The sequence below is a fragment of the Ochotona curzoniae genome, unplaced genomic scaffold (assembly GCF_017591425.1).
Source record: "Ochotona curzoniae isolate NIBS_2020 unplaced genomic scaffold, NIBS_Ocur_1.0 contig_3255, whole genome shotgun sequence".
NCBI lineage: Eukaryota > Metazoa > Chordata > Mammalia > Lagomorpha > Ochotonidae > Ochotona > Ochotona curzoniae.
In genome coordinates this window covers 1213891-1334154 of record NW_024465777.1, presented here as the reverse complement: position 1 = coordinate 1334154, position 120264 = coordinate 1213891, and the positions used below count along the sequence as shown (strand labels likewise).

Sequence of the window (120264 nt, the reverse complement as noted above, 5' to 3'; positions counted from 1 at the left end):
CGGTGCCTCGCGTCCCACACGTGGGCTCCGGACCCCGACCTCCCGGGGGACTGCGGGCGCCGACGGACCTTCGGGTGCTGTACGCCCACTAACACCCGCTCGTCGGAGCGTAGCCCTCGGGCGCACGGATGCGCACACACACTCGTTCACGGACAGGATGAAACTCAGACACCTCAAGTGGAAAATCGCGCTCTCTTGTCCCACCCCAAGGACGGACGGTTTGAGGAGGCTTGGGAGTGGACCGAGTGCCGGCGGCTTCGGGGACCAGGCTGATGGGTTTAAATCCTGGCTCCGTTGGCTGTAGGCAAGTTTCTTAGCCTCTCTGAGCCTGGATTCCATGTCTGTAAAGCACTGGCTCTGCCCTCGGGTGGTTGTGGTGCTGTACGCGCTCAGCACACTGTTGGGCACTCAGCCATGGTGAGGCTCATTCCCTGCTATGCCTCTGCAGAATTTCCCCTGGGAGTAGGGACTCATCCTGGACGGCTGTGGACTGTGGAGGAGGAAAGAAACCTAAGTTCCCTCCTGGGGGCCCCACCCACTGCCAGACCCCGGTTGCACCTGCCCAGCCAATTAGCATGGGAAGCAGGTCAGAGACTGCAGCTTTGAGCCTCCTTGGGCCTGGCCTCTGTGCCTTCAGCTTCTGATTGGCAAAGACCATGGTCCAGCCCCTCTTCCTTCCCTGGAGGAAGTCAGATTCCTAAGTATGGGTCACACAAAATGTCGATGGCCATCTGGGGGACACAGAATAAACGCCAGATCCTGCCCTGGGTGTGTATAAACTTGGTCTGGTTTGAGTCACACACTGCCCCGCAGGGGAGCTGCGAGCTAAAGATGGGGAGCTCAGAACAGTCAGGCTTTGCCTCGGATCCCACACTTGGCCACACACTGGCGAGGTGCCCAGGTCCAGGGCTGGCTGACTCCCAAGCCCTGTTCTGCCCTCTGCATCTCGCTAACAGCACAGACTGCCTGCCTCATGGGGTGAGCCTCCTCTTAGCAGAGTATTCAAGCAGGCACTCAGTGGAGATTAATACTGAAGGGAATGGAGGGGTGTGAGCAGCAGATGGGCCTGGACACAGCACATCTCCATGAACTCAGATGCCCGCTTGCCCAAGGCAGGCAGGTGCCCTGGCTACCTCAGCTAGGAGAGCGTACCCAGCTTCAGCCAACAATGTCAGTGTCCACATTTCTAAGTTGCAAAAGGATGTGAAATTTGTGGAATTTCTCAACTCTGAATGTTGATGTTTTGATCACACTGCAGTGTGTGCAAACTTGGATGTTGAGTGCCACAGCGTCCTTTAGGGCTCCTCGCAGGCAGGAGTCCGTGGCTGGAAACTCATGTATGGGGCATGGTGCTAGTGGGCACAGCAGTGCAGGCAGGGTGCAGTGCAGGGTCCCCAGCAGGCTCTCCTGGAGGGTGGTAAAGTACACTTTGCTGGGGCTTGGGCTTCAGCGGCCCCCAATGGGCACAGGTTTTGCCCATTGGGTGTGTTAGGAAACAGAAGGTAGCGAGCTCTCAGCCATCGAAGGGCTTGAAGCTGCTTCTCAGCCAGGAGTAGGCCCCTTGTTCCAGATCCCTGACGGCCACTGAAGAAATCCACTTGGCAAACCGCTCTGGCCCTGCCTACCACCACACTGATGTCCAGCCGGGGTGTGCCCTCTCCCTCCCACCCTTGCCCTCTGCTCTGCCGGGCTTCCCAGGGCAGCTTGCCAACTGGAAAGCAGGAAAGAAAAGCCAGCTGATTCTGCCCATCCTGACCAGACCGACTGATTGACGACTGGTGACTACAGAAACAGGTGGGGTGGGAGTGGGGCTGCCACGCTCTCCTGAGAGGCCAGGCGCTGAGGAGGATGGGCGGCATGCAGGATTCACCCATTTTAAAGACAAGGGCAGCGAGGGAGATGGTAGATGGTGTGAGGCCTGAGGGAGGAAAGCAGGACAGTATAGCTCTTTGGTCTTCTCTTCCCCGACTGGACTGTTTTGTTGTTGTTGTTTACAATTTTTATTTATTTGAGAGAGAGAGACAGTGAGCTCCCTGCCATCCACTGAGTTAATCCCCAGGGGCTGGGACTGAGCTGGGCCCAGCCAGGAGCTGGGAACCCCGTGGGGATCTCCCCTGTGGGTGGCCTGAAGCTGGTTACTGCAGCCTTGCCACTGCCCTTGGCAGGAAGCTGGAGTCAGGGGTTGGAGTCACAAGGGAGCTGGGTGCCCGCTCCCCTACCACCCTGGCACCTGTGGCTGGAGGTGGTTGCAGTCATGGACTAGCTTGGGTTTCCACTGCTTTGGCAAACTTGACCTGAGCTCACCAAGAAGGGAGTGTGAGCAGCGGTCACGCCCTCCCATTAGCACGTTGGCCCTTGACACAGGACACATGCTAGTGGTGGGGCTGACCCAGCTGGACTTGGACTTCCGCTTTGAGGCTTCTCCCTGCCTTTACCACCACTTTTTTTCCCCCTCTTCTGGCAGTGGGAGTATTTCTTACTTCATCTTTGTGGATCTTAGTTTCCCCAACTCTGAAAATGGGGGTAAATTTCTGAGGGGCCCTAGGAACCTTGCCTGGATTCACAGCTGGTGGTGTGTCAAGAAGGGGACGCTGCTGGCTTTTAAGGACAGGGGATGGAGCTGAGTGGGTGAGATGTGTGGCTACCTGGGGCATGTGCGGCCTTAGGCCCAGTTAGAAGGCAGATGTGAGCTGAGTATGGGGTGGTAGATACATTTCCATCTGTGCTGGAACCATCCTGCTATGGGCACCTTGTGGCCCCAGGCAGGGCCCAGGCGCCCACTGGGAGGAAACATCACGTGCTCCACAGTGGGGTTGGCCAGAGCAGGAGCGGCCAAGGCGGGCCTATCACCCCGAAGCACGGAGAATGCTACATGCTACATTTTTTTTTTTTCCTTTTCACTTTCTAGTGAAAAGAAACAGGTGACATAAAGTGAACTGCGTTTGTGGGTCGTACTGTACCTGGCGTGTAGCATTGATTATTCAGGTCGCTAATTCAACAGCCGTATCCTGGGCACCTGCTGCGGCCCTGTGCTAGGGACCAGACCTGGTTCTCTGCTCACAGTGCGTCCGTGTCACAGGCAGGCAGATCATGAAACAGTCACAAAGTCCCCTTCCACACAAAGGAATATTCCAGAAGCTGCAGGCATCAAAACGTGAAATAAAATTTACAATTTAAAATATTTCCCAAAAAAAGTCCTTTTTAAGCATAAAATAAAAAACCCTGAATGTAATTTAGCCCTTCCTCAGTACCTCCAAGTCATCCACGATGAATAAAGAATCATGAATCTTAATGTGCAGAAGGACCCATGGATGTGTTAGCCCCGACTGCCGCTCGGTTGGGGCCGCATAAGCGGGCAGGCCTTTGCCCCTGGCACGGTGACCCTGGCCGTGGGCTTGACCAATGTTCTCCCTCTTCCCTCGCTCTGCTGCCCCAATAGTGCCCAGTCAGCCTCCCAGCTGCTGCTAGGAGGCAGGGGAAGCCTGTGTGTGGCGCAAGAGCCCGCGGGTTCTGGGAGAGAGAGTGGCTTCCCAAGTGAACCCTGACCAGGTGCCCATGGTGGCAGAGGCTTGCTGGTGTCTCTGGCTGGTCTCAGGTTAGAGGCTGAGTGAGGCAGTGTCCTGAGTGCCTACATGGCTTATTAATGGCCGGGCACGCACAGACTAATTGCTTCCTCCTGTTTACATATAATCAATCACTCGCCCCGTTTAGAATGGTTGGCAAGCAGCAGAAGGTACTGGGCATTTGCATGGATGGGGCTCACAGCTCTGGGCTGCTCCATGTCTCCTTTCAAGCCTTTCTTGTCCTGACAAGCTGGACTTGAAGCATACCAGGCTCCCTTGAGGCCAGCTGCCTTTGGCCCTCTCCTCTCCCTCGACTCCGAAGCTTCCTGAGGAAGGAGTCGTCTGTTCTCATCCCTCCCCTCGACTCTCCTGCAGTCCATTACAGCCTCCATAGCCCCTTGAAGCCTGTCTGTGCCCTGGACACTCCCGGTCCTCTCCCAGCGCTGTTTAGGTAAGGAACCTGAACTTTGTGCCCGTCCCTCCAGCTGTGTCCTGTGTAGAATGGGGCTTGTCCACACCTGCATCCCTACTGCCACCATCCCGGCCCTGTCCCCTTGTTGCTGCATCATTGGCCTCTGCGGACACTCCCTGCACCACCACTACCCCCTCCCCCGTCCCGCCATGACTACCCTATACCTTGCAGTCAGAAAGGTCATTGAATGCCCAAGATCATGGTCACCCAGCCCCTCAGCCTCCCCTCACTCTAGACAGAACCCCATCAGGGTCTCCTGTGGGTAAATCTTAAGCCGCAAGGCCCTGCCCAGATGGTCTCTGTTGCTACCCCCATCGCTTCTTCCTGTTCTGGTGCTCCACCATGCTTTGTCAGTTCTGTATCCTTCAGCTCAGAGCAGATGCCTCAGGATGGGCTGGAGTCCACCTGTGATGGTATGCCAGCTGATTCCCCCTGCCACAGGCGAGAGCACATCTTTGGGCTTGCTGGACCCCAAAGCCCCACCTCTGGCAGAGGGGCCTGATCCTCTGCCCACCCAGTGCCTGCATGAGTGTAGGCCAGTCTCCGTGCAGTGCTGGGCACTGCTTGGCCTCAGGAAGGGCCCCTGGGCACGCCATCCCCCCAGCCCTGTGCACAGCAGCCTGTTCTGCTCTTATTCATCTTCATCTCGATCCTCTGAAGTGAGTTCTATTCTTATCTACATTGTCTCCATATGAATGCGAGTCAGGTGACAGAGAGGTGACACGACTTGGCCAAGATGTCACAGATGTTAAGTGGCAGCCCCGCCTGACTCTACTGACTCCATAGATGCTGGGGTTGGGGGCAGGGAGGGCGTGCAGAGGGGCCTTGGAAGGTGGGGAAGAGAGAGCCGAAGCCTCGTCAGTTCTGCGGGCTCTTTGGGGGTTACTGGGGAGAATTGCTGGCCCTCCCCTGACCCCTTAGGTGTCTTTGGGGACAGCAAAGGAACTTAAGGCCCTGAGGAGTAACCTGCACCAAGCTTGGGCCTGGGGAAAAGCAGGCAGGGGGACAGGACCCCCAGCAGTCAGCTTGGGCTCTGCCACTTCCTGTGTGTCCTACGGTTTTGGGAGATCACTGTACCTCTCTGTGCCTCATCCCAACCTGTGGCATGGGGCAGCAGCACCTACCCTGTAACTGTGATGCCTGCTACAGGGTGGCCTCCCCCACCTGTCCTGCAGCCCCCCAGCCCTTCCTCAGAGAGAAGCCAGCACTGGGCCAGGCCCCTTGCCAGACAGTGTAGCCAGACATGGTCCCGGTCAGCATTGCCCTATTGGGTGGTAGTGAGCCCGTGGGGCGCCCCGCTGGCTGGGAGGGGCTCCTGGGCTTGTTTGCAAATGTGTTTTTAAAAATTATTATTATTAATTACATTATATTATGTGACACAGTTTTATAGGCACTGGGATTCCCCCCATCCCTCCCCTAACCCTCCCCCCATGGTGGATTTCTCCACCTTGTTGCGTAACCACAGTTCAAGTTCAGTTGAAATTCCTTCATTGCAAGCATATACCAAACATAGAGTCCAGCATCTTACTGTCCAGATAAGTTCAACGGCTTCTGGGGAGACCTTCTCTGGTCCCCGTTCAGCTGGTGGTTGCAATTGCTGGGTTGGTTCTGTTTTGAGCCTCGACTTCCACTGGAATCAATGGGTGTTGTAGACCGTCCTGGTTCTGCTTGTCATGTACTCGGCCATCACACCAGCCACTGGCAGCTGCAGCCTAGGGGGAGCGATCCCCAATAACCCCCACCTGGCCCGCCCCTACCCTGATTTGCCAACATGTGTAGCAGCCTAATTCAGTCTGCCCCATATCCCACTGGGCTCTCGTAAATGTCGAAGGGTATTGGAGCCTAGTTCCATCCAACCAGCTCAACTGTCCAGCCCTCACGGATGTTGTTGAGTGCCTCTCTGTCTAGCCTACCCAGCCCCTGTCCTAGTTGTTATTGTGCCCTCCCATGGGAGTGTTGACCCAAGAGGGGGGAAACCCACTGTTTCCCTCCCAGGTCACTCACTCTCGGTTGTGCTCTCTCCAGGTGGCCCTGTGGTTGGACTTGACAGTAATGGCCCCTAGTGCCAGCTTCTGCTACGGCTAAGCCCTGACAGCTCTCACCCCCCTCCCGTTTTGTTAACACTAGTAGAGAAGGAGAGAGAGCATACCTCTGTGTGTGTGTTGGGGGGGCGGAGCAAGGAGAATGGGTGAGCAGGCGAGTGCCTGGGTGACAGTGACTTGCTTGCATGAAGGGGTGCAGGGGTGACAGCTCCTCTCTGGAGCAAGGGGCTCATCTCAGAAGGTGGCTTGGTGATACCCACCATCAAAAGTACTGGGATGCTAAGCAGCTCTAAAGACCTGCATTTTATTTTCATTGGAGCTGCAAGACGGAGCGTCTCTCCATCACAGCTGGGAAGGCCTGACTCCGGGAGGCAGAGTGGGTCCTGGCTGGGGTCAAGACCATTGCCACTTGCACCACTGCTGCCCCTTCCCTTGTTGTCACCCCTTCCCTGCCTCCATCCTGTTTCCTCCGTTTACTTCCTTTTGGGGCCTCACCATGGCGCAGGGGACAGGAAGGGGGGTCTACACTGTGCTGCCTGTGTTGTATGGGCCTCATGGCTTGTCCCTGGGGCCTGATGGCAGAGATATAGGGAGGGCCAGGCGGTGGAGAGAATGGCAGCTGAGACCAGAGAGGGGAGGAAACTTCTCCAAAGTTACACTGCCAGCAGTAGCTCTCCGAGGGGTCAGATACCTGTGTCAAGTCATACAGCCAGGGAACCCCTCCAGGAAATCTGCCCTTGTGACTGCATATAGCCCCCCCTACAGGGACAGATCCCTGGGGAAGAAGTGGCTGCAGACTCAAGAGTGTTGCAGGATCACCTAGGAGGACTCCTCTGAGGTCTGGCTTCTGGCTTCCGGGTTAGTTCTGGTTTTTCTCAAACGCAGCTTCCTCACCTGTTCCTCCTGGAGTCCCCGGAGCAGGGGGAGGACAGAGAGCCCAGCCCTGCCTCCACCTCAGAGCTCTGGGGCACATGTGCCCCAGCTCCAGCCAAGTGGGGATTGAGGCCCTTTGTCAGGGGAAGCGGGGACAGTTTCTCAGGCACAACATACCCACACCCTCCTGAGGAGCTGGGAGCCACAGAGGCCCCGGGGCCGCGGGACCATGAGCCTGCAGAGGGGGTGCTTGCTGGTGGCAGGTGTCCCAGGGCCAGGTCTCCTGGGGCTGCTGGTGACAGGCTGTGGAGGGCTTGCTGGGCTGGGGATGGCCCACCCACCTGGGCTCCAACAGCCTCCCTGGTGGCCTTGTGGGTGAGGCTCTGCCCCTCTGTTGCCTCCTTCCTGGGAACTGCCCCCCTCACCAGCCCCATCCCGGCCCAGAACACCTGTCTCCTGTGTCCCCTTTCACTCCATTACCACCTTTTCCTGACCACAGTCTCCTGCTGCCCACCCCACTCCCCCAGGTATGCTACCTGCAGTCCCTTCCACCATGGGCAGGGTAATCTTTCTGAAGGCAGGCCCTCCTGTGCCCCTGGGCATGCAGCCTGCCTTTCTGTGGCTCCCCCAAGCCCACTCTTGCCCCAGGTCTTTGCACTTGCTACTCCTGACCCTGCACTTCCCAAACAGGACCTGACTTCTACCTCTGCAGGACTCAGTCTGAGCATTACCTCCTCCTGGAAGCCTTCCTGCCCTGAACCCCTGGATTTAGGTTTGTAGCCTCCAGAGCCCCCAGCACTGACCACTTGGCCATCTTTATCATGTGTACAGCTGGCTGCGATGGGCTCACAGTGTATGGAGTGTTCTGTCCACCCGAAGTCCATTCTGGCCCTGCCCACTGCCCAGGGCATGTTTGTCCATGCAGCTTCAGAGGGGGCAGTTCACTGATGTCACCTGTGGAGTGAGGATCCTGGCTTGGGTCTCTGTCCCATGCCTGCCACTTCAGATCTGGGCATTTTGCAGGAGACAGGAAGCTAGCACTGCTGGGGGAGACAGCCTAGGCCCAGCCCTCCCCTCTCCCGCACTCCCGGCAGCATGGAGAGGCACGCACAGCTCCACTCCTGGGGTTGCATTCCTGCACCTTTGGCTGACCCTCAAGTGCCTAACCTTGCCTGGTTGTGGCCTCCTGGCCTCCAGGTCTCTCCAGGCGTCCAGCTCTATGTTTCAAATCCAGCCTCTGGGCCCCGCCCCTCCCCCCCCCCCCAGCCTGCTGAGAAAGCCAAGAAAGCGAAAGTGCTTTACATGTGCCCTCGGTCCTGGTGCTGCCCTCTCTGGTTCTGTTGGGCTTGCCCCATCAGCCTGCCCCGTCCCCCACCAATTGCACCCTGAACCCCAACCCTAGCAGATGGGCAGGCGCTCAGTGCCCTAGCCCCTCCTTCTCTCCTGCACCAGCGCCCAGGGGCTAGGGGGCTGCGGGGGCTGGGGGGCTGTGGCTGATGAAGTCGTCTAGGAAGCAGGAAGCTAAAGATGTAAAGGAGCCCGTGAAATCCTTGGTGACAGCCGTGACCACTGCGGCTTCAGCCATTAAACGCGGTGCTTTAACAGCCCTGAAATCCACCTGGGGCACTTGTCACTGCGCCTGCTTGTTACACGTGCACAAGAGGGCTGGGCACACACATACACACACAGGCTCTCTGAGCATCACGGAAGGAGAGGATGTGGTACCCGGGCCTCCTGCCCTGGCCTGCATCCCTCGTGGCTGCTCAGCACTTGCTCCTGCCCTCCCCCCCCCCACTACCATGTATCTGTCCATAAACGCTTTGTTGTTGGTCCTGCCCTCCTCCTGAGCCATGCGTACGGCACATGACCCTCGGCAGGCCTCAGGAGCACAAGCCATCTCAGAAAGGTCCTAGCCTACATCCTGCTCTGCAGGGTGAGAGCGCTGGCAGATGGTGTCGGGAGTCTGGGCTCTGACTCAGGATCTTGGCCACCCACTCAGAAGTAGTGTAAGTCTTCTCTGAAGAGTCTCTCGGCTGCCCTGGGCATGGGGGTGCCCTGGAGGTTCTGTCTGGAACCAGGTGCTGGGTGTCCTGCAGTCTGCCTATGGAGGATGGCCTGGGAGCCTGACCAAGGGCGCTCTGCTCCACGCTGAGCACAGGCACGTGGGAGACACCGAAGGAGGGCTGCTGATCAAAGTCACCACCAAACCCCCAAGACTTTCCAGGAATCCCTTCGGGGTCTTCCCCACCACACACGCTCTGTAGCCCTGGCTCCCCTCTGCAGCTCCCAACACCCTCCTTCCCTCAGGGCAAAGCAGTCCCTTCGAACCTGCTGCGTAACGTGGCCTTTCTGGGTCCTCGGGCAGCACTGTGTCTCCTGCGCCCTCCCTTTGTCTGCCACACTCCATTTCCTGCTGCGCCAACCCCGAGCCTTCCCTGTGTTGCCCCTGGCTTGGGAAGGACTGAGGGCAGTGGCATGGCCGTGTCACATAGCACCTCTCTGACTCTGTTGGGCTTTTGGGCTGCCTGGCCTGGGCAGTGAGATGGCCCTAGATGGACCCACCAGCCAGGCTCAGGGAAAGCGGGACAAATGAGCCCAAATGCCCAGTGTGCCTTTTGGGATCCTCGCTCGTGGCCATTGAGCCTCAGGGCCCGGCTACCATCTGGTCCAGGTTACTCTCCACTTCCTGGGGATCATCCTTTTGAGAGAAACAGGAAGCTAACACCAAGGACTCCTCAATCCCTGTGCTGAAAACAAGACCCCTGCTTATGGGTGATAAGCCCCGCCCCTACAAGGCGGCCTGTGTGGGGAGGTGACAGTGGGCAAGCGGAGTACCCTGGCCCAGGGCCTGAGGAAGGGGCTGGCATCTTGAGAGGGGGTGCTCTGTCTGCCTGTGACCCGGGGTCACTGTGAGGGTGACGAGAGCTAATGGAAGTGCAGCCACTTGTGCCTTTGCCACAGTTACTGACAGGCCGTGTCTGCTATTGTTAGCACTGACCCAGTAACCAGTACCACTTGAGCAGCAAGGGCAGTGTGCGTACAGTTCCTGTGATGACTTTGTAAACCTCCCCACAGCTGCTGGGTGACTTCTTGCGTTCCTGTTACCAGAGGTGGCTGGTCATAGGACAGAGAAGCAGAGGGTGGAGTCCTGGGCAGCTGCCGGCTGACCCTAGAACCTACAGCCCCGATGGCAGCCATTGGTGCTGGGCATGTCGGAGAGGTTTCCATTGTGCAGTCCCAGGGCTGTGACCCTGTCGGGGTCCCTCTGGCTGCCTCCCTCCCAGCGGGCACCCTGTCTCTGAGCGGTGACCGGCTTGCTAGCAGACTTCAAAGATAGTATTTGATGAGTTTTAGCGGCTCCGGCAAAACTCTCATTTGAATTTCAGGCACTGGTGTGTGATTTCCTCGGTGACAGCTCCGAGGGATGCTCGGGCTCGGCTGTCATCCAGTGGGGCTTCCGCTGCCCGCGGAGGAACGGCGGGGGCTGGGCGGGCTGCATGCCATTGAAGCTCCGGGAAGGGAGGCATAAACAAGTGACAGAGAGAGAGAGAGAGTGGGGTGGGGGGTGCTGGGGCCTCGGGAGACACCGCATGGAGAACAGCAGAGAGCAGAGGGTGGAAAGATAGGAAGACTTGAAGGAAATGGGGTGAGAGAACAGAGAGGGACCAAGACCTGCGGCTATAGCCGGATATGGAGAACGGGGGGCGGGGGGGGGCGGGGGAAGGAGAAAGATGGGAGGGGATAAGGGCAGGGCGAGCACCTCACTTCGCCTGCCCTGTGCTACCCCAGCACCTGCTCAGAGCCTGGCTCTATGTGTGAGAGGTTCCAGGGTCCAGCAGGAACAAGAGATGCAAAGGCTGTGCCAGGGGCCTGGGGTCTGGGCACTGGGAGCTTCTGCCTTCCGGTCCCCACCTCCTTCGCTGCAGCTGTCTCCAGGTGAAGGTGAAGTTCTTGTGTCTCCCAATGCCCACCCTGCTGCCCCCACCCATAGCTCCAGCAGGAGACCTGAGGCTGGGCGTGGGAGGACATCCCCCAGGAGCACGCCCAACCATAAACACCCATGCCCGAGTCCAGCAGCTGTGGCTGGGAAGGCGGTCCAGGAGCAGCAGCGTGGCTCTCCTTTCCCTAGCCCCAGTTCTCTCCACTGCAGAAGTCACTGCGTGGGTCTCATTCTCGCAGGACTGCTGGCTGGGACAGCCCGAGGATTTGTGCGAGGGACTGAACCCAGCCCTTGGCTCGGATGAATCTGAGATCAGCGGCACCCCTACCCCCCAAAACCCAGACTCTGAGGTTGTTTACCCCACGATGCTGCCCACCCTGGGAGAGGAGGCAGTGCCCTGCCCGTGCCCGTTCTGTTCAGTTCAGCTCTGGATTTTGATCAGCTCAGCTCTGGCCATCGCCATCATCTTGGGAACTGAAGCAGAGGATGGAACACCTCTTTGTCAGTCTCAAAACTTAAAAAGAAAACAACATAAGATGGGGTCGGCAAGGTGGTATTCTAATCCTCTCTGTGGCGCTAGCATCCCCTATGGGCACTGGTTTCATGTCCCAGTGGGTCTGTTTCCCATCCAGCTCCCTGCTTATGGCTGGGAAAAGCAGTGGAGGATGACTCACGTTCTTGGGCCCCTGCACCCACAGGGGAGACCCAGAGGAAACTCCTGGCTCCTGGCTTCAGATTGGCTTAGCTCTAGCTGTTGCGACCATTTGGGGTGTGAGCCAACAGATGGAAGATCTTTCTCTTTGCCTTTCAAATAAAAATAAATAAATCTTTTTTTTTTTTTAAAGAAAACAATTTAAGCTAGGTGATCAGCATTTTTATATCAATTAGGTGATAGATGAAAAGAATTCTGATATGTTGGGCTAAATAAAATGTATGAGGAAAGTTGTTTTCACTTGCTGTTTTTTTCCTTTAAAAAATGTGACTATCAGAACATTTCATTTTTCTTTTATAAATGTTCAGCCATTTTTATTTCTGTGAAAAACAAAGGAGAGAGAGAGCTTTTATCTGCTGGTTCAGTTCCCAAATGCCAGCTACAGTTGGAACTGGGCCTGGTGGAGAGCAGGGACCGGGAGCTCCATCAACCCTACCACAGGGGTAGGGTAACGGGGTCGGGCACAATGGTCCGAAGTTGGACTGGAGGCAGAGGCAGTTGGCAGGATTCCTTCCCAGACATTCCGACAGGGGCTGTGGGCATCCCACATGGCAGCTGAGCCAGCCACAGCTGGCCCCTCCAACAAGGTAAATGACCTACAGGACTTACGTTAAGTTCTCGCTTCTCAAACTTTATTTCTGTCTTATCTGAGAAGCAGAGAGACAGACGGAGCCATCCTCCACCTGCTGATTCACCACTAACATGTTGGAAACAGCCAGAGCCGGGAACTTGCTCTCAGTCAAGGGCGCCCACGTGCACAGCAGAGACCCGGCTGCGTGAGCCTCCATTGCGGCCTCCCAGGACCCAAGATCAGACATGGAACCGGGACGGGAACCAGGCACTCCAATAGGATGTCAGCGTCCCCAGTGCTGTGTCCCTCCTGTTGAGCATGTAGCAGGCGAGGCTGCCCTAGAATGTCTGAGCTAGAAAAACTTTAGATATCAGAGCCCCCAGACTGTCACTATCCATGTGGGGAGATGAAGCCCAGAGGCCAGGAACCAGAAAGGAGTGTGTGCGTGGGGGGGGGGGGCATTCAGCAAGGCCCTGGGGACCGAGCAGGGGAGACAGACACACCAGTTTACCAGGCTGAGAGGAGAGGTCAGTCCCTGGCCCCGGGGGTCAGGAGCCCACGCGCCTCTGGCCAGGGCCGGGAGCAGCTTCCACGCTCAGAGACAGACTACTAAGGAAGGGATGTGCAAAATGACGGATTGTTCTGAGGGCTGTGCAAATCAGAGAGGGTGGGGAGAGGATGGTGCCTGAACCAGGACTTCAGGCAGTTTGGCTGAACGCTCTCCGAAGTGGCAGGTGGATGTGAGAGTTTAATCAGGACGCCCAGGGCTGGGATGCTTTACAAAGTCGCCCAACCCCTGAGTGCTCACCTAGTACAACCAGGTGCCTATGTCCCACGTCTAGGTTTCCACCCCACTGGATCCTCCTAAAACAAGTGCCTATGGGACCTTGGCGGGTTACTTCTGCAAGTCTCCACCCAGCCACCAGGACCCCCCCAACCCCCAGATGCTTACTGAGGCCTCACTCTGGGCTGGCAGAAGCCACTGGGGAAGCCCCACATTCCATGCCAGGTAGAGGAGCAGGTGCCAGGTGAGCTGTAGGGAAGACTTGTTGGAAGAGCTAGTGTCTGGAATCAGGCCCCAAGGCATCCTCAGGATGAGTGGATGACCAGGAGATGGGGGAAGAAGGCACAGCACAGGCAGAGTGGCTGGGAGGATAGAGAGTGGCTGGGAGGACAGGGAGCTGCTGCTCCTGTTGCTGCTTGAACCAAAAAAAGAGGTCAGGGTGAGGGCATGGGAGATTACTGGCAGTTTGAAAAGAGTGAAGGGTGAGGCAGGGAGACAGCTGGGGGCTGGCAGACAGCAAGTCTCAGGGGGACCTGCCTGGCCAACTCAGCCGCCAGGACTTGAGCTTGGGCGCTGCTGGAGGTCGGAGCGGGCCACGGTGGGGTCGCATGCATGTCCCAGGCGGATGTGGCTGACAGGTGAAAGGCCTGTGAAGACCATTTGAGGCCTCCCCGCCCGCAGTACTTCAGGCCTTCTCTTCTCTGTCAAGGGGTCTCCAGGGCCTCCAGCCACCCCAAGCCCATCTTCTCCACACGTGCCCTGCTTGTGAATGACTGAGGCGAGAGAGCTCGCAGTGGGCGGAGGATGGCCTGAGCCCTCCAGAGCTGTGCAGAAGCCCTACTGGGCCTCTCCCCTCGCCCACCCCTGTTGTCTTCTCTGGCTGTCTGCACCTGTTTTCAGCGGCTGGGGTAAAATCTCGGCACCCCACCCATCACCTGTGTAAACCGTGGACAGAGCCTGATGCCCTGGGCCGAGGTGTGAATGAGTGCGTGGGATCCCCCCTAGTCCAGCAGCTGGGGAGAGTGGGCGGGGAGGGGGCTGAGCTCACCTCCTGTTTCAGAGATAGGGAGGCCAACACTGGGAGGAAGCTGCCCAATCGACCACAGATACCACCGCTGGGACTGTGCTTGGCCGCCTGGGCAGCCCGTCTGGGATCCCTTCCCCTCCATCAGGAGCCTGCGCCAGAGAGGAACACCTCACGTTGAGGAAGGGGAACCCCCAAGGGAGCACTGCAGGAAGTCACTCCTGGGGTCCCACCCTGCACTTCATACCCTGGTAGGCACTGGCTGCCCCTGCCCTGGGGTCAGCCTGAACTCTGCACCTGCTACAGGCCATGACTCGACCCCTCCCTCGCCCAGCCCCAGACACGCTTAATTGCTGCCCATCTCCTTACAGAGGGCTGTGTTCTCTGTCCCCATGTGGCTGCGGAATGTGTGCTCTGGCTGAGCTCTCTTTCCATGGGCTGCTGTCTCCTTTTCAGCGTCATTCTTGGAGTCCTTTTCAGTATTATTCCCTAGTGAAATCCTAATGCGACAGGTACAGGGCTAAACGTGAGTGCACAATTTGCCTATCTGTTCTGTACTAAGTATAAAGAGCAAGAGCAAGCTCCTGCTTTTAATAGCTGGCCACCATCCCCTCCCTCCCACAGTCCCCTCGCCCCGAGCCAGCACGGCTCAGCCCAGTGTCCCTGGGGGAGTCCCAGGCATTGGAAAACACACTTGCTGAGCTGCCTTAATTGCTTCACCACAGCTAATCACTTCCCGACGGAGCATGAGATGGCAAACGGATGTCAGCGCTCATGCGCTGGTCACATGCTGACACGGATCCTCCCCCACCCCCACCCTGGGTGTGGGAGCCTCACCCAGAGGAAAGCTGGGCAGGGCAGTCTGCCTCACAAGGTAATGGGAGGGTCGGGGTGGAGGGGCATAAGGATCATCTAATCCAGGCTCCATGGAGAGTGGCCATGGGAGATTGAGGTCAGGGAATTTGCCTGTTGAGGCAGAAGCCACACCCACCCATCGCAGCATCCCACTGCCTGGCCCCAGGTCTGACACAGGTTAGGTATGTACCCATGGAGGAGCTCAGGCTGAGTGGGCCAAGGGCTAACTGCTCTCTTCCCCAGGCCGAGGAGGGGCTGGGTGTGAGCTGCAGCCAGGGTCCCTGAGGAGTCTTCATGATGCCAGTGCCAGCAGGGTTTGGCAGACAGGGCATCACACAGGGTGGTCTTTGACACCTGCGACCTGACTCTGGATGTCTCACACCTCATGTGGTCCATGGGTTTTCTTCTCCCTCCCTCCTGGATGTTCCCCCCATCACAGCTCCTGGTAGCCGAGTGCTTCCACTTCAGAGCCACAGTCTTGGCAGCCTTCCTGAACCCTTGTTCTCAAATCCATGTCCAATCCATCAGTAAATGCTGTTGGCTCAGTAGGTCCACCCCTCCCCACCACAACCGTTTTCCTTGCTTGGCTAACAAATGAGCTGCTTGGAGGTGGCTTTTGGTTGCAGGCTCATATGAAAAAGCCTTTGGACTTCTGCTGACATGAGACAGTGCTGGTTCTTGGAGTAACCCACCAGCATCCACCTTTCTCTTTGTTGCAGCACCTTGCCACAACCCCCCTACTGGCCACATCCTGAAGTAACCTAGGATGGCCTATGGGATGCAACCCTCTGACTCCAGAACCTCACTGCCCCTTCTCTCCCTTGCCCACCGTGTGAGTAGTCCTCAAGCAGGCCATGCTGCTCTATTCCTCAGGGCTCTTGCTCTGGCTGTCCCCTTGGCCAGCAGTGTCCTCTTCTGGACATTTGCACGGCTACTCCCTCCAGCCAGTGGGTCTTTGCTTGAGTTGTCAAATCAGGGAGGCCTGAAGCATGTCCCTCCTGCCTCACCTGCTCTGACTTTTACCCCCCAGCATTCTAGATGTGCTACTGCTGGCATTTCAAATGTGCAATGGCTGCGTGTGACCAGTGGCTTCCACACTGGCCCGTACAGGGCAGCATACTTCCATGATGACAAAGGACCTGTTGCACAGCACGAGACCAGGCATTGTTGGGATGGTTGACTTAGGCACCGTGGTCCCAGCTCACAACCAGGAGTTCTCGAGCTGTGACTGCTACAGTCTGGGCTACAGTCCCCTCCTCGCCTAAGATGTGCTTTTCCTCACAATGCTCATTGCGCTGAGTCCAGCTGTTGTGGGTATTCTGCTACCTCAGCCTACCTGTCCCGAGTGGCCAAGCAACTGGCTCCCTGGACACGGTCCGGGCCCTTGCACCATCCAGGGCTGCTGCCAGCATCTGCGTGGTGGTGACCATGCACACTCTCAAGCAAGGGGCCATCCTAGGCACCACAGCACTGCCAGGCAGGGAAGCTGGCTGCAGTTCCACCGCTCACCAGTGGAGGCACCATCAGTGTGAGACTGAGGTCTTGTTTGGTCCGAGTTCTCTTTCTGAACAGAAGGTAGGCTTCATGATGCTAGAAGTCTCAAAGCAAATCATGTATCCATAGCACCTGAGGACTAAGGGGGAGCTGCCCCTGCAGCAGACATTACAGGACCACAGTTACTCACCCAGGACAAGCATTTAACCGCTGTCTCTAGCAGCCTTCTACCAGGCAAGCCCTCTCTCCTCCACTGTTTGGCACAGAAATGGGGCTACTGTGTGGGTAACGCACTGTGTTCAGCTGAGGCCCCTTGGTCCAGGATCCTGGGCGGCATCAGGCTGGTCCCCAAAATCCTGCTTTCTGATGTGGGATCTGCAGAGCTGGCTCCACAGCCTTTGGGTGATGCCAGTGAAATGGACTGGATTGCAGTTAGCACCAGTCCCTGCCCTCTGGAGACTCACCGTCCAATGTGCTCTTCCATCCTGTCCCCCCAGCAGGCCACCCGCCTGCGAAGCAGAGGCACACAGCGGCTTTCTGCATCAGGCAGGGGCCACCTGGAGATCGCCCTCTAACACAACTGGTATAACTTTTACAGAGCATTTGCGATGTGCCAGGAGCTAGGTGAGAACCTTTCATGTGTTATTTTCATCTTTGCCGCGAACCTAACTTTTTTTTTTTAAAGATTTATTTATTTTATTACAAAGTCAGATATACAGAGGGGAGGAGAGACAGAGAGGAAGATCTTCCCTCCAATGATTCACTCCCCAAGTGAGCACAATGGCCGGTGCTATGCCGATCCGGAACCAGGAGTCAGGAACTTCTTTCTGGGTCCCCCATGCAGGTGCAGGGTCCCAAGAATTTGGGCCGTCCTCGACTGCTTTCCCAGGCCACAAGCAGGGAGCTGGATGGGAAGTGGGGCTGCCGGGATTAGAACCGGCGCCCATATGGGATCCTGGCACGTTCAAGGTGAGGACTTTAGCCGCTAGGCCACGCCGCCGGGCCCGAACCTAACTTTTTATTGCCTCCGTTCCAGAGACAAGGGAATCATGATAAAGTAAAGCTGACATACCTGAAGTGACAGGCGAGAAGGCACAGGCCAGCTAGCTGAACCCAAAGCTGAACAATTCTGAGGCTGGTTCTGCACTATGCCTTGTGGTCTGCCCCTTTAAGATCAGACGCTGTGGTTGAGGGAAACAGTCTTCCTTTCGGAGCCTAGGATCAAGGAGGAGAAAGGTTAGGCGGAGGCTGAGATGCTGCCTGGAGCTGCTAGGGGCCTGCCCTCGCATGCCTCAGTCGGGGGAGGAGCTCTGGTGGCCCCTGTGGCTGCCTTGCATTCTGAGGACAGGCCTGACCTGCGCTTCCAGTGTCCTCCGAGGATTGGTGAAGCTCAAGGTCCGGGGTCTGACATAGCGACGGGCCCCAGGCAGGTGGAGGGCAGAGGCCGTGACTTGCTCCTGGAGATGCTTCCAGCAGTGGCTCAGTTTTAGGCCTGGGTGGTTGTCTCATGCAGGATGGTGAGGAGGGCACGGGAGAGCCAAGAAGAAGAGAACCTCCTGGGAGCCGTGACTGCAGCCCAGGTGCGGCAGACAAGACTGCGTGAGGAATGGGAAGAAGGGGGCCAATGAGCAATGCTCATTTGGGACAGTTTTGGGTTCACATCCCAGCTGTGCTGCTCAGTGGCTTGGCATGACTCTGGTGTCTGTTCTCACCCCTTGGACAGCAGAGCCCAACATCACAGAGCTGGTCTCAGCCCAGTGTCCAACCAACAGCAGTCACTATGAGGTTATTATTTTTAAAAGGTTTACCAGTTTGAAAGGCAGAGTTATACACATACATCTCCCAGGCGCTAGATCACTTCTGAAAAGGTCTCAATGGCTGGGTCTTAGGCAGGCCAGAGCCAGGAGCCTGGAAATCCTTCTGGGTCTCTGCTATGGGTACAGGAGCCCTGATACTTCAGCCATCTGGGAAGTGGAATAGCTTGAACCAGTACTCAGGATCCCAGCACTGCAGGTGGGGGCCTAACGTGCTGTACCACAATGCTGGCTCTTAGGAAATTATTTCTAACATTTATTAATCCACTCACTCCTCACACAAAGAAAGGAAAGTAACACAGCAGGTCCCAGGAGCTGTGGGCCTGCTGTCCAGCTGGCACAGGTGTTTTGGGCATTTGATCCTCATATACAACCAACCTACTACAACCATAGTGCCATTTCAGCCAGATCTGCCCCATCCTACTATATCCTGCACGGGCCCAAGTAAACAGCAGGAGCTTACAGACTCCCAGCTCAGAGCAAGCAGACACCTGAGGTGCCAAGCCAACAACTGTGAGCTAGAAGGGTGTCACACAGGCCTTCCCCTTGAAGGGGTCGCAGTATAGTGAGAATCTATATCATCCTTTGACAATCGACCAATCTGTGCTTCCAAGTCCACACACACTCTTCTCCGACATCTCCCATCCGTGCATGTTCACAAGCAGCTGCCCTGGCGCTGGCCCCATGCAGAGCACAGACGCTTTACCCTGAAACAGAGCGAAAGGCATTCAGCCCTGTGCCAGCCCTCGGCCCTCTTCCCCACCCCAACCCATTTTTATCAGACCCTGCTGATGGCAGGGCTGTGAAATCTCCCCTGGAGGGGACGGTGGGTCCCTGGACTGACCTTGTCCTGATGTGTTTGATCAGCTGCTTCTGGCCTGCGCTGGGGGACCAGGGCAAGAAGAGCCGGCAGGAACGGTGTTTGATCAGAGAAGCTGGGAGCTCAGGGGCCGCCAGCTGCTCTTAGCCTTCCGCTAATCTCTTCTCAGAGGACAAAGAAAGGAGGAGGCTCTGCTGGAGGAGCCCACAGGTAACTCGGGGAACAACCTTGCTGCTAGAGGTGGGGGCAAACAGGAGTGCAGAGCACACGGTCCTGACTCCACCTCCACGTGCCCAACACAGCATGCCCTACTTGGAGACCAAGACGGTGAGGGTGGTCCCTGTCCTTGAGCTGTTTAGAATGCAACAGGAGAGAAAGCAAAGATTCAAGGTGCAACATGGGCGACCGCATGTCCAGGTTGTCAAGTGCAGGAGATGTGCATGGGCAATCTCAGAATGCAGATTTATAAACACAGAAAGCTGGGCAAGTCCTCCCTCCAGTGCACAACTCAAGTAACTGGGCTGCTGCCTACGTTCTGCCCTACGGAGCAGGCCACGGTGGGACACTATCACCCAGGTTCCCTACCAGCGAGTCCCAGATCTGGGTCATCCTCTGTGTGTCGCAGCAGGCCACGTTCACTGCGTGTCCATGCCGAGGCACAGCACATACGCTCTTTTGGTACCTGAAATGACTGGCTCATGTGCAGAACTGCAGAGGATATTAATATCAAGCTAACATTCTCCACTATAGACTCATCAAATCCAGGCTTTTAATTTGCAGTTTTTGTGTAAGCACGATGATTTCCCCGACTTTATAAGCCGGAAGCTTAGGAGTGCTCACCTTGTCCAAGGCCACGCAGTCACTCAGTGGCACAGCCTGGGTGCTGGCACACTGCCTGCACATGGTCCCTGGGAAGGAGGCTCAGGAAATGACACCCCATGGGACAGGGGTGTGTTTTATTCTCCAGGCCACCAGGCCTGTGAAGCTGTGCCCATCTGACACTGCCCTGAACCAAAGACAAAATGGACTGGTGACGCCACAACGCCCGAGGAACTCACAGAGCACGATTTTCTTCAAAGTACACATTTTATTGATAGAGTACACGTTGAACATCAGTCATGGCTTGCAGCCCAGTGTGTACAGCATCGCGTGGCTGCAGGCGTGACTGGCCTTGGCCTAGCAGAGGGCGCAGTCTCAGCAGCTAGGGAAGGGGCTGTCCCGGTCAGGTGGTCCCAGGGTGCAGCCAGCCTCTGGCTCCCATACACGCTCAGCTGCAGCTGCTGTGAATTTTGGAGTTTCTGCTCCAGTCCAAGTCCTACCAGCCCCAGTGCTTCCATGGCAACAGAAACAATTATCAACCTGTCTCCAACACCCCTCCAGCCCTAAATCTTTCTTTTAGTTCCATTGTCTTCCTACTTTCCAAGTATCTCTGGGATCCACAGGCTAAGCAGGCCAGGGCTGGGCCTGGGGCTGCTCAGCTCTTCCTGGAGATGCTGACAACCCCCTCCTCCCGTCTCCCCACAGAAATACCACTCATCCCGGAGCTGCCTGCTCAGCTTCCCCTAGCACTTGGTGCCCTGGTTCTCAGGCACGAGACTCAAAAGGTTCAGCCTCCCAACCTATTAGGATGTTGTCTGTCTTGGCATCGCAAGGGCCACGACCCCAGGGATGGGAAAGACCTCTCAGGGTCTCATCCTTCCCTGACTGAGCCTGCAGGCAGAAAACTGAGCCTTCATTTTCCCATTCACCCGCTGTCTGGACCTTATTTTCTCTCGCCGCCCCTGACCATCAGGCGCTCTGGCCTGAGGTTCCTCCAGGGGGCGCTGTAAATGACAATGTTCCCTTGGTGAGGCACCGCCACTCACTGGGCTGATCTTCCAACCACAGAGCTTGAGTCAGGAAACGCAAGCCAAAAACCAAAATGCCTAATGATCTCTGTCCCTGCCCGCTGCTGTTCCTTTGGTGCCCAGTTTGACTCAGAGTCTGGGACACGAAGGGCCAACGTCATCCTCCTGTGGTGGCCCTTGCTCTCAATTTTTGTGTTTCCCCTGTTGAGGGCCACTGTCCTGCCACTGATGCCACTTCTTCTACAGGACGAAGTTTCCAGCTTGGACGCTGGGCTCTGTGGCTTCCTCACTGGCTGGCTCACGGGCTCTGGGAGTTGAGAAGGTTGGGGTCTCATGTGATTAATCCACAAGTCCTGAGACGAGCACTTCTCCACAGCCCAGCAGCACCTCCAGGTACAAGGTGGTCAGGACAGCAGCCTCTGTGGTGGCAATTCCAAGGGTTTTTTGGGGCAAGAGTGTGAGATATGAACACTCTGGCCATGCAAGGAGTGCAGTGCCACCCACGCTCAGGCTTCTCTGGGGTACTGTCAGCCGCCCAGGCAGAGGCCCAGCTGAGCGAGCAAGCAGCTCCAGGCAGGGCCCCGCCTCCCACTGCGAGCCCCCGATGTCCCCAGCACACCCTGCCTCTGCTGGACCTCGGCTGAGCCAACTGCCAGGCCGGCTGTTTGGGGGTTCTGCCACACTGTGATCGCCGCTGAAACCCAAGAAAGGGATTCTTAGTGCAGGAAAGCATCTGATACTGGAACTCTTAGCTCTGTATTCAGATTTTTAAGATCACTCTCATCTCTAGGTCTTCAGCCACTAATTTTTTTTTTTTGGCTTGTTGTCTTGGTGACATTGGCACCATGGCTTCTAAGCTGTTACATTCTTGTCCTCGGGTTTAGTACCAAGGCTGGAAGCACGTGCTCCTCCAGTGTGTCACCGGGTTTTATTCGGTGCCACTTGCAGTGTAAGAGCCTACTGGCAGCTCCCGGGACTAAACCCCGAGTCAGGGGCAGTCTTGGTAGCAGCAAGCGAGGCCTTCAGAGTCATAGGGAGCCCAAGTCTTAAAGGTTTGAGCACCATCTTCTGGTCAGTTCTTGGCTTCTGAGGCCAACTGTCTTTCAAACACTCCATTTACTTCAGCATGGGGAGATGCTGAACTGGCAATCCCAGGCAGTTTGCCCATGAAAATGGGAGAAGGCCAGGAGGCAACTGGCTGGCTGGGGAGAGCTGGCCGGAGCTGCTGCTGCACACAGTGGCCAGTGGGAAGGTCCCTGTGTAGTGCAGCCCTGACCTTGCCAGCCTGTCGTTCTAAGGCCAATGACGAGTTCAGGACATGCTCCTCCCCAGGGCTCAAGCCACAGTGTGGCAGGAAGGCCTGCCTGGTGTGTAAACATCCACTAGAGACTGCAACCTTTGGCTCAAAGGAAAAGAAGATAAACGCTAGTCATTCTCCCTCAACGGCAGGGACCATCCATCTAATTGCACTTCGTAATGGATTCCACAAACCATTAATTATCAGATTATATCACAGGAACTAAAGATAAAAAAGCATTATGAAATTCAGATTCAAAAGGCTCAATGACTTGCAGCAGTGGGAGCCTGGGAGTGCTCGGCCAGCAGTAACTGCTTCTCCTGTGACACCAGATGGCCTGGCAGGTGCAGGTCACAGCTGCGAGGGAGCAAGGCCTCCAGGTTAGGCGTAAGATTAAGCCTTAGGTTCCAGGAAGGAGATGAGGAACACATGCAGGGGAGAGCTGTGGGAACCAGCCCTCAGGAAGGAACACCAGGATGGAATTGCTGGAGATGCAGAGACCATCTTCATTGCCAGATGGTCTCACATTAAACCCTGGCGGCAGAAACGCCCCAAAGGCTTTGGCTGAGGAAGGACTGACCCTTCCCGCATCAACATTTGGGCATGGTCACCGGGCACAATGGGGAGCCTAAGTGAGGAGGAGCCATGAGCTCAGAGCGAGGTCTCTGGACGGCTTGGCTGGGTTTCTCTCACTGCTCAATGGCCAGAGACACTGGCAGTACTTCTAAATGCCATTCTGCCACCAAGGGTTGCCGGCACACGGCACCTCCCTGACTGCTCTGTCACCAGCTCCCATTACACTGCTCATTCACTCTATTTTGGAAGCTTTCCTTGGCAGGGGCTGGGGATAGTGCTGTGACAAATGCTGAGGCCACAGGCCTGTCTGCTAGTGAGGATGGTGGAGTCAGCAGCGATGACTCAGACATAATGGGTTCCATGAGAACAAGGATGCTCTGTCTGCTTTCCAAGTGAAGCCATTCCGGTCGGTGCTAGGCTAAGAGGCTCCCACTCAGGATGGCCAGAGAGCGCAGGCATATGCTAGCTGTGCTGCCTTCTCTGGGCAGGTGTGGGAGCCTGGCCCATCACTTGGCTTCTCCACAGATTAAGGTCACGGTGCCATCGAGCAAGTCCTCCACGGTCACGGCCACGAGCTCAGAGCCGGTCGAAGATGCCTGGGAATCTGGCAATGTCACAAACACCTGGGATCCGGCAAGCTGGGTCTCCTCCAAAGTGATCACCTGTTCTGCTGGAGCCACTGGCTCTGGGGTTTGGATCACCTGAAAGGGAAAGAACAGGAGGTTGCTCTGGGCACAGTCCCTGAATAGTGCCCCAGAACTCACACGGCTTCCATCTCATGCTGTAATGATGATATTTATGTTTGCACCCGAGGAGAGCAATTACACGTACCTAATGGGAGGAGGCAAGCCCAACAACACCAATGATGCAAAAGAGAAGGCAGGCAGACCATTTAAATAACTCTGGGCAGGAAATTGCTGTAATTTTGCTCAGTACACCATCTCAGGGTGCCAGGACTCTATGATTACACGCCAGTGAACACAGGCTCCATTTCTCATCCTGGATTTCCCTGTCTTGAGGATGGCACTGCAGAAGCCAGTATTGTGTGAGAGGAATGCTACTGAAGGTGGCTGATCTCATGCTCGAAGCATGGGCAGGGGAGTGGTTACCAGAAGCCCAGGCTTGCCAAGGGTGACGCCTCTGGACCTCAGCTGGACTGGGGCCTGCCAGCTAAGAGGCTGAGGAGGTCAGGGATATGGATAAACGGTGGCTTCCTCCATGCTGACATTCTGACCTGTACACCTCAGAGTCACCAGTCGCCATAATACTCAAAGGCACAGCTACCTGGCTGTTGAGCCTCAGCCAAAGGCTGTGGGCCCAGTGAGGACCAGTTCAGCTGCTTCTCTGTGTGATGGAGTGAAGGGATAAACTGAAGTTCAACTAACAGCTTGAAAAGTAGCTTGTAAACTGTTCTTTCCTCTTTAAAGAATGACACACATCCCTCCCACGTCCCCTTCCTCTTTCCCAGAAGACATCTTACCAAGACCCCTAGTCCACAAAAAAGTGAAAACAGAATCATGTTGGCTGAAAGGGAGCCTGCAGCCCTGCCCAGCTGGCCCCTCTCGGCCCTTCCAAGGCTCTCTAGAACAGGACTGGTAGGTGACTGACCCAGGGAACTGGACAGTGGGACAGTCAGCACTCCAACCTCCCTCAGCTCCTCTGCAACCCACTGACAATCCACAGAACTAAGCTGCTTTTTCTTTCTTCCCACTGTCTCTGGAGTTGGGAGGAAAGAAAAGAGGACCAGGGAAAGCGAGGCTGGATTGAACTTGGCTGTGAAACATTAAGAGGTGTTTTTTTTTTTCCCCCCCAGATATATGTGCTGTGTCCAGCCCAGAGGCATATCTAAGGGTCTCAACTTGGGTGGTTCATACCCCACACAGGCTCAGCAGCCATTTTCCATGCTTCCTGAAACCCTCCCTACCTCCTATGGTGTTCCTGAGGACGTGGGAAAGCACTGAACTGCAAGCAGAAACCCTATGCCAGCTCCCCCTGGTAGTGAGATGCCTCCAGGGCCCTTTAAGAACTCGCAGTCAGTCTGGGTGTTGTGGCACAGCTACCCCTGGAGGAGCCTGAGGAATCCCAGGCCAGCCTCCTGTGACCTGACAGCCCCACACTCACCTGCACTACCTGCGAGGCAGCTGCCTGGGTCTCAGCACCCATCACCTTGGGGTGCTCAGATTCCAAGTGACCCTCGAGCTGAGCCTGGGAGGTGAAGAGCTCCCCGCAGAGCTCGCAGGGGAAGGTGCTCTCCGACTGCTTGAAGTGCTCGGTGGTGACATGGTGCTGCAGGGCCCCGGGGAAGCGGAACGTAGCTGCACAGTACAAGCACCTGAAGGGCTGGGCCCCTGGGGGAGGGGGAGACAGAGACAGGCCATGAACGGAATGCCTGGAGCAACAAGGATAGGGAGAGGTGAAAGGAAGGAACAGCGAGACTGAAGCTAGCCATCAAATCTCTGTTTGCGGCCCGTTTCAGATCCCTGGGACCTTGGGAGGGTCGAGGCAAGCGAGGGGCTCTGAGAGCACACTTCACCAGCACCCGTCAGGCTGCTGCTGTCTCTGTGAAGCCCGTCAGGAACTCCACTGCAGATAATGATGTCAGCGACTGTCTGGCTCATCAATCTGAACACTCACATTTTAGCATCTCTGCAATAGGATCAATGGCGCCTTGCGACAGCTCTGGGTGAGCTAGCAGTTAGGTGCAGCTGTCAATGACTGTTTACATGACCATCCAAAGTGGCAGCATCAAGATTTGCAGAACGAGTGTCCACGGCTTGGAAGAAAATCCCTATGGCTGGACTGGTGCATAATTGTAACTCATGGGAACAAAACGGCTTCAGAGGGAGGAGGTAAGCGATGGGGCTTAGTTCACTGCCAAAGCAGGAATCAAGCTGGGCTCATTTGAGAGAGCAGAGCAGTGTTCAGTTCTCTATCAGAACCTGACAGCCATGCACCATTTTTATCAGTGCTCTCAATAGCAGGGAACACACACCTACCAAAAGTCAGACCTGAAAACCACTTGAGAAGCTAGCTTCTTCCCTTAATTAACTAATTAGTTAATTTTTAATTGGAAAGGAAGATCTACATTAAGATCTTCCATCTGTTGGTTCACTCTGCAAGTGGCTGCAACGGCCAGAGCTGAGCCAATTTTAGCCAATCCAAAGACATGAGCCAAGAGCTTCTTCAGGGTCTCCTAGGTGGGTGCAGGGTCCCAAGGCTTTGGGTCATCTTCTGCTGCTTTCTGAGGCCACAAGCAGGGAGCTGGATGGGAAACGGAGCAGCTGGGACATGAACCAGTGCCCATATGGGATTCCAGTGCTTCAAGGGAAAGGATTAGACCTCAGAGCCATTGTGTTGGGTCCCTTAATTTATTTTTTTATGTTTTACTCTTTATGTTTGTACACAGGTTAGGTGACAGGATAAAAATCTACCAAATTAAGGTCCAAAAAACATTTAGAGTAACTTGTATGTGCTAAGTGATAAGAAAGCATTGTTTAATTGGTAGCAGTAGTGCTGTCTTAAGGGCTCATTAAAAGTGATGCACCTGGCCCTCCAGAACTGCTGAAATAAAGCACTGACAACGACGAGCACAGCCTGTGCTTAGGCGGTATTTATATCCCTCGGGTTTTTCAGTTGCTCTCTGAGGTGGGTACTGCAATCGTTCCCATTTTCTAGGTAAGCTAAGTTGAGGCGCACCAGTCAGTGGAGTGCCTTCGCCTGGGCTGCACAGCTGTGAGTGGTGGTGGTGATCAGATTCCCCGACAAGCAGTCTAGTTCAGGGGGACATAAGGGGATACTGACCTGAATGCTGGCACTTGATGTGAACCTGCAGCAAGGCTGGTGTGGGGAAGAGCTCCTTACACTGGTCACATTCGTGGAACTTCATATCTGGAAAGTGTCAAACGGAAGAAGTGATGGCAAAGAACAGAGGATATCTCCCTGAGGCGGGAGGGTAACAGGACATCTACCAAGGGCTGAGCTGTATCCCCAGCAGAGACCGATGCAGACAGGCCAAGGGTGGACAGCATCGGGTCTGGCACAGACTGCTGGATGCAAAGAGGATTAAGTGAGAAAAGACACAGGGAAGGAATGTTCAGCCAATGCCTGGCTTGTTGGACACGTTCTCTGAGAGCGGATGTGACTATCCTTCAGTTTTCTTGTTAGGTAGGTATCAATAACTAATTCTGAAGGGAGGTAACCAGATTCAGAAAAGGGTCTAGCTGACCCCCTTCCTGCTCTGGGGGCTGACAGCAGCTGCCACCTACTGGCATCCTGGGTTCGAGAACCCCTGCCATTCATATACTCTGCATCCTTAGGTGAGCAAAGCAGGACAGAGGCATGGCACCAGCTCAGTCCACCATGCCACTGCACGCGAGAACTTCCACAGAGAAGCCAGGGTGCTAGGACATCCAGCCCCATGCACTCTGTCGGGGGCACCCACACCTCACCTGCGTGCTCTGCTTTGATGTGCTTCTTGTGTTCGATGCTGTTGGGAAAGGCTTTGTCACACGAGCTGCATTGCAGGGATGAGAACTTGGAAGACCGATGGTTCTGAGCAGCAAACACGTCTGGGTGATGGGTCCGATTGTGGTACCACAGACCGGACAATTGCTGCAAAAAATTGGGCAAATATTAAGTCTTAGAAAGTTCCAGCAGTCTGGAGAGCTCACATGCTCCTTGAGACAGAAAAAGGTTGTGAAGTAAGCTCGTGCACCCACATTGTGGGAGCAAAACACCTAAGTCACTGAGGCTGTTCTAGACCAGGGCCTGGTCCTTCATAAATCCTCACCTTACAGCGAGCCCAGAAAGGAAGTGTTAGGGCCCTGCTGCGGAGCTGGAAGCTGGGCGCTGGCTGAGGAAACGACTTCCCGAGGACACACAGTTAGGGACGAGCTCCTCCAGTATTATACCCTTGCTTTTCCGAGGGATCATCAGCGTCCCTCACTCTTGAGCCTTGCCTGGCTTCCCAGACGTGTGGCAGAGCAACCTGCTGGACGAGCAGCACATGCTGTCCCTGTGCCATGAGGGTGGCACTGAGGCATCGGCCCAGGTGTGACCCTGCGCTGAACACCAGAACATGGCCTGCCCCAGCACGGGTGGAAAGGAGCTGAAGGGCGTGTCTTCCCCTGCTTATAGGGGCCAGCAGAAACTGCCCTTTCCTCTGGGAAGTGTTTTTGAGTTGTGCTTGCTTTTTAGCTCTTTGGGAATACTTCAAGAAACTGGCACCAACAAACTGAGGGGGCTGATGTTGGGGTGCAGCGGGTTAAGTGGCAGGCTGAGATTCTGGCATCCTGTATTGTACTCTAGTTCAAGTATCAGCTGCTCAGCTTCTGATCCAGCTCACTGCTAATGCACCTGGGAAAGCAGCCAGGATGGCCCCAGTGCTGGGCCCCCTGCACCCATGTGGGAGACCTGGAAGGCATTCCAGGCTCCTGGCTTCAGCCTGGCCCAACCCTGGTTGTTGTGACCATTTGAGGAGTGAACCAGCAGATGGAAGAGCTGTCACTGCCTTCCAAATAAAAGAAAAATCCATGCATGGATTTAAAATTTTCCCTGCAGCAAAATAAACTTGCCATTTATTTTCATTTTATGAAATACCCTTACATATTAAATTAATTATATATCAAATTCTTTTTTTAAGAAAATATTTTATTTATTTTTATTGGAAAGGTGGATATACAGAGAAGAGGAGAGACAGAGAGGAAGAGACAGAGAAAGATGGTTCACTCTCCAAGTGGCCGCAAGGGCTGGGGCTGAGCCAATCCAAAGCCAGGAACCAGGAGCTTCTTCCAGGTCTCCCATGTGGGTGCAGGGTCCCATGGCTTTGGGCTGGCCTTGACTGCTTCCCCAGGCCACAAGTGGGGAGCTGGATGGGAAGCGGGGCTGCTGGAATTAGAACCAGTGCCCATATGGGATCCTGGCGCACTCGAGGTGAGGACTTTAACCACTATGCTATCACGCTGGGCCCTACATATCAAATTCTAAGGTAAAAAAAATGTACAGCCCTTCTCAGGAGTTTAAGGAAATAAGCAAACAACAATGGTGTTACTAAACACAAGGCAATTCCGGGTACCACTCTTCCTGTGCTGTGACACGGGGCCAGCACATCTGTCAGAGGTGAGCATCCGAGGGCAGAAACGCTCCTTGGTGGATGACAAGCCTGAAATGGAGGCCAAGACCTGTGCAGTGCTGTGCTCCCTCAGCAGCCCCCACCCCTGCAGCTCCTGAATCAGCCAGGCACAGCAGGCTGGGGAGGGGGCCCTGAGGTCACCTGGTAGGCCTTGTTGCAGATCCCACAGCTGAAGGGTTTCCCGCCGACGTGGGTCACCATATGGCGCTCCAGCATGGAGGGCGCGCTGAAGATCTTCCCGCACGTGGGGCAGGGGTGGTACTCCTTGGAGTGCACCTCGTGGATGTGCTTCCGGTGATCCTGCAGAGTGGGGAAACTCATCCTGCATTTCTTGCAGTCATAAGGGTCTTCTATGTCTGGTTCCACCAGGGACATCCATGCAACGAAGAGACAGAAGGAAAAAAACAAAACAAAAACAGCACAGGCAGCAGTCAGTGCACGCCAGCTGCCATGACCAGTCGGCTCCCAGGGCAGGGATGGTGCAGCCCTTGGGTGACACCCCCCCACCTTCGTCCCGGGAGGTAGGTTTCCTCCGAGGTTTCTACACCAGCTGCCAAAATGGCATGGAATGGTCACCCTGGTTCCTGGTTCTGTATCTTACAAGGTCTATTTCACTACTTCCTGGGGAGCACCCATCTTGCTCTCTGCTGTCCTCAATGGGCAGCGTGAATTTTCCAATTCTTGGTAGAAGCTTTTCGCCCACGGCCCACAGCGTCACTGTTCCCCGGGTCTGTAGGGTCTCCCTGGAGAAGTTTGCCCTTGCCCCTCACGTTAGGTTCCATCTGCACAGATGCTGCTGAGTGAATGATTCGCCACAGGCGTCGTCCAGGTGCTCTATGTAACATGAACTTGCTTAGAGTCTACTCTCATCACTGTTTTACAGATCAGGAACATCAAGGTTTGGAGAGGTAAGTTGTACCGTGCCCAAGCGCACAATGAGGCAACAGCAGAGCTGGACAACAATCCTGACTTAGCCGTGCAAGTCCTCTCCTCATCCCTCAGTACTCAGGGAGACCCCAAAAGCAAGCACTGGCCCAGAGGAAGGATACACTCTTAGGCAACAAACTTCAGCTTTTCTTCTTAAAGCAACAGAAATAGGAAAATTAATGTTTTATTAATAAAATCCTTAGTCTGCAAGAAAGGCTCACAATCTATAAATACACCAATTCATCGAATAATTCAAGAATCCTAATGTATAACCTTTGGCATCATGAACTAGTTTCCCTGTAAATGCAAGCTCTTGCATTTCAGCTTTCACTTTTTGAAGGATTTCTTTATCTGAAAGGCAGAGTGACAGAGAGAAGGTGGGACAGACTCTCCACCCACATGCTCCCAACCAGGTGAGGCCAGGGTGGGGTCAGGGTAGGGCCAGGACCAGGAACTCCTTTCAGTGGGTGGCAGGAACCCAAGGATTTGAGTCGTCAGTCCACCGCCTCCCAGGTGAATTAGCACAGTTGGATCAGAAGCATGGATTAACCAGGATTAGAATCAGGCGATCCTAAGCGGTGACTTCACTTGCTGTGTAACACCGGGCCCCTACAGTTCCTTTGTAGGACACTTGGGTGCAGGTCTCCCTAAGCAGACCCTAAGGAAAGGGGCCTGGGAGGGAGGGCGGGGCTGCATGCTGGGCCTGCTATGGATGATATATTTCTTCTGGGGCATAGCCAAGTATTTTGGGACTCCTCCATTCTGAAAATCAGTCGTGTTTTCAATTCTGTCCTTCTATATATGGGATGCTACTGGGAAAGAAGATCGAAGCAAAATGTTATTTATAGAGGTTGAGGGGACATCAAAATTGTGGTGCTGGATCTAAGTCAAATTCTACTCATCTGGAAGTTACTCGCAATGCCCTGGGGGGGGAGGGGCCACACTTTATATTCCTTCCACAGTGTCCTGTGTGCAGCCACATCATGGGCACTCGGAAGTCCTGACTAAGTCCTCACTGGCTGGCTGCTGACAGCCCTGGATGGTTTACGTAAGCACGTGGTGTGAGACACTGTGTCTGCCAACAACTAGAAACTGGCACGTTGCGGAGAGGGATGAGGGGAGGACGGCCTGCAGTATGATGGATGGGATGTGAGCATTTTCTGTTAGGTTAGGAGCTCCGTGTGCCACAAGAACTTTCTCACCGAATTCTTACAGCAATTCAAGGGGACAACATTGCTGTTTGCTTTGGTTTATACAAGGGGCCTAAGAGGCTTAGAAATGAAAACTTGTTCAAGGTCTCAAGGAAGCTAAGCCGTAGGGTCGAGATTCTAGTTGACGCCTGTGTGATTTCAGTCCAAGCTCTTGGCTTCCCTGCTGGCTGTGCTGCTGCTTTACTCCTGCTGCAATGAGAGAGGCTGCAGAAAATGCCGCGTGGCCGGCCAAAACGCCACGCCAATTCCTGGGGATAAAATATGAAATCACAGAACTCCTTTCTTCCCTGTGTGTGTGTTTTGTCTGTGTCAGTTCCAGCAGGAGAAAGCTAGGCAGTGACCACTTGTGACAGTGGACATGGACTTGGGAGAGCACCTGGCTTTCTTTCCCACAGCAAGGCAGTGAGAGTACAGGATGAATGTGTGAAGAGGAGGGTGGGGACGACACAGGGGATGACAGAGCCGGGAAGCATTGTGGTACACGCGAGCCCATCCGCTACAGAGGCTCTCTCCTTTCTATGCATTTAGTCTGTCTGTCAAACAGTGCCAAGGAGGCCAAAGAGGAAAAAGAAGACAGGGAACTAGCCTGGATGGAGAGCAATGAGCCTCCCATAATGACCCAGAAGAACAAGTCTTGTCAAAAAAGCAATGAGTGACTCTGGGCTTTGCAGGAAATACAGAAGGGGATGGCAGTGAAGGGGCTCAGTGCTGGGGGTGGCATTTACAACTGTTCTAGGCTTTCTTAGCTCCAGGCGTGGCACTGAGGGCTCAACAACCCACACTGTCAGTACATACTGTGGAAGGTGTGCAGGTGGATGGAGAGGCCATTGGCTTGCCGGAAGCCCTTGCCACAATCCCTGCAGACATATGGCTTGTCGCCGGTATGGGTCCTCACGTGGCGGGACAGCTCAATGGACTGGGCAAACACAGCATCGCAGTACTGGCAGGCATACATTTTCCCTGGAAATATATTTGGCTTATTAGAGCAGGACACAGCATTTATGGCATCCACACAAACAAAAGAAAATTTTATGGCATACATCAGGAAACCATCACCTGCTTCATGACATGGAAACCCCAGGTGAATTGCAACACACTGGATAAGTAGCCTGAGCTGTCACACACACCTGACAGTCAGCTACACAGAGGGTCAAGTGTGGGCTGAAGAACAAGGACGGGGTCTCATCACATGGACCCTTCTGTTCTTCAGGTCACAAAAGCAAGAAGAGCTCACTCCATTCCCAGCACACAGTTATAGCCTGTGCCCTGAAAGACGTGGCTTTGGACTCCCTTGACACAGATACATGAGGGCCAGTGGGGGTCTGCTTCTGGAGCAGTCAGCCCTATTTTTGTTTCTGACCTACTGGGGATAGAATAGGACCACGTTAGGTTCTTGAAATGAAGGCTTGAAATGACAGAAGTCAGGGGCTCAGTCTACAACCTTCCTGCCCTCTTCTGGGAGCTCTGATCTCAGAACCCCAGGGGCCATCTGCAGTGACACTGTCCACCTTTGTCCACAGCTCCAGATGCACACAGCCAATCCTCACTGCTCCCCTGCTGTATGTGGAGGGTTAGTGGGCCTCCCAACTCATTATAGACAAAACACAGCTCCTGATAATCTCCCCACCTCCAACCTCTCCCATCTCAGTAAACAGCGTTGTCATATAGTCAGCTGCTCATGTCCCAGGCTCCAAAGCCATCCTTAATTCCCCTCTTCCCATCACATCTATTTTATGAGTCCTGTCACTTTCATTTTCACAGAGATTCCAGACTTTCATGTCTGGAAACTGCTTCTCCACACACTGCTGCGACAGCCCCCAGTCCCTCTGCTGAGCCCATCCTCTTACCCTAGCCCAACAGTTCATTATCCAGAAGGGCCAGAATCAACTTCTAAGAAGCTAAATCAGATCTCACCATGACTCTGCTTCGGGTCTTCCTATGGAAGACAGCATGATGGGCCCCGAACGACCCCTGAGATCTGCAGACAGAGGACTTCACGGCTGGGCCGAGGCTGTTGTGATGGAGATTATCCTGGATTGCCCACGTGACTCCAGTGGACTCCCAGGGTTCACTGTCAGAGCAAGCAAGGACAGGGAAGGGGCAGGCAGAGGCTGCAGCAATGGCGCCAGGAGCCATGGCATGTAGGCAAGTTTGGGAAGACGGGAAAGAAAGGGACAGTTTTCTCCTAGAGTGCCCGGAAGGAACATAGCTCTGCTGACACTCTGACATCATCCTTCTTAGACGGCTGAGGTTTTCTTACCTCCAGAGCAACCAGGCAAGACATTTCACAAAAAGACTATGGGTCCTTTTACCTAGGCTTGTAAGAACCAAAAGAGCCCTGGCTTTGGTGACTTCTCTGGCCTTGCCTCCTACCACTCTTTCCTCTCCTGCCTCTGCCACAGCCCCTCCTAGTTCTTTGTGGCTTCTTGAGCAACCCAAGTTTGTTCCCTGTGAGCAGAGGGCTCTGCACTGTGATGTTCTTCTAGATCTCCATCGGCTCCATGTCTCAGTCCACTTGGGTTTCTGCTGCAGGGCCATTTTTCTGAGGGATGCTACAGAGAATGCCTCCACCCTGTCAGCCCATCACTGCTCATGCTGCTCTGTGTTCCTTCACAGTAACGACTCCAACTGAATTGATCTCACTCAGCTGTGTGTTTATTGCGTCTTGTTCTCTGGAAGGCAAGCCCTGTGACAGTATCTATAACATCCCCACGCCTGAACAGCGCTCAAAGAATGCATTCAGCTACAAATATTTATCAAGGGCCTACTATTAGCAAGTGTCATTCTAAGTTCACCCAACACAGCAGGCAGGAATGCAACAAACTTCAATTGGGGGAGACTGTATATGAAATAGATCAACAGACACTGTATCATATGATAAGCATTAAGGCAAGAAAATGAATAGGCTTGGTTCTGTGAGTTCCTCTAGGGTGGACAGGGAGGGCACAGCGTGGACAAGGACTCAGAGGAGGAAGGTAGGGAAGCATAGACGCGATTGCAGAGAGCTGTCCCGAAGAGGGACTGGCAGGAACGGAAGGGCTGGGCCATGTGCCCAGCAGGTCTGCAGCCTGTAAGGAGGCTTAAGTGTGAGGGAAGGGAGCTCAGCAAGTGAGAAGCGAGGGAAGAATCGGGGGATAGACTCAGGAAGGGCCTGGCAGGCAATTTTAGGGATTATGAATTTCACACTGAGTGAGATGAAAAGCCATGGTAGAGTTTGGAGTAGGGAAGTGCCTGATAAGGTTCACTTTTTAAAATACAGAAGAAAAGGGCAAGAACAAGCAGCTGGTGAGAAAGCTGTTGTCAGTCCTTTAGTGGCAGCGTCCTCCCAACAATATGGAAGCTTCTTCTCCATCCGGACTGGAGATGCCCTTTTCACTCTTCCCCATTGTCCTGGCACCAATCCTGTCACACCCCTGATCGCCTGGGCCATGACTGTCTTCATGTCCCCCTCCCGCCAGCTGAGACATCAGCTGTGACAGCAAAGGATTCCAGCTGAGCAGCCCAGTATTTGGCATCACCTGATCCACAGTAGGTGATCAATCAAGCCCCTTCTCATTCTCAAGTTGATCACAAATTAAGAATTCCTGGCTTTATGTAAAACTCGGAGAACAATAACATCACAGCACGATGGGAACGCTGCTCAGCCTCTGTTTACAAGCTCCCAGTAAGCATTTCATGTGTCTGTGCACACACATTTCCCCAGCTGCCTGTGCCTGGAGACTCCGTTCTTCTCTTCCCAGCCTAATTCCAAATAGGTTTTGGCAGCTCAGTAGCACAGGCTGCAGGAGAAATAAGGGGCTCTACCAGGCCTTACCTTCTGAGTGTTTCTTCTTGGTGTGGTAGGCCAGAGCAGAGGCCTGGGTGAAGGTCATGAGGCAGTGTTTGCACATGAACGGGCGGTCCCCGGTATGAAGGCGCAGGTGGTTCTTCAGGGTAGAATTGGCTGCGAACTTGGCGCCACACTCCTCACAGGAGAACGGCTTCTCATCAAAGTGCTCTGTCAGCTTGTGGTACTGCATACCTGCAGGCGGGGCAGTGCCAGGGACAAGACACGGGCATCAATGTCACAAGTCCAGCATGAAGATGCCCAAGAGCTCTGTCACAGGCCAAGTCAAGGAGGGAAGCAGAATGCGAATCAGGACACCAGGCTTCACCACCTCCCAGCTCACACAGCTCTGCTGCCCATCTGCCCACCAACCACCCTTCCCTCCTGGTTAGATGAGGGAAAAAAAAAAATGGAAAAAAATTCTGTACTTATCTTCCCCACCCAGTTGTCTTTCTTAAATAGGACGTAACCACCCAGAAATTGGGAAATAAAACTCCTATTCTTATGTGTTATTATGTTTATCCAGCATTTGGGACATGGGCAAAGAACTGTCTACATAGCCCTTAGTTTCTGTGACTCTGATCTATCCTAAGAAACAAGCACACAGACCCCCTGGGAGCCAGGCACTGACAGCTGGCTATCAGCATGACTAATCATAGCTACCAGTTACTCTGTACTAACTCCATTACAGGTATTGTATTGGTGTTTAGCTATCACCTTGAATCTTGGAAACAACCTGAAAAAGTAAGTGGTATCAGGTTACCTGCTGAACAGGGAAACGGAAGGGCAGCCAAGCTGCTTCCAGAGCCAAGCTGTTGTCAGAATACCACCTTGCCTCCAGAGGGACCGCTTGCCTCTGCTTGCTGGGCTCATTCACGTCCCTCACTACACACAACCGGCGGCAGGGCCTAGAAGCCAAACCCTGATCACCCCACAGCGCTGCGCTCACCACTGTACCTGAGGCATGCGCAAACTCCCTCCCACAGAGGTCGCAGGTCACTGGCAGCCTCTTCTTCTTCTTCTTGGGGGCGCCGGGCTCTCCTCCTGTGCTGTGGGCCTCCAGCTGATGTTTCTCCAGTTCTTTCTTAGAATCTTTGGTCTCATTGCACTCCTTACACTGCACCTGTTTGCTCTTGGCCACCCGGCAGCGCTTCACGTGCACCTTCAGGCGGCAGTAGAAGTGGAAGCTTTTGTCGCAGGCCTTACAGACGAAGCTTTTCTTGGCAGAGTCAGGGGAGGCAGAAGCTTCTTTCTCCGGTGGTTCTGGCAAGGAGCCGGCCTCTCCTTGGCTGTTTTGTTCCCTGGACTGGCACTTGTCTCCTGCTGGTTCAGCTGCCTCTTCTCCTTCTCTGTCATTGCCTTCCAGGTGAGACGCGCTGCTCACCGTCCACGTTTCCTTCCCTCCATCTTCCTTAGTGAGGACACCTACACAGGAGAGAGAACCTGTGGCTCCAGAATCATTTCTGTTTTGTTCTGTAAAAGTCTTACAGGACACTGGAGACTACTTGGGGATCCTCCGAAAACTCTAGTGACACCACTGTCATCTTTACTTTTCCGATCAACACAACAGCATCAGCTTCAGCATCTGTCTTAGATCTGCCCAGGACTGAGAACATATCAAACATGGGAGCAGCTTAAGGTAGCGATGAGCTCTGACACAGATCATTTCCTGTTTCTCTCAACAAAGAAACAAGCAACCTGGAAGCCTGACAGGACCCAGCCCCACAGTGCTCCTTACCCAGGTGCGCCAGCTCCTGCATGACGGGCTGCAGGTCGGGAGAGGATTTATGGACAGTGCGCAGGAGGTGACACATTTTAGCGGCCGAGATGGACTTGTCCATGGCTCTACTCAGTGCCATTCTCAGGGAAGCTTCAGGGCTGGCTGCCTCAGAGGGAATGCTCAGCATCTAAACACCGGCAGATAAAGTGTTGGGTTAATGTCAGCAGATTTTCCCCATGGTTTTCAACCTAGCAAAGAACCATGCTAACAGCAGGAAGCAGGAAGGCACTGCTACATCTACAAGTAGTTTATATTTCTCATAATAAATGTAGCAGAGAGCCTTGCTTACCCAAGAAACCTATGCAAAGCAGCACATCAAGAAAGCCGATATCCAAACATGCAAACATAAAGAGTGGATACACAAGCAGGAAAGCATTAAGATGTTCAGTACGCAGGATGGCACTGTGGTGTAGCGGATTAAGCCTCTGCCTATAATGCCAACCCACTGTGGTCATTTGTACAATGGACCAGTAGTAGATGGAAGATCTCTCTCTGTCTTTCCCCACCTTCTTTCTTTGTCAACTCTGCCTCTCAAATAAATATATAAGTCTTGAAAAAAAAAGTCCATTACGAAATACTCAGAAGCAACGAGTCTCCTAAATTAACATTAAAAACTTGGAAAGCTATGGGATTCGGTTGTCTCCATTCTGAAGATCAGGATAATTTCTCTTAATACAAAATTGTCTTCATGCATGGAAATGATTCCACACAATCAGCAGCTTCATATTTTTAGAAATTTAGATTGACCCTTTTAAACATTATTTTCTTTCATAAAGAAACTCAGCATTCTAAAGAAGGTTCAAATAGGGGCTTTAGAGAGGCCAAGAATATCATCTCGACGCCGCCCTCTTTTACAAAGTTAGAGCTATCAGCATAAAGAGGCGGCACATTGAGAAAAATAAAGCTGAACGATCCACAGATGGCCAGATGGAATTTTCACTTGGAAGATACTTTATTTCTGTTCTTTTCAAGTCTGTCTAAATAAATCTGATGTCCCCGAAGGCAGGCAGGAGACTCATTAGTGAGGTTAAACCTCATCAGCCACAGAGGCCCCACCTCTGAAGCGTGAGCGAGTGGCAGTCTCACAGATGACCCTTTCCTCGGATGCCCTGAAGAAACCCCAGCCACCCTGTCCCCACCTGAGAGTCACACCAGCCTGGCACACATACACCATCTGCCTGCTGCCCACTTTCCACGCCTACCTGGACCCACCGGGCATCACGGGTGAACCTGCGGTTTAATTTTTGCTCCCTGATGCTTCTCCTCTCCCTAAGATTCCATGTCATCCTGGTCTGGAGATCCTTGGAGTCCCCTGCGACCCCCACTTGGCTTTTCTGGGATGCTGGCCACTTTGTGAGAAGCCTTACAGAAAATGAGTTGGCATTATTTGCTACCCCATATGGGTAAAAGCTTTGTTCTAGCTATGTTCATCTTGGCTCTTTTGAGGAGCCAGAACAGAACTGTAATAGAATAAATTTTATTTTCCTTCATCTGAAAGATGATGCCTCTTACAACATGTCAGCAAATGCTGTCATGGTTATTTTGAGATTTACCTAGGTTTAAACAAATGAAATAAATCTAGATTTAACATGAACCCGATTCAAACCTTGGTTTTAGGGGCAGGCACTGTGACAGCAACACAGTGAGTTAATATTGCAGCGTCTGACATAGAGTTTTGGCTCCTCTACTTTCCGCTTATGAAACTGGGCAGTGGTAGATGATGGCCCAAGTACCTGGATTCCTGCCACCCAGGTGGAACAGTTCCTGGCTCCTGGTTTTGGCCCAGCCCAGCCTTGGCTGTTGCAAGCATCTGGGAATTAAGCCATCAGAGGGAAGATTTCTGTTTCTCCTCCATTCTTTATGCCACTCTGCCTTTGAAATAAATAATCTTTCTGGGGGAAAAAGTCCTGGCTTCATCTTTCACCTACTGGAGCATCCTGGACACAGGAGTTATTTCTCTGAGCCAGAGCTCTCTTGTCCATAAAATATGATGACATTACCTGGCCCTGAGGTTTGAGGAAATGAAAAGCGTAAAGCAGGTGCTAGCTTAGCATGGGCTGGGCCCAGAGCTGGGGCTCTGCAGATGCTGAGCACTGAAGGCAGTCCCAGACACTAACGTGGTCAAACACCCTGGAAAGGGGCTTGCTTTGATTCTCTCCCACCTCTTTCACAGTCTCTGCCAGGCGCTCCTCCTCTGAGGCGAGAGACTTGAGCTCAAGACTTTGCTGGATTGCCTCTCTAATCAGTCTGTTGTGCCTCACGAACACTTCTAAGGCAGCACTTTCTGGGGCGGTCACTGAAAGAAAGAGGTTTGAAGGTTCATTAGTAAAAATTAAGTACCTTTTCTCTGCATCTTTCCAATGCTCAATAATCTATCATAAGAACACACATCATCTGTTGCCTGTTTCCCACAAAGCACAGACTAGAATACGTTGATGACAAATATAACGTTAAAGTAACTACTTGTTTTCTTCTTTGTTGCTATTCCTTTAAGTTTACAAACTACTGTGTGCTGGAACAAAGCTGCCAGTCCTTAAATCTGATCAAGTGTGGATGATTAGAAGGAAGCTCTTCCTCTCATCTGCCTGATAACAACTTCTAGTGACGGCAAGGCCATGGCAGAGGTCAGGATGCGTACCTGCCTGGAAGAAGGCGTCTGCGCCAGGCTCCCTCCGCACTTGCTCCAGGAGCAGATTCAACGGGCACGACTTGGTCTTCTGTTCCAGTAGAAGCTGCCAAACAGCTGTTGCAGAGAGGGTCTGCTTTTCTAGAACTGCTGACAGCAGGGAGCTGAACCCCCCCGAACCAGGATCACGTTTCACAAGCTTCTCCATGACCTTCAAGATGCAGCACAAACGCGCACGTGAGAGACTTGGTAGCCACCAGCCCAAATGCAGAGCTGCTGGTCCAAGCCCTGGGTTGCAGTGCCCACGTTTCTGGGGAGGAATTTCCAATCTCCCTCCCAACTTCCCCTCCCTGGACCTGAGACCCTTTATGCAGGACAAGGGTCTCCATCGCTTTCTGAGCACCTCCTTATGAAAGAATGACAACAACCCCACTTGTGACTCCACTTTAGAAATTGAGTTATCTTCTATGATTCCTTTTCTACTCAGCATTTCTCAACACAGCTGCACATGTATATTTATAGAAAACATAAACACAGGGTAAAAAGATCATGGGAAATGGAATGAGAAGATGTTTGTTTTGCTGCAAATTTTGAAATCCATGCAGTTTTACAAAATAACTTTCTGTAGCCTCCACCATGTAACACACACACACACATACGTAATCTTATTTATTTTTTAGTCTTTTTAAAAAAAAAGATTTATTTATTTTTATTGGCAAGGCACATCTACAGACAGAAGGAGATACAGAGAGAAAATCTTCCATTTGTTGGTTCACCCCCCAAGTGGCCACAATGGCTGGAGCTGAGCCAAACTGAAGCCAGGAGCCAGGAGCTTCTTCCTCCGGGTCTCCCATGTGGGTGCAGGGTCAAGGCTTTGGCTGTCCTCAACCGTCTTCCCAGGCCACAGGCAGGGAGCTGGATGGGAAGTGGAGCAGCCAGGACACAAACCAGCACCATGTGGAATGCCGGCAGATCCAAGGTGAGGACTTTAGCCACTAGGCTATCGTGCCGAGCCCAATTTTATTACTTTTTCTCTTTCCTTTCTCTGTCCTTTTACTTTACTGGCCTCTCCGATGCACCACCCGGCTCACCTCTCTTTCTCCAGGGGTTATGCTCCTCACATGTGGGATCACCTGTAGTAACATCTGGTTGTCGGTGAAAATTTCAGAGAGGTTTTCTTGGTACCGCTGCAAGAGCTCAGTTCCCAAATCACCAGGGCTTGACCGGGCTGTAAAGATGTCAGCAACACATGTCTGATGCAACAAAACCTTCTCAGAGCACCTCCCACAGAGGACCACGGGATGCTACAAATGAGACGCAGAGAAACCAGTGCACCTGCAGTCGCCTCTGTAGAGTGGAGCCCACCTGCCAGCCTGAGGCCTCACACACAGGTTCAGATCTCCTCTGGCTTACACTTAACCACTGGGTGCTCTGAAAGTTTGTGTCTGGTGCTAAAAGGTGGCAACTGCCAACAGGGGGATAATTCGAAGGCTGCAGTTGACAGATTCAGGAGCGTCATTCATTAGGCCTGAGGTAAAGCATCCGAGTGGTATACCAAAATACACCGGCTACAGAGCCCATGCACGAGGCTGACCTACAATTCTGATCCACACCCTTGGAGCCAATCTCGCGGGGATTTTTATTTAAAAGGCCACATATACTGGAAAATAATTATAATCAAAATTATGAGGAATTTTCCTCAGCTCTGTAGATCACTTTACAAAACTTGTTCCCTCTGTGGCCCAGTGACTCTACTGTTAGAATCTTAAGAAATTATTTAAAGGCAAAAATTTAAAATGACCTGTAAAGACAACTGTTGCCGCATACATCTGTGGTGATGGTCAAGATACTAACAAGCAATGTTTGAGGGCCAACTCCTTGCCAGGCACTGGGCCAGATGTTTCCCAAGAATTAAGTTCATGGTACCCACATAAATCAATGTGATGGGTACCAAGTTCTCCCTATTTCACAACTAAAACGGGGTCCAGAAAGGTGAAACCACCTGCCCAGGGTCTCCCGGCAGCATGCTCAAGGATTCTTAACTGAGTCGGTCTTAACCATTAGGCTGCATCCACTCCCAAACAAGGGCTGGAGTAACACTTTACACACATCCTTAGGACGGGAAGCCACACAGCCACCAAACGGGAATAGGGAGTTCCCTGAAATGCAGTGGAGTATGTTTCATCTGCCTGATGGCAGAAATCCCAACGTCACAAACATGGTAGAGTCTCAACATGATAGAAATAATGTCATGAGCAGAATACGTCAAAACAGTAATTCTAACACACTTGGACAGGATTTAGGCCTTTTGTTCTTTACTTTTTGAGCTATTTGAGTTTGAACATGCACATATTATGTCTGTAAGCTAGAAGAAAGTGCTACCCCTCTCCAAATAACCTTCTTCTGAAAACCAACTCAGTCCTAAATGTCCTGTTGTAGGAGACAACTGGCTCACACTGCTTGTCTTTCTAAGGAATGGGCTGTGGACTCCTTTCCCCAACCTGAATGATCAGAGAAGTCGGTTCTGGGACTGCTCCAATTAGGCAGCTTTCAAGGAGGGCTGGGGCAACCCAACTTTACGTCTCGGCTGCTCACACCTGTCACCCTGGCTCTTCTCAATGCTCAGTCTGTGAGCCTGCATATTCCTTTGCCTTTCGCAGGCAACCCTGGAAGGTGCTGGGAAAGCTGTATGTTAATCCACAGAACCTGAGGAGCACCTTGAGTGGGCTTGAAGCCATCCTGATTTTAGCTCTTTAGCAATATTGAGAACCGCTGATTTGTGGCTTCTAGTTTCTGCTTTGCAATGACATTTCTGAATATTTTGTCCTTAGCACGGAGCCAAGAGGGTGTTGTAAGCTATAATTTTCTGTAGGGGTAGTTTCAGCCCACAGAGTTAACAATTAACGGGTACCTGTGGCACTGGGCAATGCAGCTAACCTCTGCAAATTCTCCAGCAGAAGGTCCAAGTGCGGGAATGCCATCTTCACAGCCTGGAGGAGCTTGAGCACACTCTCAGCAGTCAGGGTCTTCTCTTCAGTTATTCTGTGCAACAAATTCTCTATCGCCTCCTTGGGTGTTCCGCTCTCACAGCAACTGAGAATCACCTGCGGTGGCAAGCAATCAGCAGACACCAGTGACCGACAATTGGAAACGTATCTGACACACCACTGGAAAGCCCAGCGGGCTGCCATTACGGAACGCCTGCTTCTGCATCCTCCTCCCATGGTCTCCAACACTTCTCCGCTACTCTATTCCATTTCAACAAAGGTCTAAAACATTCTGCATGCAGCATCCGGGAAACCTTCGTTTCTCAAAGGCACATCACTGTTTCCTTGCTTGGATTTTGTGGAAACGTTCTCACACTCAGCCCGTAGGACCTGGCTCATTAGATAACAAACCAGCTGTAAGAAGACTGGCAATTAATTACTAAGTGTATTCTCAATCTTTGCTCGGTAAAGTTTAAGATGACTGTGTAGGTTATAGTCAGACTAATCCTATTATTTTACTTGCTTTTACATTATTTGAATTGCATTTCTGGAATATTCTTCTTGTGAGTTCTTGCTCACCCATCCCTCCCATTCTCCATGGCCACAGGTATCAGCTGTGGTCCTAAGACAACAATGCTACTCTCTTGCTCTTCCTTGGTGTACAAAAAGATTTTTCTGAGTGCAAAGGGCATAGGGCTCTAGGAAAAGGCTGAAAATGAAACACAAGACAGATATTTTACAGATGCCTTCCTATTATAACGGAACTATTTGTTAATGGACTACAATGGGCTATGCATGACTCGGGTATCCTGGCATCACGTGGACCTGACATAGCGGGGATTGTTGTCCAACATACACCGCCCAGACCCATGGTGCTTGAACTGTGAGCTTGCCTTTGGGATGCCAGCGCTCTGGAGAACCAGTGAAGCAAATCAGTCATGGCAGTATGCTAGCGGCTGCCATTATCAAATTATTAACTTTCATTTTAAAATAATGAATTTGGCTTTAAACTCAAATTGGCTTCACACATACACATAATAAATCTTGTTGTTACATTCCTTGTCATTACATAAAATAATCATTCTCTTTTTAAGGTCCAAATATATAGAAGATTAACTAAATGAATCATAATTTAACAGCTTACATCTAAAAACTGTACCAATTTCAGTGCAAAATTTTAGTTCCTATGTCAAAATTTCATACATAATGAGGCAGCCAGTTAGCATGCATGGGCTTTAAAGATTTATTTATTTTTTTATTGGAAAGTCAGGTATACAGAGAGGAGGAGGAGAGACAGAGAGGAAGATCTTCCATCTGATGATTCACTCCCCAAGTAAATGCAATGGCCGGTGCGGTGTTGATCCGGAGCCAGGAGCCAGGCACTTCTTTCCGGGTCTCCCAAGCATGTGCAGGGTCCCAAAGCTTTGGGTCATCCTCAACTGCTTTCCCAGGCCACAAGCAGGGAGCTGGATGGGAAGTGGGGCTGCCAGGATCAGAACCGGTGCCCATATGGGATCCCGGCAAGTTCAAGGCAAGGGACTTTAACCACTACACTATTGCGTCGGGCCCATGCATGGGCTTTAAAGCCAGGCAGATCCTGTCTGAACTCTAGTTGTATTATTTATTGCTTGTATGATCTTGGGCAGGCTCTTTAATTCTTTCAGCCTTGTTTTGCTCATTTACAAAAGAAATACTAATACCAACTCTTGCACAGTTGTTACGAGGGCTCTGTAAAACGCAGCTGCTGTCCGCAGAGGCAAGTGTAACACAGTGGACATACGTGACCTGACATACTATGAGGAGCACCTGTGGTGGTTAAGCGACTGCAGAGATTAGAAGCCTAAGGCCCTAAACAGTCGTCTTTGGGTGAGTAACTAGACTTCCTTGAGCTTCTGTCCCCTCACGCTTAGAGTGAAAACAATACTTGTGACTCAGGGCACCTGGGAAAGCAGCGGAAGATGCCAGGCAATCAGGGCCCTGGCACCCATACGAGACCTGCATGGAGTGTCTCACTCCCGGCTTCAGTATCACAGCCCCAGCCCCAGCCACTGCAGCCATCTGGGCAGTAAACCAGTGGGTGAAGGACTTTTCTTTCTCTCAGTCTCTCTCTAAAATTTTACCTTTTTTTTTTTTTTTTTTTTTTTAAAGCAGCTGTATGCAATTTTCATGCTGCAGTTGCAATTCTTTATCTTTTTTTTTTTTTAAGATTTATTTTTATTATTTTTTCATTGGAAAGGCGGATATACAGAGAGAGGAGAGACAGAGAGGAAGATCTTCCGTCCGATGATTCACTCCCCAAGTGAGCGCAACGGGCCGATACTATGCCGATCCGAAGCCAGGAGCCTCTTCTGGGTCTCCCACACGGGTGCAGGTTCCCAAAGCCTTTGGGCCGTCCTCGACTGCCTTCCCAGGCCACAGGCAGGGAGCTGGAAGGGAAGCGGGGCTGCCGGGATTAGAACCGGCGCCCATATGGGATCCCGGGCGTGCTAGGCGAGGACCTTTAACCACTTGCGCCACCGCGCCGGGCCCTAAAATTTTACCTTTCAAATAAATACATGAAACCTTGAACAAACAAACCCCTAATAATAAAAGATTCTGAGCTGGCATTTGATTCAGCAATTAAGTCACCATGTGGGCTGCCCACCTCCCATACTCTGAGTGCCTGGTTCTAGTCCTGACTCCTCCACTTTCAATCCAGCTTCCTCCTAACTCACAATTCAGCAGCAGCTGGGTCCTGCTGTCATATGGGAGACCTGAACTAAGCTGCATGCTCTGGCCTCGTTAGTTCTTGGCTTTTATAGGCATTTGGAGAGTGAACTACCAGATGGAAGATTTCTCATTATCTGTCTTTCAGATAAAGTAAAAATAAACAAAAATGTCCTTAACAAAATGCTTGGCACACGGTCCACAACAAACATAATCTAGTAATTCCTACTTTGATGTCTGTTTCCAGTCCTGATGTAAAAACACTTCTATTTGAGCAGCCTTCTCCCCAGCATCATGGCTGCCCTCAGAGCCCTGGTGAAACCCAAGATTGTCAAAAAGAGGACCAAGAAATTCAACTGGCACCAGTGTGACCTTTATGTCAAGATCAAGTGGAACTGGCGGGAGCCCTGGGACACTGACAACAGGGTGCAGCGCAGGTTCAAGGGCCAGATCCTGCTGCCCAGCATCAGCTACGGGAACAGAAAGAAGACCAAGCACATGCTGCCCAGCGGCTTCCGCAAGCTCCTGGTCACAACAGCAAGGGGCTGAAGGTGCTGCTCATGTGCAGACTGTTCACTATGTCACCTCCAAGAACCACAAAGCTGTCGGGGAAAGGGCAGCCAGCTGGCCATCCGAGTCACCAACCCCAATGTCAGGCTGCGCAGCGAAGAAAACGAATAGCCAACTGGGCGCACATTTTGTGTTTAAGTAAAGCGTTGAGAACTAAAAAATACAAAAACAAAAACACAAAAACAAAAAAACCACTTCTATTTACGGTTTCTTACAAAAAGAACCCGAAGTATTTACGTATAAGGGTCATGACATCTTAATTAGCATAATTTCATAACAGAAGAAAGTTCTAAATAGTCTGTTTACATGTTCTAGATGATGTAAAATACTCAGACCATTCAATCAATATTCACCTCTACACTCCCATTTTATTAGTGTGCTTCAATTTTCACGAGAAAGAACAGCTTAATGAAGCTCTGGTGGGTCTCCAATCTTTAGAAGTGCTTTTGTGGTTTGTAACTAACTTAAGTTCTTCTGCTTCAGCGTTTTTTTCTGTGAAGCAAACTGAAAGTGACAGAAGAAAATGACAGTGTGGTCTGTGCTGCTGCGGGAAACAAGGCTGAGTTCAGGCTCTATCTGTAAATGCCATTTCACCAAGATAATGGAACAGTTCAAAGGACACGTTCAATTTAGCTAATAAGGAGGTTTGAATGAGTAATTGAATGAACTCACCAAACGAGTATCACATACTCTGAGTTACAAGTAACTTATTTAAACTGAGTGCCTGAGATGACAATCTGTAGATTAACCTTATATATATATATGCATACATATAATTTTTTTCTAAGACCTCCAAGTAAGTTAGACGTTGTACAACATGATTTGAAAAAAAACAGCTTTTAGATTAAAAGTTATTTCCATTCATACGAGCTGTATAATAGCAGAGAAAAGCAGTCACTTGTGATGCAGTAGTCAATGGCTCCAATGCTTAAGCCATTATACTGGGGGTTTCTAGACTGTACTAAACATTTAAGCCACTTCCTATAGTTTTAAGAACTGATGCCACAACAGTTTTCTATCCCTATTCTTTCCTTCCAGATATAAAAATATTTTTAGCACAAAGTTGAAATCAATAACACCAACAAATACAGTTATCTAGCTGCCTTGAGAACTCATGCCAGCAGTTTTATGAGGATTTTAGTAGCTAGCTGGTGGGAGAGCAAATCGGTCCAACCTTCCTGAAGGACACTCTGGCGGTACGTATCCAACAGTGGGAAATATTATCCTCCCTAGTCCAAAGACCACTTCCTAGAACTCATTCTAAGGAACTAAGTTGAGAAGCATGCATGCAAAGATGTGTTTGCAAAGATGTTCTGTGCATGATAGAGACACATACCTAGTGATAAGGAGTTATGGAATTGTGGTATGTCCACTAAAACATAATATACCTACCTCAGCCCATATTATACATATTGAAATAGGCACATTAAATACAAATTAGAAAGCCATATGTTCTGTATAACCCCAACCCAGGCTGAGTCAAACAAGGGCACGTGGGGATATGTGCTTCAAATGACAGCAGCGATCACCTCCAAAGAGTGATATTTGAATTTTTCTTGTTTGCTTGTTTCCCAAGTTTTTTATATATGAATAGCGCACTGTTTCTGTAAAAAAGGAAGAGTGACATTGCAATAGAAAACGTGCCTCAACATTTTAACTCTTGTAGTAAGAATTCCTTGAGTCTGAGCAGGAACATCACCCAAGCACTTACCCAGAAGGACGCTGCAAGGGACATCAAGGGGTGTGGAATGAGAATTTGGATCCCAAGGTGCTGCCTATGTACCAGGCACAAACACAACTAAGTTAACAAGTGCACTGTGCCACCCGAGAGGTACTGGCTTGTTTATCTGCTGGAGTGCTACAGGAAATGGGGAGCTGGAGTTACCCTTCTCTCAGTGCTGGGCAGGAATCCTTCCTCGGCTGTTTGCAGGAACTCCACAATGGGCCTCAGCTGTGTCACACACTGTGTCAGCCCCTCTTTCTGTTCCAGTAACAGGACAGACAAGGTCTTTCCCTGCTCGGTGCTCCCTGGGGGAGAAAGAATTAGAGACACACAAGAGCAGCTAGTCAATTTGAAGAAAATGACAGCAAGGTTTGTCAAGAGATCTAACAGAATAGTAAAGTGGCTCTCAGCTTATTCTGAGCACCCGAATGCAGAACTGCTTTCAGAGAGGAAAACACTTTATTATTCTGTTTAAACTCTATGAAAGAAAAAGTGTTTCATTTATCTGTCGAAGCACAAAGCTGCAGAGCCAGCCAGAGGTTAACTTTTGGTTGGCAAGGCCAGTGCTTTGTACCTAACCCAAATGAGAGAAGCAGCAGCCTTTAAGTGCTGTCAGTGAACCGGCTCACTGTGGGCACCCGGCTTACGGGTTTGGATCTGTGGCTTCTGAAAGACAGAACACTGTTGGTACTCTCCAATTTCAAGGTATAAGACTAGTTAACTAGGGGCTATAAATGAAGACTCACATTCAAGTTTGTACGCATTTAACATGCAGGTTCTGGAACAACACATAGAATGTGTGTGATGAAGGTAGACACCATTAGAAGGAATGAAGTTTGGCATCTTTCCCAATGGTAGCTCGGTCACGTGGTGGGCAGAGTTCCTCCTACCTCTTGGTTGTCCTGGTCCTGCATCTTTGGGCTTTCTGTGTAACAGTGCTGTCTTGACTGCAGGATTAGAATCCTGGTACAGCCTCAGCAGGGACGTAACCGTGGAAACATCCAGGCTCTCTTCTCTTACTTTACTCAGGATTCTCTGAAATGCTGAGTGCCCTTCACCCTTAAGACATTCCATTAAGGTCTGTGGGACAAAAGGACCCAGAGAGATTAGGCAGGCCTAGGACCTGCCCTCAGCAACCACCGCAGCGGAACCCTCCCTCCCTCCACTGGCTGCACCGGCCCTGCTCTGCCCTCGGCGCTCTCCGACTCCAGGCCCTTGCCTTGCTTGGGGGTCTCCTCGGCCCCCATGAGCTGATGACCTGCTTCTCTCCCCTCCCACTGGACATCTTGAAGACATGGGTTGTGTGATCCAGAGCTCTGCATGCTCAGCCTGCTGTTACATGTTCTGTGAATTTTTTTTTTTAACAGATTTAATGCATGTCTTACCTAATTATACCTTTCTGGATCTTAAGACATTTTGAGTATTTCTTTGGACAAGGATATCTGAATTTCAAATTTGGTAAGCTGTCATTTTATTACCGGAGAATGCAATTAAAACCTCACAATTTAGAAAAAAAAAAAAAAGAACACTCTAAATCATTTACAATCTAAATGACAATTTAGAAAGACATGGGCTTGGGCCCGGCGCGGTGGCGCAAGTGGTTAAGTCCTCGCCTTGCACGCCCGGGATCCCATATGGGCGCCGGTTCTAATCCCGGCAGCCCCGCTTCCCTTCCAGCTCCCTGCCTGTGGCCTGGGAAGGCAGTTGAGGACGGCCCAAAGCTTTGGGACCCTGCACCCGCGTGGGAGACCCGGAAGAGGCTCCTGGCTTCGGATCGGCATAGTATCGACCCGTTGCGGCTCACTTGGGGAGTGAATCATCGGATGGAAGATCTTCCTCTCTGTATCTCCTCTCTGTATATCCGCCTTTCCAATGAAAAAAATAATAAAAATAAATCTTAAAAAAAAAAAAAAGAAAAAAAAAAAGAAAGACATGGGCCTTACTACTTTCTGAGAGGCTTCCAAGTCGCTTCCTCTAAGCACACTGTCTACACAGCAAGCCTTGTGTCTGGCTTCGTGCCTTAACCCTCCTGTGGCATGTGGCATTCCTACAGTCTCTATCACAGTTCTGTGACCTCACTGGCTTTTTGGATAAGGTCATTCCTTTCCAGCTATCCTCACTGATTCTTCCAGATTCATAACTACAGCAGTACCCGAGAGTCATCTCTCTCCTTGATATTTTTCTCCTTTTGTTATTCTTAATAACCTCTTACTCACCTAGCTGTAACTTTAGCCTTTATGCAGCTAATCCTCAAAACGAATGCCAGCCTCCATCTCCACTTGAGTCTGGAGCCAGTCTGTTCCTATAAGCTGTGCCTTGGGCTTAGGGTCACAAAGAAAACTAAACTCCTCATGTGGACATGTCTAGAACTGGTACTACAATATCAACAAGCCCAGTGGCAAAATAAATTCCAATCAGCATTCTCTTCTTTGGTCTTATGTGAATGGAGGCAGCCCCATGGGAGATCCCGATGGAGTTCCTGGCTCCTGGCCTTGTTCTCACCCAACTCTTGTTGTCCAGAGAATTCGGAGTGTGAACCAGTGAATGGAGGACCGATCTCTGTCCTTTTTGGATAAATGCATAAACAATAGTTTCTCATGTATTGTGGTCAGCTCCGAAAATTAACTTGGATAAACAGTCCAGATTTCATTGTTGGGGCTGACACTATGGTGTAGTGACTTATGCTGCTGCCTGCAATGTTGGCATCCATGTGAGTGCCAGTTTGAGTCCTAGATGCTTCACTTTGGATCCCACTCCTTGTTAATGGTGACTTACAAAGCAATGGAGGATGGCAACCCAACTGTTTGGGGTCCTCGCACTTATGTGGGAGATCCAAAGCTTCTGGCTTTGACCTGGTCTAACCCTAGCTGTTGAGGCCTTTGGGAAGTTAACCAGCAGATGGAAGATTCTCTGTCTCTCAACCTGTAACTGTGCCTTTCAAAAAACAAAAGTAAATCTTAAGAAAAAGAGATTTCATTGGAGTAACTTCTATGAACTTTAAGGAAGAAAGGAAGAGCTGGCATGATAGCTCAGTGTCTAGATCTTTACCTTGAATGTACTGGGATCCCATATGGGTGCTGGTTCGTGTTCTAGCTGCTCCACTTCCCATCTAGCTCCTTGCTTGTGGCCTGGGAAAGCAGTAGAGGATGGTCCAAAGCCCTGGGACCATCCCATGTGGGAGACCTGGAAGAAGCTTCTGGCTTTGGATTGGTTCAACTCTGGCTGTTGCAGCCATTTGGGCAATAAATCAGAGGATGGAAAATCTTTCTGTCTCTCCTCTCTGTAAATCTGCCCCCCCCCCAAATCTAAACAAATACAACAAAACACACACACACACACACACACACACACACACACACACACACACACACACACGTATTTTAGACAATTTGTTTGAAAGTCAGAGTTAGAGGGAAAGACAAGAGTCATCTTCCATCTGCAGCTCCACTCTGCAGCTGGCCAAAATGGCCATCCCAGTATACCACCATACCCTCTATACAACAATGCCAGCCCCAAAGATATCATTTAAATGCTTCTCTTCTTTTAATCAGATTATTAACCTTTTCATGCTTTTATCAGCTGACCCATTATTTCCTTATAACAGCTCTTCATTGCCACTGTGAAGAGCCAAGACAGCAGCCTCCAAGATGACTCCTGGTGCCTCAGAACGGCAAGAATAACAGGATGTCACTTTATTTTTAAAATATTTATTTTATCTATTTGAAACGGCCATAGAGAAAGAGGATAGTCATAGAGAGATCTTTCATCTGTTAATTTATTCCCCAAATGGCTACAATGCTGGAGCTGGGCCAGGCTGGAGCCAAGAGCCTGAAACTCCAGTGGGTGTCCTGCATAGGTGACAGGGGCTCAAGTACCTGGGCTGTCTTTTGTTCTTTCCCAGGTACATTAACAGGGAGTTGGATTGGAAGTAGAGCAGCAGGAACTTGAAATGGCCCCGAAGCAGGATGCCAGCATCACAGGCAGTGACTTAAGCCACTGTAACACACCAACCCAAGGATGCCACTTTTGAAGTTAGGTGACCATGACTCCTGTCGTGCATGTTCTCTGTGCAGGTGTTCTTCTGTCTCTGTCTGTTTCTTGGCAAAGCAAGCAGCTGGCTGAGAGAGGCCCCCATGGCAGAGAAGTGTGTCTCCAGACAGCAGCCATTGGCGTGAACAAGGACAAGTCTCGCGAGGGCTGCTGCCTTCCTGGAGAGCACCCCTGGGAGGGGCTCTAGGTCAGTTTTATCCTGACTTGCAGAACCCCTGGGGTAATAAAGGTACTGTGTTAAGCCTCTAATTTTCAGAATAATTCATCCCACGATAACAGACCACTAACGCAAACCCATTCACAACTACTGCTGGCTAAGGCAAACGTGTTTCTCTGTTTCCCCTTCCCTTTGTCGCACCCACTTGCACACCTGGACAGTTACAGCATGTAGCTATCTCAGCCCATCCTAGCCTGTTTTTTTTTTTTTTTTTTTTTTTTTTTTTTACTTGAAGTTCTCAGAGTATCCTAAGCCCACCTCTCTCCATATCCAATTTGTCTGGCATTATTATTTGAGCCAGTGGGGAAGAGCTGCTTTCATCAATGGTGGCATCTGATGTGCTTCTTATTATCCCTTCTGTGGAACTACTCAGCAGTGAAATTAAAACATTTGTTAACTTCACTGCACAGCAGTGACGTGAGGGTGACCATCTGGGAAGAGAAGCAAGGGTGGGCTGATGAAAGGGCCAGGAAGGAGCAGTCAGCTGCCTGTACAGCTCTGTTCACCACTCTTCCTTCTAGAACCTTCTGGGGACCCACATCAGAACCAGTGTTAGAGTTATATTCATTTACTGTCCCCCCCTCTCCCCTCCAACTGGGAACCATAATGGAGTAAGCTCTTTTGTGAAACAGTATCTTTGCCTAAACAGAAGGGCATCATGCTTGAACCTGCACCAGAACTGCAGGAGCTGAACCAAAATGGAGTTCTGCCAAACAGGCTAAGTTCTTTAACCATACATTTCAAAATCCTTTGATTCTCTGGGTTTAAAGGTACTTTCATAAATTCAAGTTAATGCATGGTCACATAAAGTATTTATGAGTAATTATATGGGTAAGAATATTTAAATATAGATATATGACTTAGAAAAAAACCACTTAATCTTTCCTCTAACTCTAGTCTTTTACTTGAATTTGCCACCCTGGGAGCTGTTTAAGTATGTTCTGTTGGCTCAGGCATCCCACTATGGTTACTCAGTTCCACCCCAGACACTGCAGTCAAACCATCTGCTTTCCTCCACCTCCTGCTTCTAGGAGGCGTTTATAAAGTATTACACACTACTGTTCAGCTGAGTATCACAGGGGTGAAGTGACTTGCCTAAGGTAACAGGGCCAGTGTAGCGTAGTCTGATAAACAGTGCACACTGCGCACCCCAGACCTGAAACCTCTTTCACCCACTCCTAGCTCTCGGATGTGGAGTGGAATCAAATCCCTTTAGGCTGTATTCTTTTGTACTTCCTAGAATCAACATGGCTTTGAATACGGGGAATTATCTAGGTAATCTGTATCATTGTTCTTAGTGTCAAGGATTAGTTATGGAGATTGGGACAGAGTTGGTACCTAACAATTGTTTATCTAATTGAATGGAATCCCTTGGCCATAAAACACTGGTCCTTCTACCTATGGCTGTGTATCTTCATACTTAATAACTGTCATAAAGGAGGATGGGAAAAACCATAACTCATTTTCACCCCTAACAGACTTGTACAATGAGTTCCATTAATTCACTCCGAGGAAGGTTACTCAACACTGCCGGTGAACATGGCCCTTAAAACACAGGCCTGTAATACTTGACAAACATTCAAAGCAGTAACAAGGTTGAAAATACCAGATTACTTAGAAGACACCAGTTTGCTTTGGAAATGAAGTTGAAGGAGAAAAAAATACCACTAGGTCTTCAGCTCTGGGAGTCTTTCTAGAACTTTAGGTAAAAAGTGAATCCAACAGCACAGAAATCAATAGTAGCAAAAGTTATCTCTTTATCCTAGTCCAAGATCCACTTTGCTTTATATACAATTCATTAAAAGCAGGGACATGGCTAGGAATACAGAAGAAAGACAATTGAAACATCCAGCACAAAAGCTGAAGAAGAGTCCGAGACTGGCTTTACATCATTTTTTACTTGGCTTAGACAAAAAGCCTCTGCGGTCAGTGTTTGCTCTTCCTCACGGGCAGGGCAAGACAGAAGGCATCTCCCCTCGGGCCCCCGGGAGCCCTCTCCCTCACCAGCGCTGGCTTTGGGCTGGTGATCCCCAAGCAGCTCAGCCTCTTTGCAGGCTGCCGCAAACACCGCAAGGAAATGGCTTTGCCACCTTTCATCATTCAGCTCAGAAAATAGAATAATCACGACACTAGTTCATGACACCCTTCCTAAACTCAAGCCTGGCCACCACCACCTTGCCCCAGCATATTTTTCAGAAAAGAAACCAGTTGTTTGGTCCACCTCAGCCATAGTCCCTCATCACTTCGAGCCTTCACAAGCTTCAAAATGATATACGCCCTGGGAGGTTGTCTTTAATGAATCACAAGTTATGTTCTGCTAATGACCCTCATAACAACAACATACTGCCACTACCAACAACAAAATCATTCAAAGCTCTCTGGGAGTCAACCATGGAAAACAGCAAAACAAAAAGCTCGGAACAACCTTTAAAATCGTACTGAAACCTAGAATTAGGTCATCCCAAGTGCAAAGTCCTTAACGCTCTCATTACTTTGATAGCTACTGTGTAAACATCCCCTAAAATAATTGTTAAGTGAGGCAGGACTTCCTGGCCAATAAGGCATTATAAGGACAGAGTCTGAGTCTTAAATTTATTTTCCTGGTGCAAAGCAGTTGCTCAGGAAATATCTGGCAAGTCGAGGGTAAGCAATATGCGGGGAAAATGTATATTCCGTGGCTTCCCACAACATGAAGAGGTACAGTAGACATACACCCAGAGTTCCTATTAAGCCACTGTGCTCTCCAACAGTGCTTCTCAAAACGTGGTCTGCAAATACCACAACAGCAACCCAGGGGAATCTGTTAAAGATTTAGATTCCCAAACTCTACCATGAGGTAAGGACTGGAGTATGAAAAGGAGGCCATGGAAGCACATTTAACCCACACACTAGGTAACTCTTACATCGTTGCACCACTGTGTTACAGACTCACTGCGTGTTGTACCAGTCACTACCCTGCAGTCCGCAGAGCTTCGGCCAGGTGGACAGCGGTACCTATCTGAAGTGCACCTTCAGGATGTCACAAGGCTTTAGGGGAAAGGGAGCATTTTGAGGTCTATTAGGTCCAGAAGTAGAGTAGCTGCTACTTACTGAACTCCTACTGTGTAACTGGCATTTTACTGTGAGTGCTCTGTATATAAACTTTTTTAAAATAAAGATTTATTTATTTAAAGGCACATGATAGAGATGGAGAGACATAGAAGTCTTCCATCTGCTGGTTCACTCCCCAACTGGCCCTGAGGGCTAATGCTAGTCCAGACCAAAGCCAGGAACCAGGTGAGCAGCAGAGGTTCCAAACACTGGCGCCATCTTCAACTGCTTTCCCAGGTACATTAGAAGGGACTGAGGCTGGATACAGAGCAGCTAGGACTTGACTTGGTGCTCTGATTAGGGATGCCAGTATGCAAGTCACAGCTTAACTTGCTATGCCATCATGCAGGTCCATAAATAAAAATTAATTCACAATGATTCTGAGATGTAGGTAGTAACAGCCCGCTTAATAGATTTTGAAGTCAGGTCTGTAAAGACTAAGTTGCTCAAGGTTACAACACCAGTAAATGGTAGCCACTCAGTAAAGAAGCTGTAGTCTACACAGTGGAACACTACCCAGCAATAACAAGACATGGAAGAACACACAACAGCATGGATGGATTGCAAAGTGATTATGTTGAATTAGAGAAGCCAGACAAAAAAGATATAAGATATGACCACATCTATGTAAAATTCTAGAAAATATAAACTAGCATAGTCCACACCGACATAAAGATCAGTGGGAGAATGGTTAGGTGGAAATTGGAAGAAAGGACGTGTTACTAAAGGGCATGACGAAGCTCTTGGGGGTGAGGCACACGTCTCCCATCTGGACTGTGCAGGTGGTTTCAGGGTGTATTTCACAACTTCTCAGGCCTTGCAGGCCTTGCTTCACGGCAGCCCCAAGTCTTACAAGGCAAGCACATTGCTATGAAGCTGTCTCAAAGAAAGTATACGAGAGAAGTGGACTGCCTGAGTGCAGAGTGGCATTTCCCCAACTCCATATTTAATTTCACCTCATGTCCTTAAAGCATCTTTTCCTTTTTTCTTTCCAGAGTTGAAAGATTTATTATGGACTCTGACAGAATCAATTTTAAACACAGCCACCAAGTGGTCTGTAGGGCTCTTATTCTGACCTCTGAAACGGAGGAAGAAACAGTGTAAGCCTATAATGATTACCAACAGTGAATCACTGGTCTTTGAAAGTACTATTAATGTTATTGCCATCAGAAGATTAGAACAAGAGCTACGGCAAAAGGAAAGAAATATTGAATGAGCCCATGTGTGACAGACATTTTTTGAGTGCCAGCTATATGTCAGGCACTTCTAGGTACCAGTGTTTAAAAAAAATATGAGAGACACAGTTTGAGTGAGTGTAGAAGAGATGATGATAATTTGATTTTGCTGATCTACGGGATAACACTGCTCCTCTGCAGCCAAAGGAAAAGAGAAAATGCAGAGGTATGGCAACAGCAAAAGACAAAAATGATGGACTGAACAGTTAAAAGGACAAGCAGGTGCAATATATATATATATGTAAAATTGTTACATCCTTCAGCATAGCAGGCATAAAGGACAGTAAGGATTTATGAATTGAAACCTCCCAAAGGTCATCAGGGTCAGGCTTGTTAAATTCTTGCCCAAGAAAACAACTTCTAGGAAACTGCTGACTAATATGGTGAAAAGAAACACTAGATCTTGAATTTGCTTTTCATTTTAAAAAAAGATTTATTTGAGAGGTAGAGTGACAGACAGAGAAAGTGTATGTGTGTGTGTGAGAGAGAGAGAGAGAGAGAGGAGAGAGAGAAAAGAGAATATGTCTTTCATCTGCTGATTCTCTCCATCAGTGCTACAGTAGCAGGGACGGGGCCAGGCCGAAGGCAGGAGCCAGGAACTGAAGCACTTACGCTGGACAGGAAACAGAACAGTTGGGACTTGAATCAGCCCTCTGACATGATATATGGTTGTCTCAATTGGTGGCTTAATCTGTTGTGCTACAATACCTGCCTCAAGACCTTGAATTTTTTTTTTTTTTAAGTAAAACAACTTGCTATACATCAAGAAAACACTTAAACATAAAATTATGGCTTGGATTAATAGTAACTAATACAGTTATCACAACAGGAGAAGACCCTGCCATACCACCCACCCCCACGAGATGAGCAGGCCTGCTGAACAGAGCCCCTCACTGTGTTGCAGCTTGTCAAAAGGGAGCAAAGCTGGCAGAGAGGAGAATCAGTGCAGCCGAAAGTGGCTGTGGAGGCAGAGCTTGCAGGGTTAAGAGTGAGGAACCAGGTAGTAAGGAGATAAGCTGTGTCTCAACAAGTCACTGAAAACTGAAAGGTCAGCCAAGAACACAGCATGATAACCATGTGGCAGTTTTGTCAGGTGGACCTATCCTAAGCCTTTCTGCCCCAAGGACCATTTCTGCCCTGTCACTATGCAGAACAACTTAGTGGAAGGGGACAGCTCTCAAGGCAGATGCTTAGATTTGAATTCTGATTCTGAGTCTTAGGAGATCAGTCCGCGTTAACTGCCAAATCTCATCATGGTTTTTTTTTTTTTTCTTTTTTTGAGAGGCAAGAAGATAGAGACAACAGACATAAAGAGAGGGCACACATTTGCTGGTTCACTTGTCTAAATTCCCGCAAAGCCAGGGGTGAGCAGGGGCTGAAGCCAGGAATGCCATCTGGGTCTTCCCTGTGGATGGCTGGAATCCAATTACTTGAGCCCTCACCACTGCCTCCCAGGGCACACATTAACAAGAAGTTGGGATTAGAAACTGGGAATTAAATCTGGGGACTCTAATGTGGGATAAGGGGTCTTAACCACTGGACTAAATGCCTGCTGCTAAATCACTTCTTTGAGATTGTTCTCTCATTCATAAAACAGGACTAAAAAATAGTACCACTTCAATGATTTTGTGAAGATCAAATGGGATGAAATATATACCAAGCTCAGCAGAGTTAAGAGTAATAAACATTCTCATTTTTATGTCCCCAAAATGGCAATGATATTCCTAGACATGGGATGTAATTTATTGTTATGTTTATACAAAATCCTTCTGGTACATGTTTTGAATATCTGCTGTTTTGCTTTTACAGTTTAGAACTCTGCTTGGAGTTAGCCATGACTATTTTCTGCCTTTTGTTATTCTTGACTAATCATGAAACAATGGTATGATCAGACAAGAATCCTAGATCAAAACTAGTTATAAACTGGGATTTGCATGAGTTGAATAATCCTTATCTGGAATGCCTAGGAATAGCATAATTTCAAATTTTGAAGTTTTCTAGACCCTGGGCTATCTGTACAAGCTTTACTGCTTGGGCAAACCAATGTGAAAATGCAAACCCAAATGGCTCTGCAAGGTGCCCACAGGACGCTGAGCAAGGCACAGCTTTCACAGCATTGCAGATTTTGGAGCTCCAGCTCGGGGACCTTTGTGTCCTAGCACTGCATTTTACAAGTATTCTGCCTTCTACATTTGCAAGACTGCCCTTTAGGGGTGCCAAAAATGTAAAGCTTAAAACATCCTTTAGTCTAGGCGTGTTGTGCACTTCCCTATTTCTGCCCCACAAATTAAAAATAATATCCTAGGAACACAAGATCAGCAACCAAACAAATCTCCGAGGTGCCTACCTCCTTCTGCAGGCCTTTAATTTCTGAGCATTCTTCTAGTTTTTTCAAAACATCCTGAGTAACCAAGAGTGCATCTGAGAAGACACTTTGATTTTCTAGAAGGAAATCCAGCTGACAATGCTTCCTCTTACACTCTGAATGAAGAAAATAAAATAAATCAGTCACAGTACTCGAAGTAGAATGCTGAAGCTGTCTGCGGACCCCTGGGCCACATACAACAGCCCTTCTCCCAGCTTCCTGCTCTGTGGCCTCCTCAGCCTGGTTCAAACAATGGAGAATCAGCAGTCATTTCAATAGTGCTTATGTGCAAGGTAGTTCACCTTCACCCCTCAACTGTGGAAAACAGACACTTTAAAGAATGCCTCGGTAAGGTACTGCATTGGATCTTGATTTCCTACCTAACAGAAGTCTTGGGTAAATTCATCAATGAAACAAAAATTAACAAAGCTCATCGAGTCTAGTAACTGGCAGTTCACGAACAATAAAATAGCATTACCTGGTTCTGTGCTTGCCCGCTCTTCTACGCTGGAGCTCTGTACACTAGGAGTTGGGGAACAAACTTCGGCTGTCGCAGGAGGCTCCGACGGGGTCCCAGCATCGCCCTCAACCTCCTGGACTCCGGCAGGGTCCATGCTCGTCCCCTGGGGAGCTGCTGGTGCTGCTTCTTCTGACTCAGCTTTCACAGGGGCCATTGGAGTGGCAGAAACTTCCAGCGGAGGAGCTTCTGCAGCACTTTCCGAGGAAGGAACTTCTACTTGAGGCTTCTCCGGTTCCTTCCTGGACGGTTCAGAGGCTGATGGGGAGACATCTCTCACCACCTGACCCTGGACAGAGCAGCTTACAAGGCTGGTCAGAAGATTTTTACAACTCACGGCCACATCAAACATCTGCAGGCTGTCGGCTAACGAGATGATTTTGGAGAAGTTGTGCTTGCCCACAGGCAGTTTGCCAGTGTACATCATCTCCAGTAAGAGGGCAAACTCCTCGGGGCTCACCACGCTCGCGTCGATGGAGATGGTATCTGTGCTGTCCAGCAGGGTTTTGAACAGGAGGCTGGCAGCCGCCAGGACGAGCTTGTGAGCCCTGAAGTAGATGGCGCCAATGGAAATGGTGCAGTCACAGAACTGCTGCTCTTTGCACAGTGTGTAGAGCTGCTGCAGCAGCTGCCGGCTGTAGTTGGGGAGCTCCATGGTGTCGGCCTGGCCCCTAGAATTCCCTTCCCTTCAGCCAGAGTTTACGGGAGGAGCCGCCCTGCGGAAAGTCACACCACCATGTTACAACTTCACAAGGAACACTTTGAATAAAATCCTAGGCAGAAACCTAGACTCTTCCCAACCTGATCAACTACGTAAACATTACCTAAAGTAAAAAAAATGCTAGGCAGTCAAAGGCGATTCACTCCTTCATTCAACAAATGTTGCTCAAAAGGGAGGGGTGGTGTGCCAGTCTCCTAAAGTCATCATCCCACGTTTACCGGGAAGGGACCGTGTTCAGTGCTTTGTCCCCCAGTGACTTGGGAACCATCACTATTTCCTCTCCATCTTATTCATGAGACTCAAGTCCACATGGAGAAGAGGAAGCACCTGAGGGACAACAGCCATTAAGCAGAGTGACTGCAAGGTGGCAGCCACACGCCACACACCAGTGCTGGCCCCCAGGAGCTCTCAGCCCAAGGGAGGAGACAAACGCACACACAGAGACTTACACTGATGTCCTCAGCTCACACAGCCTGCCACAGCACTGACCGCAGAAACGGCCACCACGCCTGGGTGCTCCTTGCTCACCAGCCCCACCTTCACAAGATTTCCTCAGTGTCTTTTTTTTTTAAAAAAATTAAATGACTTTGGCCTCTACAGCTTATAGTGCTCCACTCAGTCATCCACCTCGTGTCATTTGCCTCATCTGATCCCATCACTTAGAAAATACTACCCAGTGCTGAAGGCCATCAGGGACTACTCCGTGGCCCCCTCCTCTGAACCCCATCTATCTACACCACCTCCAACTGGGAAACCGATAGGTTTCGGAAATGTAAGACATCCATCCTGAATTCTCCTACTGTTTTCTGCACTTCACAATTATGTCTTAGCTGTTCAGACTAAAAATCCAGAGGTCACCTGTGACATTTTTTCTTCTCATAGCTTAAATCCAATCCTTTCTAATTCTATTGGCTCTACCTAAAAAAAAGTCACCCAAATCCACTCGCGAGTCTCCCCCCCTGGTCTCCTAGCTCCGGCCCTTCCCTGGGATACTCCTGGACCTTGCCCTAGCTTCCATCCGGTAGTCACAGCAGTCTATCCTGAACACCGCCAAATCTTGTCACTTGCATAAAAGCTGGTCTTAAGAGTACTAGCCGAGGCTCTGACCGCAGCCTACCATGTCCTTCCTGCTCTGGCTGTCTTTAGCCCGAGACCCCCATCTTGCTGGCCTGGCCCTGCCCACTCCGTGACAAGCACCTCCCCTGTTGACCTCATAACATTCTAAGCTCACTGCAACCTCTGTGTTGCCTCTTATATGAGGGTACTTAAAAAAGTTCAAAGAAAATAAAAATAAAAATTGATTTTGGTGCAAAGATGTTTTGAAATTAGTGCAGCTTTCATACAACATGCATTTTCTCACTTTAAAAACTTTTTATTTCTTTGTGATTGGAGGGGCAAGATTGGCAGCAATACAGAACTGTGGAACTATCAAAACCACTTGAGCAGTGCCCTTGCAACAGACCCCACATCAGGGCCCTGGGATGGTTGGGAGGGTAGGTGTGGCTTCTCGCCTTAACTCTCCCCTCACCCCAGGTACAGGAAGGAAAAAAGAGAATTTCAAAATGGTCACACTCACTTTCCTCTAGCCATTGACCCTTCACACCCTAATCAAACATGTAAAAAGTATCAAAAATAAAGTTTATAAAGAGAGAAGAAAAAGAATTTGACATGCTCAATGCTAGATATGAACAAGTTATGATTTGGGGCAGCTTATTAATATGCATTATATTTGGATTTTCTGTATTACATACATGTGTGAACATACATTTATAAAAAAATTTTTTTAATTGTTTGTGAAGGAATGAGGAAGAGAAAATATAAGTTCCTAGCTACTGGTTTTCATCCCCAAATGCTCACAACAGCTCGAGGACCAAAGCTAGGAGCCCGACAACCTGAGTCATTCCCGTGGCCTCCTAGGATCCGTACTGCAGGAAGCTGGAGTCAGACAGCAGGGCCAAGGACTGAACTGGGGCACTCGGGTACGGAACACAGGGGCCTGAATCACTGCGCCAAATGCCCAACGCTCCATGGGCTCTTTGGAATTCCTCCCTTCCCCAGTGCGTGTGGCCGGCTCGCTCACTCCCACCAGCTCTCTGTCCAAAGGCCACGCTGCAGTCAGTAATGCCTTTCCTGATCATTGTCTCTAAACTGCAACCTCCCCTCTAACTTCAGAACATCCCACTCCCAACTTCCAATCTGTTTCTTTAAATTATAGCACCAGTCACCAACTGACACACACTATTTTTAAAAATATTTATTAAGGGATCCTGGGCATGCAAGGCGAGGACTTCAGCCACAAGGCTACCAAGCTGGGCCCTGACATATGCTATTTTACTTGTTCTTTACTTTATCAATTTCCTGTCATAAAATGTAGCCTCCATTGAGAAGAACTTTTTCACGTGCTGTGTCCCAGTGCTTAATATTCTGCAACAATCAACAGGAGTACTATTGGTTAGCTGATGTGATGAATAACTGGAGGGAAAAGTAATGATAGAAATTCACACACAGAAACCCAGTTTGGGGGATGGAAGAATCCAGAAGTTAGAGTAGTTTCATGGAGGATCACAAGAGCTGGCCTGCATCTGAAAAGAGGGACCAGCAAAGGTGAGGCAAAAAGGCTAGGAAAGAAAGCCATGCTGGACAGGCACGCCTGCTCGAGGCCACAGATTGAGAAAGCATCCTTTGGGTGTAGGGGTGTGATTCTAGGACATGTGATTACACAGAGTTCAGAGAAACCAGAATACAAAGCAGCTATAGCGAGGTCCCAGAGACAAATCTGGAGCAGCAAGGGATTGTGGTCACAGGAAATGGGCACAGATCAGTTCAGGGGCAGGGATTTTGCCCAAGGGAGGGAGGAGTCATTGAGGTTGCTGACGGGCTTAAAGCAGGACAGTCCTATAACGAGATACACATTTGAAATCTATCGCTTATCCATATCTATACAGAAGTCATGGGGCATGGCACAGTAGCCTAGTAGCTGAAGTCTTCTCCTTGAATGTGCTGGGATCCCATCTGAGCGTTGGTTCATGTCCCAACAGCCCTGTTTCCCATCCAGCTTCCTGTTTGAGGCCTGGGAAAGCAGTCGAGGATGGCCCAAAGCCTTGGTACCTTGCCTTAGCATGGGAGACCCAGAAGAGGCTCCTGGCTTCGGATTGGCTTAGCTCTGGCCATTGTAGCCACTTGGGGATTGAACCATTATATGAAGACCTTTCTTTGTGTCTCTCCTTCTGTCTTTATATCTGACTTTCCAAAAAAAGAAATAAATAATTCTTAAAAGAAAGAAAGAAAATAAGAAGTTAATTTACCCCAGATACATGACAAAAACAATGTGGAAATAATAGTCTTACCCACTTAAAAAAAATTCTAGCAATCAAAACACCATTATTGGAAATAAAGCATTGACAAAAATCTCATGTCCATTCATGCTAAAGACTTTTCTATAAATTAGAAAATAGAAGGAACTTCCTCAACTTGATAAAGAATATCATCAAAAAAAAAAAAAAAAAAAAAGACCCACAGCTGACAGCATACTTAACAGCAAGAAATTCAGTTTTCTCACTGAGACCAAGATCACAGCAAGGACATTTTTTCACATAACTGCTTTTCAATATTGTCTGGAAGTCCTAGCATATAGGAAATAAAAGGTGCATAATGTAGGAAGAGATATGTAAATCTTTGTTTGCAGATGACATGATGGTCTACATGGGAAATCTGAGAAAACTGTCCTAAATAAAATGAAGCAAAAATAAAACCTCCTCCTGGAATTAATAAGCAATTATAGCAAGGTTACAGAATACAAAGTTAATACACAAAATTCAACTGCTTTCCTGTATATTAGCAATGAACAAATCAAACCTGAAGTTGTTTTTTTTTTTTTTAAGATTTTATTTATTTATTGGAAAGTCAGATATACAGAGAGGAGGAGAGACAGAGAGGAAGATCATCCCTCCAATGACTCACTCCCCAAGTGAGCCGCAACGGCCGATGCTATGCCGATCCGGAGCCAGGATCCAGGAACTTCTTTCGGGTCTCCCACATGGGTGCAGGGTCCCAAAGCCTTGGGCCGTCCTCCACTGCTTTCCCAGGCCACAAGCAGGGAGCTGGATGGGAAGGGGAGCTGCTGGGATTAGAACCGGCGCCCATATGGGATCCCGGCGCGTTCAAGACGAGGACTTTAGCTGCTAGGCCACCCTGCCGGGCCCTCAAATATGAAGTTTAAAAACACTCCTGAAATAGTTAGGTAAGACCTGACAAAATATGACCAAAAATCTATATGACAAAAACTGAAACACTCTGATGAAATAAATCCAAGAGCCAAATAGACATTCCATGTTCTTGAATAGAAAATATTGCCAAGACACTAGTTCTCCACAACTTGATTTACAGATTCAACACAATCTCAGTAAATTCTGTGGCTATCAACAAACTGATTTTACAGTATATGATAAGGTCAAATACCCAAAAGAACTAAGATAATACTGAAGAACAAAGTTGGAGGGCTGACAGGATGTGATTTTAAGACTTACTACAGGAAGGTCCAACACGATGGCTCAGGGCTAAATCCTCGCCTTGCATGCACTGGGATCCCATATGGGCACCAGTTCATATCCTGGCTGCTCTACTTTCCATCCGGCCCCTTGCTTGTGGCCTGGGAAATCAGTCGAGGACTGCCCAAAGACTTGGGACCCTGTACCCGCGTGGGAGACATGGAAGAGACTCCTGGCTCCTGACTTCAGATTGGCTCAGCTCCAAATGTTGCAGCCATTTGGGGAATGAACCAGAGGATGGAAGATCTTTCTCTCTGTCTCTTCTTCTTTCTAAATTTGCCTTCCCAGTAAAATTAAATAAATCTTAAAAAAAAAAAAAAAAAAAAAGAAGAAGAAGAAGAGAAAGAAAAGGAAAAAAGGCTTACTCCAGGGGCCAGGGACTATGTCAGGTAGACATCAGAAACCAGAAATTTTAGCCAGGTCTCCCATGTGGGCGGCAGGGGCCCAAGTACGTGGACCATCTTCTGCCATATTCCTTGGTGCATTAGCAAAGAGCTGGACTAGAAGTGGAGCAGCTGGGACTTGAACCAGCACTCTGATAAGAGAAGCTGGTATTACAGGTAACAGCTTAGCCCACTGTATCATGATGCCAACTCCAAGTCAACCAATCCTTGACAAAGGAGCATAAGTGGTCTTTATACAAATAGTGTTGGAACTAAACAATCACACACACAAAAATATGAAACTGGACACCGATTCACAAAAATGAACTCAACGGGGCTGGCATGGTGGCATAGCAAGATAATCTTCTGCCTGCAGTGCTAGCATTCCAAATGGGAGCTGGCTCCTGTATCTGATCCAGCTCTCTGCTAACAGCTTGGGAAAGCAGTTGAGGACGGCCTAGGTCCTTGGGTGCATGCATCCATATGGGAAGCTGGCTTCCAGCTTCAGGATGATCCAGCTCTGGCCATGGCTGCCACTTGCAGAGTGAACCAGTGAACAGATTTCTCTCTGTGTCCCTTTTTTCTGTAATTCTGACTTTTGAGTAAAAAAAAAAATTACAAAAAACAAAACTTAACTCAATAAGCCCAGCAACTTAAATGTAAAACTATAAGACTGTAAATTCCTAGAAGATAACATAGGAGAAAGCCTAGCTGATTGTCAAGTGTAAGGACAATTCTTCAGGTACAACAGCAAAGGCACAATCCACGAAAGAAATAACTGATAAACTAAACTCCATTACAGTAGTAGTAGTAATAATAAATAATAAATAGTAATCGTAATAATAATAAAATAGTAATAATAATAAAAAAAAGCTTCCATAATAAGCAATCAAGAAAATGACAATACAAACCGCAGATGAGAAGAAAATATTTACAAAAGTTACAGCTGATCAATGACTGTTTCAAAATATACAAAGAACTCTTATAGCTCAAAAATAAGAAAATGGTCAACCTGATTAAAAAAATCTGAAAAAGACATGAACAGACACTTCACCAAAGAAGATATGCAGATGGCAAAGGGCACATAGGAAGAGCTGTGCGACACCGTGGATCACCTGGGGACTGCCAATCAAAGCAACAAGACACCATGACACAGCTCCTAGGACGGTCAAGACTGAAAACAATGGCGACTCCAAATGCTGACCGGGGCAGAGCAGCGCAGAGCACCAGCTCACATGCCAGTGCCAGCGGGGGAGGATGCAAAATAACTTCATTCTACTTTGGAAGACAGTTAATTACAAAAGAAAGCATATAACCTGGCAATCACACTTCCTGTAATTACTTAAAGGAACTGAAGACTTACGGGACAAAAGTCTGCACATGATTGTTCACAGTAGCTTGCTCGTAACTTCCATAATTTGGAAGCAATGAAGAAGTAACCGAACAGATAAAATAAATGCACATTACTAAGTGACACAAGCCAGTCTGAAAAGGTTACATAATGTGTGCGACACAGTGTTGGGGGTAGACAGGGAGGGAAAAGACAGAGCAGAGGATTATTAGGGCAAGAACTCATTCTGCATGAATCTATAATGGTGGATACAGGCCACGAGACTCCTGTCAAAACACAACGAAGACACACACCAACAGTGAACCCACACGAAACCTATGGACTTTGGGTAATAATGATGTGTCAATATAAACCCATCAATTTAAAAATGTACCAAATGGGCCTGGCATGAAAGCCTAGTGGTTAAAATCCTTACCTTGCATACGCTAGGATCCTGTATGGGCTGTTTTGTGTCTAGACTGCTCCAATTCCCTTCCAGCTCCCTGCTTGTGGCCTGGGAAAGCAGTGGAGGACGGCCCAACGCCCTGGGGCCGTGCACCTGCGTGGGGGACCTAGAGGAAGCTCCTGGTTCGTGGCTTCAGACGGATTCAGCTCTGGCCATTGTGGCCACTTGGGGAGTGATCCAGCAGACAGAAAACCTTTCCCTCTGTCTCTCCTCTCTGTAAATCCGTCTTTCCAAGATAGATAGATGAATAAAGAAATAAGTTGTAGAAAACACCAGCAGGGGAGGCTGCACGTGGTGTGAAGGACGCAGACACAGAGGAACTCTGCTTCCCATCGAGTTCCTGCAGACCGAAACCACTCCAACAGACGAAGCTAGCGGTTAATATATAATATTTCTTAAACTACATCTACGTCTTCCAATCCTGCGCACCTCAAAATCTCCACACGGATGGGCACTCGTGAAGTAATGTGACATTTTGAGCTGGCTCAAGGAGGATCTTTGAGAACATTCAGCCCGCTGGGTAGTTTGTTTCAATAACAGCATTATCAAATTGTATACACACATGTTAAAACAGATAAAATAATACCAGGAGCTGGGTAACTCACTGGACCCACGGTAAAAGCAGGAGTGGGGCTGAAATTTTTATCTCTTTTTACTTAGGGAAAGAAAAGCAATTTTCCTAAGACTTAAAATAAGCAAAGGTAGGAGCTATCTTTCTATGATCAGGTGACCGAAATTTTAACATTTTAATAAAAATTAGAAGAGGAAGTCAGCTTGCAACGTACAGGAAGCATAAACTACTAAATGGGCATTCAAGTGAACAAGTAAAACAAGCCGCCTCCCCCGGCCCCCAGACCCCTGAGCCATCACTGGTCCTGCTCACCAATTCTGTCAACACAGTGTGAGTTGGGGTCACAGACACAGACCTTACAGATCAGTTAGCCAACACCTACCTGCAGGTATATTACATCTCTTTCGTATTAATAATAAATAAGAGATGGGATTATATTTTCACGGTACCAAATTCTGCTTTATGGCCATGGAGCGTATCCACATTTTGCATCAGGTTGAAAAAAAAAAAAAATAACTCCCACCAAGAGCCAGAGGGACATGTCCTAAGCAGCAGTTACAGCAATTTGTGGTCAGAGCTAATTGATATTTTTCAACAACTAAATTAGAAGACAGAACAGAATAAATTCAACAGAATCTGCAGTTGAAAAGGGTTAAAAATTGAACCAATTGTGGCTTACCAGTACATATGGTACTGAAAACATGGTTATAAGCTTGAGCAGTGAGGCTGCAAACATTCAAGGGCGGTCAAGGGCTACAAAATGGAACCCAGTCGCCAAGGTTGAAAGTTGAAAATCTGCTGTGATTAATAGGAATACTAATTAAAGAACAGACTTTTAGCAAAATGGCACACTGAGCTGATGCAAACAAGTCTTTTCTTCCACCTCAAACACACAGAAATTCTGGATAAAACGCACACTCACACAAAAAAAAAAGCTTTTAAAATATGTAGCCAAGCTCTTAAAAAAAAAATTTGAAAAAGGGAACTCCCCAGGCGCCCGAAATGAAAGAACGCCGATATCAAAGCCAGCACAGTAACTGGCAGTTGAGACCGTGGTGGTCCACAGAGGCTTTAGATGCCTACACAGACACTGGGCTTGAAGGAGGAAGCATTCACACTCGCAAGCAAGCGGGCAATGGAACCCCGACAGGCAGAAGGTGGGGAAGTTAGATCCAAGTCCCCGGAGCCCCGCACACCTATTCCTCCTTTCTATGCAGTCTGTAAACTTCCTCCTCCCTGGCACAGTTGTTGCTCACTGTCTAGAGCATGAAGAAGAAAAAAACACATCCACAAAAATTCTAACACGTGGGCTGGCCCAGGCCACACAGAGGTACAGGATACATTTTTATACATTTTTAAAGATTTACTTATTTGAAAGGCAGGGTTACATAAATGGTGGGGGTGGGTGGAGGGAATAGGGAGGAAGAAAGATTTGGCCAGGTCAAAGCCATCAGGGTCTTCGGGGTGGGTTTTCCAGGCAGATGGCAGGGGCCCATGCAGTTAGCACGGAGCTGGATTAGAAGTGGAACAGCTGCTACTTGAAGCTGTGCTCACTGTGATGCCAGCGACACCAGAGCAGCTTCACCTGCTGCACCAGGATGCTGGCCCAGATGTTTACATTCTTCATCAGACAAGGATTCCAAGCTGAGAAATTAACATAAGAAGGAGTCTCTGACACAACAATAAAACAAACAAACAAACAAAACCAAACGAACAAAAACTCACACTACATCCAGGACCCAAAGCGCAGAGATTCACTTGAGGAAAAAGAAAAATACAAAAATAATTCTGCCTTCATAGGCCTGGTGTGGTAGCCTAGTGAATAAAGTCCTTACCTTGCATGTGCTAGGATCCCTTATGGGCACTGGTTCGTATCTAGGCTGTTCCACTTCCCATCCAGCTCCCTGCCTGTGGCCTGGGAAAGCAGTGGAAGATGGCCCAAAGCCTTGGGACCCTGCACCAGAAGCAGCTCCTGGCTTTGAACAGCCTCTGTTCCAGCTGTTGCAGCCACTTGGGGAGTGAATCAGCAGACAGAAGATCTCTCTGTCTCTCCTCTTCTCTGTAAATCTGTCTTTCCAATGAAACTAAATAAATCTTTATATATATGAGAAAGAAAAGAAATCACTACAAGAGCATCTACAAATGCTAAAGGCAGGAACTGTCAAGGGAACATGTGAAGCAGGGGTAGGGAAAGATTTATTAATGCCATAAAAGGGGGGGGAAAAGTAGTATGATGAATTAGACTATATAAATATCAAAGTTCTGTTAAAGAATTCTACAGATAATTGGACAAAAAGCAGAAATGGGAGATGGCATATGCAAGGTTTAAAGGCATTGAGAATTACCATGTAAAATACACAACAATTCCTACAATTCTAAGAGGAAAGAAACAGAAATTCGGTAGGTGGTAGTAACAACAGTTGCAATAGCAATAACAGTCAGCATCTATTTGAAAGGGTTACAGAGCGAGAGGGAGAGATCGAGAATGAGATATTCCATCCACTGGTTACTCCTCAAATGACTGTAATGGCAGGAGCTGTGCCAAGCTGAAGCCAAGAGCCTGGAGCCTCTTCTGGGTCTCCCACATGGGTGCAAGGACTCAAGCACTTGGACCATCTTCTACTTCTTTCCCAGTTGCATTAGCAGGGAAGTGAATTCTAAGTGGAACAACCAGATCTTATCCTGGTGCCCATACGGAATGCTGGCGTCCTGGGCTTCGGCCGGACTTGCTACACCACGGCACCAGCCCCATCTATTGGAGGCAAACTCAGGAAGTGTTCCAGATGCTCTACACACAGAAATAACACACTTGATCCTCTAATAAGTGGATAAAGCAGACCCTGTTACCACCCTGTTTACCATCTGGGAAGCTAAGGCCCAGAGAGGATGATGAATTTCTCCAGGGTCTCAGAGTAATGGGTAGTAGAATCAGGATTTGAATCTAGGACATCACTGGATGGGTATATAAATCCACACGGTTCTTCTGGAAACGTAAGTTGGTAATGCAGAGTTCTGTAGGGCATTTGTGTCCTGCGAGGTAAGAATCATCCTTCTGCAAAAACGCTCCTGTAGCTTTCTCTGGTCCTTACTTAGTTCCAACGTTGGGTCTCCACCCTCTCTGCAATGACTACCAGGGTCACTCCAGAGGCCCCCCCCACAAACACACACACACACACACACACACACACACACTACAATAGATAAACAGAGAACAACAAGGAAAGTTTGGTCAACATGGACTCACACATACCTTACTAGGTAAGACACAGAGCAGGTACTCCTCACCAAGGTATTGAACATTTCTCTGCACACCCTCCTATAACGGTTATGCACCTCAATTGTTGAAATGTCAATGGAGTAGCACAGGATATGGTTAAGAACTTGCATTATTTTCAATATATTGTTTACTCAATACTATGTGAATTAATACCATAACACTGTATATTGTTGCTGATGTTATGTTGGGGCTTTTGATTGATCAGGATTTTACTCTGTTGGCTCTGCCTTAAGACCAGAGAAGGTCTCCTCAAGAAGCCGTTCAACTTATCTAGACGATAAGATGTTGGACTCTATGCTTGGTATATGCTTACAATGAAGGAATCTCAACTGAACTTGAACTGTGGTTACGCAACAAGGTGGAGGAACCCACCATGGGGGGGGGGTTGTGAGAGGGGTGAGAGAAATCCCAGTACCTATGGAACTGTGTCACATAATACAATGTTATTAATAATAATTAAAAAAAACACTCCCGTAGACCCATGAAGAAATATGGACAGGAAGATTACTGGGGTATTGTTTGTAGCAGCAGGGAGATAAGAGGCAATGTGTCTGTTCTTTCCCAGAAGAATGAGTAAGCCCATGTGCAGGCTGCACACTGTGAACACAGCGCATCAGATGGGAGGGACAGCTTGCTGCTCGCATGAACGTGGACAGACAGATCCTGGAGACCCAGTACTGAGCAGAAAAGATAAGAACCAAGACAACATTCATGTAAGGATGAATACATAGAAAAACCAAAACTATGTATTAGATCAGGCTATATATATCATCAAAAGGATTGAGTTACCAAATACATTAGACTGGCTGAAGGGAGTGGGGATGTGACCAGGAGCTAGGGGTGACAGGAAGAGACAATGTGTGGGGCCCTGTGCAGATAAACAAATGCTGGAGAGGAGGTTCTCCAAGCCTCCCTCATGAAAAGACAGACCTAAGAAATTACACAACAAAATAAGTCATGACAACTTCACTGACAAAAGACATTCCACGTGGAAGACAGGGAAACAGCACCTCCAAGCACTGAAAATGATGAAAATTACAGAATTATAGAATGTTATAAAATGCTATACATTAATCATGCTTTGTTTTAATAAACAGGCAAAATGAATAGAAGTCATAATAAAGGGAAAAGTAGGAAAAGATAGGCAGATGTGGAAAAGAGCTTCTAGGACAAAAAAATGACTGAAAGGCATCTATTAATGAATTAACTAGATTAGAAACAGCTAATAAATCAATGATTAGGAGAAAAATCTAAGAAAAGTGCTCAGAAGGTAGCAGTGAGTTAAAAACTGAAAATAGGAGAGACATGGGACCTGAAGGGAGAATGAGCAGGCGAAGCGTGCATGGGACCGGCATTCCAGCTGCTGCAAGTAAATGGAGGCCACAACGTGTGAGGATCTCCTACAAGTGAAAACAGACGAGTCATCAGAACATCAACAGAACACACACACACGAACAAACCAGATAAAATGTAATAACAAGAGAATGACAATTAGACTGATACAAATGTCCTGTTAGTAGTGATAGATGTTAGCAGGAAATACAGTTTTCAAACACTAGGGTGAATCAGCCACTATCTTGAGACCGAGATTCAGAGAACTCAGTATTACTGAAAGACATCATAAGAAAACTGAACCAGAAAGCATATTGTGTAAGGAAAAACTTGTAAATAGCAAGCAAAGAAACTGCTAAACATCAAACTCACTAAAATGGTTTTAAATTGGACTTGACAGCATCAAATGTTGTCTAAGAACTCTCAAACATCATTAGTAGAGTGTAAAATTATCTAATGCTTTGAGGAACTGGTTAGCAACTTCTATAACCAAGAATGGATTACCACACAGGCAACAACATGGATGAATCACATAAATGTTATTATCAAAGAAATCAGACACAAAAGCAAAAATACCATATGATCCAATTTACTGGGAATACAGACAAAACTAAGAAACACAGTCCTCCAAAAAAAAAAAATCATTAGTGATATAAATTTGACAACAGCTTTAACAGTGATGGGGTGTTTTGGGAACAGAATCAGAGACACCTGGATCTCCTAGGAGAGTGGGAATGTTTTGGTACATTATTTGAGGTGGTAGTTATAGGAGTAGGTATTTGCCAAAGCTCTTCAAACAGAATACTGCACTGCTGATTAAGTACATCTTCACGAAAAAATTGCTAAATATGTCAGTCCAGCTAAGATGGCACAGACTCAAAATGCATATGGAAGGGAGGTTAAAAACAAGGGAGCACAGTGGCGTCAGAGTGGCTACCACAGTTGAGTGCTTTCCATGGGCCAGGTACCCTAGTTAAATGCTCTGCGTATGTTTAACTTGTTAATCCCTTCAACAACGCTGTAAAGCTGATGCTCTTATCATCTTCATTTTCAGATAAGAAAATTGTAGCACAGAGAGGCTACCTAACTACCCAGAGTCGAGTGGCGTGTGTTGTCAGAATGAAGTTCAAAATCAGGTAGTCTGGCACTGCGGTCTACACAAAATGAAAGGTGAGAGAAGAGAAACTAGAGTTAGAGAATTCTAAAAATCAAGAGGATGACAAAAAAAAAAAATAAAATTAGGTTTAGCCTTTTCAGTGATGTGTGTATTTGGAGAGTATAAGGGAAAAGGAGCTAAATAAATAAGTTCAAACAAGATGCATAAAATTAAGATTATAAGACTAATCCAGTAGTAAGTGGGAAAAGGGAAAAACAAAGGCAAGAAAACAGCAGCAAGCAGAAAACAAATTAAGGCAGTAGAAATAAATCCAAGTGTACTGGCAATCACAATAGAGACAGCCGAACCCTCCTGTTCAAGCCAACACTCTCGGTGGGTTTTTTAAAGCCAGCTGTATGTTGCTTATCAGCGTGTGGGTGTGTTTACGCTTCGAGTGCCAAGCACGTGGTAAAGCACTGTGTGTTAGCAGTTATTGTTGTCACTAAGAGAGGCTGTGAAATCATCCTCATTAAACAGTTTTGAAACAGCCATCTGACTTCACGGCTTACGTGTGTGTGTGCGTCTGTAAATAAACATAACTATATAACCTTCATAGACCACTTTCAGGTACCAAGTTGTGTTATTAAATAAACAAACAGAAACATGAGGGATACACGAGTGGTTTGGGGGCCAGTGAAGCATACCAGAGAGACGATAAACTACAACTTGCTGATCTTACAGCTGCAATGGAAAAACCTCTAACACCTATTGACTGTTTCTGCCTGACTCCCTTTGCAGAGAAGGTAGATGGGGAAAGCACAGCGTCAGATGTCATATGGTTACAGTGTGTTTTCCAGAGGTTGGAATCTTTAAGCCCTACAGCTTCATATAGGGAGACAGCCTAAATTATGTTATCAAGCACTGAGTAAAATTGCCAGGCCTGAAAAACTGTCGAAGGTCTCATGGGAAGAACGTTTAAGCAACAAAAGAGTACCAGGAAGATGGATGTTCCTCAAAGGAACAATATTAAAGCCTCAAGAAAAGACTATACTGATACAGAATAAAGACACTGAAAAAGAAGAAACTTAATCGGCTGAACCAAGTGCTGCATAATGACCCAAAACACAAATGGGAATTCAACACAAAGTAGAAACTAGGCCAGCTTTCTGAAAGGAGCACAAAGAATATTTATTTATTTAAATTTTTATTCTGTCCACTTCTAAAAAAAAAAATTCCATAAAGTTTGAACAGTCCCCAAGTTAGCAAAAATCAAAACAGGAAAAGCCCAAGTGATAACTTAGCTTGCAGGAAACATGGAATCCCTTTAATGAACAGGAAGGCAACACTTAAGATTCAGTCTCGATTTAATTATACTTTGCCTAATTAAATAAATAGATGTTCTGCAATCCGTAACTGCTAACAAGTTCCCACGCAAGGCGAGGCCTCTGTTGCCACTATTGGAGGGTATGGAGCCCTTGGTCCCTCATGGAACCAGACCTGCTTATTCCCCAATTTACCGTACTTACTTTCCTGTAAGTCTTCAGCCAGCAGTACACAGATGGTGAGCAGTAACCATTTATGGGTCAACTGCCCTTCATTTACTCTGCATATTCTAGGTTCTGTGTGGGTGCCAAGTGAAATATATAAAACAGCATCCTTGTCCATTAGCAGTTGGTAAGAAAGTTGACTCAACTTTGGAATGACCAAAACAAAATTCTTACAAGGACTGGATTTTCAAGAGATGAGAAGAAAAAGGAAGAGGAGAGAAAAGTCAGACTAATTACAGAGTGGCAGGGAAAGGGCGAGAGCTGGTAGTTTCAAGTGAACGACAGTTTCAACAGGCGAAAGTGACAAGTCAAAGAGACATGCACAGAAGGTGAACACAAGCCTGGCTCCAGAGGAGGCACACGCAGCAGGTGTGTGGCAGATAATGCACGCACGTGGGCAGGTGGCACAGCAGCTGGCATCAGAGAGGCACCAAATAAGCCGCCACTCCTCATGGAAACTGGGCTGGCTGCAGCACACAAGAGGAAGTGTGGAGTACAGGTTACATAATGAGTGGAGAAACTAAATGCTTGTTTTAAGGGCCAGAAGCTGCGGAACAGCACGATGAAAGCAGAGCAGGACCAGTGCCACATGGGGAGTCCTCATAAGCAAAGAGATGAGCTCTAAGGAAGAACAGCCACAGATACACTTCTACCAGTAAACCTGCTACTGCGTGGATTTCTACATCTCAACATCCAAAGGAAAAAAGCCATCCTTACCCTTACCAAGGGTCCTGAATTCTGGTTCCCTTCACACTCCTGCCCTGGGGTACACCTACCCCATGGTCTGAGACGTGCATCTCCTGGTCTCCCTGGATGCACACCTGCTGGAAGTTGTGTGTTTGTGTTCAGTTGCTATTGTTAGCAATATTCCTTACTTCCTGAAAAAAATCTTTACTTTTGTCTTGACGCCTGGGCTCTGCTAGGAGCAGAGAGCTAGAAGAGACCTATTCATTGCTCTCACCTACCAGGAGTTTATTACTTTGTCAATCATGTACTCTTCATCCTGTGACCAAGTGACCTCGGTCCTATCTCCTTCCTTTTTATGGGAGGAAACCGAGGTCCTGAGGGGCCCAGCTGGTCTCTGATCCTCCTCTGGTTTAACCCCTTGGCTATTGAGAATCTCACAAACAACCAGAGTCAGGTGAGATAAAGACACTCTTCAAACGTAATTAGAGCAAAGATCACACATTCAGAGACAAGAATTGGGGGATTTGCCACACATAAAAGATGATTTAAAATATAAGGTATCTGAGGAATATCAGTCAAGTTAAAAGAGAACCTCTAGCAATTATTTCTGAGAATGCAAGGAGGATTGAAAGAGGTTAGAAAAGGGTGACTATAGCTTTTAGCAGGCCCAGGTTTCTCAAGTTCAAAAGCAGCTGTCATTCGGTCTCTTCTCTTACACTGAAGGTCTGACAGGTGGAAATGTACAATGTGAAAGAGATACAGACTTTTGTATTTTACACTCCCATGCCTTCCATACTGCCATGGTTGTTTCTATGTTGCCTTCACTCATCACTATCATTCCGTCCAAAATGGGAGACTATTTTGGTCCAATCACCAAGATTTGCAACAGTACCAGAATGGCCTGTATGCTTTCCTAAGGTGTATGTCAGTCAGTGGAAGTCCAGGTGGCCAGAACAGCCCTCAAGAACGCCAGCACTAAGGATTCTAAGGATCCATGATGGCCCTGAGGGAACTGTTCTGTAGACACCAAGAATCCATCTAGTATAAAAACGTGTGGATGTCATAATACTTGGCATGTAATTATCTATAAATGCCATCCTCCCCGGATTACACCCCTTACACGGCATACCATGCTTTCCTTACTTCAAGATTTTTGTCACTTTGTATAATACTAGTATCTCTACTTAAAGAAAAATAGTGTGATATGTATATATTATATTGATATATAATGTGAATGTGGCAACATGGGTTTTTTTTAAGGATTTTATTTATTTTTATTAGAAAGGCGGATGGGAAGCAGAGCTGCCAGGATTAGAACTGGTGCCCATATGGAATCCCGGCGTGCTCAAGGCGAGGACTTTAGCCACTAGGCCACGCTGCCGGGCCCTTGGAATTCTTTAAAAACTAAAAAGCAAAGGGGTTGGCCCAGTGACATATCAGCTACCCCGGCAACACAGGCATCCTAGACAAGAGCCAGCTGGTAACTCCAGCTGCTCCACTTCTGGTCCAGCTCCCTGCTAATGGTCTAGGAAAAGCAACAGAAGATGGCCCGAGCACTTGGGCTCTTGTCACATTTGGAGGACCCAGCTGAAGCTCCTGCCTCCTGGCTATGGCCTGACCCAACACTGGCTGTTGAAACCATCTAAGGAGGGAGCCAGCAGCTGGAATCTGTCTTTCCTTCTCTCCCTGTAACTCTTCCAAATAAATAGTTAAATCTTTTTTTTTTTAAAAGGAGATGGGTAATAAAATTTAAATGATAAAATTTTTTAAAAATAAAATCACCAAAAGGGATAAAAGAGGGGCCATCATTATGGCAAAGCAAGTTAAATCACCATTTGTGACACCAGCCTCCCATATTGGTGCTGGTTTGAACTCCAGCTGCTCCACTTCCAAGCTGGCTCCTTGCTAATGCACCTGGGAAAGCCACAAAAGATGGTTCAAGTGTTTGAGCCTCTGGACCCTATGGGAGACCTGGAGGATTCCTGATTCCTGCCTTCAGCACGGCCCAGTCCTAGCAGCGGTGTCCATTTTAGGGCGTGAATGAACCAGAGGGTGCAACATGTCTCTGTCTCTCTCTCTCTCTAGTTCTCCCTTTTACAAAAAATAAATATTTATTTTATTTAAAAAATGAAATGGACACAAGAAAAAAACCAAAATATTAATAGTCCTATATACCCATTAAAGAAATTGAACCTACATATTTGTATCTAGGAAATGGGGTAGTTCTATATCTGGTAAAGACATTAAAAGAACTTATAAATCTTTTTACAAGGCAAAAAAAAAAAAAAAAAAACCTAAGACAATGCCTTCTTTACATACTGAGATTTACAAATCGTAATTCCATGTATCCCCAATTTACAGATGAGGGCTGCGGCCCCAAAATGCAAAAATACCCAATGCCTTGGCAAAGGCTCGGAACCAGCACACAAACTGTAAGGTTGGGCGCAGGTTCGCTGCTTCAACTTCAGTGTCGCCCTCTGCAGGCCCTCTCCTGTGCGGGGGCTCAGAGGGCTTGAGGAGGTGCAGCTGTCAGCCGCGGCTTCCGGAACAGCGCACTTAGTCCCGCTCTGAGGGAGCCGGCCGGGGAGCCAAGCACAAGCACTTTGCACCATCTCCGGAGGTGACACTGTGTCTGTTACCAACTCAGGCCTAATGAGCTCCTCCTTGCTCCCTTCCTATTCTACTATATTAGATGAAGATATTATACATGAAATAACCACGAATAGCTACTGGTAATGTTCCTACTATGTTTCTAAGCATTTATTATCTCCTTTAATATTAACAACCTAGCAAAATAGCTAAACTCAATGTAGTTACCTGATAATAGAGAGGTTGAATAACAAACTCAAGGCTGCACAGCAAATCAACAGCAGAACTAAAATTTTCATCTGGGCCAATCCTACAGCTCATAGGCTTTTATCCACTGGAATAATTTCTCACACTTTCACGTGCATACAACCACCTGGCAAGCGGGGACTATTTCGGAAGAGGCGGTAGTTGAAGTCTCAACGTCCCACACTGGAGTGCCTGGCTTCAATGCCAACCCCATATCCTGACTCCAACTTCTAATGCAGGCTGTGTTGATGGCCACCCATGGCAAGAACTGGACTGAATTCCCTCTCTTGGCTTTGGTCCTGCCTGTTGCAGGCATTTGGGGAGTGAAGCAAGGGACAGACAGAAAAGCTGACTCTCAAAACAAAACAAAAACCTCACAAACAATAATTAAAATCCAGATGACGAAGATGCTATTTGTCCAAGGAACCCTCTGAGTAGCCAAATACTGTGTGACATTGCGTCTTCTTAAATTACATATAATTATCAAACACATTTTAAACAACCCCTCACTTCTAAAAAGTCTGGAGTCATTTTCAAATCCTTTCCTTTTGCACGTGCCCTTGGCTGCAGCAAGCAAAACAAACTCGTGAGTAGCTCTGGGACTGTTATCTGAGCCATGGAGAAGTATAATAATCAGGCCTTAGGCAAAAGCTCCATGGCCTTCTGGTCCCAATCCAAATGCCTTTGGAATGCATTCCAGCAACCTGTTCTTCCAAGGTCAAACCGGCTTCTTTGGCTGGTACCCAAGTTACCAGATCCAACAAGCCCTGATCCCAGGTCAGAGCGTTTCCGATCCAGAGTGAACTGGTCACCTGGACCTGACTAAGGCTTGAAAGCCTCAGATGGCAAAGTAAATCAATAACTGTATGCTGAACTGAACAGAGCAGAGAGATCTTGGCTCACGACATGACATATGACCTACCGTGACATTTTCTTTCTGGCCACTACGCCATCTGTCTGCCCACACAGAACCAGACAACTCTACTTCTCTTTCACAGTCTCCTTCCTAGATCTCTGAAAGCTGCACCTCATGGCCAATAGTCTCTGTGGCATAAAGTCTGTATTAAAACTCAATCATTATGTGTTGCCTTGACATCTAGTGAGACCGAGAGGGCATCAAACGGCCCAGCCAGAAACACTCCTTCCCCTTAACAAACAACCTGCCCACCAAAGGAACAGAGACAATTCCTGCCCGCTCTTTACAATTCCCTACTAACCCCTCAAATTATTCCAACAAGCCAATCACATTCTCAGGCAGAGACCAGGGGCACTTCTAGATACCACAAGGCTGCTTTCCAACACCCCTGGTTGTTTGCTCCTAAGTGCACCCCCTAATTTGGCCCTGTGTTGGGGGCAGTACCTTCCTCCTCAAGGCAGTGAGCATATGTGATGATAGAACGGCTGTCCATCTCCTCGGTTACAGGTGTTCTGTGTTTAGGTGATCCCCACAACGACAGGGTAAAAAGGAGGCATTATCTTTTGCGGACTCTGCGCTTTTTCGTGTCCTTCAATCTCTCGGATGCTTTTGGCAAAGTCAACACTGCTCTACACATTGGTAGCAGTGTCGGCCAATGGGTTAAGCATCTTCCATCAGCTTTCTCATTTAATTTCCCCAACAATCCCATTAGGTAGATACCATTATTACCCCTGTTTTACAGATGAGGAAACTAATGTTCAGCAAGTATATGCAATTTACCCAAGACCACATGGCTAACAAGTTGTGTCAGAGGCTGAAGGCAAACCTGCCTGCCTCTCTGTTCTCAACTGCGACACTGTCTCTCCGGCCGATGCGACCTCCCCCTTCACAGTCACAGACGGCCTGCATTTGAGGCTCCAGCTTCTGCGGCTGGGCTCTGGTGGAGAAGGATGGAGGAAGCGGGTACCTAGAAAGAGTGCCATTAAAACAGGCTGGCCAGGCAGCCAGCCAGTAATTCCTAGCACAGTTTGGACTTCTTTGCCAGAAGATCCAGCTTGGCTGCCAACCTTGCAGATACAGAGACCCTATCCTGCTAGCTTCACAGTGAATTGAATCTGCAGAGGTTGGGTAACATTCTAAAATCTGAAGAGAAGAAATTCTCAATTCAAATAGCAATTTGTTAATTCAGAAGGTGAACTATGCCTATGCTTTAACAGTATTTGTTAAATAATTCAAGTGGCAAGATCGAGCATCATCAGAAAGCTTTTCAGGTATCGTAGGAGAGAGCAGAGAGTTTGCTGTATGTAAATGACATTTAGCAGAAGCCTGGGGCATCTGTCTTTGCCATTAAGGTAAATGCTTAGACCCCAAACTGACAGCGAGAGTCTGGGAGAGTGAGGGTGAGCATACACTGCCGCCTGACATCCTACCGTGTCCCTTCGCTCGCCAAGCTCCTGGACGCCTTGGTGGCTCCAGCCTCTCCTCTAATTTTGGCACGTTGCTGGACTCTGCTTTGTCTTTGAAATAACCTTTGGCAGATATCCGAGAGCACAGGCCTTATTTTCTAGACTCTCTCTCTGACTGCAAGGAGTACCTCCTGTTGTCCTGCCTACCAGCATTTCTTTCCATGCTCTGGGAAACTCTCTCTAGCAGATCAGAACTGTTCCTTTAAGAAGCCTAAGCCCAAGGAAGCCCTAAATCACACAAACTTACGCCCTTCTAGCTGCCTTCAGGGTCATCTTCCAAGCACTGGAGGTGGGAGACTCAGTCTTTATTCCCTCCCACTCCGTTCACTCACCCAATCTTTACACGTTTCTGTACTTCCCTCAGCCCACTTATCACCAATTAAAACTTCTAAAAAAATGCACTTACTAATGCCAAAAATATATGAAATTATTCCCTATGAACAGATAAGAAAACCAGAATTAAAAAAAACACTTGGAGGGGAGTGAATCATCGGATGGAAAATCTTCCTCTCTGTATATCTGACTTTGCAATAAAAATAAATAAATCTTTAAAAAAAAAAGGTTTGAAGTCATAACTGAGAACTATGAAGCAGTGGTTCATATAACAGATTCTGATTAGGTATTCAGTAAGTGGAATGCTTGTTCAGTGATGCTGGGCAGGTCACTTGAATTACTGTGCGCCTGGGTCTTTATACTTTGAGTGTGATGATGAAATGAGGTAAGGCATCTGAACTGCTTTAGTGAAGTGACTGTCAAGAACAAGTGTTAGCTGCCTATAATGAGAATACTATTTGCATGAATACTGCAGGAGAGGGAAGAGCGAGACAGATGTGCACACAGCACTCACGGACGTATAAACTGGCAAGATCTTGCAGAGAAGTACGCCACTCCTCTGGAGCTATAAAAATGCCCTGGGAGAGACACATGAAAATTTGGGAGTGGGGAGGGTTGTGTCTGACATGCACTGTTTGACTGTTTTACCAGAATGACTGTATGTACCAGCTGTTTGTTTACTGATGAACAGTGAGAAACCCAGCAGGTTAAGTCGCTGCCTTCAATGATGGCATCCTATGGGTGCTGTCCTGACTGTTCAATAACCAAACGAGCACCCACATAGCAGGCCTGCATGAAGTTCCAGGTTCCTGCCTTCCGCATGGTCCAGCACTGGCTGTGGCAGCCATCTGGGTAGGGGAGTCAACCAATGGATAATCTTTCTCACTACTAGGTCTCCCCCCTCTCTCTTTAACTCTTTCAAATAAACAAATGCATCTTATTTTTTAAAAATGAGCTGTCCATGACAGAGGGGAGACGTTTTAATTCTATGTCCTTTAGAGACACTTTTAGGGATCTATCAAGAGAGAAATACTTATGAATACTGTAGTTAGAGAAATGCCATTAATTGTTAGCCAAACAAAATTGGAAACTGAGATGTTAACATGAGGCTTTCAAACAAATATTATATATAGTCACATATATTACATAGCCATTAAAATGCAGATTCTATATGCCAGCTAAAGGCTAATTAGCCAAAGGAAAAATGTTTCATCAAATTTAAAAATTTCTTTAAGATACTATCATTAAAGAAAAAAACACAACCCATAAAATGGGATCAAATGTATCTATGGATGCAGCATCTAGAACTACCTACAAGCCAGCAGTCAGTATTTAGAATCCTGAAAATTCAACAATAAAAGGACAAGCCAATTTGAAAATGGGCAAAAGAACTAAACGGACATCTCCCTAAAGAAGAGACAAAATAACCAGCAAGTACATGAAAAGATGCCAACAGCTTTAGTCGTCAGGAAAACGTGTAAGTCAAAGTCATGAGAGGGGCAGACATTTGGCCCAGGGCAAGGCGCCAGCGAGGACACTGCTTCCCAATGCAGCCTCCCAGGACTCCAGACCCGGAGGCAGCACGCAACGACGGCTCAGTGCTGGGTTCGTGCCTGCCATGTGAGAGATGGAAGGGAGTTCCAGCTTCCGCCTGGCCTGTTTATTGTGCACATTTTCAACCACAGGATGACAGATCATTGACTCTCTTAAGTTCATTAAAGGATAACAGTAGAAAACAAAAACCCAAAAATATAAATATATAAATTTTAAAATGAACAGAAATAATAAAAACAGAAAATACAAGCATTGTTGAGGGTGTCGAGAAACTGGAACTCCAACAGAACTCATGCGAGAACACTCCAGAGGAAAGCAGGATGGTACAGATACTGTGCAAGACAGTTCGGCTGTTCCTCCAAAACACCCGGTGGCTGATCAGCTCTCCACCTGGGTATATGTCTTATCAAAGCACTGCAACACACAGAACTTGTACATTAATGTTCACTGGGCCATAACAGCCAAAAAGCGGAAGCAATTTAAGTGTCCATCTGATGAATGGACATACAAAATGAATGTCCATAGAAAGAAATATTATTCAGCCAAAAAAAAAAAGAGAAACATGACGAAATCTTCCTTAAAAAGTTTTAATGATTTAATTTGAAAAGCAAAGACACAAAGATTTGCCACCCAAGGTTTCAGTCCCCAAATGCCTGCACACACTAGGCCAGGCCAAAGACAGGAGGCTGAAACTCAATCTGGGCCTTACACGTGCCTGGCCAGGACCCCCACCCCGGAATCATCATCTGCCGCCCCCCAGGGTGTGCCTTGGTGTGCACCTGGAGCTGAAAGTGGACCTGGAACTCAAACCCACAGTCTAACATGAGATACAAGTATTCTCGGGAGCCAAAAGCCCACCCTCATGAGATGAACCCTGAATACGCTGCGCTCAGTAGAACAGGCACAAAAGGACACATAGTGTATGGTTGATTTATATGAACTGTCCAGAACAGGCAAAGCCATAGTAGAAAGGGATTCGTGGTTACCGGAGGGCTTGGGATGAAGAAAATGAGGAGTGCGTGATCATTAGTAATAGGTAATGGATTTTTGAAGCAAAGATGTTCTGGAACTAGAAAGTGGTGATTATCACTCAGACTTCTATTTATTTTTATTTTTTTAAAAAATACTGTTTTTACTTGAGAAGGAAGGAGAGAAGAAGGGCGTATCTTTTATTCTCTGGTTCACTCCCCAAATGTCTGTAAAAATTAGGCCTGGGCCACACCAAAGCCAGGAGCCTGGAACTCAATCTGTATCCCTCATGTCTGTGGCAGGGACCTAAGTACTTCAGCCCCCATCGACCACCTCCCAGGGTAGGCATTAGCAGGAAGCTGGATTGGAAGTGGAGCTAGGCCGTGATTCGGAGGCATTCTGACATGAGATGTGTGTTCCAAGCGATGTTTCAAATCCTAAGCTAAATGCTTTTGCCACACTGATTTTTATTATTTTATTTTTATTGGAAAGGCAGATTTACATAATAGAGAAGACAAATAGAAAGATCTTTCATCCGCCGGTTCATTCTCCAAATGGCCACAACAGCCAGAGCTTGAGCCGAAGCCAGGAGCTTCTTCTGAGTCTCCCATGGTGGGTGCAGGGTCCCAAGGCTTTGGGCCATCCAGTTTTCCCAGGCCACAGGTGGATGGGAAGAGGAGCAGCCGGGACACAAACCAGTGCTGATATGGAATCCCAGTGCTTGCAAGGGGAGGATAAGCCAGTGAACCACTGTGCCGCCCTACGCTGACTTTTAACCTGTACACTTAAAGATAACTCATAATGTGAGTAAATGCTTTCCATATATTAAAGTAAACAATCAGCATGCCATTGAACTCATGCATAATTCTAACTTGATTTAAAATTATATGTGTATGCATGTATACATTTGCATAACAAATATAAAAAATATACCAGAAATGCTAACAGCATTTACCCTCATGCAGTGTCATGATGGGGCCTTTTCTACTTTATAGGTTTCAAATTTGTTATTGCAAACATGTACTATTTTTGGTTTTTTATTTTTTTTTAAAGATTTATTTATTTTTATTGGAATGAGGAGCTTCTTCTGAGTCTCCCACGTGGGTGCAGAGTCCCAAGACCTTGGGCCATCCTTGACTGTTGTCCCAGGCCACAAGCAGGGAGCTGAATGGGATGCAAAGCCACAGGGACACGAACTGGCAACCATACAAGATCCTGCAACATGCAAGGCGAGGACTTTAGCCACTAGGCTACTGTGCCAGGTCCCATGTATTATTTTTTAAAACTAGGACATTTACCAGAAACCTAAGTAGGTCCATCTGGCTTAGGGTTAGTGACATTTGGCATGTACTACTCAGCTATATTAAACACATTCTCAGCTCCTACTGTGAAGCAAACACAGTTCAGGAAGGTAAGTCAAAGGTAGGGCTCAAACCCAAGTCCATGGCTGGGTATGGGAGGAGTCCAATGTTACTAGTTTATTTATTTTTATCAGGGTAAATTAACCATTCAGTAACTGACAGATCTGTAGGTCAGATGTCCAGGCAGGCTCAGCTTGGTATTTTGGTCTCAAAGACAAAAATCAAACCTTGGGGCTCCGGGGCTGAGTCCACGCCCATGCACACTCAGGTCAGCGTGGTCCTTTGTGCTTGAAGGGCTGATGCCTTCGGTCACACCCACCTCCAAGAAGCCAGCAACAGCTTGCTGCATTCCGTCTGTACTTCAAATCTCTCCCCCTTCTCTGCCCCTGCACCTGACTTCAGAGGGGAGAAAGTTCTCAATTTCAAAGGCTCATGTGATGAGACAATTCAGGATGATCTCCCTATTTTAAGTTTCATCACCTTTATTTCACCTGCAAAGACTCCTCTATTTTAACTCTACCAGCACATATTCGAAACTTCTGGGGACTAGCACATAGACACTCTACAGACTTGGGGGTCTTCTGCCAATAACACTCATGAAATCAATGTATGGCTGGCTCCTCCCTCCTTCCCAAACTACCAAACTTCTGCTTCAAAATAATCACAGCCTTTTCAGGCAACTGCAACCCTTTCTTTTCTCAATGTCATTTGGAGGTTCACAGTTCAGGACTAGGCACCCCATTAATTTGACATCTGAAGGAGGCAGGCAATAGGAAAGGTATGGAGGATCTGGTGGTGAACTCAGAAGCCAAGTCATATGTGCTTTAAGTTACACTCAATGTAACACTTTCTCAGGGAGAAAGCCCACAACTTTCCTCTGTAACAGAACAGCTCCAGTGTTCAAGAACGGAACTGGAGCACCAGCGCGATAGCGTAGTGGTTAAGGTGCTTGTCTTTGAATGCCCTGGGATCCCATATGGGCGCGGGTTCTAATCCCAGTCAAGAACGGCCCAAAGCTTTGAGACCCTGCACCTGCATGGGAGACCTGGAAGAGGATCTGGGCTCCTGGCTTCGGATTGGCTCAGCTCCAGCCGTAGCAGCTGCTTGGCGAGTGAATCATTGAATAGAAGATTTTCCTCTCTGCCTCTCCTCTCTGTATATCTGTCTTTCCAACAAAAATAAATAAATCTTTAAAAAAAAAATGAAATTGGAGCCAAACAAATCGTGTGAGAATCTTGAATGTCCAATTACAAATGTGTGAGCTTGTACACATTACCTAACCTACATGGGCTCAGTTTCCTCATTTAAAAAAATACAATACTAATGGTCCCTCACTCACTTTTGCTGTTGAACGGTGAATGGGTTGGGCCCAGTGTGATGGCTCAGTTGGCTAATCCTTCCCTTGCTAACACCAGGATTCCATGTGGGCGCTGGTTCATGTTCTACCTGATCCACTTCCCATCCAGCGCCCTGCTTGTGGCCTGGGAAAGCAACGGAGGATGGTCCAAGGCCCTGGGAGCTTGCACTCAGAAGCAGTTCCTGGCTCCTGGCTTTGGATCAGCTCAGCCCCGGTCATTGTGGCCATTTGGAGAGTGAACCAGCAGATAGAAGATCTTTCTCAGTCTCTTTATTACATAAATCTGCCTTTCCATAAAAATAAATAAATATTTTAGAAAAAAAAATAAAGAATGACTGGTTTTTATGCCAGGGACGTAAGTGCTCAATAAATTAATCAGCTGCTTGCATCATAAAACCTCCAGCCCCACTGTCAACGCTGCCTCAGATTCTCAAGCAGGCAGCGACATGAAAAGATTAAGAACCGCTAGCAAGGTTCTGTTTCCAATCCCCAAAGTGGTAGCCGGCATCTGACTTTTGAGGAGCCTCTGAAAACCATTCTGTTCAACTAATTTCTTTATCCAGGTTCTCTCAATTCCTAATGAAACTCTTCCTTTGAAGCATTCTATAAAATACAATGAGGCAAAACATCAAAATGTTCAGTATGACAAACTGCTTACGCCCTCTCATCTTCTGACTAATTCATAGAAACAAGTGCCTTCTGAAGGCTGTTACGACGGAGGAGGCTTTGAGAGCTTCGGGTGCCTTTCTGAGCCATGCTGCTCTGATCCAGTGGCTCAGCCAAGATTACTCTTCAGACAGGGCTGCAGAGTCTCGGGGGCAACACAGCCGTCTAATGAGTGACTAGGGATTGGGACTGCATTAGACTTAATGCCAACTTTTCCTTTCTGCAGTCAAGAGTCTCAACAAGCAATCATCACTCCAATACTTTCAAATCCAGCCTCTTAGGTGTTAAATAAGACCCTTGGCTTTGTCACTGATGCTGACAGGCACTTTGCTCTGACTTGCAAGCATGGACGGTTTCTGAGTTTTCATCAACTTTCTGGTCAGAATTCCCTTTTCTTTTGGGAGGAACAAAACTAGACCACACATTAACACAGTACCAAAAGACTTGTCTAATGTACAAATGAGAAGACGGCAGCAACTAAACATCGCACGAGGCCCCATGATGGCAGAGGTAAAGGCCTGGGGCGCAGGTTCTAAAGATGAACTCAGCCCTGCCTCTCTGCTTAGCTCTTCGATGTCAGACAAGATGCTTCATGCTCTAGGCCTCAGTTTCTTCATTTGTAAATCAGAGAAAATATTAGGGCTTATCTGATGAGGTAGTTGCAAGAAGTCATAAGTGGCTATATAAATGAGTCAGGACACATAAAGGATGGTTTCTGCAACACTGGCAATATTCATTAAAGAACAGTAACATCCTGTCATTGGGAAAAGAAACAAAGAATTTGCCCTGCCAGAGGCAGGTACTATACCTCAGCAGGTTAGACTGCCACTTGTGACATCAGACGGTGGCTCAAGTCCCAGCTGCTCCCACTTCTGCTCCACTTCCTACTAATGCACCCTGAAGGCAGGTTAAGATGACCCAAGTACTTGGGGCCCTACCAAGTACTTGGTACCAAGTACTTGGCCAGAATGGAGTTTTTATTTCCTGGCTTTGGCCTGGCCCAAACTTGCCTGTTGTAGCCATCTCGGAAGTGAAATCAGGGAATGAAAAATCTCTGACATTTTACCCTTCAAATAACAAATACATAATCTCAAAAGAATTATATCTGTCCAAATTTGCATTTATCACCCTGCTTCACTTTTAGTTACATGTGTATTTTCTACACCTGTCAGTATAGCATGCTTTTTAAAAATAAAGAATTCATAGACAACCATATTTCACACAACTAGCTTCACACTACTGGTCTAGGAGAAGAGGTAGCTAGGAAAGGGAAAGTGGGGAAGAGTTGGGTCTCTTGTAACAATCCTGTGGTGCAATCAGAGAAGAGTTCATACAAAACTTGAATTCAGTTTAGCTGTGGGGCTGGGGCTAAAGGAGCCTCCTGCAGCTGGCTGCTGTAGGGGGTGCCCCAGCCAGGCTGGACTCAATGCTGCGGAATCAGGCCATGGTCACTGCTGCCCTGTGGTGACCAAGTCCTAGGCTTTGGTCAGCCAGTGTGCCTATTTGGTGCCAGGCTCTGCCTGCTGGCCACCTGGTGGCAAGCTCTGGAATTTTTAGGGTATGTAATTGCTGCCTAAGGACATCCATGGATAAGCCCAGTGGGAGTGTAGGAGAGGGATGAATCCTGGGTGATTCCCAGCGACAGGGTCACAGAACTTTCTGGCAAGTGTAGGGACTGAGACCTGGGTGGTTTGGAAGGGACAGTCCATAAGATCTATTTGGGCAAGACTGATTCACCAGTCCACATGGGAATCCTGAGATGGGCTGACAGCGTAGAACATCACTGACTGCCACACACCAGTCCACACGAAAGCTATGGCTAGGGGCCTGTCTGGCAGGGCTAGGCACCAGTACCTAAGTGAGTGGAGGAACAGGGAACGAGTCACACTTGGCAGGGTCAAGACACTAACCGACACGTGAGAGAACCAGGTCCGAGGGTAGATTCTGTGGGGGAAGTGTGGGACCAAATCTGTGGAAATACAAGTCCCATAGGTTAGTTCGCGAGCTGGGGTGGTGATGGGCTGAGCTAGGTGTGACCATGGCACCTGCCATCACTTACAGGTAAAGGAACCGACAACAGTTTAGGCAAGTCACGCAGCAGCACCCGAATGTGCATCCTAAAACAGGATGTAGAGTGGGCCCAGCTGCAACTGGAAGGGGGTGGACCAGGCAGGGCTGAGCAAACTTTAACTTACAAGGAAGACCAGAAATCAGGATGGAGCATAGGTCACGCCGAACTAGGCTCTTACACTGACTGGTCTGCATGAGCAAGGGATACTAGGCCACAGCATCAAAGGCAAAGGCTAAGTCAGATGAGGGGCTAAGCCAACTGGGTCAGAGCAATCACTGGCAGGCACGGAATTTAGGGCTGGGAATAGACCCGGTTGGGGAGCTGTGAAAGTACACCCTTGCTGGGCTGGGGTTCCCACTGGTGAATGTGGGGGCCAGAGTGGGGCTGCATTCTGGTCTGGATATGGCTGCAGTATCCCTTGGCACAAGTGTGAACTGGGGCTAGGTGCACCTAACCGGGCTGGACTCCAACACTATCTGGTGCTCTGGAGAACCTGGGTAGCTGTAGGACAGACTAGGCTAGGTCTCTGCCCCTACTGAGCCATGTGTAAGCAGTGTCTTGGTATGGACGAGCCTTGGCTGGGCTGAAATATCCAAAAGTAAGAACCGGAAAGGACTGCAGGCCAGTCAGGAAAAGCCACTGTTCCTGCCAGGATAGGAGGTGGACTAAGTAGGGCTGGCCCATGGACCCACCAGTATGTGCAAGATCTGGCATAGGGAGAGGTTCTGATGGAGGAGCATGGGAAACTCCTCTGGCAGGACACAGTCCCTGCAGGTGAGTACAAGAACCACAATAGGAAGCAACCCAGACCAGGCCAGAGAAAGATACCCACCGGCATACATTTGGCATAGGTCGGGGGCAGACCAGCCTGAACCTGTTCATATCACCCGCTGGCGAATCTGAGCACCAGAACAAAGTGTGGGTCGGGCCAGGTTTGTTTGCAACACATACCAGTGCACATTACAGAAAGCCGAGGTAAGGTTACCTGTACCAGATGTAGCCACAGCGCCCAACCAGCACACGTGAGAACCATGGAGGGAAGGGCAAAGCTGGCAAGGAGAATGTGGGCTAGCCTGCTGGACAGCCACTCCCACTGGAGAGCATGAGCTGGGATGGGGGCAGACCAGACCAGACAGAGCTACAACACCTGTGGGCCTCATGTGGACTAGATCAGGGAAAAGCCAGGCTAGGCTGACTGTTCTGACTGGTGCAAGCATAAATCAGAGTGGGTGAGGGTTGGTTGGGCTTTGCCGCAGCATCAGCTGGCAGATGCTGGCACTGGGGGCTAAATTTGTCAAGTTAAACTCCAGAACCACCTGGAGAATGCACAATCTGGGAGTGGGAGTGGCCTAGTAGGGAAATAGTGGGCACCACCCTCTTGGGTTACCACTGGAGAGCATGAAAACTAGGACAGGGACAGGGGTAGCTAGACAGAAAGGCACCTGCCAGTATGTGTATGGACTGGATAGCAGGGCTGGTTGGGTTGAACTAGGCTTCAATGCCCATTTACATGTACAAGAGCTGAATGGGATGTGGGACAGACTGAACAAGTCTGTGGTACATAGTGGCAAGCACAGGAACCAGGGTAGGGGGCAGGTCTGGTGGGGGCTATGGGGAGTCTCCCCAACTAGACTGCAACTCCCCCTGGTTTGCCTGAGGGCCAAGTATGAAGTGGGCAGGATTGGGCTGGACTACAACAACCATTGGTTCACATGGAATCAAGCCTGGAAACAGAACTGACCCAGCAATTGAAACGACCAGCATGTGCATAAGCTGATTGGGAAGACAAACTGTGCCAGACCCTGTACACACAAAAATCAGGTCTGGGGATCACCCCAGACGAAGTTTCTTTGGGGATCTCTCCAACTGAACTGCTGATCTCAGAACCCCAACCATGAAGACTATGTCAGCCAGTGGATTCTGAAGAGATTTCATTGTGTTTGGAGTGGTGAGACTGGCAACAGTTCAGAACTATTGAACTATCAAAACTGCTTGAGCAGGACCCTTGGAGCATGCCCCATATCGGGGACCTGGGATGGGTGTGAGACTGGGTGGGGCTTCTCCCATTGTTTCTTCCCTGACCCCAGATACAAAAAAAAAAAAAAAAAGATATTAGTGCGGAAACAATGGTCTTACCCACTTTCCTGTAACCTTTGACCCTTTGTACCCTAATCAACTATGTAAGATTATCAAAATAAAAATATATTTTAAAAAACACTTGAATTCATTGAGAGTTTAGAGACACGGGGGCTGGCACTGCAGTGAGCCTCGGTGATGCAGGCATCCTACATCAGGGTTCAGGCTCAGTCCCCAACTGCTTGGCTTTCAATCCAGTTCCTCAACGCACTTGGCAAGGCAGCAGAAGACATTCTAAGCACTTGGGACCCTGCCACTGTGTGACAGTCTGGATGGCGTCCCACGTTCCTGGCTTTGGGGAATAAACCAGCAGATGTAATGTCTCTCTGTCTCCCCCTCTCTGTGTCACTCCACCTTTCAAGTAAGTAAAAAGAATTAAGAGGTAGTGTTTTCAAGATTTTATTTGCAAGGCAGAGAGATGGACAGAGAGAGCTGCCATTCGCAAGTTCAAGTCCTTAAAGACCGCTAACGGGGACTGAAGCCAGGGCACATTATGGCTACCTCTCCACATTCGCACTAACAGGAAACTGGGGTTAGGAGCTACAGCCACGTGAGACCCAGGCACTATGACACAGGACACAGACATTAAAAACAAACAAACAAAAAACTTATTTATGTTTGTTGAAAGGGTAGATTTACAAAAAGGAGAGAGAGTCTCGCCGCTGGTTCAGTCTCCAAATGGCTGTAACGGCTGGAGCTGTGCTGATCCAAAACCAGGAGCTAGGAGCTTCTTCTGGGTCTCCCACATGGGTGCAGGGTCTCAAGGCCTTGGGCCACTCTCTGCTACTTTCCTAGGCCACAAGCAGGGAGCAGATGGGAAGTGGAGCAGCTAGGACACAAACTGATGCCAATATGGTATGCTAGCACTTGTAGGTGGAGAATTAGCCAGTTGAGCCATTGTGCTAGCCCCAGACACAGACATATTAATTGCTAGGTCAAACTTAACCCTAAAGAATATATGAAATCACCTGATCTAATCATCACATTTCACAGATGAGAAAACTGAGCCCTTGAAGTGTAAGCTGTTTTATGATTTTGTTCATTAATGACAGAAGAGACTGTTACTGAGGCCTTAAATACAAGAATACAGTCATCTCTGAGTAGCAGACTGGCTCCAGCAGATAGCAAAATCCAGGGATGCTCGAGTCCCTCCCATAAAGTGGCACAGTATTTACATATAACCCCGAGCTTCCTGCTGTATGCTCCCAACCATCTTTGTATGAACACATCACACAATGCAAATGCCATGTAAACAGCTGTGATACTGTATCAGGGAACAGTGACAATTACATGTTCAGTACAGATGTGATTGGTTTCCAGATATTTCTGGTCTGCAGCTGGTTGACTCTGCAGCTGCAGATGCTGCTGATTGGAGAGCTAACTTCTGAGAACGTGATCCAGGACAGGGGAAGGAACAGACACAGTTTGGGAGGCCCAGGTAGTCAGCTCCCCACAGAGACTCACACCGATCCAGCATTTATCATAGCCCAGGCACTGTGCCAAGCACTTTACACGGGGAGCCTCAGATCATTTTTTGCAAAAACCAGTGAGATAGTTACTATTATTAAGCCCACTTTCAAGTGAGGAAGCTGAGGCCTAGAGAGATGAAACGATCTGCCCAGAGCACGAAGCCAGGCACGGGCAGAGCCGGCAGATGAACACACACCGCCTGTCCCCACCATTGCCACTTTGACCCCGAGTCACACAGACCAAGTTTGCAAATTGAAGCAGCAGTTGACGCTCTCCATCCTGCAGTCTGTCTCCTACTTTGGGGACAATTTCTCTTTTCAGAGGGACAGTAAAAAAGCATTTTTAACCCAGAGCAGGTAACATTCTGGGCCTTGTTTATGAAGCATCGTGTACCCATTCCTTGAATCCCCAGCATCAACTTCCCCCAGTGGCCATGCAGCTGAGGGATGTGGGAGCCTGTGCAGCCCCACTGGGCCGCTAAGCCTCGGTCTCCATCCTTCCCAATGGTCAGGGTGTGCTGGCCCATCCCACAGCCCAACACCCTTGCTGTGGCTTGGCACTACACAGGGCCGAAACCCAGCATCATCGCTGCTCTCAGTGGCACAGCTGGGGAGAAGAGACCACTGGCCGCTTCAATCCTCCTTTTTTCACACTTTGTAGTTAAGTACCAGAGGCACGGAGGAGACTGCGGCCCACCGCTTCCTGCAATTCTGTCCTATTACACCTGCCAGATCACTCAGCCTTCAGTAGCCCTCTGTGTACATTTCACACATGAACTCCATCCTCCCCTCCTAATGCTGTAAGCTTTTTCTTTTGTCTTTGAAGAAGTGGGAATTACTTTCATCTCTATCTTTCCCTCATCCATCACCAGGGAGTATGACAAGAGGGTTATCTTAAGGAGTTAAGAAAAAAAAAAATGCAGAAGAGGATAACTTCTCTGTTGCCTTTAACTTTGGCAAAGAGCCTGTGGGACTCCACAGTATTTGCTCAAAAATGTTCAAAGGAAGACATGGAGAATTTTATCTTCAACATTCTGCTGCCCTGGAAAAACCCCTGGAACTCTAGAGGCCAATTAGGCAGCTGTCTTGGACTTTGACCTTTGAAAGTCTCCCTCTGGCTTTAACCTAACTGGAACTGAGGGCAGCTGAGAGAGGAGTGCCAGCTGAGTGAGCAGCTTATGTCTGGAGTGGTCAGATTTAATGACTGCCAGGCCTTCAGAAGAACCCTCGGAAGTTACAGGACCGTGCCAAACCTATAGGCTAAATGAGCAGCTAGTTTCACTGACATTTAATTTAAATGTATTAGTTCCTACTGGGTACTCAAAACGGTGGCAAGCCTTTGAAAATCAAGGAATATCAGACTACCCTAATAAAAGCAGAGAAAGGAAAGACAGTGAACAGAGCACATCAGAGAAGCAGGGAGGAGAAGCAGGCGAGCTTACTGTCTGCAACTGGAGGGTGGAAGCACCTGCTGAGGGAACTAGGAGAGGGAGCCCGAACATACTTCACTCCTGCCTGGTTTCTGCTCTCTCTTGGCCAGCTGGAACTCAAAATCTGAACAATCTTAATAAGGAGCTGTAACGAGTCGAGTTCTGAACCTGACTTTAAGCGTTGTAACCTTGAGTACCTCCCTTTCAAAACCTATCTTCTCAACTGTAAAAAGGAGTTAATGTGTATATGGGAGTTCATATATATTCTCACCTTTGCGCTTAAAAATTTTCTTGGTTTCTAAAGCGGGGAATAACAGTACCTGGTGCTTAGCTGTGAGTAGTGGAATAATTATATGAAACACTTAGCACCTTGCTTGACACTTTTTGTGTTCAGCAAATGGTATCAACATAGTATTTCTGAAAGTTCTGGGAGACAGAATAAAGAGAACAAAATCCTACGAACCAGTGAATTAAGGACCACTGACAAGGGTGTACCGGGGCATCTACATGCAGAGGACAGCCTTTCTAACATGCTTCCTTCAGGTCTCTCATTCCTTTATCCGCTTTCATTTTGTCCTTACTACTTTAATTACCCATTCAACAATAGTCTACAGCTGCTGACTAATGGCAGGATGCAGCGCTCAGTCCTGAGAAAGGAAAAGAAAGGACAACAACAGACATCAGATGAGCTCTTGAGGGCACAACCTTAAGGCTGGGCTATGGGAGGCACCCAGGAACCACTCAAGTTACTTAAGCTTTCTGAGTAGCTATATATACCTTCTCTGTAGAGTTCTGGATTCTAAAAGTGGTTACTTTTTTTCCCCCTAAAAGCTAAGAATAAAAGTTTAATCAACAGAACAAGAATTTCAACTTTATAAACATTCCTGAAAAATTACTAAAGTAGCTAAGAGCAAATGAGAAGATAGATCAACATCCTGGAGAAGAAAACTCCAAATCAAAGACATCTGCTCTCCCTAAACTAATTTACAAATTTAACACAGTCTCAATAAAAGCACCATCAAGTTGCCTTCTCCTGAGACCTGGCAGGTGGATGAAGAAGTTATCATGGCAGAATAAAAAAGCAAGAACAGGATTGTCTGACACTATGCCAGCAATTCTGAGGCACACTTAAATAAGAGACTGATGGAATTATGACTCCCTATGAAGGACTACACTATTGTAGCAACGTGGGGAAAATCCGTTGGGGGGTGGGAGTTTGATGGGAATCCCAAATAAAATAAAATTTTAAAAAGGAAAAAAAAAGCAAGAACAGTCAGAAAAACAGCAGAAAGAAAAAAATGACCCTTTCTGAAGTTAAAAACAATTTATAAAGTTCCTAAAATTAAAATGATTTTAATGGCAAATGAACCGACAAATGAGTCAATGAATTTTCTATTCAACAAAATAGAAAACCCAGTGAGAAATTAAAATGTGAACAAAAGTTGTAGCATTTGATAAAGACATTGTCCAAAATCAGACACATGAGTTTTCAATCAATAACACTGAGACAATTGATCACTGGAAAAAGGTAGTAGCAGATCGTCCCTCAAGCCAAATGGTGAGATACGAAGGGATGCAACACGAGTGTCCCAGAGGACTGCAGGTTCAAGCTGCAGCTACTCTGCTTCAGACCCAACCGCCTGCGCCCCTGTCACCCACACTGGAGACTCAGATGGAATTCCTGGCTCCTGGGCTCAGCCTGGTCCACACTTTGCCTGTGTGGCCATTAGGTGAGTGAAAGAGCAGATGGATGTGTTGCTTTGCCTTTCAAATATAAATAAATCTTTGGGGGGAAAAGAAGGAAATCATAAACATAGTAGAGAACATGAATGGGTTCCTCATAAACTACAGTGGGGCAAGTTTGCTAATGATCACTCAAAATCCAAATACTGAGATAAATCTGATATACAAAAATGTAAAACTTACACACAGCAATGAAACAACAGCTGCAAAGACAGGCATATGACAAATCAAAAAGGCGGTTTTGGGCCCAGTGCGATAGTGTAGTGGTTAAGGTCCTCACCTTGAACATGCCCAGGATCCCATATGGGCACTGGTTCTAATCCCAGCAGCCCTGCTTCCCATTCAGCTCCCTGCTTGTGGCCTGGGAAAGCAGTTAAGGATGACCCAAAGCCTTGGGACCCTGCGCCCACGTTGGAGACCTGGAAGAGCTCCTGGCTCCTGGCTTCGAATTGGCTCAGCTCCAGCCATTGCAGCCACTTGGGGAGTGAATCATTGAATGGAAGATCTTTCTCTCTGCATCTCCTCTCTGTATATCTGACTTTCCAATAAAAATAAATAAACCTTAAAAAAAAAAAAGGCGGTTTTAAATCTTACACCACAGACATAGGCAGAAATCCTTTCTCACAAAATGAGAAAACAATTTCAAGCTACACTAGAGCATCATACACCTGACGGATTGGGAAAACCCCAACTTTTGACAGCATTCTTTGTTAGCAAGATTCATGAAGAAGCATGAAACAAAAGTTCTATGAATGCATCATTTTTATTCTGGATCCATGTAAATGGTTTACATAGCTAAAAAACAAAAACAGATTTTTTTCCAGCAATTCTTAAACCGTGAAACAAGTAAACCTAGCTGCCAAGTGCATTAAGTTAGTAGTTAAGTATAGAGAACACGACATCCAGGACTGTGAAAGTTTTCCATTGTTTTACAACTCATGCAGCATTTCTCCTGAGGCCAAAAGGAAACACAGAAAACTGAAACCACATTCAGCAACTAAATGGCCAGCGTGGGTACCAGCATCTACTGGCCTGAGTGCTAACGGTGCCAAGGAAATCCCGCGAGAGGAGCAGCCCGAAGCCCTGGAATGTGGACTCCCTGGGCCCAGGGGCTCCAGTGGAAGGACCAGAGGGGAGTGCAGGGGTGCTAAGAGATGGGCCTAGAGAGACAGGCTTGGTTGGGATCAGAAGTGTAGCATAGGCCAAAATGAGGAACGGCAGGGAGGCCCAGGGCAGGAAAGCCAGCTGGCCGACCGCTCAGGGAAGGCCACAGTCAGACACAGGCTCCCTGAGACCCCTGGCGGCAGTGCACCGAGCAGAGAGGGGAAGCCAGCTGAGGGCCCCTGGCCAGCTGACTGGAGGGCTGTTTCAGAATCTTGGACAAGAGATTAGCTGCACCCCCTGAGAGGAGAAACCAAGGAATCGGGGGCCTGACTGAATGAGTGCTACTGCAGGTGGGCAGTGAAGGCGAGTGGGGAGCAGGCAAAGAGGAAGGCCGGGCCAGAGATGAAAAGAAAAAGCAGGAATCCAAGACCACGCCCAGGCTTCTGCTTTTGGCAACCCCACGGTGCCATCCGCTGAGATCCGGAGCCCAACAGTATCAGGTGGAAGAGGACAGCCCCCTGCTGCTGAAGCCCCCAAATCGCCTCTTGGAGCCAGTGGGCCAAGAAGCTAACTTGACAGTTAGGCCGCAGTCTTAGAACACTGAGAAATGCAAAATAGCAGGCCACATCAGCCCTGAGCAATATTTTCTAAGTCAGGAACAAAATCATACACTGTTCACTTTTGTTTATACATTAAAAAAGAAGAAAAAAAAATCCTATTCAAGTGACCTGTATTCAGAGCCTGAAAAGCCATTATTTATACCTCAAGATCTTTGTTTTTAAGTTCGCTGATTTTTGTGGCTGTCTTTCTGCGTAAAGCGTTCTGAGCGTTTGATTTTGTGCCAGGACCAAACTCCAGCACCCCCGGCAAGGTGATTCATCCACATGCCTCCAGGGCTCACAGCAACATAAGATCTCAAATGCTTAAATGAAAGCAACTAACTTAAAAAAAAAAAAAAAGGATTTATTTATTTTTATTGCAAAGTCAGATATATACAAAGAGGAAGAGAGACAGAGAAATATCATCTGTCCGATGGTTCACTCCCCAAGTGACCGCAACAGCTGGTCTGTGCCACGAGCCTAGATCCTCTTCTGGGTCTCCCATGAGGGTGCAGGGTCCCAAGGCTTTGGGCTGTCCTTGACTGCTTCCCAGGCCACAAGCAGGGAGCTGGATGAGAAGTGGGGCTGCCAGGATTAGAACCAGCGCCCATATGGAATCCCAGTGTGTTCAAGGCGAGGACTTTAGCTGCCAGGCCACAGCGCTGGACCCTAAGCTAATTAACTTTCAAACACTGTATAGTCCAAACTGGCCTACAGCAGTTTTCTATTGAGGTTCCACTATCACAAGATCCTAAAATGCAGATATCTCCTTTTCTTCCTTTGGGTACTAATAAACCAGGAAATTGCATCTATAGATTGTCTTTTCTCAGAGGTCCCAGTATTAGCTAAAATCTAAGGTAAGTCTGGTCTCAAAATAGATACGGGGGTTGGATACGCTTGGGTCTTGGCTGGACACACAGTCGTCCGGGGCTCACAGCTACTCTAATCTGTTGTCCAGGACCCTGAAACGGACCTCCAGCCAGCTGGCCAGGGGTTCTCAGCTGGCTTCCCCTCCGGCCCATTTGGTGCATCACCGCCAGGGAGCTCAGGAAGCCGGCATCGGACCGGCCTCCCTGAGCAGTCACCCAGCTGGCTTTCCTGCCCCGGGCCTCCCTGCCGTTGCTCAGCTTGGAGTGCGTTCCTCTCTCACTGGAAACACAGCCTGTCTTTACGCCTATTCTTCCTGGAATCTATCCCTCTTCTTTCCCTCTCCCTTTTTACACAACTTTCCTGAGGAATGGACTCCATCTGTGAGCGATGCCAGGAGACAAGGCACTGACCTTCTACTTCCTCCTGTCAGCTGTCAGAAAGAAAAGACAGCGTGTCCGCCCAGACAACACACCCCCATCGCAACGTCTCCAAGGCATTTCTGAAGCTCTTCACTGCGTGGCCACCCTTTTTATACAATCACCCAGCTTTGCCTGACCACTTTAAACAGGAAGCAAAGCCTAAAGACAGGTAGGAAACTCGCAGGTCAGGGTCACACGGAGCAGCAGTGATGTCACACCGCAGACCTGCACGGCCAGTGCGGCAGTGCGGCATGAGGGCCGCTTTCTTCTGCACCTTCTGAGGGGGCTCAGAACCCCTCTGAGATCTGACTGAGGTTAATGGGATCTCTCTCCCAGAAAAACACCATCCACACAAGTTTGCCGACATCTTCAAAGGATCCGTGGGTCCTTGGATTCGATCATTCACCCCAAGCTGACAGAGCTCTGATTCAAGTGGACAGGCTCTAACGGATTACTTTATGTAAGGAAATGAAATTTCTGGCAACTTGCTTCTGAGGATCCGGAGTCCAGGAGCAGCGCAGGGCTACACACGGCAAGTTGGCTTTCTTCCCTTACTCGCCTCTCCCCTTGAGGGGTGCTGATCCCACAGCCGCACCTGTCTGCAAATGAAATATCCAACTCTCTGCTTGACTTCCGGAAGGTGACAATCTCATCCCCAAATTTCAATGCCCTAATATTTAATTCTTTCCTCTGTGTGGTTAGTAGCCTGCTTTCTCTGCATTAGCAAGATGATGGCTTTAGAAGACAGGCTACTATAGCCAGAAAACCATGCATCCCAATTCAATTTTCTTGAAAAAAAAAATCAAAGAGTTTGCTCTGTCGAAGAGTTGAAAGAGGCTGAGGGGTCAGTGCCTTCCCCCAGGGTGCTGGTACAGGCTGCACTGGGGAAGGCTAATGTAAATACTCAGGATGAGGCAACAGGGCAGACCAATTTGTTTTTCAATCTATTTTATTTCAGTTCAAAGCGTCATTGCGGACAGACAGTCCAAGAAAGCAAGCCACACCTTGCTTATATTCAGTCTTCCTCAATCTCCAAAGGCAGCTGAGTGTTGCCAGAGTGTGGCTTGTTTTCCTGGGCTGCCTGTCTGCAACGATGCTTTGAACTGAAATAAAATAGATTGAAAAACAAATTGGTATGCCCTGGCTCTCCCTGCGGTTTCATATTATCCTTCAAAGCTCGTGTTGCCACCTACCCTTGACTAGAACCCAACAGACTCAAATCACAGAGTCAAACTGCCAGGCTCTGCATGGGAAGGACCCACCCCAACCTGAAATAGCAATTTAACTCAGGGCTTGTTGTTTAACATCACATTAACACACCGCTCCGTCCGGTTCCCTGTTCTGTTTGCCGCTCTGGACCGTCACCTTCAGATGACATGTGCAAGGCGGCTACTGGACACAGTTTCAAGCAGAATCGGACAAAGCTGATCTTTGGTACAGTTCCCTGACTTAGTACTGCCTCTAACTTTTCATGTTCATGAGCCCACACATCAGCCTATTTTTACCTACCCAAAAAGTCTGCTACCGTTTTCAAAGCACTCAACACTTCTAAAGTACGCATCATTATTTTGCAGACCTGTAAAGGAAACCTGAAATCATTTGCAACAAACTGTGAAATTATCAACCAGGAAAATAACAAAACTGTCTTTCATGTTTATTTATGTGAAAGGCCAGGTGATGAGAGATAGAGAGGAACAGAAAATCACTTTCCATCTGCTGAATTCCTCTTAGTTTCCGAGATGAGACCAGCAGGGGCTAGGCCAGACCCAAGCCAGGGGATGAATTAGCAGAAAGCTCAATCAAAGGGGAGGTGCTGGCACTCAAATCTGTACTCCATCATAGATAGCAGCTTCCCAAACAGCAGCTTAACCCGCTGTGCCACAATGCCCACCAGGTCTAATATTCTCTTAAACTGCCCTAAGAAAATTCACATAGCTTTGGTGAAAGAACAGAAATGGTTTCAAGCTTAAAACACAAAAACACTGAAAAATGCTCTGCAGACAGTTGAATTATTTTAAATCCCATTTGGAAAAGTTCCTCTCTAAAAGAAAGCAGTAAAGAGAAGAAGAAATGAGATTTCTTTCTCTCTCTAATAACAGAAAAACTGTCCCTCCTGCAGATTTTGTCTGCAGTATACTTCTGGGTTTCTGCTGTTAGCTACCCAGGAAGTTTCTGTTTAGGGGGAGATTTGGAATTCAGCAATATATTCAACAACAAAACACGGAAGCTGTAATCAGCATGCCCTTGGAGCAGGTACTGCTGTCACACTGTACAGTCTGAGTGTACAAGAGCCCACAGCTCCATCAGCGGCAAAGCTGGGACGGAGACCAGCCCCGCACAAGCAACCATGGCACAAGCGCCGGCTTCTTTCCCTCCTCGCACACAACAAGCTCTTGCCCACCTTACTGAGTCCTTGACTCCTGTCTCCGTGTCCCCTTCTTGTTACGCTGACTTTTTGCCACTAGCCAAGTTTCAGTGTAAGCTGTCTTTCTCAAGGGGTCCTCGCCCGGCGCCTCCCCACTAGTTACCTCCCCACAGTATATTTCCACAGGCAGCTCCCCTGCGTGGGAACATGTGTTACATCCTTACCGGCCTGACCCTCAGCTTCAGCTTCCAGGAAGCTGCCTTGGGGCCAGGCTGCTGGCCCTGCTTAAGACACAGTGGCCCCATAGGGAGGCAGTCGGTGCGCAGCAGGCATTCAAATGTTTGCTCCATGAATGACCTGGATTTGTTTTCTCTAATTTCTACCTGGAAACACCAGGTAAGGGGGGCCCTGCCCTGGGGGATTTCCTAAGCTAATAGGAGAGACCACAGGCAGATGAACAATTCGGGATGTGGAAGGTGATCGGGTTTAACGGCAGCTCTCGCTCCTTTACAAACTAGTCACTTAGCCTTGGACATGGTTGCTCTGTGAACCCCAGCTTCCTCATCTGTGAAACCAAAATACTACCTCTGTCACATGTCGGTGTGAGGATCAAACACTACATGGAAATAGAGCACTTAGCACCCAGGACCTGGCACAAAGGAATCATGCAATAAATACAAGTGTTATTACGATGCCATAAAATCTGTATTTGAAATCATCTTGGCAGACCATCCGCCCACATCCCCCATGAAACTCCAGTTCCAGGGAAGGGCAGAGATTGGGGTTCTGGTCTTGTTCACTACTATCCTTCCAGGGATATGAACTCTTCCTGGCACACAGCAAGCAGCTGCTCAAGAAATCCTGAGGAAGTGATGAACGCATCCACACCAGCATGGGATGCTCTGAAGCCATTATTTAAAAAACCAAGCGTGAGAGGCCAGTCTGCCACAACTGCCACGTCAGCACCCCAGACACTGGGTCCGTGTCCTGGACACTCCACTTCCCAGCCAGCTCCCTGCTGATGGCCTGAGACAAGCAGGGAAGGACAGCATGGCTGCCCCTGCCACCCACGGTCTAGGAAGTGAACCAGCAGATGGAAGGAAGATCTCTTCTCTTTCTCTAACTCTGTCTTTCAAATATATTTAAAAATGTAAAGATGGAAAGCTAGGTTGGGAAACCACTGCTACAGAGGTAAAAAGTTCTGCAGTAGAAAGGGGGTGGAAGATTGTAAATGTTTGCTGACTTAACCAAATAGAGAAAAACTTCATTTTGAGATGAAATCTCCACTAACACACTAAGGTGTGGACACAATTCTAGGGAATAACAAACATCGGCGGAGAGACAGAAAATCAGAATAAATAAATCCCAAAGCAGTTTGCTCTTGGCCATGAGGCAAGGGTTTCCAGGGCAAAAGCTCAATTTACCCACCCTATAATCCAGTGCACCCTTAAATAGCTTTCCACCAAGGACCCGGGCTGCTTTTCTCACATGGAAACACCAGGCTCACAAACGCCATCACAAAGCACAGAAAGCCTAAGCATGGAGAAAGCAGCACTTGCTACCATCCTTAGACAAAGCAGCAAAAGCGACTTCTGGGATCCGTAGGGCCAGAGGGGTAGCCAGCACTGTATTAGCTCCCATTCCGCGAGGAACAAACAAGGCACCACTGAAGGCAACCACCACCGCACCAGTCCACCTACGCCCAGGGCAAGCGTGGCCAGGCTTTGTCCGTCAGTGGCCAACATAAGGATTTTTTGGTTCTGTGGGCAAGCCATAGCACAAACTACTCAACTGTGAGCAGAAATGCAGCCCTGGGCAGCAGGTGCACAATGAACACGGTCATGTTCCAATGAAACTTCATTTGTGGACACTGAGACTGGACAAGTTCCAGCGAATATTCTTTTACTCCAACCGTTTGAAAATGTAAACACACACACACACACAATTTCAGCGTCGGTAGCAAACAAACCCCGAGACAGAGGGGAGGGAGGCGGTGGATGGGGGCCTGGCCTCAGACCAGCTTAGCCGACGCAAGGCGGTGGGACCTCGGGAGAGGCCGAGGGGGCTGGGAGCGGTCAGGGCTGGCCGGCCCCGCATCCCCGCCCGAGCCGAGCTCGCTGTGTGGACAGCCACGTGCTGCACGGGCGGCCCGGGGAGGCTGTGACCCAGGAGAGCTCCGCGATGATGGCCACGCGGAAGGGTCCCAGGGAACCCTTCTCATTGCAGATGCCTCTCGGGCCTCATTTACAAAAGGGGTCTCCACGCTGCGTCCCAGCCCTGTTTCTATGGTTACCTGTTCAGCACCGATTCAAACTGCCGTTCTTTATTGATAGCGCCATAGAGGACAAGAACACTCCTGCCCGAAGGGAACAATAAAGCTTTCGCCATTCAACAGCGGCGCAGACGCCAGGAGGCGGCCATCTTGAGGCCGGCGCGGAAGGGGGAAAAGACGGGAGGGGGAGGCCCGGCCGTCTCCGCGCCGAGTCACGTGATGGGGGCGGTCTCGCGAGAGGGCGGGACCTGCATCCCGAGTTACTCTCCACCAATCGTAGGACTCGGAACGAGCCGCTAGCCCGCCCTTTCTCGGCCCTCTGCCCTTGGCCACGCCCTTTGGTCGTCACGCCTTCCAGAAGCTGGAATGGAGTTCAAGTTACCCTCGCTGAGGCGGCTGTAGGGTTATCGCTTTATGTCCAGGAATAGCAAAGAGATAGGCTTTTTCCTAAACGACAGATAATAACACGTGCCAAGCGGAGACGGAGCCGCGTCTCTCCGGGCACTCTCAGAGGTGGGGAGGTGATGGGCCGCCGTATCAGCCCACGGAGCATCAGCATTTATTGGGATGCTGCCAGGTTTAGGCTCCACTGGCTTGCGGGGAGCGGCGGGAGCTCGTCTTGGGCTCGGGTCCTGTCCCACAGACGGGTTTGGTCACAGCCAGCCTCTCAGGCCGAGCCCCTGTGGTCAGCGCGGGCGCCTGAGGCCGGCCAGCCGGTCGCTGACGGGACCCGGGCGGCCGCTCCCTCGGGTCCCGCCTGGCACATCCGCAGTGTGGAGCTCCCGCCGTCCCGACGCTGTCCCTGTGGACGCATTCGTTCCATCGCCGTTTTCAGTCAGATTTGGTCTGCTGGGTCGAGCCGTCGCTCGTGCCGCTGCTGTCGCTGGGGTCCATCCGGTTTACCGTCACTGTCTCGTGTGTACAGCTGTTGCCTCTGACCATAAATTCTAGACTGTTCTGTGTGCTCAGCTGTGGCCCTGCCCGTTGTTTTCACCGTCGTTGTCACTCGGCTCCTTTCCTGCCACGGAATCCAGCCGGGAGTGCACATCCTTACCAACCAACCTCCCTCGGGGTCAGATTTATTGTACCCGACATTCGATCACTTTTGTGGTCGCTACAGCCACTCCAGCTGCGGTGTAGTCCCCCAAGCACTCATGTTAGTCACCCCCACCTCTTCTTAGTGGGAGCCCCAGGAGGTAGGGCTGTCAGGCTGATCAAACGCTGAAAATGATGCCTGGCACACAGTAGATGTTCAATAACGTTATTGAATTAGTGATGTTTTTTAAATTTTATTTATTTTTATTGGAAAGGCAGATATACAGAGAGGAGGAGAGACACAGAGGAAGATCTTCCGTTTGATGGTTCACTCCCCAAGCGGCCTCAACAGCTGGAGCTGAGCCGCTCTGAAGCCAGGAGCTTCTTCTGGGTCTCCCACATGGGTGCAGGGTCCCAAGGCTTTGGTCTGGCCTTGACTGCTTTCCCAGGCCACAAGCAGGGAGCTGGATGGGAAGTGGAGCTGCCAGGATTAAAACCGGCAGCCATATGGGATCCCGGGCACTTCAAGGCAAGGAGTTTAACCTCTCTGCTTTATTGGAAAGTCAGAATTACAGACAGAAGGAGACAGAAGAATCTTCATTTGCTCGCTCAGTCCCTAAGTGGCTGCAATAGCCAGAGTGCAATAGCCAGATATGAGCCAATCTGAAGCTAGGAGCCTGAAGCTTCTGTTGAGTCTCCCACATAGGTACAGGGTCCCAAGGCTTTGGGACATCCTCTGCCTCTTTCCCAGACCATAAGCATCTGGGAAACAACTGAGAGCATCTGGGATACAAACTGGGCTCACATGGGATCCTGGCTCTTGCAAGGCGAGGATTTCAGTCTCTAGGCTGTTGCGCTGGGCCCAAATTAATTGATTTTTTTGGGGGGGTGGGAAGCATTTTTACCAACGTGCTGAATGTTAATGTGGATGGCTTGAGACTTGGGAACCTCGAAAAATGGGAATGAGTCTTTAGGTACAGTCTGCCTCTCTCTTCCACCCCCTCCCTACTCTCTCTCCCAGTTCTGCTGAGCAAGACGCCATTTTCTGGGGACAGCGAAAGAAGCCAGTACAAGAAGTGGGTGTTTGCACAGTGGCTGAGACCTGCACATCTCCTAGGATCCTGGCGGCCCGTGCCCAGTGTCTGGGCTGAGTCGGAGTCCTGGCTCTTCTGCTTCCAGTCCCACTTCCCAGTTTTCTGCCAGTGAACACCCTGAGTAGTGGTAGACAATGGCTTCAGTACTTGGGCTGCTGCCACCCACCTGAGAGACACAGGCTGTGTTCTGGGCTCATGTATCTATCTATCCATCTTTCCATTGCTCTGCCTTTCAAGTAGATGAAAAAAAAAATGAACACGTGAATGAAAGCATTTTGGAAAAGAGCAAGAAAAACATGGCCACCAAATGGGCAAAATTCCTGGGACCATGGTTATAAGCAACCAGACTTCAGACTTTATTTACGTATGTATGTATGTATGTATGTATGTATGTATGTATTTTTGATGTTTAAATAGTTGATCAGGGTGTGAAGAGTCAAGGATCAGGGGAAAGTGGGCAAGACCATTGTTTACACATTTTCTTTTTCTTCTTCCTATGTCTGGGGAAGGAGAGGATGCAATGGGAGAGACCACACCTAGGCTCCCCAGTACCCAGTGCCCTCCCAGGGTCCCCATTGTGGGGCATGTTCTGAGGGTTCCACGCAACTGGTTTCTGTAGTTCTAAGATGATGTTGATATTGCCACTCCAAGGATGAGAAAATCCTTCCAAGGTTAATTGACTGACATAGTCCACCTCAGAGTCTCCATTTGCCCAGAAATTTGCCATTAACTTTTGCTAGAATAGTTGATCAGATTGTTCTGCCCTCCCTCATCTGCAAACCAATGGGTGCTGTGGCCTGCCCACCACATTCTTGGCCCTTGCATACACCAGGGAGAGCTGAAGTCCAGTCGGAGCAACCCCCATTACCCCCCAGCTCTAGTTCTTGTACCTGTCCCACATCCCATTCAGTTCTTGCACACACCATTGGTCACTGAAGCCTAACTCAACACAATCGACTCCACCCTCTAGCCCACACTTGTGCCAGTGGATGCCACCACCTCCATCCAGGCCCACCCCCCAATCCTGATTTTCATGCTCACCAGTGGGAGTTGCAGCCCATCATACAGGTACCCATAGTCTCCCCAATGGACCCACTCTGTGTCCCAGATCTTACACACTCCAGATGGTTCTGCAGTCTAGCTCAACAGGACTTGCCCCCAGTGCCCAGCACTTGCCAGCTGATGCTGTGGCCAAGCTCAACCCACCTGCCCCTGCTCTGGCTCATGCCTATAACCAGTGGATACAATCAGTTAGCCCAGCCTGACTCTTCCGATAACACAGTTCACATGTAGGCCAACAGGTGTGCAGCCCTGCCCAGCCTGGTCTGACCCCAGATGCAGCTCTTACGCTCACCAGCAGGAGCAGTGGCCAGTAGGGAAGTCCCCACTAACCTACGGGGCTCACACACCTGCCCCTATCTTGTATGTGCTGGTGAGTGCTGCAACCCAGACTGGCATAGCCTGTGTCACCTCAGCATTTGCCAGCAGGTGCTGTAACCTGGCCCAGCCTGGTCTGCCCCATTGCAGCTCACCCTGGCAGGTCCTGCCATCTGTTCACATCATGGCACAGTTAGCTCCCAGTTCCAGCCCTAATGTGAACTGGCTGGTGATACGGCCACACTCAGCCTGTCCTGGTTCTCAGATTTGCCAGTGAGTGTTACCGCTGCCAGACCTGAGCCACATTTATGCTGGCAGGTATTATAACCTGGTCTGGTCTGGGCTGCTCCTTGTCTTGGTCCTTGTGCTCACCTGCAGGACTGCACCCCAACAAAGGAGTTCCCCAAGCTCCTTTATTGGGTCTCCTCTCAGTGGCAGAGTTCACAAACACTGATGGATCTTTGGTCTGAGCTGATTTATTCTACCTCCTGCCTTGCTCAACTGGTCTATACCCAATCTGGTTATCACTGTTGGATGTAACAGCCCAGCCACATCTAATCCTCACCCTGACATAGCTCTCAGGTGGCCCAGTGGGAGCTGAAACCTAACCCAGTCCATCCTACACTCATTCTGGCTCTCATGAGCACCAGGGGGTGCTGGAATCTAGCCCAATTTGGTGCACCTCAGACCCAGTTCACATCCATGTAGAGGGACACTGCAGTCATATCCAGTCCAGACTACCACCCCCATTCCGGCTCCCACTTGCACCAGTGAGAATCATAAACCAATAAGGGCATCTCCTTAGCTCTCCAATCTGGCCCATTCTCAGCCCCAAATTTTGCACATGCTAATGGTTGCTCTGACCCAGCTCTGCATAACCCATCCCCTGCCATGACCTTTGCCATCAGATACTGCAGCCTGGCCTGAATTGGCCCACCCTGAGTCCCAGCTCTTGTTGGCAAATGCAAGAGCCTGGCCCTGCCTAATCTACCCCCTTCTAAAACCAACCCACACACTTGCCAATGGGTTGGAAGTACCCTGCCCAATCTGACCATCATCCAGGTCTGAATCACATATTCACTAGTAGGTGCTATGGCACACCAGGGAAATTTCCCAAGTTCCTCTACCAGATTCACCCCCAGACCCAGATCTTGCATATGCCAGCAGGTACTAGGTGCTTACTGGTCACAGAATAACCCCTCCATCCTGGCCTGTGTATAAGCAGTGGATGTTGTTACCTGGCCTATCGTACTGCCTTGGGTGTGCCTACAGGTACTGCAACCTGGCCAACCCAGCCTGCATCCAATTCCAATGCCCATGAGTGTTAGAGGGCTCCATGGTCATGCTTAGTTCATCTGGCTACCACCTCCAGCTCCCAAGAAAACCAGCTGAAAGTGTGGATCACAGGTGTGGGCCCACACATTCCCCACAGAATCTTTCCCCAGACCCGGTCCTCTTGCATGCTGATTAGTGCCATGGCCGAGCCTAACATTTCCCATCCCTGTTCCAAGTCTCACTGGTGGGTACTGAGATCTAGCCCTGCCAGGTAGGCCCACAGCCCAGGCTTTAGTGTACACCAGTGAGTGGTATTTGTCATTGGTCAATCCTAACTAGCCTAGCTCTGATCTCCCACAAGGGTTGGTGCTTCATTCTAACCCTTAAAGGTCCTTACATTCTCCCCTCAGAACTGGACTGCTAGGAGGCCTGAGGGACCTGACCCAAGATCCAGTGCCCAGGACCCTGCCCTGGGATGAACTGACTCATCTGGCTCTGAGCACATGGCTGCCTGAGCCAGATTTTTATTTTTAAAGAAATGTATGTTTCCTGTGGAACATTGAGAAAATATGGGCAGGCATTTTCCCTTTGGAAGGATTGCCTTAAGACATGTAGAATGCTGGCATTCCGAGGGCCCGTTTTGGCACAGCAAGTAAAGCTGTGTCTTATAATACCAGTATCACATATCATAGTGCTGGTTTGAGTCCCAGCAGCTCTGCTTCTGATCCAGTTCCCTGCTAATGCACATGGGAAAGCAGCTGAGGATGGCCCAAGTCGTTGGAACCCTGCTACCCACAAGGGAAACCCAGATGGAGTTCCAGGCTCCTGGATTCAACCTGCCTCAGAACCGACCATTGCAGTGGTTTGAGGATGAATCGGTAGATGAAAGATTACCTGCCACTCCCCCTCCTCTGTCACTTTGGCATCTAGACAAATAAATATTGCAAAAGGATTCCATCTCTCGGTGCGCCCACACACACTTAGAACCAATCGGTCAATGGCTACAGTTTCCTCCTAACAGCTCACGTGAAGTTTTGCCCTGTTAGACATTTCTGTAATTTTGGCTTGCCCACGGTTCAAGACGAACAGTAGCTCTGGCTTCTGGTAGTCTGTGGAAGAGTTAGAAAACAATGGCTAGATCTTCTAAGAACCTCGCCTTTCTGGAGAGCCTCAAGAACTTTGGAGAAATGATTTGTGCCTCTCAATAACCAGAAGGACCCAAATTTTTGGCTTTGAGGAATAAGGTCTGGAAGTCTCCTTTAGCCACAAGGGATAACTCCCAGGATCCCAAGCAGATGCCTGAAACCATGGATCGCATTGAATGTTTTATATACTGGACTTTCTTTCCAGACGCATGCACATACATATGGGTGATAAAGTTTAACTATAAATTAGGCAAGTCAGAACTTAATGATAATGATTAATAATAAAATAGCACCTTTGGATCTTCTTTAAGTAACATGAGGGTTACTTGCACACAAACCCCGTGATACTGCATCTGTGTGCTTAATAAAGCAGGACATCAGAGAAGAGACTAGGGGCCAGTATTGTATTTGCTGTGACAGGGCTGGACAAAGGGATGGCTCACATCCCAGGTGTGCAAGACAGGGACAACACAGATTTCATCATGCTACTCAGAATTAAAACTCACCATTTAAAACTTAGGAATCACTTCTTCCTGTGGTTTTTCGTTTAATACTTTGGAACGGTGGGTAACTGGGGCTCACTGAGAAAGAAAAGGCTTTGGGTAACAGACTGCTACAGGGCTCTATAACGTTTTTTTCTGCTTGACAGAGAATGCAGGCACTGCCCGGTGTAAGATGTCCGAGATGACTCCAGCCAAGGACCAGCTGTTTGTCGCTCAGGTGAATAAAGTCGTATTCCTGCCTTAGCAGGAAGTGTACCAGCCACCGCTGCTTCTTGCCAAGAATAGAAACCACCACTTATCTTTCTCTTCCCCTGCAGGTACCATGCCACACTCTTCAGCTAGATAATCTCATTTAATTCTCATAACCGCTGAACAAAGCAGGTGACATTTTTACCCCCATGTTATACAGCGGGAAACAGACTCGGAGAAGGTTAATCATTCTCTCAGAGAAACACAGCTGCTGAACAACGGAGCTTGTGCTTTCAGTGACCTGGGGAGGCCTGACTCCAGAGCCTGCACTTTTGTCATTCCAGAACGGTAACTGGGCTTTTACAAAATAAATGTGCTCGTTATAAAGGATTCAAGGATTACAGAAAAATACAAAGCAGCAAGTAAAACCAGAATTGTTATAAATCCTGCCACTTAGCAGGAGCCTGTCATTATAGAGGAGCATTTTGCCATCTCTGGACACATTTATATAAGTAGGTAGATGGGGAGATAATCATGGTAGTAATGATAGTTTGAATCCAATAAACGCTAGGGGCTGGACACTATTCTAAGCACTTTCCATGAATTAACACATTTAATTTACTCAAAGAGAGATGGAAAGACCTAATTTTATTAAAATGAGCTCATTTAACATATTCAGGGTTCACATCGGCAGCCAACCACCTGGTGATGTTTTCCCCCAAATCTGCTTTCTTCCTGGGTTTTGCTATCTTCTCTCCGCCTTCCAATCAAATTCTCAGCCCAGAGTCCTGGGGCTGCAAAAGCTGACTCTTTAAATAGCACCGTCTGCGCAGCTGCTGCCGGTCAAATGCTCTGCTGTTCCCCTGGGCGCGGGTGGCATTTGTGGAGGTGAAGTTTGCTGGAGGCAGTACACATGCTTTTGACTTGTTAGACGAGGTGTCTGGGCCCTGGCACTTCCCAGCCTTCTCACTGCTGGAATTTCACTCCCACTGTTCCTGTCCAGATCTCCAGGTGTCTCAGGGTGGATACCAGAGTGTCCGATGAGGATGCTGTTGGACTTCACTGAATAGACACTCACGAGGATCAGCCGCCAGATCTTCTTCTCTGTATGCTGAGGAGGAGGAGGCAGCCCAGCTGAGAGCCTACAGCACTTGACCTTCCCATATCTTATGTGTTTCATGCCTCAGTTTCTCCCAAGGCAAAAGATACTCTCCTAATTGGAAAGATTCTTGGGGCTGGCTCTGCAGCATAGCCTACCAGGCCAGCATTCCATATGAGCGCTGGTGCTAGTCCTGGCTGCTCCACTTCCAATCCAGCCTCCTGCTAATGCACCTGGGAAATTAGCAGAGCTGATGACCCGCATGCCTGTACTTCTGCCACTCACATGGGAGACCTGCATGAAACTCCTTATTTGTAGCTTTGGCCTGGCTCAATTCTACCCATTGCGGCCATCTGGGGTGAACCAGTGGATGAAAGATCTGTCTCTCTCTGTTTTTCCTTCTCTTTTTGTAACACTGCATTTCAAGTGAATAGATTGACCATTAAAAAAATAAAAAAAAGATGAACTCAACATGCAGGCTGAGACAGTCTCAGGCCCCTCATATTCCGTCTGATCTGCGACGGAAGCAGCCATTTCCCAGCCAGGCCTGTTTCTCTCCTTGTGGTCTTCCTGGTTTTTGGCTTGGAGAGGACACCTGCCTGCCATTCTTGGTTTCTTTGCTCAAGTCTGACACTGGAGATTGTACTTAATCTATCTCTCTGCAACCTTGAGCCAGTCATCAAGTCTCACTGATTTTATCTCTGATAGAGTCACCAAAGTCTAGATAACCTTGACTTCTAGATACTGTGATATCTTCCTTCTGCTATAATCTCTTTCAACAGCATTCCCTTGCGCTGCAGACAGCATGATCTTTCATTGCCTGGAGAATCAACTTCACGGAGGTACAAAGTCCGTACAAAAGAAGGCAGTCATAAAAAACCGAAGTCTCGGCAAATAAGTATACCTCTCTGACCATGACCATACCAAGATAGAAAACATTGTGTTATTACTATTTTAATTTCTTTAGTTAAAGGCAGAGTGAGAGACAGAGATGAAGAACTCTCCCTTCTGCTGATTTACTCCCCAAATGTCCTCAAAGCTAGGGCTGGACCAGGTCAAATCAAGAGCCCAGAACTCCGTCTTGGTCTCCCATGTGGGTAGAAGGGACCCAAGACTAGACCATCAACCGCTGCCTCCGAGGATGCGCATTAGCAAGCAACTAGATCAGCATCGCCGAAATCACACACTGTTGCTACTGGGTGCAGGTGTGCCAAGCAGAAATCTAAGCACCTGTGCCAAATACTAGACCACTTTTTAAAGCAGACTATTTTTTTAGAGCAACTTTGGATTTACAGCAATATTGAATGAAAGACTGGATGTTTCCCACGTAATCCTATTCGCACACGTGTGCACGTATCCACCACCAGTACCCTACGCCAGAGTGCTGCGTTTCTTACGCAGCGTTGACACTGAAAGTTCATGGTTTTTGTTAGGGCTCATTCTCAGTGGTGTAGATTCTATGGACTTTGTTAATTAAAAATTCCAGGAGTCCATTGTTCTTTGGACATGTATTTGCCAAAACGGAGTCAGTCTGCCTCAAGTTCCACTTCACCAAGAAGAAGCAAAGCTGCTTCTCTGGCCTCCAGGGGAATCGGGACTAGCATGCTAACAGCCAAGTTCCCCACAGGCCAATCTGGCATGAGAATAAAAGCCTTGCTGCTTTACTCTTCTCTCCAAAAAAGTGACCTACAGTGACCTGATGTTAGTGACTGGCTTGTTCCTCTAAAATTTGGTCTCTGTCCGTTTTAAAGAAAAGTTACTTCGTTGTTGTTGTTGTTGAAAGGGCAAGTAATGGAGAAAGAGGGAGAGACAGAGAGGAGAGATGTTCTGTTCACTGGTTCATCCAGAACGCTTGTACAGCCTAGGCTGGGAGCCTGGAGTCAGGAACTCCCCCAGGTCTCCCATTGAGTGGTGGAAACCCAATGACTTGGGCCTTCATTTTGATTTCCCAGGATGCACATTGTAGGAAGCTGGATTGGAAGTGGAGGCAGAACTCCATCGCAGGCACTCTGAGATGGGATGCAGGCTTCTTACTCAGTGGCTTAACCCACTAAAACCCTAGAAAGTAACATAACTTTAACACGATCAATCTGCTCCTTGTTTCTACAGTGCTTTTCTGACTATAAAACCAACCTCCTCTGCTCACCTCACTGGAGCATGATTTCATGTAACCTATTTTATGAAATGATACTTTATCTGACTCTAGAATATGTATAATCACAAAAAAAATTAAAAGAAAAGGGTTCAGCACAGTGACCTCATGGGTAAATTCTCACATTGTATGCACCGGGATCCAGTATGAGTGCCAGTTCATGTTCCACTTTCCATCCAACTCCCAACCTGTGCTTTGGGAAAGCAGTAGAACATGGTCCAAAGCCTTGGGACCCTGCACCTGCTTGGGAGATCTCGACTTTATGCACACCAATAAATGCTGTAGCCTAGTTGGGGAGACCCCTAACTACCCCACCAGGCGACTCCAAGCCCCAGTTTTTGTGTGTACTACCATATGCTTCATCCCAGCCCAATCCCACATTCCATCTGGCTCTCATGCACACCCGTGGGTGTTGAACCTTAGCTCAGCCTGCCCTGCCCGCAGACCTGCACCACACGTATGCTGGTTATCTTATACCTGCCAAGGGATACTGCAGTGCAGCCTGACATAACTTGTACACAGTCTTGGCATTTGCCAATGGGTGCTGTGGCCTACCTTGGCTGGCCTGCATCCATTCTGGCTTTTGTGTGCTCCAGTTGGTGCTGCAGCCTAGCCCAGTCTAGCCTGGCCGCAGTCCCAGCTCTCACACTCATCAGTGGAAGCAGCAGTCCAGCAAGGGAGTCCCTAAAGTTCCCCTATGAATATGAGGCCCATTCCAAACCCCGGTCTTGTGCATGCCAGCAGGTGCTGCAACTCAGTCTGAGATGGCCTGCCTCTAGTCTGAGCATTTGCTAGTAGGTGCTACAGCCTGGCTCAGCCCAGTCTGCCTACAGTCAGTCCAATGCATCCTGGATTTTATTCATGTCAGTGTGTGTTGTGAACTGGGCCAGCCCAGTCTGCTCTCAGAGCCAGCTCACACATTTGCCAACACGTACTATACCCTAACCTGGCCTGGCCTGCCCCCAGACCCAACTCTTGGGCTCACTAGCAGAAGCTGTGGCCTAGAAGGGAAGTTCCCCAAGTTCCCCTACCAGACCCACTCCCAACTCCAGATGTCATATGTGCTGGTGGGTGCTGTGACCCAGCTTGACATGGCTGGTCCCCAATCCTGGCACTTACTGGCAAGTCCCTTGTCCTATCCCAACTGGCCTGCTCTCACTGATGGGTGCTGTAACCTAGCCCAATCTTGCCTACCTCCAGACCTAGGTCTGTCTCATGGGAGCTGCAGCCTAGCAGAGGAATCCCCAAAGTTCTCCTACCAAGCCCATTTCTAGTCCCCAGTCTTGTGCATGCTGATGGATATTTCAACCCAGCCTGGCATGGCCTTCCCACAGTCTCAGCTCTCTCTGGCAGACATTGCTGCCTAGACTAGCAAGGCTCTGCCCACACCCTGATTTGGCTCTCATGTGTGCCAGTGGGTGCTGCAACCTTCCCTGGCCTGGTCTGCCCCAGCCATTGTGCTCCCCAGCAGGAGCTGTAACCTAGCAAGAGAATTCCCCAAATTTTCCTATCAGGCCCAGGGTCTCGTGTATGCCAGCAGGTGTCATGGACCTGCTTAGCATAGTCTGCCCTCAGTCCTGGCCTTTGCACGTGCCGACAGATGTCCCAGCCTGGCCTAGCTGGGCCTCCTCTTTGCCCCAGCTACTGAGTCATTTGGGTTCCTGTCAGCCGAGTTCCATGGTCCAGTCTGGCTAGGTTTGTCACCACCTCTAGCTTTCTGCGCAAACCAGCAAGTGCCACAGTCCCGCAGAGGTGAGCCCACATGTTCCCTACAGAATCTGCTCCCAGATCTGATTCTCTCACATTCTGGTGGGTGCTGCAGCCCAGCCTGATGTGGCCCACCCCCTTCTCTGATACTCACGGGCTAGTACTATGGCTCAGCCCAGCCAGGCACGCCCCCAGCCCCAGCTTTTGTGTGCACCAGGGGGTGAAGGGCAATATTATTTAGCCTAGGCCAGGTTTTCCACGTGGGAGGGTGTCTTGTACTTCCTTCCTTCCGTCCTCACAGATCTTTGAAAAGAAAAATTAGAGTAGACAACTATGCTGGCACACTGGTATAGTAAATACAAACTTGGCATTAGCCAGGTCCGGAACGTCCACCAGCCTTGGCTGCGTTTCTTCCAGCAGTGGAACACTTGCCTAGGAACAAGGCAACCTCGGCAGTTGCCTCCAGCTGGGGACATTTCTTTTTCTTGTTTAATTGCTCTTCCTAGTTATCTTGGTTCTATGTTGAGTAGAAGTGGCACGAATGATCATCCTTGTCTTGTACCAGATTTTAGTGGAAAAGCTTTCAATTGATCTCTATTAATTATAATGTTAGTTGTGCATTTTTCTTAAATGACCTTTATCATGTTGGCAAATCTTCCTTTTATACCGGAATTGTTTATAGTTTATATCAAGAAACGAGGTTGTCTGTTATCAAATGATTTTTCTGCATCGCTTGAGATAGTCGTGGGTTTTCTTTCAGTCTGTTAACACTGATTCTCACATTGACTGATTTGCATATGTCAAGCCAGCCTTGAATGCCCAGAATAAATCCCAATTGACTAAGGGTTATAATGTTTTTTTGTGCACTGCTGGGTTTAGTTTGTTAATATTTCATTGAGGATTTTTGCATTAATGTTCATCATCAGAGAAATTGGCCTATAGTTTTCTTTTCTTGTGATGTCTTTGTGTGGCTTGGGTAACAAGGTGATTCTGGTCTCATAACACCTGTCAAGAAATATTCCCCAAGCTCTACTTTTCAGAAGAGTTTAAGAAGTATTGGTATTAATTCTTCTTTGAACATTTGATAGAATTCAGCTGTGAAGCGGCGTGCTCCTGGAGCATTCTCTGTTGGGAGGCTTTTGATCATGTCAATCTTTTTATTTGTTATTGATCTCCTCAGACTTTCTATTTTCTGACTTCGTTTTGATAGATTGTATTTTTCCAGAAAACTTACCCTTTTTCTCTAGGTTATCCTATTGGTTGCTTATAACAGCTCCTTACATTTCTTTTTACATTGGAAACATTTGTTGTAATTTATTTATTCTCATTTTTAAAATTTATTTGAATTGTTCTCTTTTTATCTTAAATGGAGGTTTTTCCATTGTGTTTACATATTTTAAGAAACCTGTGCGTATCTTTGTTAACTATTTTCTATTATTGATTTACTTTTGTTCTAATATTTATTATTCCCTTTCCTTTAGAAAAAAAAGTTTTATTTTTCTTGGAAAGTCACATCTACAGAGAGGAGAGAAAGATCTTCCATCAGCTGATTCACTCCCCAAGTGACTGCAATGGCCCAAGATGAGCTGATCTGAAGCTGGGAGTCAGGAGCCTCCTCCAGCTTTCCCATGTGGGTACAGGGTCCCAAGACCATCCTCCACTGCTTTCCCAGGCCACAAGCAGGGAGCTGGATGGAAACTGGAGCTGCCAGGATCCATATGGGATCCTGACACATGCAAGGCGAAGACTTTAGCCACTAGGCTGTTGTGTCGGGTCAATTTCCTTTCCTTTGCTAACTTTTATGTTTAGTTTGTTATCCATTTTTTTTAGTTCCTATCATTTCTGTAATTTCTATAGTTTGAAGCATGATAGTAGGCTATTTATTTGAAAGCTTTACAGTCACTTTAAACAAATTTTTTTTTCCATTTTTTTGAAAGAGCAACAGAGAGAGAGAGAGAGAGAGATCTTCTACCTGGTGGTTTGCTCCCCAAATGGTTACAACTGCTTACGAGTGGGCCAGCCTGAAGCCAGGAGCCAGAAACTCTATCCTGGTCTTCCACTTAGGTGGCATGGATCTGAGAACTTGAGCCGTCTACCTCTGCCTTCCCAGGCAAATTAGCAGCAAGTTGGATCAAAAAGAACAGCCTAGACTCCAGTACTTCAATATGGAAAGGCGCCATAACATGTGGCAGTTTAATTCGTCTCTCCCTCTCCAACCCCGACCCTTTAAATTTTTTTTTTTTTAATTTGAAAGGCAGAGTTACAGAGAGGAGGTGAGGAAGAGAGGTATTTCATCCACTAGTTTACTGCCCACACGGCTGCCAAGTCCAGGGCAGAGCCGATGAAGTCAGGAATCCAGGGTTTCTTCTGGAGCTCTCACTTGGGTGCAGGGGCCCAGGTGCTTGGGCCATCCTCTGCTGCTTCCCAGATACATCACAGGGAGCTGAATCAGAAGTGGAGCAACTGGGACTTGAACCGGTGCCCATATGGGATGCTATTGGGTTCAACCTGTGATGCTGCAACACTTCTCTCTCTGAAGGAATTTGTTGTGTAATTTTCCTTTTTAGAAGATTTTTTTGGTGATTCTCATAGGTTTGGTATGCTGTATTCTTGCTGTTGTTCATCTCAAGATATTTTTTAATGTCCTTTATTATTTATTTGACACATCTTGCTTGATTCCCGTGTTTGTGAGTTTTCTAAGATTGTTCCTATTACGGATGTCTTATTGTGTACCAATGTGGTCTGATGGCATGAGATGTTTTTGGCTCTTCTTAAATGTGTTAAGACTTGTTTTGTGGCTTAACATATGGGGTATCCTGGAGCATATGCCACATGTGCTGGGGAAAAATGTATTTTCTGCTATTGCTAGAAAATGCTATCTATGTCTGTTAGGTGTGTTTGGTTGAAAGTGCAGTTCCAATCCAGGATTTTGTTACTGATTTTCCCTCTGCCTGGTCTATCTGGTGGGGACACTGCGGTATTGAAGTCCCCGACTGTGACTGCATTGCTAGCTCTTTCTCCTTTCATGTCTGTTAATATCTGCTGTATGTATTTAGATACTCCAATGTTGGGCACATAGGTATTTTCAATGGTTACACCCTATTGATGAATTGAGCCCCTTCCTCATGAAATAATGCTCTTATTCAGATCTTGTGACAGTTTTGAAGGCTCGAGTATGAGATATAAATATAGCCAACTCCTGCACTCTTAGTGCTTAGGTGAACTCTCGTCTTCCAGCCTTCACCTCCAACCTCTGTGTGTCCAGGGTGCGTAGGCAGGTCTCCTGCAGACAGAGCACAGCTGGATCGTGGTTTTTGAAACTGTTCAGCCATTCCAGGTATTTTCATTGGAGAATTTAGTCCACTTGCATTCGATTGATTACTAACAGGCGAGGACTGACTCCTGCCATTTAATTTGTTTTGGAGCATCACTGGTCCTTTCTTTGTGTTTTGTTGTCTACCTTTGTGATCTGGTAATTTCTTTTGCAAAAATTTTTATTTGAAAGGCAGATTTCAGAGAGGAGAGAGAGACGGAAAGAGATGGAGAGAGCGCTAGCTTCCATTGCTGATTCACTCCACAAATGGCTGCAATGGTTGGAGCTGAGCTGATCTGAAGCCAGGAGCCAGGAGCCAGGAGCTGCATCTAGCTCTCTTACCTGGATGAAGGGCCCAAGGACCTGCTGCTTTCTGAGGCCACAAGCAGGGAGCTGGGTGGGAAGTGGAGCGTGGGACATGAATTGATGTCCATATGGGAGGCAGGTGTCTGCAGGTGGAGAATTTGCCTGTTCAGCCATGGGGCCAGCCCCAATCTGATGATTTTCTATGCTATTAAACTTTCATTTCTTTCTCTTTATTTAGTGCAGCTTTTTTTCTTAGTCTCCTTGGGACTACTACAAGGCTTACCTAAAGCATATTTATAGTCCTCCATGATCAGCAAACAATTTCTGTCATATGTAGAAACTTTAGAAATTTACCATATTTTCTAAATATTTATTTATTAATGAAAGTGGCATTGTGATGTGGCAGGTTGAGTTGTCTTCTGTGATGCCAGCATCCCATATGGATACTGGTTCAAGTTCTAGCTGCTGCATCTCTGATCTAACTGCCTGCCACTGGCCTGGGAAAAGCAGCATAAGATGGTCCAGCTTTTTGGGCCCCTGTCACGCATGTGGGAGACCTGAATGAAGCTTTTGCTCCTTGCTTTCACATGGCCCAGCCCTGGTCACTGGCCGTACAGGAAGTGAACCAGTAAATGGAAGACTCGATATCCTCTCTCGCTCCCCTTTCTCTCTCTCTCTTTCATGTTTAAAAATCAGAATGACCCAGAAAGATGCTCTGTTCAACTCAATCAGCCCAAATGCCCGCAATAGCCAGGGCTGAACCAGGCCAAGCCAGGAGCCAAGAACCTCAGTTGAGTCTTCCACGTAGGCGACAGGAACCCTAGTAGGCAGCCATCCTCTGCTGCTTTCCACACCCTTTCTCAGGAAGCTGGGGTGTAGGCAGGATAGCACCTGACCCCAAACGCTCCAGTGAGGGATATGTGTGCCCAATCTGCAGGTGAGTACACAGTGCTACAACCCACTACAACCCTCTCCCCCATTTATGTGCTAGTCAGCCAAACTGAATTTTGATTGGGAATTCCTGAACAAGTTGCCATGTGGCTTTAGTTATTTCTGATTGTGTTCACTTTTAACCCTCATACAAAAGATGTGCACAGAGTGTCATCATCTTGGAGGATTCTGGGCTTGAGTGTGTCTGAGTCTTACACACTCACTGGCAGTCTTTAGCCTCAATGCCCTTTGGTTTAGCTTCTTTATTTTTCCCCTAATATTTATTTATTTTTACTTTTACTTACTTTATATCCCTTTTTATTTAATTTTACTTTTTTCTAATATTCATTCAAGGGACTGTTTCTGTATCTCCCCCTTTCAAAATAAATTTTAAAAAAGTAAGATTTATTCATTTTTGAAAGGTAGAGTTACAGCAAGAGAGAGAAGGGTAGATAGAGCTGACTTCCATCTGTTGGTTCACTCACCTAATGGCCACCACAGCCAGAGCTGGGCTGATCTGAAGTCAGGAGCAGGGAGCCAGGAGACGCCAGCAGCTTCTTCCAGATCTCCCATGTGGGACCCCAGGACTTGGCCCATCCTCTGTTGCTTCCCCAGGCACCTTAGCAGAGAAGTGAATCAGAAATGGAGTAACTAGGGCTTGAACAGGCACCGGAGGGGAATTCTGGCACTGCCAACAGCAGTTGAACCTACCAATGTCAGTCCCATGAATAATTTTTTTTTTATTTTTTTTTTCTCTTTAAAGGAGGAAACAAAAGGACACTAAGACCATAAAGATGACATGTGAATGTGTAAATTCACTCATGGGGTAAGCACACAATCAAACCCATGATCCTTCAAGAATGTGACATTGCAGTGTAATCAGTCATACGTCTGTTGGAAGTCAACAGTTGGAAGTAAGTGAGGCCTGGAGCTTCATCCAGCTCTTCCACACGGGTGCAAGGGTCCTTTACCCACCATGTCGTGACAGCCCCCTTTTGTTTCTTGAAGAAGTCCTTAAGCAAGTCTAGTAGGGCAGGTCTATTGGCAATGAATTAACTCTTTTTTTATGTTGAGTTTTACTAGATCTTTCTATGTTTTGGATAACAGTCCTTTTCAGATGCCTCTTGCAGTCATTTTCTTCCAGCCTCTAACTTGTATTCTCCCTATATTGATGTTGCCTTTTGTAGAGCAAATTTTTTTCTAAATTTTAATGAAGTCTAGCTTATCAATTATTTCTTTCATAGACTATGGCTCTGATGGTGTATCTAAAAACTCATCATTTTAACCGAAATCAACTAGATCTATTTCTCCCATGTTTTTTCCCAGCAGTTTCATACTTTTGCATTTCATGTTTAGGTCTCTAACCCATTTAAAAACTTTATTTAATTTGAAACACACACACACACACACACACACACACACACACACACACACACACACAGAGGCCGGAGGCTTTTCCACTACTGATTCATTGCCCAAATGCCTGCAATAGCTGGGGGTGGGGTAGGGCTAAAGTTAGGAGCCTAAAACGCTATTTGAGTCTCCCACGTGAGTAGCAGGGACACCCACATAGTTGAACCATCACTTGCTGCTATCAACGATG

At 48.4% G+C, this 120264-nt stretch overlaps 1 protein-coding gene and 1 pseudogene across 3 annotated transcripts; one reads left to right on the top strand and one right to left on the bottom strand.

The window, feature by feature from the left end:
* Positions 1-20036: 20036 nt before the first annotated feature.
* On the bottom strand, positions 20037-102713 carry ZBTB40 (zinc finger and BTB domain containing 40). Of its 3 annotated transcripts, XM_040979500.1 has the most exons (18): positions 102558-102713; positions 58606-59360; positions 58110-58243; positions 48061-48250; positions 47333-47475; positions 42096-42288; positions 40276-40412; positions 39197-39395; positions 38721-38854; positions 36517-36685; positions 35736-36203; positions 34767-34973; positions 31748-31912; positions 28956-29170; positions 27133-27295; positions 26486-26572; positions 24806-25032; positions 20037-23385 (listed from the first exon to the last, which is right to left on the bottom strand). In XM_040979500.1, exons 2-18 carry the CDS (start codon positions 59297-59299, stop codon positions 23191-23193), a joined length of 3720 nt encoding a protein of 1239 aa, XP_040835434.1. In that variant the 5' UTR covers positions 59300-59360; positions 102558-102713; the 3' UTR covers positions 20037-23190. The 3 variants fall into 3 exon arrangements, with proteins under 3 accessions (XP_040835434.1, XP_040835435.1, XP_040835436.1); XM_040979501.1 differs by lacking the exon at positions 102558-102713 and having other exon boundaries at positions 58606-59929; XM_040979502.1 differs by lacking the exons at positions 58110-58243; positions 58606-59360.
* Positions 45172-45558, top strand: LOC121156015 (annotated as a pseudogene).
* Positions 102714-120264: the final 17551 nt, after the last annotated feature.

Excerpts from the sequence above, each read along its gene's own strand:
- ZBTB40 (XM_040979500.1), bottom strand. The coding sequence starts at position 59,299 with ATGGAGCTCCCCAACTACAGCCGGCAGCTGCTGCAGCAGCTCTACACA. Across the intron at positions 47,476-48,060 it reads AGGACCAGGACAACCAAGAG|GGAGCACCGAGCAGGGAAAG; the intron begins GTAGGAGGAACT and ends TTTCTCCCCCAG. Across the intron at positions 25,033-26,485 it reads CATCAAGTGCCAGCATTCAG|GGGCCCAGCCCTTCAGGTGC; the intron begins GTCAGTATCCCC and ends CCCCTCCCCCAG.